This window comes from Podarcis raffonei, chromosome W, assembly GCF_027172205.1.
Source record: "Podarcis raffonei isolate rPodRaf1 chromosome W, rPodRaf1.pri, whole genome shotgun sequence".
NCBI classification, from domain to species: Eukaryota; Metazoa; Chordata; class Lepidosauria; order Squamata; family Lacertidae; genus Podarcis; species Podarcis raffonei.
This window is the reverse complement of record NC_070620.1, coordinates 482,143-626,321: the sequence shown is the minus strand read 5'-3', so window position 1 is coordinate 626,321 and position 144,179 is coordinate 482,143. Positions and strand designations below refer to the sequence as shown.

Here is a 144,179-nt window from a genome sequence, read left to right as displayed (position 1 = left end):
TGTCCGACAAGGGACTTGCCATGGACAGCGCCAAGGTCCGCTCAGTGTTGGACTGGAAGAGCCCGCGCAACCGGAAGGAGGTCCAGAAGTTCGTCGGTTTCGCCAACTTTTATCGCAAGTTCATCAAGGGGTTCGCGAAGGAGACGGCGGCCATCACAGACACCCTCAGCTCCAAGAAGAAGAAGTTCACCTGGACGGACCAGGCGGAGCAGTCCTTTCGGAGGCTTAAGCGTCTCTTCGCGTCCGAAGAACAGCTGCTACACGTAAACCCCAGCAAACCGATGAGGGTTGAAATGGACGCCTCGGACAGAGCGGTGGGGGCGGTCCTGTTGCAGCAAGATCCGCAAGGGGACTGGAGACCGTGCGCATTCTACTCCAGGAAGCTCAGCACGTCGGAGCAGAACTACACCATCTGGGACAGGGAGTTGCTGGCCATTCATGCAGCCTTCAAGGCGTGGCGGCACTTCCTCGTCGGAGCCAGACACACAGTGCAGGTCCGCACGGACCACAAGAACCTGGAGTACTGGCGCACGGCGAAGTTCCTGAACCAGAGACACATCCGCTGGGCGGAGTTCTTTGCAGATTTCGATTTCCGGATAGAATACATCCCGGGAGACAACAACGTCATGGCGGATGCGCTATCCAGGAAGCCGCAGTATCTCAAGGAAGCGGCACCGGCAGCGGCCAAACACATTTTCGCACCAGAGGTGTGGGCGCGCGCTTCAGCCGCAGTGGACCTGGACGCAGTCCGTCGCGCGCTACAGGCAGATTCGTTTGCGCAATCCAAGATGGAGGAGGTGCGCAACGGCACAGCGAGGGACGACGAGTTCCAGATACGCGACGGACTACTCCTCCGCAAAGGGGCTCTCTACGTACCGGGAGACGACCTTCGCGCGAGAGTCTTGCAGCAGCTGCACGACGCGCCCAGCGCTGGGCACTTCGGCAAGGACAAGACGGCGGAATTAGTCACCAGGGACTTTTGGTGGCCCAAGGTGCGGGGAGAGGTTGCGGATTACGTTTCCAGGTGTGACACCTGCCAAAGGGCCAAGCCAGTACACAGGAAGCCGGCGGGTCTGCTGGAACCGCTGCAGACGCCGCTCAAACCATGGGAGAAAGTGGCCCTGGACTTTGTTACAGATCTGCCCAGTTCGCGCGGCAAAACAGCGGTACTTGTGGTCGTAGACCTCTTCACCAAGATGGCGCATTTCATTCCGTGCGCGAAGGTGGCCACAGCGGAACAGACCGCCAAGCTGTTCATAGACCACGTATTCAAAGCTCACGGCCTGCCGCGGTCCATCCTGTCCGACCGGGGCCGCCAATTCATCTCGAACTTCTGGCAGAAGCTGCTGGGCATCCTGAACGTCAAGATCAACTTAGCGTCGGCACGACACCCGCAGACCAATGGACAAGCGGAGAGGGTCAACGCCATCATGCAGCAGTACCTGCGATGCTACGCCAATCAACAGCCCTCGACCTGGGTGGACTACCTACCGCTAGCCGAGTTTGCCTACAACAACACGAAGCACGGGTCTACAGGGGTGACACCGTTCTTCGCCAACAATGGGTGCCACCCCAGAACCTTCCCGGGGTTGGAGACCGAGGCAGAGGGGGAGCCACGGGGGGCAGAGCACTTTGCCGCAGAGTTACAGGAGGTCCATGAGCAACTCCGAAGGCACTTGGAACTCGCGAAACACGCCTACAAGATGCAGGCAGACAGGCACAGGAGGGTTGGGGAAGACATACAGGTAGGGGACTGGGTCTGGTTAGCAGCTCAGGCAGTGCCGGCCAGAACGCTAGCTAAGAGGAAGCTAGGACACAAGCAGCTGGGACCTTACCAGGTCGCGGCACAAATCAATCCAGTGGCCTACCGGTTGACACTCCCGGAGGGCTCCAGAATGCACCCAGTCTTTCACAGGTCAGTGCTCACGCCTTACAAGGCACCCCACAGGTTTCAGGCGCCAGGGACCACACCAGCCCCACGTAGCCCATCGCCAACAGGGGAGGGACCACAGAGGGCGACGCCACTCAACGAGGTCACGCAGATTTTGGACTCCAGATGGGGGGAAGAGGGAGTTGAATATCTCCTCGCCAGGGAGGGTACTCCGGCCAGCGCCAACGAGTGGGTGCCGTGCTATGCCGTGGAGGAGCACTACCTCAAAGACGAGTTCCATTCGATCTTCCCACACAGACCCATGCCGGTGGAGTATTTCGACGACTGGCTTTTCACACCCACACTGTCAGCCAGCACGTTCCAGGGTTTCCCTGCTGCTGCTCTCCCTGCTGAATTGCTCCTTTTACAGTTGCTGAGGCTGCAGTGTGCTTCTGGAGCCTCTGGGGACACTCTTTGGCCATGTGCAGTGCACTGTCGCAGATGTAACACTTCCTGCTCCCTCTAGGAACCTTCGCCTTGACTGCTCCTGGTGTTTGGGCTCTGCTTGCTGTCTGAGCCCTTGCACCTCCTATTTCCATTGGCTCCTCTCCCCTCATCAGCGGAGGCGTGGACTGAGCACGCTCTGTCTCTCTGGGTAGGAAGGGAGTCGTTCTAACTGACGTGTTTGCTCTTCGCCCCTCCTCCCTGCTCCACGGGCGTTCTTCCAGGCGCACCCCAATTGCTAGCGCCCTTTGGACTACTTCTGTGGTATTTTGGGGTCTCTCCCCCCTGGCCAGCTCATCTTTCACGGCTCCATTCAGCCCCTCCCAGAACAGATCCCTGACGGCAGCTGAGTCCTTCTGCCAGCCCAGCACATTTACTAACCCAAAAAAGCGGGAATGATACTGGCGCACCGTCGCTTTTCCTTGCCGCAATCCATGCATTTCCCTTCTAGCGACATCCACATCCACCGTTGATTTAAAGCAAGCGTCCATGGCTTCAATAAAGGTGCTTGAATCTTTGAGGGCGGGGTCATTTTCGCGTAACAAGGTTCGCAGCCACGACTTAGCTTCCCCATGCAGATGAGTGATTATGAAACCCACTTTCTCCTCTTCATCTCTAAAGTCTTTCCGAAGCAATTTGAGCGCGAAAACTACTTCTGCTCTGAAGTTAGGGTACTGCTGCAGGTTCCCGTCAAAATGGGTCACAATACTCGCCCCCCTTTTCCCGAGACCAACTCCCTCCGGCTTGGCTCCCAGCTGCCCCTCCTTTCCCCATCTGTCCCACCTGGCTTGCAGATCCTGGCAGAGCGCAGCTGTTTCTCCTTCCTTTTTCTTAGATGCAGCCAATTCTGCGTAGAGCGTTGAGACCGCTTCCTGCAGTTGCTTGACTTTCTCCTCTGTAGTCATCTTTGCCTATCTTCGTGAGCTTGCAGAGTTTTTTGTCAGATGGGACTTACTGTCAGCGCTGCCCAAGGTCCCAGCTCACACAAGACCAACGCTGCTTCTTCCTCAAGTTAAAAAGTCTTTATTGAAGTTCAGTTTCATTTCCAGACGCGCAGCGCGCAACGTTACGTCTATGCATCAGACCGTAGAAGTCCCATCTGAATCTCCTCCCCCCTGACACCAGCTTAAGATTCTAGCCTTACTCCACCTCTTCCTCTGTTCCTTCTTTCTCTGGGTCCTTCTGCTAGTCGGAGCCTCAGCCCTCCTAGATTCTTCTGACGCTGATTCTGCCGACTCTTCTGCCCCCCTCTTTCGGGCTTTAGGACCTGGCTCCCAATCCGGGTTTTCTGCTGTCCCGCGCTCCTCCACATTTGAACTTGGCGCGCGCGCGCAGCCTCCCACTTTCCTTCTGACCGTTACACTTGTGTCACTGCTCCCCCTTTCGGGGAGGCTAGCTGGACCTGGCCTTCCCTCTGTTTCCCCACTCCCCGATGGAGGAGAAGCTGGTCCTGACTCACGTGACTCTTCCCCCCCACTGTGCTCTGGTGGGGGAACTGGCCCTACTCCTCCGCTACTCCTTTGGGACTCCCCTCTGGTTGCTTGTTTATGGATCGTCCCCCCTGGGACTCGCCTCTCCCTTACCATAGGCGCCCCCTCCTGGGAATCTTCTGATTCGCTGGAGAAGCTCATGGAATCTCTCGGTCCACTGTCATATTCCCCTACGCTCCCCTCTGATTCCTCTCCTCCGCTCTCTATTTGCTCTCTCCCCTGCTCTTCTGCTCCTGAGCCTCTGACAGCAGGCAAGATCAGGACCAAGAACAAACAAGTAATACCAGCCACTTCTTCCTCAGCTTAGCTATTCGGGGCCCCAAAGGAGCTTTGCTAATGAAAGAACAAAAGCTTTTTCCTTGTATTTTTTAAGATGTGTCAGCCAGCCTGATATCTAAGCACTATCCCAGTAGCCACAGGCAACCAGAAATTCTTTGAAGGCAAGTGAGTTGGTTGATCTCTCCATTCTTCCTTCACCTGGCAACCTGGTTTCCAGGCTGACTTTCCGGGAGCAGAGAGACTTCCGGTCGGCGCCAGCGATTAATGGCGGGTTCCCTCTGAACTCCGGAGGGAACCGGCTCCGCGAAGCGTGGGTCTGGCCGCTGCGGCGAAGCGGAGACCCGAAGAAATCACAGGCGGTGAAGCCTGTGAACACGGAGACTCGGCGGGCTCCATTTGTGCCCCCCCGACTGCAAAGGAGCCTTTTTAAAGGCTTCTGAACGGAGCGGGGGTGAGTGGCGCGGAGCTGAGAGTCGTCTACCCTCTTCGCGGGGTGAAGCCGCAAGCCATTATCGGAGAGCGCCGATTTCTTTCTGGACAATTGGAACTGAATGCAACTACCCCTGAGTAGGAGTAAGAAGCTAAAATTCCAAAAAAAAAAGATTGAAATTGGGTACCGAAATGGGAGAAGTATAAACAGGAAGTCTGCTTCTCCCGGCTTGTAGATAGAGCAAAGCAAAGAGATTGTAAAGCAGTAACTTTGAAAGACACTTTTTTGAAGATTTTAAATCTATCACCAAAAAAGGTGTATTCCCCTCCTCTTAGCAGGGGTGGAGGGGTGAGTCTGGAGCATTAATTTCCTGCTAAGACAGTGTGGAGTAAAGTTTTACCTGCTGCCTCTAAAATCTGGGAACGGACTGCGTTTGACAGCTGTCAAAGTGCCAAGGGCAAAGAATATTGATACTCTGTGAAAAGATACAATTGCTTTTAGAAAGGATTTGGACTTAAAAGTAACTTTTGGGTGAAATTGTGTATATTTAGAGAACAAAGGGGAACTACTAGGACTTTATTTGCTGTAACTGAAAGTGGAAGTGTGTCCCCCTAGAGGAGATTATGTTGCAGCAAGCATTGCTACTAAACATCTGAGCCTGGAAAATTCCTTTCCAAAACAAAGTGACTTGGCGTGAGACTGACCTTGGACTGTTTCTGGGAGTGCTATGGCAGATGGGAAGGGCAAGATAGAACAGACGGAAGAAAAGACGCTCAGGTCTGGGAAACAATATAAAATAGATATTGCTCAGCAGAGAAGGGCCTCAACATCCGGAGCAGTAGGTTCAGTGGGAGCTGCGGCCTCACAACTAAGGCCAAAGGCTATGTCATCACAAGACCCATTGGCTCAGGTACTTACTAAAATTAATGCATCTCTGGAAAACCTAGCCAAACAGGTTGCAGAGACAAATAAACAAGTAGCTGAGGCCTCAGCAAAAATTGACTTGAACACTACAAGTTTAATTGAATTGGGAAAGAAGGTGAATTCTAATACACAGTCTATTGACAAGTTAGTGGAGGAATCGGCCTCGACTCAGAAATTAGCCGAAGAAGCGAAGGAGATTGCAACTGCTGTTCAAGAGAAGATACCACCGGTATGTAAAAAACTTGAGGACCACGGCTTGACCTTGTCTATGATCGAATTGCAGGGGAAAGAGAGGAACTTAAGACTCAGGGCAGTGCCGGAAAAGGAGAAGGACAACTTGGTGGACTACCTTACAAAGGAATTTACAGATTTCTGGCAAAAAGATCTGGAGAAAGGAGAATTCAAGATAGTGAGTGCATTTAGGATTGGCAGAAGACAAAGAAAGAATAGAGCAAGGGATTGTCTGATCGCTTTAAGAACAAAAGAAGAAAGAGATAAAATTTTGAATCTACAGTATCAAAGAACCTTGGAAATTGAAGATTCTACGGTGGAGATTTTCAGGGACATACCTAAACTGATCCTGGATGTTAGGGCCCATTACAGAGATCTTGTGGGCTTATTGAAAAGAAACAGAATTCTCTTTAGATGGGAATATCCCCAAGGCCTATCTTTCAAATTTAAAGGAAGAAAAATAAGAATAAGGACAGTGGAGGATAAAGACAAATTTTTCAACGACCACGAGGACGATTTACAGAAGGGGGTAGCTGGAGAGGAGCCAACTGCAGCAGAGGGAATTGGAGATATAGCAAACTTATCATTTGGACTCTCTGAATTGGGGAAAGATACACCACCGACAGAAGAAGAACAACTTGGTGCAGTTGGTGGGAGGAGTAAGTAATTCACGATGGCTCTGCAACTTCTAAGCTGGAATTGTAATGGACTAAATTCCCCTCGAAAGAGAAAAAGTGTTTTCCATATATTAAGAAAAGAACAATTGGATTTGATCTGTCTACAGGAAACACATGTAATGAGGTTACACAGGAAGATGCTTATTAATAAGAGATTGGGACAAGAATTTATTTCATCTGATAAGGTAAAAAAAAGAGGAGTTGTGATATATGCAAAGGAGAAACTTTCACCGAAACAAATTTTTAAAGATGAACAAGGAAGATATCTGGCTATTGAAATCCAACTTCAAGGAGAGAAATTTCTGATTGTAGGGGTGTATGCACCAAACGAGGGGAAATCTGAATTTTTTAAGAAGTTGCATGAAGTTCTTCTGGATTATATGGACTACAACATAATCTTAATGGGAGATATGAATGGAGTTGTCTCTACAAATATGGACAAGGCACAAAGACAGGTAATCACCAAAGATGGTAGATTACCAAAAACTTTTTTTGAATTGACCGACAACATGGACTTGATTGACATTTGGAGAACTAAGAACCCCCTAGGGAGAGAGGGAACTTTCTTCTCTGAAGCTAAAATGACCTGGACTAGAATTGACCAAATTTGGATCACTAGAGGAATGGCTCCAAAGATAAAAAAAGTGGAAATCTGCCCTAAAACTTGCTCAGACCATAATGCAGTAAAGTTGGAGATGAAGCAAACGACACCCGGCTCCTTTAGATGGGGGATGAATGACACTTTACTTAGAGATGAAGAAGTGTATAAAAAGGCCCAAAAAGCTTTGAGAGATTATTTTGAAATAAACATGACTACTAATGTGGAAAAAAGAGTAATCTGGGATGCCAGTAAAGCCGTGATGAGAGGGTTCCTGATTCAACAGAATGCAATAAAGAAAAGAAGCCGAAATGAGAAAAAGGATAAAATTCTGGAGAAAATAAAAGAAGGAGAGAAAAAACAGAGAGTAAAGCCAAAGTCACAGGAGATCTTGAAAGAAATAAAGTTACTTCAGGTACAATATATGGAATTAATGAACCAGGAAATAGGATGGAAAATGAAACAAATGAGACAGAAGACATTTGAATCAGCGAACAAATGTGGGAAACTACTAGCTTGGCAACTGAAAAAAAGACAAAAATTAAATACTATTACAAATTTGGAAGTAGAAGGAAAAGATATACACAACCCAATTGAGATTAGAAACTGCTTCCAGAAATATTTCAAACAATTATATGCACAAGGGCCACAGAACGAAATGGACATAGACCGATTTTTGAAGATAAATGGATTACAAAAAATTTCACAAGAAAGCAAACTTATGTTGAACTGTAAAATATCTGACCAGGAGATAGAGGGTGCCATTCAAAATAGGCAAGTAGGCAAGTCTCCAGGACCGGATGGGTTGACTTCCAGCTATTACAGATCTTTGAAAGAGTGGATATTACAACCGTTGAAGGAAGTCTGCAATGAAATCTTGGAAGGGAAAAGGGCACCAGAATCGTGGAAAGAGGCCTATATTACACTAATACCAAAAACAGAGACTGAAAAGACTTAACTTAGGAACTACCGTCCCATATCCTTACTAAATGTGGATTACAAAATCTTTGCTGACATTTTGGCTAAGAGACTGAAAAAAGTACTGATTGAGGAGATTCATAAGGACCAAGCGGGCTTTCTTCCGGGAAGACATCTTTCTGACAATTTGAGGAATATAATTTACATTTTGGAAAAGCTAGAAGTGAACATAAATACTAAAGCAGTTTTGATATTTGTGGACGCGGAGAAAGCCTTTGACAATATTTCTTGGAGTTTTATGAAAAAGAACCTACAGGGTATGGGGGTAGGCCATGGTTTTGAGAATGGTATAGGTGCAATATATTCAGAACAAACGGGCAAATTAATTGTAAATAATGTGGTTACAGATCAATTTAAGATAGAAAAAGGGACACGACAAGGGTGCCCAATTTCCCCATTACTTTTTATATCGGTCCTGGAGGTCCTGCTGAACATGATTAGAAGGGACCGGATGGTTAGAGGTATACAGGTCGGAGCTAAACAGTTCAAATTGAGAGCATTTGCAGATGACCTAGTTTTGACACTACAGGAGCCAGAATCTAGTACTAAAAGAGTTTTAGAATTAATTCAAGAATTTGGTCAGGTTGCAGGGTTCAAACTGAACAAGTTAAAAACTAAGGTTCTTGAGAAAAATTTAACACCGATTGAAAGAGAGAAGTTTCAGAATGAAACAGGATTGACTGTGGTTAAGAAGGTGAAATACCTGGGGATTAACATGACAGCTAAAAATGGGAATTTGTTTAAAGATAATTATGAAAAATGTTGGGCTGAAGTGAAAAAAGATTTAGAAATTTGGTCAAATTTGAAGCTTTCCTTGTTGGGTCGAATTGCAGCTATAAAGATGAATGTATTGCCTAGAATGCTGTTTTTGTTTCAAACATTGCAAATTTTGGACAAGATGGACTGTTTCAAGAAGTGGCAGAAAGACATTTCTAAATTTGTCTGGCAGGGCAAGAAGCCTAGAATAAAATTCAAGATATTAACTGATGTAAAGGAAAGAGGTGGATTTGCCCTGCCAGACTTCAAACTTTATTACGAATCAGCAGCATTCTGCTGGCTGAAAGACTGGCTGCTTCTTGAGAACACAGACATTTTGGATCTAGAAGGTTTTAACAATGTATTTGGGTGGCATGCATATTTGTGGTAGGACAAGGTTAAAGCACACAAAGCTTTCAAAAACCATATTGCCAGGAGAGCATTGTTTAATGTCTGGATTAGATATAAGGATTTATTGGAAAATAAAACTCCAAGGTGGTTGTCACCAATGGAGGCTAAGGCTCAGAGAAAACTTAACATGGAGGCCAAATGGCCAAAATACTGGAAAATTTTGGAACAAGAAGGGGACAGATTGAAATTGCAGAGTTTTGAGAAACTGAAAGATAAAGTGCGAGATTGGCTTCATTATTACCAGATAAGGGAGGTTTACAATTTGGACAAGAAAGTTGGTTTCCAGGTGGAAAAATCTAAATTGGAGACAGAATTGTTAGAATCCAAAACTAAGACTTTGTCAAAAATGTATAACTTGCTGCTGAAATGGAATACGCAAGATGAGATGGTGAAATCTGCTATGATTAAATGGGCACAAGATGTTGGACATAACATTATGTTTGCTGACTGGGAACAGTTGTGGACCACCGGGATTAAATTTACGGCATGTAATGCCTTAAGAGAGAATATTATGAAAATGATATACAGGTGGTACATGACCCCAGTCAAGCTTGCAAAAATCTACCATTTGCCCGACAATAAATGTTGGAAATGTAAGGAAAATGAAGGTACAGGATTAAGGCTTTCTGGGAAATGATATATAATGAATTGAAAAAGGTATTTAAATATACCTTCTTGAAGAAACCAGAGGCCTTTCTCTTGAGCATGGTCGGCCAAGTGGTGCCAAAGAAGGACAGAACTTTTTTTATGTATGCTACAACAGCAGCAAGAATACTCATCACAAAGTATTGGAAGACGCAAGATCTACCCACTCTGGAAGAATGGCAGATGGGGCTGATTGACTGTGTGGGATTGGCAGAAGTGATGGGCAGGGTCCGTGACCAGGGAGGGGAGTCAGCAGAAGAAGACTGGAAAAAATTTAAGGACTATTTACAGAAATATTGTAAAATTAAGGAATGCTGAATGATGTTGGATTGAAATTGAGTGGTTTCTAGCTGTAATGATATAAAGGAACATGGATGGGAAAAAAAGGGTTTGGATAGAAAATAAGGTGATATGATAAGCTGTAATGCTTTAAGTTAAGGATTTGCTGAACAAATAATCTGAAATGGAATACAAGAAGGGGAGGTATGAGGAGGTCAGAGAAATTTGTTATTGAAAAGTATGTTTTATGAACTATATGTTTTTGTCAGGGAACTGCCATCTGAGACGCAGGAGGTGAAAGGGCTCACGGAGGGTGAGAGAGACCATTCAGCTGAGGAGGGGACCAGCAGGGGGAGAGGTGGAGTTCCAAGGGAAAGTGAGTCGGAGGGAGGGCTCAGAGACACTTCAAGCGAAAACAGTGGGGAGGTTTCAGGACCTCCTGTAGGGACACCCACTCCTCGCCGGAAACTGTCACGCCGAGAGTCCAGAAGACGCGTTTCCGTTAAGGAGCTTTTATGCTGGAAGAAGTTCCGTAAACGCCCACTGTCCGATTCAACGAGCGACTGATGGAGCCATGCTTAAGGAGCTCCGTCACAGACAGAGGTTTGTGGACTTAGCCAAACTCTGAGGGACTAGGATTTTACGCACAAGCAGCTCACCATCCCATCACAGCAATCGGACAGTCCCTGAAAGCAGCTTGTGCAGAGAGGCATCATGAGCAACCCAGCCGGAGCCGGGGGAGCAGGAGGAGCTGGAGAGGGTCCAAGCCTGGAAGAAAGGTACAGGGTGTTGGAAGTCCAGCTAGCACTGCAAACGGCGAGGCTAGAAGAAAGGAGGGCGCAGGATGCAGAAAAGGCAAAAGGCGCTACACTAGCAAGAAAGATGCCAGGATTGGTGCAGAAGTTTGGGGGGGACCCCAGGAACTACCAAGCCTTTAGGACAGAGATGCAGTATGCTCTCGAACTGCAGTTTAACGACTTTCCCGACGAGGCATCGCGAGTGGCGTTTGTGATTGGCCATCTCGAAGGGGGGGCGAGAGACTGGGTTAGACCCCTGATGGCAGGGAATAGTGAAATGCTGAAGGACACGAGGAAGTTTTTTCGCGCCATGGATTTGATGTTTTCCAGCGAGATTGAACAGGGACTGGTGCGCAGACAATTGATGGCTTGCAAACAGGGGAGCCGATCGGTTCGTGAGTACTGGACTGAGTTTACAATGTTGATACATAAATTGGGATGGGACCTATCGGCGGAACCCATTCAAATGCTCTTTGAAGAAGGGCTTTCTTCGGCGGTGAAAGACGAACTTTCCCGGGCGCCCAGGGCGGAGTCTATGGACCAGCTGACCAAATCAGCGCTGACCATTGGAGCGCGCCAGGAGGCAAGAGCCTTGGAGAAGCGGGAGGGGAAAGGAGAGCGTTGGAGGGATTTCCGCATTCCAGAGATTCCAGAGCCAAGTTTCCCGCCAGGAGAGCCGATGGAAGTTGGAACAGCGCGCGCGCGCGCAGTTCCAAATCCCAGTGAAGGGAGGAAGAAGGAGGGAAAGAGCGCCAAGAAATGTTATCTCTGCCAGCAGCCAGGTCACTTTGCCAGAGTCTGCCCGCAAAGAAAGGAATGGCAAGGGATGGCAGGAGCTGTTGGGGGGAAGGAGGAGGGAGTCCAGGAGCCAGTAAAAGCCAACGCCTGGCTGCCACCGTCAGGGCACTGCAGCCAGGCCAAGGAGCAGTAAAAGTGCCCACTCCGGAACCTCCAAGACCAGCCCTAGTAATAGAGGTGTTGCTAGAGCTGGCAAACGGATACCCACTAAAGACAAAGGCGCTGTTGGATTCAGGCAGCTCCTGTAATTTTATGAGTAAGGAGTTTGCAGCTGAACACCAGATACAGATACTCCCTTTAAGCAACCCCCTGCAGGTGACCACGATCGATGGGAGGGAGCTGTTGGGAGGAGAAGTTAGCCTACAGACCGTCCCAATGGTTATGAGGGTGGCTAGGCACACCGAAAGGATAGCGTTCAATGTGGCCACCCTGGGAGGGGCTCCCGTCATTTTGGGAATGAGCTGGCTAGCGTTGCATGACCCGCTAGTGGGCTGGCATCAGAGAGTGGTCTCCTTTGGGTCAGCACATTGCCTGGAACACTGCAGAGAGGGAAAGGTGGCAGAAGGGGCAAAAGCCTTTCTAGCAGGGACGGAAGTGGCGGACAAAGGGAAGGTGCCCAAACAATACGCTGACCTAAGCAAGGTCTTCAGCGAAAGGGAAGCAGATAAACTACCACCGCATAGAGACTTTGACTGCCAAATTAACCTGGTCCCTGGGGCCCAGCTCCCCGTGGGCAAGCTGTACGCCATGTCAGACAGGGAAATGCAGGAGTTAAGGGAGTTTATTGATAAAAACCTGAAGAGGGGCTTCATCAGAGAGTCCAGAGCGGTGGGGGGGAGCCCAGTGTTTTTTGTGGACAAAAAAAACACGGATAAACCCAGGCTTGTAGTGGACTACCGGCGGCTAAATGCCGTGTCAGAACCAGTGACTTTCCCCATGCCCAGGATTGATGACATTTTGACCAGGGTGAGGAAGGGAAAGATATTCACGAAACTGGACCTGAGAGGGGCATACAACCTGATACGAATAAAGAAAGGGGATGAATGGAAAACCACCATGTTCACCCCTTTGGGGGCTTTTGAATATCTCGTTATGCCATTCGGATTGCAATCAGGCTCCGCCTGTTTTCAATCGCTCATGAACCATGTCCTGGGACCTTTGCTCTACAAGAATTGCGTGGCCTTCCTCGATGACGTGCTGATATATTCAGAGAATGAGGAGCAGCATGTAAAGGATGTCAGGGAAGTGCTGAGCCAGCTACAAGCAAACCAGCTGTGGGTGAAATTGGAGAAGTGTCAGTTTCACACCAAGGAGGTGGAATTCCTGGGGTACCGCTTATCAGACAAGGGATTAGCCATGGATCCAGGCAAGGTCCAGGCGGTGCTGGAATGGAAGACGCCGAAAACGAAAAAGGATGTGCAAAGGTTCTTAGGGTTTGGGAACTTTTACCGTAAATTCATCAAGAACTTTGCCCACTTAACGGCTCCCATCACGGACTGTCTAAGCAGCAAGAAGAAATTCGTTTGGACGGCGGAGGCGGAGCAAGCATTTGAGGAATTGAAAAGGGCATTCGCTTTGGAAGAACAGCTCCTGCATGTGGATTTACAAAAACCCATGAGAGTGGAAACTGATGCCTCAGACCGGGCGGTGGGGGCGGTGCTGCTTCAGCCAGGGAGCAATAAGTCGGAATGGAGACCGTGTGCCTTCTTTTCGCGTAAGCTGAACAAATCCGAGAGGAACTACACCGTATATGACCGAGAACTACTCGCCATTCACGAAGCGTTCCGGAGATGGAGACACTTACTAATTGGCGCACAGCATAAGGTGCAAGTGTGTACGGACCACAAGAATTTGGAGTATTGGAGAACGGCACGAGTGCTCAACCAACGACAAGTGAGATGGGCCCAGGAGTTCTCCAAATTCCATTTTGAAATCTGCTATGTGCCAGGTCCAGAAAACATCAGAGCGGACGCTCTCTCTCGCAAACCTGAATATTTGGAGGGGGAGGGAGCGCCTGAAGAGAGACATATTATCCCAGAGGACCACTGGGTGTGTGGGGCGGCCTGGGTGGGGCAAAGAGAACTGGTAGAGGGAACGGTAAATGATGAATACGCCCAGGATAAGCTCAGAGGTTTAAGGAGAGAGGGAGAAGACCCCGGAGGTTTTGAAGAAAGAAACGGGGCATTGTATTACAAAGGGGCACTATATATACCCGAAGGGGAATTGAGGGGGAGAGTACTCAAACAGCTGCACGACAATCCCACAGCGGGGCATTTTGGGCAACACAAGACCATGTGGTTGGTGACCAGGGAGTTTTGGTGGCCCAAGGTGAGGGAGGATGTACGGGAGTATGTGAGAAGGTGTGACCAATGCCAGAGAGCCAAAGGAGAAAGGCGGGCACCAGCGGGGTTATTAGAACCGTTACCCACACCAGAACGACCGTGGGAGGCGGTATCGATAGATTTTATGACTGATCTGCCTAAATCCCAGGGGAAAACCGCCATACTAGTCGTAGTAGACCTGTTAACTAAGATGGGTCACTTTGTAGCTTGCTCACATGCAGTCACGGCGGAAGAGACAGCGAAATTGTTTGTAGAACATATTTTTAGGCTGCATGGCGCCCCCTTGAGGGTGGTCTCCGACAGAGGGAAACAGTTCACGTCCAGATTCTGGAGGAAACTTATGAGCTTGTTGCACGTAGAGGTCAACTTTTCGACTGCCAGGCACCCTGAGACCAATGGGCAGGCGGAGAGGGCAAACGGTATCCTTCAACAATACCTGAGGTGTTATGTCAATGACAGAGAGAACGATTGGGTCGAAAAGTTGGCGCTAGCGGAATTTGCTTACAATAATGCAGAGAATGTGTCCACCGGGATGAGCCCCTTTTTGGCTAATTATGGGTGCCACCCCAGGGCGTTTCCAGGGGGAGGAGGGGAGAGATGGAGTGTCCCGGCCGCTGAACATTTTGTAGAAGAAATGGAAGCGATCCATCGTCAACTCCAACTCAACTTAGAAAGGGCCAAAGAAGAATATAAGAGGCAGGCAGACAAGAGCAGAAGGGAAGGTGAAACCATTAGGGTGGGGAGTCAGGTCTGGCTATCAACCCAAGGGTTGCCGTTCAAGGGGGGTTGCAAGAAATTGAGACCCAAAAGATTGGGACCATTTGAGGTCATCCAACAGGTCAACCCAGTGGCTTTCAGACTCCGGTTACCGAACCACATGAAACTGCACCCAGTATTCCACAGGTCATTACTGTCACCATATAGGGGGGAAGGTGAAGGGGTATCCACACGGGGGCCAGCCATAGAAGAAAGGGAAAGCAGCAACCATGTGGCGGAAATCATCGACTCCAGGTGGAAGGGTAATCAGGTGGAGTATTTGGTCGCGTGGGAAGGGGAACCGGAGTCGGAAAACACCTGGGTGACGGCAGAGGAGGTCCGTGACGAGATCTTGATCGAAACGTTCCACCAAAGGTTCCCCAGGAAACCTCAGCCAGTAGCGAGGTTCCGGAGGGAGTACTTTGGCACCACCGACGATGAGGAGGAACTGGAAGGATTCAGGGAATCGGAGTTGGAAGGAGGAACAGACTCCGATGAGGAGGAGTACTTGGAAACCGGAAACAGCAAGAGGTGGAGGGAAGTGTTCGAAACTTCGGAAGATGAGGGAGGTTCCTTCAGGGGTTTTGCTCCCTCGCCTCCCGCAGAGGAGGGGAGGGAAGGGGGTGAAGGGGGCCCTGGAGGGGAGGTGGATGTCAGGGAACTGCCATCTGAGACGCAGGAGGTGAAAGGGCTCACGGAGGGTGAGAGAGACCATTCAGCTGGGGAGGGAACCAGCAGGGGGAGAAGTGGAGTTCCAAGGGAAAGTGAGTCGGAGGGAGGGCTCAGAGACACTTCAAGCGAAAACAGTGGGGAGGTTTCAGGACCTCCTGTAGGGACACCCACTCCTCGCCGGAAACTGTCACGCCGAGAGTCCAGAAGACGCGTTTCCGTTAAGGAGCTTTTATGCTGGAAGAAGTTCCGTAAACGCCCACTGTCCGATTCAACGAGCGACTGATGGAGCCATGCTTAAGGCGCTCCGTCACAGACAGAGGTTTGTGGACTTAGCCAAACTCTGAGGGACTAGGATTTTACGCACAAGCAGCTCACCATCCCATCACAGTTTTTTTTATTTCTTTGTTTGCTTTTTGTTTGTATAAAAATTGGAAACTTTAATAAATATCTTTAAAAAAAAGAAAAAAAGACTTTCCGGGAGCAGAAAACCACCTCTCAGATCTGCTGTGGCAAGCTTGTTTGCTAGAAGATTACCCCGTAACACCCTTGTCCTCTTTGCAAACCCCCTAAATGGCTAGCCTTCTGTGTTTCCATGCTGGCCATGAAGGAAGGGGCATTCCCCACTCTGAAAACAGCACAGAAATACAGCCTGTCTAGTAAAGGGGTAAAAAGAGCAAGCTAAACAGCCTCTGTAAAACAGTAGCATCTGAAGCTGCTAACCACATACTGATAAACATATCATAAAAGGAGATAGTTTTGGATTAACTGCATCTTGTCTCAATGTCTGAAGCTGCACAAACCGCTTCATTTGAACCATGGCTCATTGAAACAAGCCAACTTCCAATCGTGGGTTTACAAAGCTGGTAAAATTAACCACCTTAGGATCTGGACACACCAAACTGTGGTTAATTTAAAATCCAAGTGGAAGCTTCCCAATAGGCTTGGGGTGGGGGAGAGGTGTGCAAAGCTGGAGGAGAGGCTGCCGTCCTGCTCATAATATGAAGCCACGGTTCAGTATGTGGCACCAAGGAAAATTGCCCACCAGAACTAATACTTTCCATTACCCACCCATGTGGCCTGAGTGAACAGGACAGACTTTGCCTGGCACCCAACAATAAAGCTGTCATGTAGATGTCGCTTTCTCCAGCCCCAACTCTGATACAGGTTCCACCGGTCTTTGCACTTTTGCATGATCTGACCTGAAATTCTGGGTGTTGACACATTCCTTCTCTCTCTTGGCGAGGACGTGCTGGATGAGTCCCTCTCTCTGTCCGGACTGCGTATGTGTGGAAGGCACAAAGAGCTTGCGCATAGTGTGGGTCATTGGGGTTGCTTCTTGCTCATGCTCTCCTTGTCACGGATACGCCTCAGGGAGATGAGAACAGAACTCAAGTAGTCCTTAAAAGCAAGGAGGCGGGAGGGCACAGTACACCTCTAAGGCAACTTACAGCCTGCTTGGTGGCAGCGGTGGGGGTGGAGGCTCCCGGCGGGCACTCATTTGCTGATTCTGCAGGTTTCTTTCCTTCTCCATGAAGTTATCCTCGAATCCCAGAATTCCGGAGAAAGGAAAAGACTTCTGAGGTTAGAGAGGCTTCAGAACCGTTTGGGGAAGTTTCGGGAAAGGAACTTAGAAAATACTTAACTGCAGGAAAATGTTCCTGCCTCCCCACAGCACCACATTTGCCGGACAATTGCCTCTCAGCTTATGCATGTTTAGGAAGGATTGTGGAGGCAACAGGTCCTCCCCTCAAGGCCTTTTCCTCTAAAGGAGGTAGACTGGTCTTCTCCAATCCTCTGGCCACTGCTGAGTTTTCCAAACTCGCTGGCATATTGCGTGTAGCACCTTAACAGCATCATCTTTAGCAAACTTTAATAGTTCAGCTGGAATATCATCACTTCCACTGGCCGTGTTATTAGCAGTGCTTTCTAAGGCCCATTTGACTTTGCCCTCCAGGGTGTCAGGCTCAAGGTCAGCAACCACACTACCTGGGGTGTATGAGACATCCATATCTTTCTGGTATAATCCCTCTGTGTATACTTGCCACCTCTTCTGCTTCTGTTAGGTTCTTTCCACCTTTGTCCTTTATTATGGTACTCTTTGTATGAAATGTTCCTTTCATAGCTCCAGTTTTCTTGAACAGATCTCTGGTTCTTCCCATTCTGTTGTTTTCCTCTATTTCTTTGCATTGCTCGTTTAAGAAGGCCCTCTTGTCTCTCCTTGCTATTTTTTGGAAATCTGCATTCAATTTCCTGTATCTTTCACTATCTCCCTCGCATTTTGCTTGCCTTCTCCAAGTCCACCTTTCCTTTTGAAGCAAAATGTCCTTGAAATGGGGGAGAAATGCCCTGCATGAAGTCTTGGGTTTGCAATTTGGGGAGAGGGGAGACTGTTTGCGGCGCTGGGGAGCGGGCAGGCTGGCGAGGCCCCCTAGATCTAGAGGCCCTAGGCTTCTGCCTACTTAGCCTATACATAAATCCGGCCCTGCCTATGTCACAGTGAGCACAGGCCCATCGATCACGTGCAAGGCATTCTGCGTGTTGGGAAGGAGCCTCCTGTTCTGGGCCAGGGGGAAGAGTGACACCAGCAGAAGACTGGGTGGTGGGGTCGAAGCTGATCCCGTGGAGCACGTGAGGAGTCAAGGCTTCCCGCATGAAGGCCTCGCTTCCCCTAGAAGCCCCTGCCTCCTGGTCTGTGTTCGCTTTCTTCTTCAGGTACAGCGCCAGCATGTTCTGGATGGTGCACCTGCTTTCGGGGAGAGATTGTAGAGCCATGAGATGGGTGAGACTCCTGCAAGGCGTCCCCAAAGTCAGGGGAAGATAAGCGCATTTGAAGAGCCTTGCTGGGTCAGGCCAAGGCCCATTCAGTCCGACATCCTGTTGGCATAGTGGTTCCTTCCAGATGCCCGTTTTTGTCGATTCATGATTGTTTCTATTCATGACAGTAGGAGGGCAGTTATATGCAAGACTATATTCAGCACTGTTCGTGCCTGTAAAGCTTTCGGGACAGACATACTCCGACCCTTCCAACCAGTGCCCCCTAACTTCCAGCTGAAACCAGGTACCTTTTTCATACCGCAAATGTTCTTCAGTGGTGAACCATGGTATCTCAAATGCCAGGGGAGCCCTGTACGATGCCAAAATTCAATGCCCCTGTGCCTCTCAATGTCTATTCAACATCATAGTTGCGGTGTCCCCTGTGGGGCCCGCAAGGCTTCACGCCAGAGTGACCAAACCAGTTGCACTCCCCTAAATCCATCTAAATGTAATTGGGGGGGGGGGATTTGTCCCACTTAAGTTGCGCTTTATAGCTCAAGAGGGCCCCTCTGGCTGATAATAATATAGTAGCACAGGCGACGCATCACAGAACAACTTGCAAAGCAAAATGACATGTAGTTGGTCCACCACAATTGCAAGTTTATTGCATCCTTCAGGAATGGTGTGTCCAGCTCCATCTGAGTCATCATCCAGGCACGCTGTGGAGCTGCATGGATGAGAGGTGGGCATCTTCAGCCAGTCAGGGGTGAAGAGCTGCCCCTGCCCTGTGCTTTTATCATTACCTGCACAGGTGAGGCCACACCCACCTCTAGTCACATGTGGAGGAAGTCTGTCCCAGCCCAGAGGGAAACAGTTTGCCTGCTGGCCGGACAAACATCCCTCCCCATGCCTAAACATGTACACTCTAGGAATGTTGTAATTGACTGCTCTTGTGTTTTACATCCCACAGTCTGAACTTCTCCACAGTCTTCAGCCTCTCCGTTTCTGAGGAGGTCTGAGTGAGGAAGATGGTCAGCGTTCAAAACATCAGCAAGAGAATTATGATTTTATATATATATATATATATATATTTTATTAGGGTTTTTACATTACAAAATAGCAAAGGAACGAAGAAAAAATACAAAATAAAAATAGTTAAAAACAATAAGTTTTTTCATCACATTATTTTTCATTTACTTGTTTCCCGGACCTCCTCATACCTCCCTTTTTTGTATTCCAATTCAATTTATTAGCTCAGCAGTTTCTTTCCCTCTTTATTCTACCCTGATCTTTAATCTTAAGTTATTATAACCTTAAATTTTTACTTATAAAAAACCATTTTTTTCATATTCTTTTATACCATTACAGCTAGAAACCACTTAATTTCAATCCAACATCATTCTAGCATTCATTTATTTTACAATATCTCCGTAAATAGTCTTTGAATTTCTTCCAGTCTTCTTCCACCGACTCTTCTCCCTGGTCTCGGATTCTGCCGGTCATTTCTGCCAATTCCATGTAGTCCATCACCTTCATCTGCCATTCTTCCAGAGTGGGTATATCTTGTGTCTTCCAGTACTTTGCAATAAGTATTCTTGCTGCTGTTGTAGCGTACATAAAGAAAGTTCTATCCTTCTTTAACACCGATTGGCCAACTATGCCCAGGAAAAGGCCTCTGGTTTCTTCAAGAAGGTATATTTAAATACCTTTTTCAATTCATTATATATCGTCTCCCAGAAAGCCTTAATCCTTGGGCACGTCCACCAAAGGTGAAAGAATGTACCTTCAGTTTCTTTACATTTCCAACACTTATTATCGGGCAAGTGATAGATTTTTGCAAGCTTGACTGGGGTCATGTACCACCTGTATATCATTTTCATAATATTCTCTCTTAGGGCATTACATGCCGTAAACTTCATACCTGTGGTCCATAACTGTTCCCAGTCAGCAAACATAATATTGTGTCCAACATCCTGTGCCCATTTAATCATAACAGATTTCACCGTTTCATCCTGAGTATTCCATTTTAACAGCAAGTTATACATCCTTGACAAAATCTTAGTTTTTGGGTTCTAGCAATTCTGTCTCTAATTTTGATTTTTCCACCTGGAAGCCAATTTTCTTGTCCAAATTATATGCCTCCATTATCTGATAATAATGAAGCCAGTCTCGCACTTTGTTCTTTAGTTTCTCAAAACTCCGCAGTTTTAGTCTATCTCCATCTTGTTCCAAAATTTCACAATATTTCGGCCATTTAGCCTCCATATTGAGCTTTTTCTGAGCTTTCGCTTCCATCGGTGACAATCAGCTTGGGGTTTTATTTTCCAATAAATCCTTATATCTTATCCAAACATTAAATAATGCTTTCCTAACAATATGATTTTTAAATGCTTTATGCGCTTTGACCTTATCATACCACAAGTATGCATGCCATCCAAATACATTGTTAAAACCTTCCAAATCCAAAATGTCTGTGTTTTCAAGAAGTAGCCATTCTTTCAACCAGCAAAAAGCTGCTGATTCATAATAAAGTTTGAAGCCTGGCAGGGCAAATCCACCTCTTTCCTTTGCATCTGTTAATATTTTAAATTTTATTCTAGTCTTCTTGCCCTCCCAGACAAATCTTGAAATATCTCTCTGCCACTTCTTGAAACAATCCATTTTGTCCACAATTTGCAATGCCTGAAACAGAAACAACATTCTAGGCAATACATTCATTTTTATAGCAGTGATACGGCCCAGCAGTGAAAGCTTCAAATTTGACCAAATTTCTAAATCTTTCTTCACTTCAACCCAGCATTTTTCATAGTTGTCTTTAAATAAATTCCCATTTTTTGCTGTCATGTTGATCCCCAAGTATTTGACTTTCTTAACCACTGTTAAACCTGTCATATTCTGAAACCTCTCTCTCTCTATTGGTGTTAAATTTTTCTCTAAAACCTTGGTTTTTGACTTATTCAGTTTAAATCCTGCAACCTGACCAAATTCTTGAATCAGTTCTAAGACCCTTTTAGTACTAGATTCTGGCTCCTGTAACGTCAATACTAAGTCATCTGCAAATGCTCTCAATTTGTACTGTTTTGCTCCGACCTGTATACCTTTAACCAACTGGTCCCTTCTAATCATATTCAGCAAGACCTCCAGGACCGATATAAAAAGCAATGGGGAGATTGGGCAACCTTGTCGTGTCCCTTTTTCTATCTTAAATTCTTCCGTCACCACATTATTTACAATTAATTTAGCCTTTTGCTCTGAATATATTGCACTTATACCGTTTTCAAACCCTTGGCCTACCCCCATACCCTGTAAGTTCTTTTTCATAAAAGTCCAAGAAATGTTGTCAAAAGCTTTCTCCGCATCCACAAATATTAAAACTGCCTTAGTGTTTATATTTGTTAGGATATTTCTGTTCCACCTTAAAAGGGAGCAGGCTTTGTGAATCACAGAGTCTGCGTATTTCCTGTTCACAGGATGTTTATGTTTTCAGTTGCTTTCGTTTCCTTCTTCGTGCCTGAACATACCGATGCAGGCGGTCATGGTTTCTTTGTTCTGACCAACGCTGAATAAACTGTAAATATGCTCTCCTGCTGTGCATCTTTTGCTGTGTGAATTCTGCTGATAGAGTGTGCACCAGCCTAAGAATGTGGCAACCTATGTCTGAGGCTTCGTGTCGCTAATTGCTGATATTGCCTGTCTACGGGAGGTCGATGGATCGTCCGGCAGCTGGCTTGGGGGCTATGATGGACTTTGCCTCCCTGGCAGTATCCCAACTAGAGGTTTCGGGCCCAGATTCACGGCACTTACAGGAGAGTAAGACTGCGACAGACTGCTGAAAGGTATGTGTTGGAAAAGCGAAAGAAGAGGCTTTTCTGAATGCCGTGGAAGAGCTTTTGATGTCCGGCAAGACGAATAGATCTGGGAGCGGCGCCAGAGAATTCGTGATTAATGAGCTGCCGAGATAAGAAGTCTTTGAAGGCATAAAAGGCTCACGGCTAAAGCAAAAAGCTGGAATGGGGTTTTTCCAAGCTTCTGAGGCCACTGAGTGCCCAAAGTTAAATTCGGCACAATTATCAGACCTGGGCAAAATGGTGTGAGAGTTTGCTGCGTCAGTTTGGAGTCTGGCATACTGTGTCTGAAGCCCCTCCAGTTCCTCTGACAGAGAAATGGAGAGCCCAGAATTTGAGGGCCATTGACGTAATAGTCTTATCCGTCTCTCTGGAGGAAATAAAAACGCTAGCTAGACACGTGACGGCACGTGAGATGTGGAATGCTTTGAAAGCTGCCCATCTGCCAATCATCCCAGCCCAGAGTTTGAATGCATCAGAGGTCCTGGCTGTTTCCCAGAATGCGAGTGAATGCAGGGATGCTGAGGGCACCGGTTGCAAGCTGCAGGGGGAGCAGACCGTCACATCATCCCAGGCAGCATTTCAGCCTCCAGGGGGAGCCAAGGAGTCAGCAGCTGAGAGCTCTGTTTCTCGTAAGAACCAAGGTCATTGCCTTTGCAGAGGCCGGAAGGCCAGAGGTAAACAGAGCAAGATGCCTGCAGATGGCCAGGAGCAGGGGGGCAAGATGCAAAAGCCCACGCCAGTGTAAAACAAGGTTTTGTTTGCTGGCACAGCTTCACCAAAGGCTAAAGGCACGTCTGATGGCCAGGAGTAGGGGAGCAAGCTGCAAAAGCCCACGCCGGTGGAAAACAAAGTTTTTGCTTGCTGGAAAACCTGCTCCAAAGGCCAAGGCCAGGTTTGTTGTTGACTCTGGTGCCAGTCGCCATCTTTCAAAAGACCGCCACCTGTTTATCTCCTTCACACCTCAAGATGGTGAGATCCACCTGGCTGATGGAAGGACTTTGCAAGTTGCAGGAGTTGGGACTGTGAAACTTGCAAGTCTGCACACTACCATCAGAAATGTACTCTTTGTTCCAGGTGCTGCGGACAATTTGCTTAGTGTCCCACAGCTGACTGGGCGTGGTTTTGAGATATCCTTCAAGAGGAACGTCTGTGTCATCAGGAAAGGCAAAGAGGACATTTTGCATGCAAAGTTTATGGATGGCTTATTCTGTATAACTTATGATGACAATGCTGTTGCTGTCTCAAATGTTGATTCTTGTTGTGTTGCACAAACTAACAAGGTTCTTCATGCAGGATGTATTCACGATGCACATCGAAGATTTTGTCACATGTCTTGGCAAGCGCTGGCCAAGATGCCTGGGTTGGTTGAAGGTTTGAACATCAAACCCTGTAAATTTCACATGAAATGTGTATCTTGTGCAGAGAACAAGGTGAAGGTTGCTCCAAAAGGCAAGGAGTCTAGCAGGCAGGCTTCCAAACCCTACCAGCTAGTGCACGCAGACCTGGTTGGTCCTCTTGCGCCCTCTTTGGGAGGAGCAAGGTACTTCATGGTTCTAATTGATTCTTTTTCCAGGTACATTCATGTGTTTATGCTCGAGCAGAAATCGCAAGCGTTTCCTAGGTTCAAGGCATTCTGTGCTTGGTTGGAGAATGCTCACGGTAAACGTATCGGCTGTCTGTTTACTGATCGGGGCGGGGAATTCACTTCTCAGCAGTTTGAAGCTTTCCTGACTGAGAAGGGAATCCAGCATGACTTGTCAACGCCTAGATCGCCATGGATGAATGGGCTTGCGGAGAGAGCAAATCAAACGTTGCTGCAAGGACTAAAAGCCTTGTTGCATGATGCCAACCTCCCTGAGAAGTTTTGGGGGGAGGCTCTCTCGATTTTTGTTTATTCTTTTAACAGGAGACTGTCATCACCTATTGGTTGTACTCCCTATGAGAAGATGTTTGGTAAGAAACCTAACGTCAAGCACATGAGAATCTTTGGTTCTGACATGTGGGTGCACACCCCACAAAGCAACAAGCTTGGGAAGCGTGGGGCATATGGTTTGTTCATGGGGTACGAAAAAGGTGCATACAGGGTATGGATGACTAACTCTAAATCCATAAAGTTCACAAGGAGTGTTGAGTACAATCCTAAGTGGGGGGGGGGGGAATGTGGGAATTTTCCAGAGTTACCCAGAGGAGGATGAAGGTGATGTGAAGAAAGCAGATCATGCTGAGAAAGCTGAGGAAACTGAGGATGATGATGATCACCAGAGTTCGGATTCCGGTTCAGTGGGCGGCGCTGCTGCTGGTGTCAGCGACAGTGATGACACAGCAGACTACAAGAGCGCAAAGGCCTCAGTCAGACCATCTGATGCGTCTGACAATGAACTGGAAGAACCACTGTTCACCATTGGTCACTTTTCTCCTAAGAAGGAGAAGAAGAAGCGCATAGCCTGCTATTTGAAAGGGACTTTGCACTACAGGCTGAGGTTCACCAGTCAGAAGACTGGAGGTCTTGAAATCTTTGCAGATGCTAGTTTTGGAAGTGACACCACGGATGGTACAAGCACTTCTGGAGTGTGCTACATGTACAACCACTGTCTGTTTGACTGGCTGTGCAAGAAGCAGACGACAGTGAGCCTAAGTTCCTGTGAAGCAGAACTCAATGCTCTGTCATTTTCACTCATGGATTGTGAATGGTTGATGCAACTGTTTAAGGACATCGGGGTTTCTGTGAAATGTCCTATACAAGTGTATCAAGACAATAGATCTTGTTTGGCTTTGCTGAACTCGGAGAGTTGCAAGCAAAGAACCAAGTACTTGCAGGTTGAGCTACATCGTGCAAGAGAGTGTATTCAGAAAGGACTCATTCAGGTGTCCTACATGCCAGGAAATGAAATTCCTGCTGATCTGTTGTCTAAGGTTGTTAACAGAGAACAACTTAAGGTTTACGTACAAAGGTTGCAATTGGGTTGAACCACAGGTACTACAGGTTACACGGAAAGGGGGAGGATGTTAGGATATGTCCGTTCCACCTTAAAAGGGAGCAGGCTTTGTGAGTCACAGAGTCTGTGTATTTCCTGTTCACAGGATGTTTATGTTTTCAGTTGCTTTCGTTTCCTTCTTCGTGCCTGAACATACCGATGCAGGCGGTCATGGTTTCTTTGTTCTGACCAACGCTGAATAAACTGTAAATATGCTCTCCTGCTGTGCATCTTTTGCTGTGTGAATTCTGCTGATAGAGTGTGCACCAGCCTAAGAATGTGGCAACCTATGTCTGAGGCTTCGTGTCGCTAATTGCTGATATTGCCTGTCTACGGGAGGTCGATGGATCGTCCGGCAGCCAGCTTGGGGGCTATGATGGACTTTGCCTCCCTGGCAGTATCCCAACAATATTCACTTGTAGTTTCTCTAAAATGTTAATTATGTTTCTCACATTGTCAGATAAATGTCTTCCTGGGAGAAAGCCTGCTTGGTCTTTATGTATCTCTTCCACTAACACTCTTTTTAGTCTTTTAGCCAAGATATCTGCAAAAATTTTGTAATCCACATTAAGCAGTGATATGGGACGATAGTTCTTAAGCTGCGTCTTTTCAGTCTCTATTTTCATTACAAGTGTAATATATGCTTCTTTCCACGACTCTGGTGCCCTTTTCCCCTCCATTATTTCATTACAGACCTCTTTCAAAGGTTGTACTAGCCATTCTTTTAAAGATCTGTAATATCTAGAAGTCAGTCCATCCGGTCCTGGAGATTTACCCAATTGCATATTCTGAATGGCACCTTCTACCTCCTGTTCAGTTATTTTATAGTTCAACATTAATTTGTTTTCTTGAGAGATTTTTTGTAATCCATTTTTTTTCAAAAATCGGTCAACATCGATTTCTTTCTGTGGCCCTTGTGTAAATAGTTGTTTAAAGTACCTCTGGAAGCAATTTCTAATCTCAGCTGGGTTCTGTATGTTCCTTCCTTCCACTTCTAAATTTGTAACTGTATTTAATTTTTGTCTTTTTTTCATTTGCCAAGCCAACAGTTTCCCACATTTATTAGCTGACTCGAATGTCTTTTGTCTCATTTGTTTAATTTTCCATTCAATCTCTTGATTCAACATTTTCATATATTGCACTTGATATAACTTTATTTCTCTCAAAATCTCTTGCGACTTGGGTTTTGCTCTCAATTTTTTTTCGCTTTCCTTTATTTTCTCCAAAAATTTTTTCCTTCTTCTCATTCTGGATTCTCTTTTTTAATGCATTCTGTTGTATCAAGAACCCTCTCATGAAAAGCTTTACTAGCGTCCCAGATTACTCTTTTTTCCACATTGGTGCTCATATTTATCTCAAAATAGTCTCTCAAGGTTTTTGGGGCCTTCTTAAACACTTCTTCATCTCTAAATAAGGTGCCATTCATCCTCCATCTGAAGGAGTCAGCTTGTGTTAGTTTCATTTCCATCTTGACAGCGTTATGGTCGGAGCAGGTTTTTGGGCAGATTTCCACTTTTCTTGTCTTTTTTTAAAAAAGATATTTATTCAAATTTTACAAAATAGAAAACATAAGTTTACAAAATAAAGAAAAATATAACAGCAATTAACAAACTAAAATTATAACAACAGTTAACAAACTAAGAAAAAACACACATAGAAAAAAGAATAAAAAGGGTACAAAATGCAAAAAACCCCCAAGCAGTTGAAAAAGAAATTTAAAAAGAAAAAAATATCCATTTTCCAATATCTTTGGACTCATTTACTTATTTCCTTGACCTCCTCTCACCTCCCCTTTTTGTATTCCCATTCACAAAGACATTTCAGCAAATCCTTACCCTCTTTCAACCATCTTTACTCTATATCTTAACCTATTATAACTATATATTTTCATTCATTATCAATCCATATTTGCATATTCTTGTTAATCTTAATACCAATACCACTTATTTTCAATCCAACATCATTTTAACATTCATTAATTTTACAGTATTTCTGTAAATAGTCCTTAAATTTCTTCCAATCTTCTTCCGCCGACTCTTCTCCCTGGTCACGGATTCTGCCAGTCATTTCTGCCAATCCCATGCAGTCAATCATCTTCATCTGCCATTCTTCCAGAGTGGGTAAATCTTGCGTCTTCCAGTACTTTACGATAAGTATTCTTGCTGCTGTTGTAGCATACATAAAGAAAGTTCTATCTTTCTTTGGCACCAATTGGCCGACCATGCCCAGGAGAAAGGCCTCTGGTTTCTTCAGGAAGGTATATTTAAATACCTTTTTCAATTCATTATAGATCATTTCCCAGAAAGCCTTAATCTTAGGGCACGTCCACCAAAGGTGAAAGAATGTACCTTCATTTTCTTTGCATTTCCAACATTTATTATCGGGCAAATGGTAAATTTTTGCAAGCTTGACTGGGGTCATGTACCACCTGTATATCATTTTCATAATATTTTCTCTTAAGGCATTACATGCCGTAAATTTCATACCGGTGGTCCACAACTGTTCCCAGTCAGCAAACATAATGTTATGTCCAACATCTTGTGCCCATTTATATGGAGCCCAATGGCGTCCGGCACCCTTCTTAGCTGCGTCACTGCTGTCCGTGCCGGTAATAATCTCTTCCCAGCCTCTTTGGCCTTTGTAGCAGAGTTTACACAACGGGGGAAACTGCTGCTTGTGTGGGCAATAAATCAGACTGCACACAGGCTTTCCTCTTATCTCCAACAGTCTTTAATGAGTAGAATAACACCGTATGTCAGCCCGGAGAAAAATCAGACATCCTCTCCGCTTCTCGGTCAAAAGCGAAAGAGAAAAACACACAGAGAAACACTCCCCTCTGTGAACATAGCCACGCCTCAGAATGTGAGACGTCACTCAGAACTTCTTAACCCTGTAAGTTCTGGTTCTCCTAACACCCCCTCTCGTCTCGCATCCTGAGGGACAGTGTGAGGACACATCTACAGACCTCTTTGAGTTCAACTCCTTTCCCATTGCCTCTTGCCCCTTCCTGGCTTCTGTCTCAGGCAACTGTTGAACCTCCTCAAAACTCCCAGGTTCGCACTGTGCGAAACCAACCCACGCATTGGTGACCTGAAACCTCTCAGGTGGAATTCCCTTTGTTGCCCGAGATGATCGCCTGGGCACAAACTGGGGTGCTCCTTCTGACCCACTGGGGCCAGCAAGTGCGTCTCCTTCATCAGACGACTCCCCCTCTGACTTGACACGTCTGTGAGCTTTCTCCATTATGCGCACAGGAGATGAGGGCTCACTATTGGACACTCTCTTAACAACCTGTGGAGACGCCCTACTCTGTTCAGGGACCTGGTCTCCACCAACAGGTTCAGGCTCTGGCTCTCCCTCCTCCTCAGAGTCAGACAGACAATCTGAGTGAGCGTCAGAGCTCGCTTTGCGCCTTGCCCAACCATCCTGCTCAAAGAACTCAGCCTGTTTACTGACCAGAAGCTTGGTCTGATCACCTTCTGGATATGCGAATCTCCATCCTTTTGTCGCAGGCTCATACCCACAGAAGATCATTTCCTGGTACCTTGGGCCACCCTCCTGCTGCTGAAACTTTGGTACAGGCACCATGGCTCTGCTACCGAAAGTGTGAAAGAAATGCACAAGCGGCTTCTGCCGATGAAGCAGGAAATACGGGGTGTCACCTACCACTGAATTGTGGCACCTGTTCATCGTGAAATTGGCTGTCTTTACCGCCTCCCCCCAAAAACTTTGAGGCAAACCAGAGTCATCCAGTAGAATCTCTGATGCTCGAACCAGAGCTTTACTCCTGCGTAAAATCATCTGTCAGCACCATCAGTTCTGCGTAAAATCATCTGTCAGCACCATCAGAACCTTGGCCTTGCCCAGACTTGGCTGTGGCATACCAAAAAGGTCTGCATGTACAAGCTCAAAAGGCTTTGTGGTTACTCTCTCCACCCTGGGATAATTATATCCCTTGTTCCTGGCTTTTCTGCAAGCCCTGCAATTCAAAGGTTGACCACATTCTTTTACCTTGCACCCTTTGGTGCACTCTGATAACATCTGAATGTCTTCACAGGAACCATGTGACATTCTCTTGTGCCACACACAAGCACACGACACATGAGTGTGATCAGTGGCTTTCCCAGCATTCCCCTCACCCTCCAGAGGTGTTTCCAGAACAAAGAGGTTGTTCTGATTTCTCTCAACACTTACCAGTTGCTTGCCCCCTCTGGAAATTGTACAGACATTCTTTTCAAAACAAACCTTATACCCCTCCTGTAAGAGACATGGTACAGATAAAAGACAATGTTTTATCTCAGGCACGACGTAGACCTCCAGCTCCGCCTGCAAGAAAGAAACAAACACATTTCCAACAGTGGTTAAATGTCTCTGTGACCCATTAGCAAAAACAACTGTTTTCCCAGTTGAAACAGCCCTGCAGTTCCACATATGTCCATCAGGTGGCGCTGTCATCAGGTGATGACTGGCTCCAGAGTCTATGATCCAACGCAGCACTCTCTCCTCACTGGAGTTGTCCCTAAGCATTGCCATGGCAACAATCTTTTCGCTGCCCCCATCCTTGGAGCCTCTGCAGATGTCCTCTCTGGTTGTCACGGCAACAGACTCCCCCCGGCAGGAAGACTTGCCCACGACCTTCACAGCTTCCGTAGATGCAACTCTCTCAGTTGCCTTGGAGACCGGACTTATCTCAGCGTTCTCACACAACTCCATAGCTCTTATCTCTCCTTGCTGCAGGTGGCCGGCCTTGAAGCCTTTAGCTCTTTGCAGCTTCCCAGGCTCACGACGTAAACAGCTCTTGGCAGCTTTTGGAGCTTTCAGAGGCGTCTCTGAGCTTTCACTGCTCACTGCCCCCCCACTACCCATGGGGCTCCCAGGACGTTTTCCTGCACCCCCTCTGGTGGGTAAAGGGCTCCCAACACTTGGCCTCTCTCCTGGCTCCTCACACAGACACGTTGCAGCATCCAAACAGCCCCCAGGCTCAGCATTGCCAGCAACAGCAACAGCAACAGTCCCTTCGCCCCCCCGTGAGGGCTCACAGCTCTTCCCAGCTGTGTGACGGCTCTCAAGAATGTGGCCGGCGCCATCTTGCCTCTCCCCTTCGGATGCAGCCCCATCTTGGCCCTTGCTTCCCACCCCAGCTTCACAAGCTTCACGGAGTGCTAGCCAAGCAGCCTCAGGCCTCTCAGCATCCAGGACAACCGGCACCAGATGTGCATCCACATTCTCTGCCAAAAAAGCAAGCACACGCTTCTCAACTTCGCTTTGCTCTGCAGCTCTTTCAGTCTCTGCGTTCCCAGTAGCCTTCAGTGGGCGCTGAACAACGTCCCACAGCTGCTCCCCAACTAGCCAAAACTCTGCTTGAAAACTCCACTGCAGCCAATTATGGCTAGTCAGTTTCTGGCATGGCAGCTTAAGCTGAGCCATGTTCCTTCTCCCCCGGGGCTGAGCCTACTCACGTAACAGAAGCTCCTCCTCAGCTGGCTTCTCCCACACGCAGGCACATCTCAGCAACAGCTTCCAAAGCTTGGCTGACCTCCCATAACCTATGGAGCCCAATGGCGTCCGGCACCCTTCATAGCTGCGTCACTGCTGTCCGTGCCGGTAATAATCTCTTCCCAGCCTCTTTGGCCTTTGTAGCAGAGTTTACACAACGGGGGAAACTGCTGCTTGTGTGGGCAATAACTCAGACTGCACGCAAGCTTTCCTCTTATCTCCAACAGTCTTTAATGAGTAGAATAACATCGTATGTCAGCCCGGAGAAAAATCAGACATCCTCTCCGCTTCTCGGTCAAAAGCGAAAGAGAAAAACACACAGAGAAACACTCCCCTCTGTGAACATAGCCACGCCTCAGAATGTGAGACGTCACTCAGAACTTCTTAACCCTGTAAGTTCTGGTTCTCCTAACAATTTAATCATAGCAGATTTGACCGTCTCATCCTGAGTGTTCCATTTCAACAGCAAGTTATACATTTTTGACAAAATCTTAATTTTGGGTTCTAACAGTTCTGTTTCCAATTTAGATTTTTCCACCTGGAAGCCGACTTTCTTATCTAAATTGTAAGCCTCCATTATCTGAGAATAATGAAGCCAATCTCGCACTTTATCTTTTAATTTCTCAAAACTCTGCAGTTTCAATATGTCTCCTTCTTGCTCCAAAATTTCCCAATATTTCGGCCACTTGGCCTCCATATTGAGCTTTTTCTGAGCCTTTGCTTCTATCGGTGACAACCACCTTGGGGTTTTGTTCTCAAGTAAGTCTTTATACCTTATCCAGACACTAAACAATGCTTTCCTGACAATATGGTTTTTAAATGCTTTATGTGCTTTAACCTTGTCGTACCACAAATATGCATGCCACCCAAAAACATTATTAAAACCTTCTAAATCCAAAATGTCTGTGTTCTCAAGAAGCAGCCACTCTTTCAACCAGCAGAATGCTGCTGATTCATAATAAAGTTTATGGTCTGGCAGGGCAAATCCACCTCTTTCCTTTGCATCAGTTAATATTTTAAATTTTATCCTGGGCTTCTTGCCCTGCCAGACAAATCTAGAAATATCTCTCTGCCACTTCTTGAAACAGTCCATTTTGTCCAGGACTTGTAGTGATTGAAACAAAAATAACATTCTTGGCAATACATTCATCTTTATAGCCGCAATTCGACCCAACAAGGAAAGCTTCAAGTTTGACCATATTTCTAAGTCCTTTTTCACTTCTGACCAACATTTTTCATAGTTGTCCTTAAATAAGTTCCCATTTTTAGCTGTCATATTAATCCCCAGGTATTTCACTTTCTTAACCAATGTTAAACCTGTCTCATTCTGAAACCTCTCTTTCTCAATTGGTGTTAAATTTTTCTCAAGAACTTTAGTTTTTGATTTGTTCAACTTAAACCCTGCCACATGACCAAATTCTTCAATCATTTCTAATACTCTTTTAGTACTAGATTCTGGCTCCTGTAATGTCAATACTAAATCATCTGCAAAAGCTTTCAATTTATATTGTTTAGCTCCAATCTTTATACCTTGAATCAAACGGTCCCTTCTAATCATATTTAGCAGAACCTCCAGGACCGAAATAAAAAGTAATGGGGAAATTGGGCAGCCTTGTCGTGTCCCTTTCTCTATCATAAATTCCTCTGTCACCACGTTGTTAACTATTAGTTTGGCCTTTTGTTCGAATAAATTGCAGTTATTCCACTTTTCTTGTCTTTGGTGCCATTCCTCTAGTTACCCATATTTGGTCAATTCTAGTCCATGTCATTTTGGCTTCAGAAAAGAAGGTTCCCTCTTTAGCCAAGGGTTTTTTTTTTTTTTAAAGATATTTATTAGAGTTTTACAAAATGAAAAAATAAAAAATAAAAAATACAAATAAAAAACAATTCCATCTTTCCATCACATTCTTTCATTTGCTTGATTCCCGAACCTCCTCAAACCTCCCTTTTTGTATTCCAATTTAATTTGTTAGTTCAGCAAATCCTTCCCCTCTTTACTTATCCTAATCTTTAATCTTAAAATAATGTAACATTAAATTTTTGTCTATTAATAATCCAATATTTTCATACTCCTTATAGCATTGTAGCTAAAAACCATATAACTTTTCACCCAACATCCTTCTAACATTCATTAATTTTACAATATTTCCGTAAGTAGTCTTCAAATTTCTTCCAATCTTCTTCCACCGACTCTTCTCCCTGGTCTCGGATTCTGCCGGTCATTTCTGCCAATTCCATGTAATCCATCACCTTCATCTGCCATTCTTCCAGCGTGGGTAGATCTTGAGTCTTCCAATACTTTGCAATAAGTATTCTTGCTGCTGTCGTAGCATACATAAAGAAAGTTCTGTCCTTCTTTGGCACCAATTGGCCGACAATGCCCAGGAGAAAGGCCTCTGGTTTCTTCAGGAAGGTATATTTAAATACCTTTTTAATTTTGTTATAAATCATCTCCCAGAATGTCTTAATTCTTGGGCACGTCCACCAAAGGTGAAAGAATGTACCTTCATTTTCTTTGCATTTCCAACATTTATTATCGGGCAAATGATATATTTTTGCGAGCTTGACTGGGGTCATGTACCACCTGTAAATCATTTTCATAATATTCTCTCTTAAGGCATTGCATGCCGTGAATTTCATACCTGTGGTCCACAACTGTTCCCAGTCAGCAAACATAATGTTATGTCCAACATCTTGTGCCCATTTAATCATAGCAGATTTCACCGTTTCATTCTGAGTATTCCATTTCAACAGCAAGTTATACATCTTTGACAAAGTCTTAGTTTTGGGTTCTAACAGTTCTGTTTCTAATTTTGATTTTTCCACCTGGAAGCCAATTTTCTTGTCCAAATTATATGCCTCCATTATCTGATAATAATGAAGCCAATCTCGCACTTTGTTTTTTAGTTTCTCAAAGCTCTGCAGTTTTAGTCTATCTCCCTCTTGTTCCAAAATTTCCCAATATTTCGGCCATTTGGCCTCCATATTGAGCTTTTTCTGAGCCTTCGCTTCCATTGGTGACAACCACCTTGGGGTTTTATTTTCCAATAAATCTTTGTATCTTATCCAGACATTGAACAATGCTTTCCTGACAATATGGTTTTTAAATGCTTTATGTGCTTTAACCTTGTCGTACCACAAATATGCATGCCAACCAAAAACGTTGTTAAAACCTTCTAAGTCCAAAATGTCTGTGTTCTCAAGAAGCAGCCAGTCTTTCAGCCAGCAGAATGCTGCTGATTCATAGTAAAGTTTAAAGTCTGGCAGGGCAAAACCGCATCTTTCCTTTGCATCAGTTAATATCTTAAATTTTATTCTGGGCTTCTTGCCCTGCCAGACAAATCTAGAAATATCTTTCTGCCACTTCTTGAAACAATCCATCTTGTCCACAATCTGCAATGATTGAAACAAAAACAACATTCTAGGCAATACATTCATCTTTATGACTGCAATTCGACCCAACAAGGAAAGCTTCAAATTTGACCAAATTTCTAAATCTTTTTTCACTTCCGTCCAACATTTTTCATAATTATCTTTAAATAAGTTGCCATTTTTTGCTGTCATATTAATCCCCAAATATTTCACTTTCTTAACCACAGTTAAACCTGTCTCATTCTGAAACCTCTCTCTTTCAATAGGTGTTAAGTTTTTCTCTAAAACCTTAGTTTTTGACTTGTTCAGTTTAAATCCTGCCACTTGACCAAATTCTTGAATTAGTTCTAAAACCCTTTTGGTACTAGATTCTGGCTCATGTAACGTCAATACTAAATCATCTGCAAATGCTCTCAATTTGTACTGTTTGGCTCCGACCTGTATACCTTTAACCAACCGGTCCCTTCTAATCATGTTCAGCAGAACCTCCAGGACCGATATAAAAAGCAATGGAGAGATTGGGCACCCCTATCGTGTCCCTTTTTCTATCTTAAATTCCTCCGTCACCTCATTGTTAACGATTAGCTTGGCCTTTTGTTCAGAGTAAATTGCACTTATACCGTTTCCAAATCCTTCTCCCACCCCCATCCCCTGTAGATTTTTCTTCATAAAACTCCAAGAAATGTTGTCAAAGGCTTTCTCCATGTATGTCCACAAATATTAAAACTGCTTTAGTGTTAATATTCACTTCTAACTTTTCCAAGATGTTAATTACATTCCTCAAATTATCAGACAAATGTCTACTCGGAAGAAAGCCTGCCTGGTCTTTATGAATCTCTTCCATCAACCCTTTTTTTAATCTCTTAGCCAAAATATCTGCAAAAATTTTGTAATCCACATTGAGTAGTGATATGGGGCGGTAGTTCTTAAGCTGAGTTTTTTCAGTTTCTGTTTTCGGTATAAGTGTAATATATGTTTCTTTCCACGATTCTGGTACCTTTTTCCCTTCCAGTATTTCGTTACAGACTTCTTTTAAAGGTTGTACTAACCATTCTTTTAAAGTTCTGTAATATCTTGAAGTCAGTCCATCTGGTCCTGGAGATTTGCCCAATTGCATGTTCTGAATGGCATCTTCTATTTCCTGTTCAGCTATTTTACAGTTCAACATTAATTTACTTTCTTGAGGAATTGTTTGTAATCCATTTATCTTCAAAAATCGATCTATGTCAACTTCTTTCTGTGGCCCTTGTGTATATAATTGTTTGAAGTACCTCTGGAAACATTTTTTAATCTCCGCCGGGTTCTGTATATTCCTTCCTTCCACTTCTAAATTTGTAATAGTATTTAATTTTTGTCTTTTTTTCATTTGCCAAGCTAACAACTTCCCACATTTGTTAGCTGATTCAAATGTCTTTTGTCTCATTTGTTTAATTTTCCATTCTATTTCCTGGTTCATCATTTTCATATATTGTACTTGATATAACTTTATTTCTCTCAGGATCTCTTGCGACTTTGGTTTTGCTCTCAATTTCTTCTCACTTTCTTTTATTTTTTCCAAAATTTTGTCTTTCTTCTCATTTTGGCTTCTCTTCTTTATTGCATTCTGTTGTATCAAGAACCCTCTCATAACGGCTTTACTTGCGTCCCAGATGACTCTTTTTTCAACATTGGTGTTCATATTTATCTCAAAATAGTCTCTCATAGTTTTTTGGGCCTTCTTAATCACGTTTTCATCTCTAAATAAGGTGTCATTCATCCTCCATCTAAAAGAACCAGTGGAAATCAGTTTCATCTCCATCTTCAGAGGATTGTGGTCAGAGCAACTTCTTGGACAGATTTCCACCTTCTTTATCTTTGGAGCTGTTCCTCTAGTTACCCATATTTGGTCGATTCTGGTCCATGTCATTTTGGCTTCAGAAAAGAAAGTTCCCTCTCTAGCCAGGGGATTCTTTATTCTCCAAATATCAACTAGGTCCAAATTGTCTGTCATCTCAAAAAAGGTTTTCGGTAGTCTACCATCCTTGGAGACCACCTGTCTTTGTGCCTTGTCCATGTTTGTTGATACTACTCCATTCATGTCTCCCACCAAGATCAAATTATAGTCCATATAGTCCATTAAAGTCACATGCAACTTTTTGAAGAATTCAGATAGCCAAGGGGTTCTTTGTTCTCCAGATATCAACTAAATCCAAGTTGTCTGTCATCTCAAAAAAAGTTTTCGGTAGTCTACCATCCTTAGTGACTACCTGTCTTTGTGCCTTGTCCATATGTGTAGATACCACTCCATTCATGTCTCCCAGCAAAATCACATTGTAATCCAAATAGTCCATCAGGATCTCATGCAACTTTTTTAAAAAATCAGATTTCCCCTCATTTGGTGCGTAAACACCTACTATCAAGAATTTTTCTCCCTGTGTTTGAATTTCAACTGCCACAAATCTTCCTTGGTCATCTTTGAAGATAAATTTTGGTAGTAATCTCTCTTTTGCGTAAATCACTACCCCTCTTTTTTTAACCTTGTCCGATGAAATAAACTCCTGACCAAGTCTTTTATTAATCAATAGTTTCCTGTGTAAGCTTGTTATATGTGTTTCTTGTAAACAAATCAGATCCAATTGTTCCTTTTTTAATAAATGAAACATAGATCTCCTTTTTTGCGGGGAGTTCAAACCATTACAATTCCAACTTAGTAGTTGCAGAGCCATGAGGTAGTTACTATGCTTCTCCTCCAACTGCACCCAGTGCCTGTTCCTGTTCTGTTGGTGGTATCACCTTCTTCAAGCGGTCTTTTAATTCAGGAGGTAAATCTGGTGTATCCAAAGTTTCACTTACAAGTGCTCTTAACTCTCCTGCAACTTTCTTCTGCAGGTCTTCTCCGTGGTCTCTCCAAAATTTATCTTTGTCATCCTCTGATCTTATTTTTATCTTCTTGCCTTTGTAGCTGAAAGACAGGCCTTGGGGGAATTCCCACCTGAAAAAGATTCCGTTACTTCTCAGCAGAGCAGTCAAATCTCTATAATTGGACCTAAGGTCCAAAAGGTGTTTCGGAATATCCTTAAATATCTCCACTCTTGACTGATGTATTATCAAGGTCTTCTGGAAGTGCAGACTCAAGATTTTGTCTCTCTCCTCTTTTGTTCGGAGGGTGATCAAACAGTCTCTCACTCTGTTCTTTCTCCCTCCTTTTCCAAGTCTAAAAGCACTCACTATCTTGAAACTATCCTTCTCCAAATCTGGATTCCAGAAGTCTGCAAATTCCTGTGTAAGAAATTCAATCAAATTATCTTTCTCCAGTTCAGGGACTGTTACGAAAAAGGAGCAATGCAGCAGCGAGCTCCAGATGGCTGGAAAGCCAAACAGGATGTTGATGCTTGGGACTGTACCGTGGGAACAAAGGAACAGTCTATTCACTGTACTGAGCACCGGATGTTAGCTCAGAGTGTCATCTGACCTGTACTGGAAGTACAGGGGAAGAGTTCTCTCTCTCTGCTGTTGGTGTTAATAGAGTGCAGACACGTTTCTCTGTACTGCTGGAAAGACAGAAATAAAGGCATGTAAATACATTTCTGTCTGTCTCTTTCCCCTCCCTGGGGATGGCAGGGGAGGAGTGGTGTGTTCTTCTCACGTTAGAGGAGGATCGCCGATTGAGATCTCGCCTGATCTTGCCGGGAGTCGCAGACGGGGAGGTCAACAAGGAACTCAAGCCGGGTGCCTGGAGAGTGGCCAATTCCTCTGACTAGGCTTGATTCCTACAGGGACCGCCCTGACCCTTAAATTTGCTTGTTTCTCCCTCAACTCGATCATAGACAATATTGATCTGTGGTCTTCAAGTTGTTTATGTATCGGTGGTATCTTCTCTTCTACAACGGTGGCCCCTGGAGCGCCACTGGGCAGTCGGCCACGTGGCTGGGCGCTCTCGCTCCCGCCTCGATTTGGGTCCTGGGGGTGTGTGTGTGTCAGCGGTTCCCCCAGTTGACGCGCCGGGCATCCCTGGTTCCCCCTCGGCAGTGGCAGCGGTAGCGGCAGTCTCAGCAGCCCGGAGCCAGCCTGGTAGTGCACTTGGCTCTGGCTGGCTTCAGGAGCTGCTCAGTGCCCTGGCACCCGCCATTTTGCCTTGCCGGAAGTCCCCATATGATGTGTCTTTTGCCGTTGAACCAATCACGCAACATTCCTTCCCTACTAGTAAATCTACAAATCTACAATCTGTTGGGGACAGATTTGTAAATCCGGGGACTGTCCCCGGGAGACGGGGACATCTGGCAATCATTCCGTCATAGGGCTTCTCCTGCCTTTGCCAGTATGTCAGCCTTCTCAGCCTTCAGAAGCACTGAAGCCATATGGGATTGTGAGTGGAGAAGGTGGCGCGGTCTGGATGAGTCCCTCTGTCTTGCTCTTTGGTCACTGTGACTGAGCACCATTTTGGGCCGATCAGGATCTATGGGGAAGGGGATCCACCCAGAAGTTGTGGAGGGAACGGGAAGAGAAGCTGGGTCAAGAGACTACGGTCGAAAAAAGAACAATCTGGGACGCAAGCAAAGCGGTTATGAGAGGGTTCCTGATCCAACAGAATGCAATAAAAAAGAGATCTCAAAATGAGAAAAAAGGGAAGATTTTGGAGAAAATAAAAGAAGGAGAGAAGAAGCTAAGAGCTAAACCAAACTCAAAAGAGATATTAAGAGAAATCAAGCTATATCAGGTACAATATATGAAATTGATTAATGAGGAAGTAGAATGGAAAATTAAGCTAATGAGACAAAAGACTTTTGAGTCAGCCAATAAATGTGGAAAATTATTGGCGTGGCAGTTGAAAAAAAGACAGAAGTTAAATACGATTACAAATCTTGAGATTGATGGGGAAAATATACAGAACCCGGTGGAGATTAGAAGGTGTTTCCAGAGATATTTTAAACAACTTTATACGCAAGGGCCGCAGAAAGAATCTGATATAGACCAATTTCTAAGAACCAATGGATTACAAAAAATATCCCAAGAAAATAAAATAATATTGAATCATCAAATTACAGAACAAGAAATTGAAGGTGCCATTCAGAATATGCAATTGGGCAAATCTCCAGGACTGGACGGATTAACCTCCAAATATTATAGGACTTTGAAAGACTTCTTAATTCAACCATTAAAGGAGGTCTGCAATGAGATTATGGAAGGGAAGAAGGCGCCTGAATCGTGGAAAGAAGCATTCATCACATTGATACCTAAGACGGAAGCTGAAAAGACACAACTAAAGAACTACCGTCCCATCTCCCTTTTAAATGTGGATTACAAAATTTTTGCAGATATTTTAGCTAACAGGCTTAAAAAAGTATTAGTTGAAGTAATACATAAGGACCAGGCAGGCTTTCTTCCAGGTAGACACTTATCCGACAACACAAGGAATATAATTGACATTTTGGAGTTGTTGCAAACGAATATTAACACGAAAGCAGTGTTAGTTTTTATTGATGCGGAGAAAGCCTTTGATGATATTTCTTGGAGTTTTATGAAGAAAAATTTTAAAGGGATGGGAGTGGGACAGGGGTTCGAAAATGGTATAGGAGCAATCTATTCAGAACAAAAAGCAAAATTGATTGTAAATAATGTGGTGACTGAAGATTTTATGATAGAAAAAGGAACACGCCAGGGCTGCCCTATCTCTCCATTATTATTTATTTCGGTCCTGGAGGTGCTGCTGAACATGATCAGAAGGGACCGGTCCATTAAAGGAATACAGGTCGGAGCCAAACAATATAAATTGAAAGCCTTTGCAGATGATTTGGTTTTGACTGTACAGGAGCCGGAATCTAGTATGAAAAGAGCTTTGGAATTGATTAAAGAATTTGGTCATGTGGCAGGATTTAGATTAAATAAGTCAAAAACTAAAGTACTAGAGAAGAATTTAACTCCAATAGAAAAGGACAGGTTTCAGAATGAAACAGGTTTAACTGTGGTTAAGAAAGTGAAATACCTAGGGATTAATATGACTGCGAAAAATTTGAACTTATTTAAAGATAATTATGAGAAATGTTGGTCAGAAGTTAAAAAAGATTTAGAAATTTGGTCTAATTTGAAGCTTTCCTTGTTGGGTCGAATCGCAGCTATAAAGATGAATGTTTTGCCAAAAATGTTATTTTTGTTCCAATCTTTGCAAATTTTGGACAAGATGGATTGTTTCAAGAAGTGGCAGAGAGATATTTCTAGATTTGTCTGGCAGGGCAAGAAACCCAGAATAAAGTTTAAAATTTTAACTGATGTAAAAGAAAGAGGTGGATTTGCCCTGCCAGACCTTAAATTGTACTATGAATCAGCAGCATTTTGCTGGTTAAAAGACTGGCTGCTTCTTGAGAACACGGACATTCTGGATCTAGAAGGTTTCAATAATGTTTTTGGGTGGCATGCATATTTGTGGTACGACAAGGTTAAAGTACATAAGGCATTTAAAAACCATATTGTCAGGAAAGCTCTGTTTAATGTCTGGACAAGATATAAAGATTTGCTGGAAAGTAAAACCCCAAGGTGGTTGTCACCTACGGAAGCTAAGTCTCAGAAAAAGCTCAATATGGAGGCCAAATGGCCAAAATATTGGGAAATTTTGGAACAAGAAGGTGACAGACTGAAACTGCAGAGTTTTGAGAAATTAAAAGACAAAGTGCGAGATTGGCTTCATTACTATCAAATAAGAGAGGCCTACAATTTGGACAAAAAAATTGGCTTCCAGGTGGAGAAATCAAAATTGGAAACAGAACTGTTAGAATCAAAAACTAAGATTTTGTCAAAGATGTATAACTTGCTGTTGAAATGGAATACACAGGATGAAACGGTTAAATCAGCGATGATTAAATGGGCGCAGGACATAGGTCATGACATTATGTTTGCTGACTGGGAGCAGTTGTGGACCACCGGTATGAAGTTTACGGCATGCATTGCCTTAAAGGAGAATATTATGAAAATGATTTATAGGTGGTACATGACCCCAGTTAAGCTTGCAAAAATTTATCACCTGCCTGACAACAAGTGCTGGAAATGTAAAGAAGCTGAGGGAACATTCTTTCACCTTTGGTGGACATGCCCAAGGGTTAAGGCTTACTGGGAAATGATATATAATGAACTGAAGAAGGTATTTAAATTTACCTTTCCCAAGAAACCAGAGGCCTTCCTTTTGGGCATAGTTGGCCAATTGGTGCCAAAGAAAGACAGAATATTTTTTATGTATGCAACAACAGCAGCAAGAATACTTCTCGCCAAGTATTGGAAGACACAAGATTTACCCACCGTGGAAGAATGGCAGATGCAAGTGATTGACTACATGGAGATGGCTGAAATGACTGGCAGAATTTGGGACCAGGGAGAAGAACTGATGGAACAGGACTGGAAAAAGTTTAAGGACTATTTACAAAAATATTGTAAAATGTTTGAGTGTTAACATGATGTGGGAAGTGAAGGTAACAGGGCATGTGGGATTTGGTTAAATGTGAATGAAAAGAAGAATCTCAAAAAGGAGAAGGGGGTTATGAACAGAATAAAATTATGTCTTAGTATATAAGATGAGGAATGGGCTAAGATAACGAAAACTTGGGACATAATAATTAGAAAAACATAATTGTAAGCATGGTTTGAATAAGGGTTTGAACTTGCTGAATTAGATTGGAATAAAGAGGAACACAAAAAAGGGAGATGTGAGGAGGTCAGGACAGAGGGACATGGAATTTTGTAACTTTTTAAAGTGGATTTTTCTTTTTTCTATTTTTCTTTTTTGCTATATATTTTTGTTTTTTTGTTTTTTCTGTGGGCTTTAATTAATGGAATGATCTATGTGAAATGATGAACTTTTTGTTTTGTAAAACTTTAATAAACATTTATTTTTTTTAAAAAACAAGAGACTGGCTCATGTCAGAAGGAGGCCTGACTGCATCCTTGGCGAAGCCCAGGGCAGGGCAGGAAGGCAGCATTGCCCAGCGGGAAGGCATTCGGAGGCAAATCATCAGCAAGGAGCAGAAAATCCCCTCCCCTTCCCTCAAGAAGACTGAAGAATCTCTAGTCGGCCTTCAGGTGAGTTCAGCATCCCAGGTCTCTGGGGTGTTCCTGTCCATTACAAAGCTGACTCGAGGCTCCGTCAACTGAGCCCCTACACTCCTTGCGTACATGAAAGGGGCACAGAAAGGATGGGAGGCAGCCTTTCCCTGGAGCCGTCTTACCTGCAGCAATTCACTCGCTGGCTGCTCACCCTTTTCCTCCGTCACCTGGATGATCCTCTCAAGAGAGGAGAGTTTCCTGCAGAGTCTGGCCAGCTGCTCATCCCTTCTCCCTGCAATCTCCTTCTCCACCTCTTCCACATGATTCAGCAGACGCTTTTCTTCTTCTTCTTCCAGGAACTGGCGCAGTTGTCTCAACTTCTCCACAGTCTTCAGCCTCTCCGGTTCTGAGGAGGTGGGAGTGAGGAAGATGGTCTGTGTGGGAATGTTCAGGGATGTCTTTGTAACTTCATCAAAAGCTTTCGGAGTAAAATCAATCCTTTGAATAATCTCAGTAAACTTGTTGATGTGCTCTGTGAATTCCTCTTTTGAATTCATCCTCAGTCTGGTTAATTTATACATCAAGGTTCTGTAGGAGTTCTTGGTAGATTCTCCATACATGCGCTCAATATCTTTTAAGAATTGAGATGCATCATCTCTACTGTTTATTAATGAAAATGAAGGTACAGGATTAAGGCTTTCTGGGAAATGATATATAATGAATTGAAAAAGGTATTTAAATATACCTTCTTGAAGAAACCAGAGGCCTTTCTCTTGAGCATGGTCGGCCAAGTGGTGCCAAAGAAGGACAGAACTTTTTTTATGTATGCTACAACAGCAGCAAGAATACTCATCACAAAGTATTGGAAGACGCAAGATCTACCCACTCTGGAAGAATGGCAGATGGGGCTGATTGACTGTGTGGGATTGGCAGAAGTGATGGGCAGGGTCCGTGACCAGGGAGGGGAGTCAGCAGAAGAAGACTGGAAAAAATTTAAGGACTATTTACAGAAATATTGTAAAATTAAGGAATGCTGAATGATGTTGGATTGAAATTGAGTGGTTTCTAGCTGTAATGATATAAAGGAACATGGATGGGGAAAAAAGGGTTTGGATAGAAAATAAGGTGATATGATAAGCTGTAATGCTTTAAGTTAAGGATTTGCTGAACAAATAATCTGAAATGGAATACAAGAAGGGGAGGTATGAGGAGGTCAGAGAAATTTGTTATTGAAAAGTATGTTTTATGAACTATATGTTTTTGTCAGGGAACTGCCATCTGAGACGCAGGAGGTGAAAGGGCTCACGGAGGGTGAGAGAGACCATTCAGCTGAGGAGGGGACCAGCAGGGGGAGAGGTGGAGTTCCAAGGGAAAGTGAGTCGGAGGGAGGGCTCAGAGACACTTCAAGCGAAAACAGTGGGGAGGTTTCATGACCTCCTGTAGGGACACCCACTCCTCGCCGGAAACTGTCACGCCGAGAGTCCAGAAGACGCGTTTCCGTTAAGGAGCTTTTATGCTGGAAGAAGTTCCGTAAACGCCCACTGTCCGATTCAACGAGCGACTGATGGAGCCATGCTTAAGGCGCTCCGTCACAGACAGAGGTTTGTGGACTTAGCCAAACTCTGAGGGACTAGGATTTTACGCACAAGCAGCTCACCATCCCATCACAGCAATCGGACAGTCCCTGAAAGCAGCTTGTGCAGAGAGGCATCATGAGCAACCCAGCCGGAGCTGGGGGAGCAGGAGGAGCTGGAGAGGGTCCAAGCCTGGAAGAAAGGTACAGGGTGTTGGAAGTCCAGCTAGCACTGCAAACGGCGAGGCTAGAAGAAAGGAGGGCGCAGGATGCAGAAAAGGCAAAAGGCGCTACACTAGCAAGAAAGATGCCAGGATTGGTGCAGAAGTTTGGGGGGGACCCCAGGAACTATCAAGCCTTTAGGACAGAGATGCAGTATGCTCTCGAACTGCAGTTTAACGACTTTCCCGACGAGGCATCGCGAGTGGCGTTTGTGATTGGCCATCTCGAAGGGGGGGCGAGAGACTGGGTTAGACCCCTGATGGCAGGGAATAGTGAAATGCTGAAGGACACGAGGAAGTTTTTTCGCGCCATGGATTTGATGTTTTCCAGCGAGATTGAACAGGGACTGGTGCGCAGACAATTGATGGCTTGCAAACAGGGGAGCCGATCGGTTCGTGAGTACTGGACTGAGTTTACAATGTTGATACATAAATTGGGATGGGACCTATCGGCGGAACCCATTCAAATGCTCTTTGAAGAAGGGCTTTCTTCGGCGGTGAAAGACGAACTTTCCCGGGCGCCCAGGGCGGAGTCTATGGACCAGCTGACCAAATCAGCGCTGACCATTGGAGCGCGCCAGGAGGCAAGAGCCTTGGAGAAGCGGGAGGGGAAAGGAGAGCGTTGGAGGGATTTCCGCATTCCAGAGATTCCAGAGCCAAGTTTCCCGCCAGGAGAGCCGATGGAAGTTGGAACAGCGCGCGCGCGCGCAGTTCCAAATCCCAGTGAAGGGAGGAAGAAGGAGGGAAAGAGCGCCAAGAAATGTTATCTCTGCCAGCAGCCAGGTCACTTTGCCAGAGTCTGCCCGCAAAGAAAGGAATGGCAAGGGATGGCAGGAGCTGTTGGGGGGAAGGAGGAGGGAGTCCAGGAGCCAGTAAAAGTCAACGCCTGGCTGCCACCGTCAGGGCACTGCAGCCAGGCCAAGGAGCAGTAAAAGTGCCCACTCCGGAACCTCCAAGACCAGCCCTAGTAATAGAGGTGTTGCTAGAGCTGGCAAACGGATACCCACTAAAGACAAAGGCGCTGTTGGACTCAGGCAGCTCCTGTAATTTTATGAGTAAGGAGTTTGCAGCTGAACACCAGATACAGACACTCCCTTTAAGCAACCCCCTGCAGGTGACCACGATCGATGGGAGGGAGCTGTTGGGAGGAGAAGTTAGCCTACAGACCGTCCCAATGGTTATGAGGGTGGCCAGGCACACCGAAAGGATAGCGTTCAATGTGGCCACCCTGGGAGGGGCTCCCGTCATTTTGGGAATGAGCTGGCTAGCGTTGCATGACCCGCTAGTGGGCTGGCATCAGAGAGTGGTCTCCTTTGGGTCAGCACATTGCCTGGAACACTGCAGAGAGGGAAAGGTGGCAGAAGGGGCAAAAGCCTTTCTAGCAGGGACGGAAGTGGCGGACAAAGGGAAGGTGCCCAAACAATACGCTGACCTAAGCAAGGTCTTCAGCGAAAGGGAAGCAGATAAACTACCACCGCATAGAGACTTTGACTGCCAAATTAACCTGGTCCCTGGGGCCCAGCTCCCCGTGGGCAAGCTGTACGCCATGTCAGACAGGGAAATGCAGGAGTTAAGGGAGTTTATTGATAAAAACCTGAAGAGGGGCTTCATCAGAGAGTCCAGAGCGGTGGGGGGGGAGCCCAGTGTTTTTTGTGGACAAAAAAAAACACGGATAAACCCAGGCTTGTAGTGGACTACCGGCGGCTAAATGCCGTGTCAGAACCAGTGACTTTCCCCATGCCCAGGATTGATGACATTTTGACCAGGGTGAGGAAGGGAAAGATATTCACGAAACTGGACCTGAGAGGGGCATACAACCTGATACGAATAAAGAAAGGGGATGAATGGAAAACCACCATGTTCACCCCTTTGGGGGCTTTTGAATATCTCGTTATGCCATTCGGATTGCAATCAGGCTCCGCCTGTTTTCAATCGCTCATGAACCATGTCCTGGGACCTTTGCTCTACAAGAATTGCGTGGCCTTCCTCGATGACGTGCTGATATATTCAGAGAATGAGGAGCAGCATGTAAAGGATGTCAGGGAAGTGCTGAGCCAGCTACAAGCAAACCAGCTGTGGGTGAAATTGGAGAAGTGTCAGTTTCACACCAAGGAGGTGGAATTCCTGGGGTACCGCTTATCAGACAAGGGATTAGCCATGGATCCAGGCAAGGTCCAGGCGGTGCTGGAATGGAAGACGCCGAAAACGAAAAAGGATGTGCAAAGGTTCTTAGGGTTTGGGAACTTTTACCGTAAATTCATCAAGAACTTTGCCCACTTAACGGCTCCCATCACGGACTGTCTAAGCAGCAAGAAGAAATTCGTTTGGACGGCGGAGGCGGAGCAAGCATTTGAGGAATTGAAAAGGGCATTCACTTTGGAAGAACAGCTCCTGCATGTGGATTTACAAAAACCCATGAGAGTGGAAACTGATGCCTCAGACCGGGCGGTGGGGGCGGTGCTGCTTCAGCCAGGGAGCAATAAGTCGGAATGGAGACCGTGTGCCTTCTTTTCGCGTAAGCTGAACAAATCCGAGAGGAACTACACCGTATATGACCGAGAACTACTCGCCATTCACGAAGCGTTCCGGAGATGGAGACACTTACTAATTGGCACACAGCATAAGGTGCAAGTGTGTACGGACCACAAGAATTTGGAGTATTGGAGAACGGCACGAGTGCTCAACCAACGACAAGTGAGATGGGCCCAGGAGTTCTCCAAATTCCATTTTGAAATCTGCTATGTGCCAGGTCCAGAAAACATCAGAGCGGACGCTCTCTCTCGCAAACCTGAATATTTGGAGGGGGAGGGAGCGCCTGAAGAGAGACATATTATCCCAGAGGACCACTGGGTGTGTGGGGCGGCCTGGGTGGGGCAAAGAGAACTGGTAGAGGGAACGGTAAATGATGAATACGCCCAGGATAAGCTCAGAGGTTTAAGGAGAGAGGGAGAAGACCCCGGAGGTTTTGAAGAAAGAAACGGGGCATTGTATTACAAAGGGGCACTATATATACCCGAAGGGGAATTGAGGGGGAGAGTACTCAAACAGCTGCACGACAATCCCACAGCGGGGCATTTTGGGCAACACAAGACCATGTGGTTGGTGACCAGGGAGTTTTGGTGGCCCAAGGTGAGGGAGGATGTACGGGAGTATGTGAGAAGGTGTGACCAATGCCAGAGAGCCAAAGGAGAAAGGCGGGCACCAGCGGGGTTATTAGAACCGTTACCCACACCAGAACGACCGGGGGAGGCGGTATCGATAGATTTTATGACTGATCTGCCTAAATCCCAGGGGAAAACCGCCATACTAGTCGTAGTAGACCTGTTAACTAAGATGGGTCACTTTGTAGCTTGCTCACATGCAGTCACGGCGGAAGAGACAGCGAAATTGTTTGTAGAACATATTTTTAGGCTGCATGGAATCGGTGTTGGAAGGAGGAACAGACTCCGATGAGGAGGAGTACTTGGAAACCGGAAACAGCAAGAGGTGGAGGGAAGTGTTCGAAACTTCGGAAGATGAGGGACGTTCCTTCAGGGGTTTTGCTCCCTCGCCTCCCGCAGAGGAGGGGAGGGAAGGGGGTGAAGGGGGCCCTGGAGGGGAGGTGGATGTCAGGGAACTGCCATCTGAGACGCAGGAGGTGAAAGGGCTCACGGAGGGTGAGAGAGACCATTCAGCTGAGGAGGGGACCAGCAGGGGGAGAAGTGGAGTTCCAAGGGAAAGTGAGTCGGAGGGAGGGCTCAGAGACACTTCAAGCGAAAACAGTGGGGAGGTTTCAGGACCTCCTGTAGGGACACCCACTCCTCGCCGGAAACTGTCACGCCGAGAGTCCAGAAGACGCGTTTCCGTTAAGGAGCTTTTATGCTGGAAGAAGTTCCGTAAACGCCCACTGTCCGATTCAACGAGCGACTGATGGAGCCATGCTTAAGGCGCTCCGTCACAGACAGAGGTTTGTGGACTTAGCCAAACTCTGAGGGACTAGGATTTTACGCACAAGCAGCTCACCATCCCATCACACTTCCAAAATGTGTTTTGAATCTAGAAATCCTATTAAGCGCTGCTTCCAGTGCACAAAATTGTGTTCATTTAGCACAGGCATTCTTAGTTCTGCATCACTATCAAAAGTTGCTCTAGCCATCTTAAAATTCAAAAATTTGAAAAATATTCAAAATTTGTCAAAATTTGTCAAAATTCTAAAATCAAAATCTTGAAAAATCTCAAAATCCAAAACAAATCTTCACTGCCTTGGGTCACTGTGAACTCTGAGGGAGGGGGGTTTGCTTAATCCCCACTGCACAATGGAAGAAAAGACCATGTGCTTACCAGGAAGTTCTCTCAGAAAAATACTGCTCAACTCAAAATCACAATCCAACGCAATCCTTCAAAAATACACAAAAATATGCAATACTGGGGCCAATAACCCTTTGTGGGAATGTTCAGGGATGCAGGAGAGGATATATTGTATGGTTATATCCTTATCCAACTTATGTTAACAAGTTCCCAAAGTATCAGCAGAGTAAAACATTCCCCTTTATTTAAGTTTGCAACGGCAGCGTTTGCTCAGGCTCGCTTAAGCCCCTATAATAATCACTCTGGTAATTTCCCCCTTATTCCCTCTTAAAATAGAAGACACAACACAGTCCTTTACAAAAGTATCAAAAGAGTTTACTCACATTCTGTTCACAATCGGATCCCAGAAGGCAGACTTAAGCTTAGTGAAGTAATATACATTTAGAATCTGTCTTATAAGAAGATAGTCCCTTTGTCCTCTCTTGGCTGGGAGCCAAGAGGTCATCTTAACTAAGTAGATGTTGCTTCTTCGAAGGAAGAGAGGGATGGCTGCCCCTGCCCTGTGCTTTTATCATTACCTGCACAGGTGAGGCCACACCCACCTCTAGTCACATGCGGAGGAAGTCTGTCCCAGCCCAGAGGGAAACAGTTTGCCTGCTGGCTGGACAAACATCCCTCCCCATGTCTAAACATGTACACTCTAGGAATGTTGTAATTGACTGCTCTTGTGCTTTACATCCCACAGTCTGAACTTCTCCACAGTCTTCAGCCTCTCCATTTCTGAGGAGGTCTGAGTGAGGAAGATGGTCAGCCTTCAAAACATCAGCAAGAGAATTATGATTTGAACTGAACTGCTTCCACCCTCTCAGCTCACAAGTCCTCAGGCTTCTCCTTGACTGCTTTTCACATAATAAACAACAATGGGAAATAAACTCCATTTAGCTGCATTCAAAGGCGAACTTACCTAATTCGCAATTCTTGGAAAAATATGGAGACCAAAACAGCAATCTTTTGAAATTCACACCTCTGAATTTCTCAAGGTTGACCCAGCCAGGTAATGTTCACAAAAATTTCCCCTCTCTCTTTCCTCCGAATCTCCAGGAGGCGACAAAGAGAGGAGATGAATATTCTACTGGCTTCTTGGGTCCAGTGGCCTTGCTATAATAGCAAAGTAATTGACTGGAGGAAAGAAAAGTACAAAGGTTTTCAACCTTTTTGGGTCCACGGCTCCCTGGACCAACTCCCTTCTTTCTGTGGCACCCCTGTGGGGCTCAGGAGACCAGTTAGGTCCCCCCTTGCTTGCCTCCCCTCCCCCTTTCTCCAACAGCCTCCCTTGCGGAGTGCTCTCTCAGCCTCCTCTCCACTCCCCTCTCCTTAGGAGTCCTCCTCTTGGTCTCTGAGCTGCCCCCGTTGCCCCCCAGGGGTCTGGGACTTGCCTGTCCATTCCCAACAGCAAGGGCCCCTCGCCAGTTGGCTTGCTTCCTCTGAGGCTGCCTCAGCTCCTGGCAGCCCACACCCCCTGGCCAGCCCCAGAGGCACCATTCACTGGGGGAGAACAGCTGGGCAAGCCTTGGGGAGGCAGAGATGGCATCCAAGGAGGGAGGGAGGGAAGGAAAGAGGGACAGAGGCCAGTGTCTCCCGCGGCACCCCTGAACATCATTCAAGGCACCCCAGCTGCCACAGCACACTGCTTGAAAACCACTGCAGAACTGGGATGGGAAAGGTTTCTAGTCCAACTAACTGGTCTGGAGAAGAGGAAAGGCAGCCATGCTTGCTCCTTTGTCTTCTCCGAGGAGACTTCCAGCCTGACTTCTCATCTTGAGGCCCCAGCGAGAAGTGGGAAGAGGAGGAGGAGGAGGAGGAGCAAGCATCCCCAGAAGAAGTGTGCTCCCCACCAGTAGGTGCTTCCACCCCCCACTCCTAAATCTGCTTCCAACAGATACTTGGGGGGGGGGGCATCCTGCACCATCTGGTCAATTCTTGGTGCTAGGAGAATTAGAAGGTCTAAGATATAAACACATACATAAATACCGTAAGTAGTTCTCATCACAAAAGAATATCCAGGTAAACCCATCAACAGGTTTTCTGCCAGACAGGAGTCTGTTGTAGGCCGCCCCTTCTGTGATGGATGTATGATGTATGGAGGGGTGGTCTTGGGCTCCAGGGTGGGCAATTTCAAATGTCTTCAAATAAGGACTTGGTTCGGGGTCTCCTCCTCCCTCCTGCGTGCGGGGGGGGGGGGGGTGAGCACCCTGTTGCAACAGTTAATAAAGACCTGGCTTACTAGCTGCTTTGCTTCTCATTATTCTCTGGTTGGCCTCTGTTATTTTCTCCTACCGATAGAGAAGCTACCAAAGGACTCTATATGGGCTCTGAGGTACCCCAGAAGGGGAAAGGAGCCCCCAGTCCCCACCCCCTTGCAGCTGACCCCTTGCTGCTCTCTGCTCGGCAGGGTATTGAGGAGGCATCCTGCTAGCCAAAGGAGACATGTGCAATTCACATTTGTAGTGTTCTAAATATGTACAAAGCAACCTTGCTGGGGGATGTGGATGAGGTTAACCCTTTCTCTCCCTGCCATGGTCCCATGAAGCTGCTGTATTTCAAGGGAAGATCCCTTGGCCCCCCTGGCAGAGAGAAAGACTTTGACTCCCTCCTCCCAGCCATCCCAGCAGCCCTCAGGCCTCCCCTTGGCTGCTTCTAAGGTAATAAACAACCACCAGTGAATACCATGCCTACTTTGGATCTGAGAATTAAGAAGATCACCTGCCAAGAAGAATACACAGCTATTTCTCCCCCTCGAGGTACCTTGTATTCCTCGACAGCCTCTTCCAGAGGAATCACCTCGTGGTGTTGGTGCTTCTTGGATCTGCCCCAAACCACACAGATGGGGGCTTCATCCTCCTTGCAAAAGAGTTTCAGGGGCTCCTGGTGCTTCTCACAGACTCCTCCTTTCCCTCTTGAAGACTGAGATTCTTGGCTACTTCGACAAAGGTAGCCAATTGCCGATTGCGGATGAGGCTCCTTCTCTGGACTCCAACTCGGCCTTGAGGACAGGAAGCCAGCCTCCTTTTTGTGGGAATGTTCAGGGATGCAGGAGAGGATATATTGTCTGATTATATCCTTATCCAACTTGTGTTAACAAGTTCCCCAATTTCAGCAGAGTACAACATTCCCCTTTATTTTAAGTTTGCAACGGCAGCGTTTGCTCAGGCTCACTAATGCCTCTATAATAACTATTCTGGTAATTTCCCCTTATTCCCTCATAAAATAGAAGAGACGACACAGTCTTTTACAAAAGTATAAAAAGAGTTTACTCACATTCTGTTCACAATCAGATCCCAGAAGGCAGACTCAGCTTAATGAAGTAATATACACTTGGAATCTATCTCTTAAGAAGATAGTTCCTTTGTCCTCTCTTGGCTGGGAGCCAAGAGGGCATCTTTCACTCAGTAGATGTTGCTTCTTCGATGCATGTGGTAAAAGAGAGAGATGGAAGAGAAGGAAGAGAGAGAAGGCTGCCCTGCCCTGTGCTTTTGTCGTTACCTGCACAGGTGAGGCCACACCCACCTCTAGCCACATGTAGAGGAAGTCTGTCCAAGCCCAGAGGGAAACAGGAAGTTTACCTGCTGGCTGGACAAACATCCCTCCCCATGTCTAAACATGTTCACTCTAGGAATGTTGTACTTGACTGCTCTTGTGTTTCACATCCCACACTTTTTGCCCCGCTCCACTGGATCAGGCCGGACCGGCAGAAGTTGTGCCCACACTCTGGGATGGTCCCTGTGTCATAAGAGAGTCAGGGTCAGAGAGGGAAATGAAGGAGAAGGACCCTACCAATATCAAATAGATCGTATTCTGCCTTCACACCCTACAAGAAGGTCAACTGTACCTTGGGGAATGGATCCTTTTTCGCTGTATCGAATTGTATCCTTTTTGCTGTACATTTCTCATTGACTTTAAGAATGGATCTGAATGTATTTTTCGACTCAAATGTATTTTTCCTCAAAATGCTGTACTTTTCTAAATGTATCCAAATGTATCCGAATGGGTTTTTGTATTTTCCCCCAATCTCATCGCCTAGAGAATGTTCCTTAAATGTAACAATCACTTGTTCCAAATGTATTTGATTCAAATGTATTCGAGTGTATACTTTTATGGGAAAACGTAGCTAGGACAATGTGGAGATATATATATATATATATCTTGCTTATAGTGCCTTTGAATGGTCAACGTTCCACCCTCTATCCTTTCACGAGCTGCCAAAAACACTCTCCACACGACACTGCCATCTACTGGGTCTACAAATGATACCATGAATACACACAAATACAAGCTCTAAAATAAATTAGTTTTATTTTCCCATAAGTATGCAAACATAAGACTATCACACCCGAATTGCTAGCTATGCAGAACAGGATTCCCCCCCTCCCTCCATCGGATAGCTGCCTGCGCGGCTGTCTTTGAGGGGGGTGGAGGGAGGAACGGGCGGGATCGACATCGGATAGCTGCCTGCCTGCCTGCCTGCGTGCCTGAACATGCCGTGCCCCCGGGGGGCGCTGCGACCGGCGCCCATTGGGAAGGAACAAGACAGGAAAAGGAAGGAAATGGGAGAGGTATTTTTAAGGCCCCACTTTTCACATGGTGTCCTGTTGTGTGGTCGGAAAGTACTCTTTATTGTTTGATTTGGGTTAATGTCAGAATAAAAGCGAGTTCCTTCAAAATTACACATTCCTTTTTATCTTACCAATTTCTCATATTGTAAGAAGTGGAAGAAGAAACCATCAAGAGCATTCATATTTTCCTTCTGATCAATGAAGTCAAACGTTACAATTATCCATTTTAGAATGAGCACCTATAGGGAGAAGACAGATCTCAGTAAGCCAAAGCAAGGCCAAGGCAACCAACCCCTTCTGGAATATGGTCAGCGTGTACAACATCTAGCCGAATCATCACCAGGATAACTAAGTCAGACTGGGGGAAATATCATTCTTCAGAACCAAGACATCATCACCATGCTTTCCAAGTTACCTGAAAGTCACGAGAACACTTGCGAGCACAGAGCCAAGAGACAGCTGAAAGAAGAGAACCCTCTGTGAGTACGGAAATGGGAATCAGAGTCTTCAGTAGCCTAGTGCTGATCACTGTGCCTGCAAGACCTTGAAAGACACTGCTTAACATTCTGAACATCTTCACTCTTGATAATTTCTCACAAGCTCGAAGCAGCCCCGGTTCTTGTTAAGGGAGAAGGCAGGGCAATGCAGCTCCCTTGACATACTTTGCTGCCAAGGGGAAAGAGAAGAAGCCAAAACATGTTTTCTTTACCAAGCTTGGCACTGAGTGCGATGTTCAGCAAGTTCTGAATTTCTTCTGGTGCCAAGCCTCTCTCTTGCGCAATCTTTTCCACAGTCTCCAAAGGACTCTGCAAAGCTCCCTGCTTCCGTGAGGCACTATCTTGAATTAGGAAAAAGGCCAAGTGTGATTCAAATCCATTCGAAAAACCATCCTCATGCATGATGGCCTGTCCAATGGCTTGCTTTACCATCAATTGGCAAGGGAGCCCCATTGAGATGCCATGGCATTTGGAAAACTCTGGAATGCTGAACTTGCCTTTTGCTTTCTTGCTCCTTCGTTCAGCGGGTAGGGAGGTGTAGGTCGGGGCAAGTCGAAAGCTTCCTTGAAATTCCTCAGCCCCAGCCAGCATTGCCAATGGGCAGGACTTGTAGTTCAGCAACGTCTGGAGGGCCAGAGGTTACCCTTACCTGTTTTATCGGTTAGTGTGCTAAGATCTGGGCACAAGCCCAATTCAGCTGACGGCACTTAACAAGGGCTTGCTTTACACAAAACATGAGAGCTAATACACTATTCTGCTCCAATATACAAAACAGCCCCTTCTCTAGAGAAAGCTCAAGAAAATACAAACTTCGGGCTTTGTAGATGGTTGTAAAGGTTGCCGAAAGGTTTCTAGTTCACTAGTTGGAAACAGCTTCCAGGCTAGGCAGGACCAAGGTTGCTTTGTAACTGTTCCTGTCTGCCTGCTTGCCATCGTGCATATTTGTAAACCATTTCTGCCAAAATATCTACATCTGCAATAGTAGTTTCTGGAAGCAGACCCTGCAAGAGTGCACACTCCATGAAGTCCATATGAAGAGTGTTACGGAATGGAGGGGGGGCATATGAACGAAGTCTTACTCCCGAGTAAGAGACGTAGAGCCCGAGGCGATGACCTCAAGGGAACCCTGCCACACTAGGACTCCCCTCGCCCCGTCACAACGTTGCACCAAGCACCGCACAAAAGTCCAAAACCCCCGAGAAGAAAGCGCCATTTCTGACCCCGTATCCCGATGCTATACACGATCAATGTATTTTATGAATGAACAATGTATTTGCATGAGGATGCGCTCTAGCCAATCAGATGGCGTTGAATGTAGCCCTTCAGCCAATCGCAGCAATGTCATGGCTCTGCAGAGGCAGCTCAGCTCCAGCTGTTTTGCATGCTCCACTGAGCGCTGACAAGGTGATGACAGCTCCCGCTGCGAGAACAACGGACTGAGTCAATCGAAACCTCGTTACCCTGTTAATCCAATCAAAACTAGATGTTGTTTAGTCGTTTAGTCGTGTCTGACTCTGCGTAACCCCCTGGACCAGAGCACGCCAGGCCCTCCTGTCTTCCGCTGCCTCCCGCAGTTTGCCCAAACTCATGCTGGTAGCTTCGAGAACACTGTCCCACCATCTCGTCCTCTGTCGTCCCCTTCTCCTTGCGCCCTCCATCTTTCCCAGCATCAGGGTCTTTTCCAGGGAGTCTTCTCTTCTCATGAGGTGGCCAAAGTCTTGGAGTCTCAGCTTCAGGATCTGTCCTTCCAGTGAGCACTCAGGGCTGATTTCCTTCAGAATGGAGAGGTTTGATCTTCTTGCAGTCCATGGGACTCTCAAGAGTCTCCTCCAGCACCAGAATTCAAAAGCATCCTTTCTTCGGCGATCAGCCTTCTTTATGGTCCAGCTAGATATAATGTAGCAATGTCAGGCCAGGCCACTTCCGAAAAGAACCGTCTGTATTAAAAAAGCCTAAAAACACTTGGAAATTCATAGAAAACCACTGGTTTCACCGATTCTCTTCATTCCACCACCAGTCTGCTTCGTTGGCCAAGGACTTGGGAACCCCTCGGTCCCTGCCAGAATTCCCCAAGCGGGAGGTCACCTACTCACAGGAAGGTACTTTTCCCGTAGGTGACAATCGCTGGGCAAAAGCTCTCCTCCGGACTTACCCAGATGGCAGACTATGCAAACCAAAGTTCTATTGTCCTCTTGCAGTAGGTGCTTAGAATGTACTTGGGTGTCGAGACCCCGCAGCCACCCCCTCATTGGAAATGACTCACACAAGGACACGGATATTAGGTTTATGTTACTGGGCAAATTTTGGCCACAACTTTATTGAAATTAAAGAATGTGAGCGGTATTGGCCAAGGCATTGATTGGACCTGACTATATCTGACTCCTGCCCATTGTGCAGGAAGTCCCAGTAAGGGTAAGCCACTGGTAGGGGGAGCCCTGTCGATGCGAACCAACTCAAGCTCCCCCTGGTGTTCCCGTCGGGGTCATGTCAAGGCCTTAGCCCCCCAGCCGGGCTTCAGACTAGATCAACACCCCCGGATTCCTTTAACGGAATACCCTTAAGCATGGAGGGGCAGGTGGTGGCCACACCTCCCCTCCCCCACACAAGGTCAAACAATGCCTAACCACAACCCTAACAAAGTTGTGACGATTGCTACGAGGTAGGCGAAAACCAAGTGGCCAGTGCCAATTTGCCAAGTGGAAAAATTCCTACCAGGCCCCTCGGACAACCAAGGCGACCAACCGTAGTCCATAGCAAGGCCGTTGCCTAACCTGCAAAATAGGGAGGGAGGGCGTGTGATTGAGGAAGCGAGCCAAAGAGGAAGTTTTCCATCTTTATTAATTTTTGTTCTATAATTTATCTTATCACAATCTAACCTTAAATTTCCACTTTGACCCATTAACAATCTATTTTTACTTAATTCTTTATAATATTTCTGCTAGAGCCATATAACTTCATTCCAGCATCCTTCTAACATTCATTAATTTTACAATATTTCTGTAAATAAACTTTAAATTTTTTCCATTCTTCTTCCACCGACTCTTCTCCCTGGTCACAGATTCTGCCAGTCATTTCCGCCAACTGCATATAGTCAATCAGCTTCATCTGCCATTCTTCCCGGGTGGGTAGATCTTGTGTCTTCCAATACTTTGCAATGAGTATTCTTGCTGCTGTTGTAGCATACATAAAGAAAGTTCTATCCTTCTTTGGCACCTATTGGCCGACCATGCCCAGGAGAAAGGCCTCTGGTTTCTTCAGGAAGGTATATTTAAATACCTTTTTCATTTCATTATAAATCATCTCCCAGAAGTTCTTAATCCTTGGGCATGTCCACCAAAGGTGAAAGAATGTACCTTCAGCCTCCTTACATTTCCAACATTTGTTATCAGGCAAATGGTAGATTTTTGCAAGCTTGACTGGTGCTATGTACCACCTATAGATCATTTTCATTAGATTCTCTCTTAAGGCATTACATGCCGTAAACGTCATACCTGTGGTCCATAACTGTTCTCAGTCAGCCATTATAATGTTATGTCCAACATCTTGTGCCCACTTAATCATAGCAGATTTCACCGTTTCGTCCTGAGTATTCCATTTCAACAGCAAGTTATACATTCTTGAAAGATTCTTAACTTTGGGGTCTAACAATTCTGTTTCCAATTTTGATTTTTCCACCTGGAAGCCTAGTTTTTTATCCAAATTTTATGCCTCCATTATTTGATAATAGTGGAGCCAGTCTCGCACTCTGTTTTTTAACTTTTCAAAACTCTGCAGTTTTAATCTGTCCCCCTCTTGTTCCAGAATTTCCCAATACTTCTGCCATTTGGCCTCCATATTGAGTTTTTTCTGAGCCTTTGCTTCCATTGGTGACAGCCATCTCGGGGTTTTATTTTCTAACAGGTCTTTATATCTTATCCAGACATTAAACAGTGCTTTCCTGACAATATGGTTTTTAAACGCTTTATGTGCTTTAACCTTGTCATACCACAGATATGCATGCCAACCAAATACATTGTTAAAACCTTCCAAATCAGTATTTGGAAACACGTCAGTATTTTCAAGAAGCATCCATTCTCTCAGCCAATAAAAAGCGGCTGATTCATAGTAAAGTTTAAGGTCTGGCAGGGCAAATCCACCTCTTTCTTTAGCATCAGTTAATATCTTAAATTTTATACGAGGCTTCTTGCCCTGCCAGACAAATCTAGAGATATCTCTCTGCCACTTCTTGAAGCATTTTGTCCAAAATTTGCAATGTTTGAAACAGAAACAGCCTTCTTGGCAATACATTCATTTTTATCACAGCAATTCGACCTAACAACGATAACTTCAAATTTGACCATATTTCTAAGTCCTTTTTCACTTCAGTCCAACATTTTTCATAATTATCCTTAAATAAATTCATGTTCTTAGCGGTCATGTTAACCCCTAAATATTTCACTTTCTTAACCAGTGTTAATCCTGTCTCCTTCTGAAACTTATCTCTCTCAATCTCAGTTAGATTTTTCTCTAAAACCTTAGTTTTCGTCTTGTTCAACTTAAAACCTGCTACCTGACCAAATTCTTGAATCAGTTCCAGTACTCTTTTAGTACTGGGTTCTGGCTCCTGTAAAGTCAATACCAAATCATCAGCAAATGCTTTCAGTTTTTACTGTTTGGCTCCCACTTGTATACCTTTTACCAATTGGTCCCTTCTAATCATATTTAGCAAAACCTCCAGGACCGATATAAAAAGCAGTGGAGAAATTGCGCAACCTTGTCGTGTTCCTTTCTCAATCTTAAATTCTTCCGTCACTACGTTATTCACAATTAATTTAGCCTTCTGTTCTGAATAAATTGCACCTATACCATTTCCAAAACCTTGACCAACCCCCATCCCCTGTAAATTCTTCTTCATAAAACTCCAAGAAATGTTGTCAAATGCTTTCTCCGCGTCCACAAATATCAAAACTGCTTTAATATTGATCTTCACTTGTAGTTTTTCTAAGATATTAATTATATTCCTCGTATTGTCAGACAAGTGTCTGCCCGGGAGAAAACCCGCTTGATCTTTATGAATTTCTTCTGCTAACACCTTTTTTAATCTTCTAGCCAAAATGTCTGCAAAAATTTTATAATCCACATTAAGCAGTGATATGGCGTGGTAGTTCTTAAGCTGTGTCTTTTCAGTCTCTGTCTTCGGTATAAGTGTAAAATATGCTTCTTTCCACGACTCTGGTGCCTTTTTCCCTTCCAATATTTCATTACAGACTTCCTTTAAAGGTTGTATTAACCATTCTTTCAGGGATCTGTAGTATCTTGAAGTCAATCCATCCGGTCCTGGGGATTTATCCAATTGCATGTTCTGAATGGCCCCTTCTACTTCCTGTTCCGTTATTTTATAATTCAGCATTAACTTATTTTCCTGGGAAATTTTTTGTAGTCCATTAATTTTCAAAAATTTATCAATGTCCATTTCTTTCTGCGTCTCCTGTGTATATAATTTTTTGAAATACCTCTGGAAGCACTTTCTAATTTCCACTGGATTCTGTATATTCTTTCCTTCCACTTCTAAATTCGTAATAGTATGAAGTTTTTGTCTTTTTTTCATTTGCCAAGCCAACAGTTTTCCACACTTATTTGCCGATTCAAATGTCTTTTGTCTCATCTGTTTAATCTTCCATTCTATTTCCTGATTCATCATTTTCATATATTGTACTTGATATAACTTTATCTCTTTCAAAATCTCCTGCGACTTTGGTTTCACCCTCAGTTTCTTCTCTCCTTCCTTTATTTTTTCCAGGATTTTATCTTTTTTCTCATTTTGAGTTCTCTTCTTAATTGCATTCTGTTGTATCAAGAATCCTCTCATGACCGCTTTACTTGCATCCCAAATTACTCTTTTTTCCACAGTAGTGTTCATATTTATCTCAAAGTAGTCTCTCAAAGTTTTTTGGGCCTCCTTAGTGAATTCTTCATTCCTAAACAGAATATCATTCATCCTCCATCTAAAGGAACCAATTGGCGTCAATTTCATTTCCATCTTCACGGCATTATGGTCGGAGCAGGTTTTGGGGCAAATTTCCACTTTACTAGTCTTCGGAGCCAGTCCTCTCGTTACCCAAATTTGGTCAATTCTTGTCCATGTCATTTTAGCCTCAGAGAAGAAGGTTCCCTCTCTTCCCAGGGGGTTCTTCGTTCTCCAGATATCAACTAAATCCATATTTTCAGTCATATCAAAGAAAGTTTTTGGTAGTCTTCCATCCTTGGTGACTACCTGTCTCTGTGCCTTGTCCATATTTGTAGACACCACACCATTCATATCTCCCATCAAAATCATATTGTAATCCATATAGTCCATCAGAGTCTCATGTAACTTCTTAAAAAATTCCGATTTTCCTTCATTTGGTGCATAAATACCTACTACCAAGAATTTTTCTCCTTGCGTTTGAATTTCAATTGCAACGAATCTTCCTTGATCATCTTTAAATATGAATTTTGGTGATAGGCTCTCCTTTGCATAGAGGACCACTCCTCTTTTTTTGACTTTATCCGATGAAATAAATTCTTGGCCTAATCTTTTATTATTCAATATCTTCCTGTGTAGCCTTGTCACATGTGTTTCTTGTAAACAAATTAAGTCCAAATGCTCTTTTTTCAATAAATGAAATACTCTCCGCCTTTTTTCGGGGGAGTTCAGTCCATTAACATTCCAACTCAAGACCTGCAGCGCCATCATGTGGTTACTTTGGTACCCCCCCCAACCGCACCCAAGGCTTGCTCCTCTTCTGTTGGTAGTGATGATGGCACATTCACTGGGGGGTCCAATCCAAAGGATAATGTCGATATATCCAACGTTCCCCTGTTTGATGATCTTCTCTCCAAAGCTCTTTGCTCTGGTCCTCTATCTGATGATCTTCTGTCCAATGCTGTTGGCTCTTTTCCGATTCCCTTCTGCAGATCTTCTTCGTATTTAATCAGAAACTTTATTTTATCTTCTACTGATCTTATTTTTATTTTCCTTCCTTTAAAGCTGAAGGATAGGCCTTGAGGAAATTCCCACCTGAAGATGATTTTGTTCCTTCTCAGCAGGGCAACCAAATCTCCAAAATTGGACCTAAGGTCCAGAAGATGTTTTGGGATATCTTTAAATATTTCCACTCTTGACTGTTGTATTACCAAAGTCTTCTCGTAGTGCCAGCCCAAAATTCTATCTCTCTCTTCTTTAGATCGGAGGGTAATCAAACAGTCTCTTATTCTGTTCTTCTCCTTCTTCCCTCCTCTTCCAAGTCTGAAGGCCCTCACAATTCTGAACTCCTCTTTTTCCAAGTCCAAATCCCAACAGTCTGCAAATTCCTGCGTAAGATACTCTATCAAACAGTCCTTTTCCAGTTCAGGTACAGCTCTAATCCTCAAATTTGTCTGTTTTTCCTTGAGCTCAATCATAGAAAGCGCCAACTTATGGTCCTCAAGTTGCTTCTGAAGGTCTGGTACTCTCTCTGTTTCCAATTGAGTTACCTTCGCTTCCACAGCAACAACTTTTTCCTTGGCTTCCTCTGCGATCTGTCGAGTTGAATTAGACTCCTGAATCAATTTCTCAATAGCTTCTGTATTTGTATTAACTTTTTGTCCCAAACTATTTATACTTTGTGTAATCTGATTTATACTTTGTGTATTCTGATTTATACTTTGTGTATTCTGATCTAATTTTTTATTCATTTGTTCCAATGATTCATTTATCTTGCTTAATGCAAGCGCCAGGGCCTCTTCTGATATCATTCCTTTTGATTTAGAGTGTGTTAATACAGCCGCAGATGAGGCAGGAGGGCCAGATGTAGAGGCTCTTCGCTGCCAAGACTTCCCAGACCTTGTTGTTTTGTCTTGGATTGGCGGGTCTATTTTTTCTTTTCCATCTGCCATAACACTTAAGCCCTTCAAGGTCAATTCCGCAGTCCCAGAGTCTTATCTTTAGAATTGGAAAATTCCAACCCTTGTAGCAGTTTCAGAACCCTCCTCTAGAGGGAAATAGTTACTAATTATATTGTGTTAGTCCAAAATGTCACTTTTTAAAACACAGTTGTGCCAATATATTTAGTATCAAGTCTCAGTTACTATTACTCAGTTGCTTTTACTCCTTTTACTCCTTTTTATAGTCAGAAGAGGATAATTGAGACAATGTATCACTCTTGTTTCACTAGCTGTCAGTGAACAGTCTATTCACAGTCTATGCAACACTCCAAAATACAACAGTCTTAATGGCAGCCCGTTTCCAGGTTCTGTGCGATGGAAATTTAGCTTCTTTCCCTCTCTTTTTGCAGGCAAATACTGTCCAAAACTCCCCCCCTCTTCTCCTGCTTCCAAGGGGGTGTTCGCTATTTTTAATACTGGAAATTTGAATGTTTACGATAGACTTTCCAAGGCTTTAGCTTGAGCCTGTTTGCTTCCGACTATTTACAAAGGAGGAAGGCAGACTTCCTGTTTTGAGCCTCCCCCCATTTGTTGCCAAATTCAAACTTTTAAAACTCCGATTCTTCACTTTACTCACGGGTAGTTACTTTTAGATCCAATTGTCCACAGGAAAAAGTCAGCGCTCTCCGGCAACGGCTGTGCGGCTTCACTCCTTGGAAGTAGCAGTCGATTCAAAGCACCGCGCCGCTCATCCCACTTCGCTCCGGATCCCCGAAAACGGGTTTCCCCGCGAGTAGGGGAGGCGCAAGAGGTGCCCGCTGAATCCCACGTTCACAGGCTTCACCCGCCTGTGATTTTTGAAGGGTCTCTGCCTTTGCCACGGCGGCCAGACCCGATTTCCACAGAGCGGATTCCTCTTATTCAGAGGAATTCCGCCATTGCCGATGCCGCTAACCCGGAAGTCTCTCATCACGTCTGTTTTCTTGTGAAGCTGTTCCAGTGAATTGTTTATTTTCCCTAATACGACCGCTAAGGCCTCTTCTGTCGACATTCCGTCTATTTTTTCCTTTCCATTTGCCATAACACTTAAGAGACTCAAGGTCAATCCCATAGTCTCACACTTCTTTATCTTGCAGCTGGAAATTCCCCTAGCCCAGCTCCTATAGAGCAACCAATTTCAAAAGCTTCCACTAGGGGAAACAGTTTCTATTTGTATTAGTCAGTACTGTCCTCTTTTAAACAATGTTCCAATAATCCAAAGTTAGTTTGTGTTTTCAGTTACTTTTACTCCTCTTTAAAAGCAGCCGGAGACAGTAGAAACAATGTATTCTCTTATTTAGCAACCTGTCAATGAACGTTCTAAACACTGTCAATGAACATTCCAAAAGACATTGATCCTGCTAGCAGCCCGTTTCCAGGGTCTGAGCGGCGGTATTTTAACTCTCTTGACTCTCTCCTACAGGCATATTCAGTCCACCACTCCCCCCCTCTTCTCCTGTCTCCAAGGGGGGGTTTAGTTCTTTGCCGATAGAGATTTAGTCTTTTTACAAAAGGGTTTCCAAGACTTCAGCTTGCAGGCTCATTGCTTTAATTTATTTACAAAAGGGGAGGCGAACTTCCTGTTTTGAACCTCCCCGTTTCGATGCCAAATTAAACGTTTAAAAATCCAATTCTCCCACTTCAGCTCTACTCACGGGTAATTACTTTAGAGTCCAATTGTCCACAGGAAAAAGTCAGTGCTCTCCGGCAACAGCTATGCAGCTTCGCTCCATGGAAGAAGCAAACAATTCAAAGCACCGCGCCGCTCACCCCACGTCGCTCCGGATCCCCGATACCGGGTTTCCCCGCGAGTAGGGGAGGCGCAAAAGGTGCCCGCCGAATCCCACGTTCACAGGCTTCTCCCGCCTGTGATTTTTACGGGTCTCCGCCTTCGCCGTGGCGGTACAGACCCAATTTCCCACGGGGCAGATTCCTCCCGATCAGAGGAATTCCGCCATTGCCGGAGGCACCAACCCGGAAGTCCTAGCTGCTTTGCTTCTCAATCTTCTCTGCTTGGCCTCTGTTATTTTCTCTGACCGATGGAGAACCTACAAAGGACTCTAGAAGGGCTCTTGTGTTCCCCATAAGGGAATAAGGGCAGATTTTTGTTTATTACAATACGCAGGAGTGGGCTGCAAAAGACGGAGTTTGGCCTCATTAGGTCCCCCTACCATGAACTCCTTAGGTGGGCCACCCTGCGTCCGCCTCGGCATCGCACCTCGCTATTCTGCAACTCGAGATAACACTGAACTGCTCTGCAGGGTTGTTGTTGTTGCTGTTTTTATAATATTTTTATTCATTTTCAAATACAAGTTTATATAACCAATATCAGAATTTATCACATAACCTTTTTTTTTTACTTCCCCCAGCTTCTCTGCCAATCTTCCGTTTTGTTTATTTATTCACACATTTTCTAATTTTAATATTGCCTCTGAAATATAACCTCCCCAATCTTATTCCCTTTTTTACAACATTTCTCATATTTTCACAGAACATCTTGAAAACCTACAAGCGTTGTTTGTTCATCACATATATTTTTCAGATAATCTGTAAATTTTCCCCAGTCCTCAGTGAACTTCTGGTCTCGCAAATATCGAATCTTCCCCGTTAGTTTATCCAGTTCTGCAAAGTCCGTCAATTTCAATCTCCATTCTTTGACCATCGGTAATTCTTCCTGTTTCCGTTTTTGGGCCATGAGTATTCTCGCCGCTGTTACTGCGTATTGGAAAAGTTTACAATCTTTTTTACATATTTCATTTCCTACAATTCCTAAAAGTAAGGCCTCCGGTTTCTTAACAAATGTATATTTCAACATCTTTTTCAATTCATTATAAATCATTTCCCAGAAGCCTTTCACCTTTTTACATTCCCACCACATATGGTAAAATGTCCCTTCTTTTTCTTTACACTTCCAACACTTATTACACGTTTTGTACATTTTTGCAAGTTTTACTGGTGTGATATACCATCTATATACCATTTTCATAACGTTTTCCTTTAATGCAGTACATGCCGTAAATCTTAATCTTTCATTCCATAATTTTGTCCAGTCATCAAATTGTATATTATATCCAAAATCTCTGGCCCAATGTACCATCACCGATTTAACTTCTTCGTCTTTTGTATACCATTCCAGCAGCATTTTACACATTTTTGATAAGATTTTATAATCATTACTTAGTATTTCTGCTTGGAATTTTGAATCTTTTCCCACATACCCACACTCTTTAATATCCTTTTTAAACATTTCATTAACCTGATAATAATGCAACCAATCATATACATACTCTTTTACCTCTTCATATGGTTTTATTTTCCATTTCTCTCCTTCTTTAATTATCAACTCTCCATATGTTATCCATCTCCCCCTCATATTGATCTTTTTGACACTCATCACCTCTAATGGAGATAGCCAGTGAGGAAGTTTTGGTTCTAATAGGTTTTTATACCTATCCCATATTTCTATAAGAGATCTACGGAAAATGTGGTTTTCAAAACCTTTATGTATTTTCTTCTTTTCACACCATAAGTATGCGTGCCAACCAAATCTGTTGTCAAAACCTTCCAAATCTAACAACTCTCCATTTTCTAATTTTATCCACTCTTTTAACCAACAGAGGCATGATGCTTCATAATATAGTTTCAAATCTGGCAGAGCGAAGCCCCCTCTTTCTTCCGCATCCGTTAATAACTTAAATTGAATTCTTGGCTTCTTACCCTGCCAGATATACCTTGAGATTACTCTTTGCCATTCTTTAAGTATTGATGCCCCCTTGATTATAGGAATTGTCTGAAACAAAAATAACATCTTTGGCAGCACACTCATCTTTATCGTTGAAATTCTCCCCCAAAATGATAACTTCATCCTTCCCCACACCTCCAGATCTCTTTTTATTCCATTCCACACTGGTATATAATTATTCTGAAACAGATCAATACTCTTGGGGGTTAACCATATTCCCAAATATTTGATTTTCTTTACCACTTCTATCTCTATTTGTTGTTGCATTGTTTCTATCATCTCTTGATTCATATTTTTTGCGATTATTTTAGTCTTTTTCTTATTTAGTATAAACCCTGCCACTTGACCGAACTGCTCTATCTCTTCTAATATTTTTTTTTACACTTTTCAATGGTTCTTCCACTGTTACTACCAGATCATAGGCAAAAGCTTTAACCTTATATTCATTTTGACCTACTGTCACCCCTTTTATTTCTCCATTTTTCCTTATTGATTTCAGAAAGACCTCCAGTACCAAGATGAATAACAATGGGGAAAGAGTCAGGGTTGACTGTGGTTAAAAAAGTGAAATATTTGGGGATAAATATGACAGCTAAGAATGTGAATTTATTTAAAGATAATTATGAAAAAACTTGGATAGAAGTGAAAAAAGATTTGGAGATTTGGTCAAATTTGAAGCTTTCCTTGTTAGGTCGAATTGCGGTTATAAAAATGAATGTATTGCCAAGAATGTTGTTTTTGTTCCAAGCATTGCAAATAATGGATAAGACGGATTGTTTCAAGAAGTGGCAAAAAGATATATCTAGATTTGTCTGGCAGGGCAAAAAGCCCAGAATAAAATTTAAGATATTAACTGATGCAAAAGAAAGAGGGGGGTTTGCCCTGCCAGACTTTAAACTTTATTATGAAGCGGCAGCTTTTTGCTGGCTAAGAGATTGGCTACTTCTTGAAAATACAGATATCTTGGATTTAGAAGGTTTTAATAATATCTTTGGGTGGCATGCATATTTGTGGTATGACAAGGTTAAAGCACACAAAGGTTTTAAAAACCATATTGTCAGAAAAGCACTACTAAATGTCTGGATTAGATATAAAGATCTGTTGGAAAACAAAACCCCAAGGTGGTTGTCGCCAATGGAAGCTAAGGCAGTCAAAAAGTTAAATATGGAGCCTAAATGGCCAAGATATTGGGAAATTCTGGAAAAGGAAGGGGACAGACTGAGATTGCAGAGTTTTGAGAAATTAAAAGGGAAAGTGAGAGATTGGCTGCACTATCATCAAATAAATGAAGTGTTTAAAATGGACAGTAAAATTGGCTTCCAGGTGGAAAAATCAAAATTGGAGACTGATCTGTTAGAATCCAGCACTAGAAATTTGTCAAAAATGTATAACTTGCTGCTGAAATGGAATACACAGGATGAAACGGTTAAATCAAGCATGATTAAATGGGCTCAGGACATTGGTCATAACATTATGTTTGCTGACTGGGAGAAGTTGTGGACCACCGGGATGAAATTTACGGCATGTAATGCCCTAAGAGAAAATATTATGAAGATGATCTATAGGTGGTACATAACCCCGGTCAAGCTTGCAAAGATTTACCATTTACCTGACAATAAATGTTGGAAATGTAAGGAAAAGGAAGGCACATTCTTTCACCTCTGGTGGACGTGCCCGAAGATTAAGGCATTCTGGGAAATGATCTATAATGAACTGAAAAAGGTATTTAAATATACCTTCCCTAAGAAACCAGAGGCCTTTCTCTTGGGTATTGTCGGCCAAGGGGTGTTAAAGACGGATATAACTTTTTTTATGTATGCTACAACAGCAGCAAGAATACTCATTGCAAAGTACTGGAAGACACAAGATCTACCCACCCTGGAAGAATGGCAGATGAAGGTAATTGACTACATGGGTCTGGCAGAGATGACGAGCAGAATCCGAAATCAGGGAAGAGAAGCAGCGGAAGAAGAATGGAAAAAATTTAAGGACTATTTAAAGAAATATTACAAAATTAATGAAAGTTAAAATGATGTTGGATTAGAAAATAAATGGTTACTATTAGTAATGGATAAGATAAGGAGAATAAGTAAGATTAAACTAAATTAAAATAAGGGAAGATTTGCTGAATAAATGATTAGAAATTGGAATACAGAAAAGGGAGGCATGAGGAAGTCGGAGAAGTAAGGTATAAGAAAATAAGATTTGAAATTGTACTTGTTTTTTGTTTTTGTTTGATTGTTTGTTGTGTCTATCGTATTGTATTGTTATGTTTTTGTTGTTATAAAAAATTCTTTAATAAAAAATTATATTAAAAAAAAAACAATGGGGAAAGAGGACATCCCTGCCTTGTACCCTTGGTTATTCTTATGTCTTCTGTAGTAAAATTATTTACTATCAGCTTTGCTCTCTGTTCTGTATATATAGCCTTTATTCCATTAAAAAATTCTTTTCCCACATCCATCAATTCCAAATTTTTTAACATAAATTGCCATGATATATTATCAAAGGCCTTTTCTGCGTCCACAAATATTAACATAGCTTGTTTCTCATTCCTGGCAGTCAAATATTCTAAAATATTAATTATATTTCTTATATTGTCTTTCATCTGCCTGCCAGGAAGAAAACCCGCTTGATCTTTGTCTATAATTTCTTGTAATACCTTTTTCATCCTCATTGCCAACATACTTGCAAAGATTTTATAGTCTGTATTCAACAATGAAATAGGCCTATAATTTTTAACTTGTGTTAAATCGGAATCTTGTTTTGGAATAAATGTGATAAAGGCTTCTTTCCAGGTTTCCGGGATTTCTCTTTCTTTCATAATGTTATTCATAACTTCTTTCATTGGTACAAGTAGGATGTGTTTCATTTCTTTATAGTAACTTGCCGTAAATGCATCTGGTCCTGGAGCTTTCCCTTTTTTCAATTCTTTTATTGCCTCTTTTATCTCTTCAGTTTCTATTGGGGCGTTCAGTCTGTCTTTTTTTTTCTGTTGGGATCTTCTGCACCTCTTTTTCTTTTAAAAATCTTTCTATTTTCCTCATATTATTCTTTTCTCTACTTTTGTATAGATGTCTGTAAAAGTCCAAGAACCCCTTTCTAATCCCTTTCGGATCATCTATTTCTGTACCTTCAATGATGATTTTATTAACAGTATTCTGTTCTTTCCTTTTCTTAATCTGCCACGCCAGCCATTTTCCTGATTTTCCTGATTTCCTGATTAGCGAATTCAAAGTTCCTTTGTCTCATTTTTTTTTATATTCCATTCTACTTCTTTATTTATTATCATTGCAAATTGTGTTTGCAAAACCTTTATACCCTGTCTTATTTTCAAATTGTTACTTTTTTATTAATTTTTGTCCATTGTCCATTATTTGCTTTAAAATTTCCTTTTTTCCTTTCTCTCTGCTTTTATTTTTCAATGAATTCTGCTGGATAAAAAATCCTCTCATCACAGCTTTGCTGGCATCCCATACTGTCTTCATTTTCATGCCCTTGTTACAATTATTTACAAAATAGTCTGTCAAATACTTTTGTGCCCTATTAATGATTTTTTGATCATCGAGAAGGTAATCATTAATTCTCCATCTGAAGGTTCTTTCCTCATATCCTTTTATTTCAAATTTTATTGCACTGTGATCCGAAATTACTCTTGGTTGAATTTCATTATCCAATATTCTCGAAGTTAATTCATTGGATACCCATACTTGATCTATTCTTGACATTGATTGATTTGGCTCAGGATGAAATGTGAACTCCCTTCCCAACGGGTGTCTAAGTCTCCAAATGTCTATTAAATTACAATTCTTTGACATCGAAAAAAAAGTCTTAGGTAATTTTCCATCCTTACTCATCCCTGTTGCTCTCAGTCTGTCCATTTCCATTGACAACACTCCATTCATATCTCTCATTATTACTATCTTTTGGTCCATATATTCAAACAATTTTTCTTCTAAATTTTTGTAAAAATCAGTCTTATTATGTGTTCCCCATAAGGGAATAAGGGCAGATTTTTGTTTATTACAATACGCAGGAGTGGGCTGCAAAAGACAGAGTTTGGCCTCATTAGGTCCCCCTACCATGAACTCCTTAGGTGGGCCACCCTGCGTCCGCCTCGGCATCGCGCCTCGCTATTCTGCAACTCGAGATAACACTGAACTGCTCTGCAGGGTTGTTGTAAGGGTTGCAAGTCAAGGCATCCAAAGTGCCTTTGAACATTGAAAAGCCCCTAGTCAATGCTTTGAACTACTGTCGCTTTAAAAAGGAAACTCTGATTAGTAAGAGTTGGGGGAATTAAAAATTGGTTTGTCCTGGGGGCGCTGAAGCTGTGTTCTGGCTTGAAACCCCAGTGAGACCACTGGGCCATCTAGTTCTGTATGGTCTGCCACAGCCAGCAGCTGCTCTCCAGGATTTCAGAGCTCAGTTTCTCATGAATGCATCATGTGCCTCTCCCAGTGGGCCACCCAGAGCCATTCCCTGTATAGCGTTCTACATCCCATGTAGTCCTGCTTCTTCCAGCTCAATTCAGTTCATTCTGCAACTGTGCAAGTTAGGCCGCATCTGCTTTATGCATTCAAAGCACCATCATGCCCCTTGACATGCTAACAGTTGCATCTTTGTATTCAATCCCTTCAGCACCTTGGACAGCAGTCTCTCAAGGCTCAGCCACAGGTACCTGGTGCCCCATGCTTCCTAGGCCCAGGTCCGTGCTTTAAAGGCACTGTGTCCGAGTGTTTTGTTGTCCCAGGGCTTTCTAATTGTGACTCATTTTCAGCATCCCTTTACAGGGCAGCTTTATTTATTTCATGTCTTTAAGGAGTCCTCTGTGCGTGGCAAAGGCTTGTTGCTGGGACAATAGGAGGCTGCCTTATACTGAGTCCCACTATGGCTCTATCTAGCTCAGTCTTGTCCACAATGGATGGCAAAAACTCTCCAGGGTTTCAGACAGAGGACATTCTAGCTGGAGTTACAACAGATTGAACCGGAGAGCTTCTGCATGTAAGCAGCTGCTTTACCACTAAGCTATGGCCCTTCTCCCATTGCTTCTGCCCTGAATGAACTGCAAGCCTGTCCTCCAGTCCTCCCAAAACTCTCTTTTGTGGCTACACTCTGCAGGAGGTCATTGGTTGCAGAAGTTGAGCTGTCTGCAAAAGTGACTGAATCCGTGAGAAGGCTGATCTGGAATGAAATGCTGACTTTCAGGCATCTCTTGAAGACCTTTTTTATGCCAACAGCTCTGTGCTACCATTTAAGCATTTCTTGAGCACCCAGACATTTGAATTCTTTGGACTGATTTTAATGTCCACCCTCCACCCGCTTTTGTACATTGCTGTCTTTTATGACATGCCCTAGCTTCTGAGAAGCCTTTCGCCCAAACCAGTTAGACATGACATGAATTAGTCATTTTATCCACCCGGCATGTATGGAACAGACCCTGACGAATCAAATGACAAGGCATAATTAATCCCCCAGCTGAACTGAACAGGGAGCAGCAGCTGGGGTAGAACATGCAAACAAGAAATTATTAGTTCAAGGTACAGAAGCCCCAGAACACCCCAGCCACATGGAGTTAAGAATAGCAATTCCAGATTAAAGGGCTTGCATCTGAGACATTTGTTCCTTCCTTTTTTCCAAGACAGGTGATGTTCCTACGAATACATTGGAAATTTTGTTTTTGTTTTTTTAAATGATATTTATTCAGAGTTTCATGAGTACATATAAAAAACCCCAGCCCTAACCCAAAAAGAAAAACAGAAAAAAATAGAAAAATAAAAAGAGAAAATACAAATCTCAAATTACAGTTTTTCATTTGCTTAATTCTTGAACCTCCTCACACCTCCCTTTTCGTATTCTAGTTTAGTTCGTTATTTCAGCAAATTCTTCCCATATTTCTCAATTTTAGTTTAAATAGTTAATCTTCACACTCTATCTTATTTATTAATCAACATAACCTTTCCCTCTTTTAATATAATCTATTATTCAATTTACCTTACTCCATTTAACCTTATCTTATGTTAAAAATCTTAAAATTCCAAAAACACATTACATTCATGCATTTCTCCTTAAAAACATTTCTACTAAAGCCAATTTAGTTCCTTTCCGACAAAATCCCTCGAATTTCAATAATATTACACTAATTCCAAAGTTAACATAAAAAATTCCCTTCATATTTCTGATTTTCATCCAACGTCCCTTCTTCCTGGTTTCGGGTCATATCAGTCCTTTCTGTCCATTACTTAGTCCATCAATCTGGTGTTCTAATGTCCGAGGCCCTTAAGTCTCTTCTAGGCCCCTTCTGCAGATTTTTTTGTTCTTGTTTGTACTTACGCAGTTCCTTGTCTATTGCTAGTTTATGAGGGAGTGGGTCTCCGGAGGGTTCCATCCAGTAATAATTTCCATTTTTCTTCATCTGATTGTCCCCTTCCCCCCGGTTCCACTCCCGATCTTCATCTTTGTAGTCCAAAAAGTATTTGTCCCAATAGTTGTTCACCTGTTTCACAGTCCCACTAGAGTAAAAAGCTTCCTTGACTTCAAATACTTCCCAGCACTCTCCAGATTCAATCTTCCAAGGCAATAGCTTTTGTTCCTGTAGAACTTTGGATCTTGCCATTTGTGTTGTGTAGGGAATAGCTACTACCTCTTCCTTCTCCATCTGCCCTTGAACTTGCCTTGTCAAACCGGATTCCTGAGTTGATCGCAGTGTAGCTTCTTTATCCTTGTTCCCTGTTAGATCATATTCACTGGCCACAGCACTCATAAAGTCCAATTTTTCATTCATCAGGCTCATTTTCACAGACAGCTGCACCAGCAGAGCATTAGTCCTGCCAAGGGCAGACACCAAGCCTTCCTGCCAAAACATTTCTGTTCAAAAACAAGGTCAAATGGCTGTTCCCACGGTGCAAATCTCGCATATGTAAGCTGAAACCGCAAACTGACAGGCTCCCTCTAGGGGACACAATTTCTATTTGTATCCATTTTTCAGGAAAGTATCAAACAAAGAAAGTTACTTTCGATTTCAAAGTCCTTTCAATTTCAAATACTTTGTTTCTTTAAAGAGCAGAAATGCAGAAGGTGGCATTGAAGTTAGTTTGTTTCTCTTTTCTTTTCTTTTTTCTATCTGTCAAAGTACTCCACTTTCAATCGATGGATGTCTCAAGCAGATTCTGTCCCGATACCCTGTCCCCAGGTTTGGGACGGTAGAAACTTATATTCCTTCTCTCACTTCCTGCAGGATTAAACAGTCAAATTCCCCCCCCCTTTTCTCCTGCTTCCAAGGGAGGTTTTGTTGATTATGGGTGCAGGAAATTTCCAACTTTAAAAAGACTTTTTAAGCTATTAGGCTGCAAGGTCTTTGCTTCAATCTGTATACAAGAATGGGAGGCGGACTTCCTGTTTACACCTTCCCGCTTCGTGCCTAATTCATAAAATTTGCAAGTTCTTAATCCGATTCTCCGTTTTTACTCACGGGTACTTGATTTAGAGTCCAAATGTCACCAGGAAAAAGTCAGCGCTCTCCGGCGATGGCTGCGCGGCTTCCCTCCATGGAAATAGCGATCGGTTCGATGCACCGCGCTGCTCACCCCACTTCACTCCGGAGCCCCAAAAATGGGTTTCCTCGTGAGTAGGGGAGGCGCTCTTGGTGCTCTGCCAAACCCCACGTTCCCAGGCTTCCTCCGCCTGGGATTTCTAGCGGGCCCCCGCCTTCGCCGCGGTGGGAAGCCCCAATTTCCATGGAGTCCGTTCCTCCGATTGGAGGAACTCCGCCATTCGCCGATGGCGCTAACCCGGAAGTCGAATACATTGGAAATTTTGAAAGGACCGTGGGCATTTCCCCTCCGCAGCTGAAGATCCAGAGCTATCTGAAGAGGGGAAAATACCAGGTCTTGCTCAGCTGGAGATGTCTTATTTCCTTTGAAGATATAAGCTGATTAGAATTTTAGGCTGCCGGGGGTGGGGCAAAATCTGAGGATGGGAAAAATGATATCACTGGCAGTCACATGGGAGGCTGCTGAAAATGCACATGGAGAAACAATGGGTCCTTGAACTGAGGGGACTGTCTGACCTGCAGGAGGAAGCCAGTTGTTGAAAGGGAACATGGATCTGAGAAGGAGCTTAGAGGGAGATTTCAACATCCAGCTGGAGCCATCAATGGCAGTTCGTCACTAGTTTGGAGTTGGGGACTCTTTTTCAGTCTTAAGGGCCATATTCTCCTCTGGGAAGCCTTCCAGGGGCCATGTGCCTGTGGTGGGAGGGGCCACAGGTGAAAGTGGGTGGAGTGATGAATGTAAACTTTGTTTTCCTAAGGGAGGCTGGTTTCTACACACATTCAACTCTCCACTCTCTGTCCTTCATGACTCAAGGGTGCGAGGGGAGGGGTAGTACCTCTGGTGGGGGGCACGTTGTGCTCCTTCTCGGGTAGTTTGTCCAACTTTGGTCACTACAGCTCTCACCTGCGGCTCTTAGAAACTGTCAGCCTGAGCAGCAGCCACACCCCAGGAATGGCTTCAACTGGCGGGCTAACCAGGTGAGGGGAGTTGATGGGTCTCAAACCCTCAGTGAGTTAGGGGCTTCCCCTGCATGCAAAGCTAGTGTCGGGTACTGGCTAGAGGAGGAGGAATGGCAGGAGGCTACAGCCAGGGAACCCCCCAGGGAAGCATCAAAGTGGGAAGGCCCCAAGCCAGGAGACTGCTGGTGGGATGCAGGAGACAGGTCAGAAGAAGAAGAAGAAGAAGGGGGAGCAGATGGCTTGGAGGCTAAACAAGCAACAGGTTTAAGGGAGACTGAGGCAGCTGAGGAGGAGGAGGTGTGGATGCTGAGGCTGCAACAGATCCCCTGCCATGTCCACTGTTCCCTTCTCCCTTCCTCCTCTGTTCCCAGGAACAAGGGAGGCATTACATGTAGCAGAACAAAAGGCACAGAGAGCCCCTCCACGACTGTTGGGAAGTCAGCCGACTGAGGAGGAGCCTTAGGCTAGGGATGCCATATTTCTAAAAGTAGAAACCAAGACACCCCGAAAGCTGTGGAGCTATTTTTAGGAAGACCCCCAAATTGTTGAGCTTCTTAAAGGAAGACCCAGAAGCTGTTGATGTCTGATAGCCCTGCCTTAGGAGGAGGCTAAGATCCTCCGTTCTGGCCTGTGGAGTTTCTCTGTCGGGTTTTGTCTCTCTGAAGAAAGAGTCCACCTTACTGCTCATCTCTGAGTTTTGATGCTGAACTGCAGCTGAATCAGCCCTGACAGCCAGGCTCCGGACAATTGAGCAGATGAGACCACTAGGGGGTCCAACAGTCAAGAAGGTGGTTTCTGCCCGTGCTGTAGAGGGAAGTGAAGAGCAGTGGGGCTCATCCACCTGGGAAGGTAGCTCATTTAAGAGAAGGAAGTCCCTGATCCTAAACCTGATTGATCCATTTAGCCCAGTATTGCCCACTTCCAGCCTGAGTGGCAGGAGCTCTCCAAGGGCTTGGGCAGAGAGAGGCTCCTACCTACATTGAGCTTCTAACTGCAGGTGCTAGGGACTGCACCTGGGACCTTCTGCATGCAATGCAGGTGCTGACACACTGAGGCTATGGCGCCTCCACAAAACCTTCAGGTATGGGCAGGAGGCACTACTCGGCATCCTTATATCCCACCCTTCCTCCCAAAGGAGTCCAGGGCAGCAAAGACACAACAGTTAAACAACCAAAACATCCAAAAACAGTTCCTACACAGAAGCAGACTAAGAAAAATCTCTCCTTAGAAGGCTTCTTGAAAGAGGAAGAGGAAGTAGGCATTGAAAAGATAGCAGAGAAGGGACCCCCGATAAGATGGTACCTGCAGGAAGCCATCATCTGCAGAGCAGAGCCATCCATTGGGTATATAAGGGGTGATATGATTTTTCAGGTGCCTTAGCCTCAACCTGAAGGATCTTCTGAAGGATCCCGGTGAACAAGCAAAAAGCCCTTGAAAACACACACACACACACACACACACACACGGACAAGACAAGACAGGGCTGTGCACCACAAACCATCCCCAAATAAGCCTCCATTCCCCATCAATCAATATTGGGCTAAAAGCTATAGAACACAAAGCTAAATGCACCTAAAAACTGGTTTTGAAACAGCCTTGGTCTTTTGGACTTCCGGGTTAGCACCAGCGACGAATGGCGGAGTTCCTCTGATCGGAGGAACGGGCTCCGCGAAAACTGGGTCTCCCGCCGCGGCAAAGGTGGGGACCCGTTAGAAATCCCAGGCGGAGGAAGCCTGGGAACGTGGGGGTTCGGCAGGGCACCTGGAGCGGCTCCCCTACTCACGGGGGATCCCTTTTAGGGGTCCCGGAGTGAAGTGGGGTGAGCGGCGCGGTGCCACGAACTGACTGCTACTTTCGTGGAGTGAATGTCGATTTCAAGCCAGCAGAGCCAGCGAAGCTCTTAGGAATTTGGCCACCCTCCAGGTGCCCGGCTTGAATTCTTGTTGACCTCCTGTCTTCCTCCCGGCAAGATCAAGGGAGGTATCCATTCGGCGATTCTTCTCAACGTGAAGAAGAACACACCATTCCTCCCCCTCCTCTCCCAGGGAGGGGAAAGAGACAGACAGAAATATATCTACATGTCTTTATTTCTGTCGTTCCAGCAGTACAGAGAAAACATGTCTGTACCCTCTGATTCCAACTGCAGAGAGAGAGTAGCTCCACCCATGTACTTCCAGTACAGGGTCATGTGCCACTCTGAGCTAACATCCGGTGCTCAGTGCACTGTCCCTTGTTCCCACGGTACAGTCCAATAACCTCAGCTTCCTGTTTACCATTCCAGCCACCTGGAGCTCGCTTCTGCATTGCTCCTTTTTCGTAACATCCTCCCCCAAAAGAATCAATGCGTGTTGCGGCAAGCAAAGCGTGATCCAGAGAAGAAAACAAACAGTTGTTATACACATAACATTCCCCTGTTGTTTCAGTTCCACCCTTGGAACTTCCCGCCACTGGTTTCCCCAGTGTACCTCTCTGGTTGTCTGGTTTCCAAGGAATGAGTGCATCTACATTACCTTGGCTAGCAACTCTCTGTTGTGTCTTTGTCTCTGACTTAGACACAGCTCCAACCTGTCCTCGGTTGTTTACAACAGCAACACATGCAACAGCTAAGTTAGCAAACTCTTTTGAGTACCTCTTGGGTGGTTGACCCTTTGTAACTCTCTCAGACCTACGTATGAGGTGCTGATCCTCTCTGCTCACTGGTCCAGTCTCAGGACTCTTTGGAGAACCAGTTCCAATGGTAAACAGTGGTTCATCCTTCACCTGTGAAGGCCTATCCATTGTGTGAGATTTCCTCTCAATGACTGTGACAACTGAGCTCTCCGAGCTATCACTGTCACTCTCAGTACCACTGTAATCTGTAAAATCATCATCATCTGAATCGTCCTCAGTGGGAAATGTGTGTACTATCACTCTCTCCTGTTCAGGAGCACTCTCTAGAAATTTTGTGAGAATCACCTGACCAGATTCAGACAAAATTACTCTGTAGAGACCCTTTTCATACCCCACAAAAATGCCTCTGGCATTCTTTACTCCACCTGGAGCTTCTGTTCTCACATGAGACCCAAAAACCTTGAAATGGGCAACAGAAGGTTTTCTGTGGAACAGTTTCTCAAAAGGAGAACTTCCCAACTCTTTTGAAACCTCTCTCATCTTCGTATAACAATACGACATCAGAGACTCGGCCCAGAACTCATGTGGCAGATGTGAACTAAGCAATTGCGCATTCATCCCCTTTTGCAATTCTCTGTTCACCCGTACACAGACACCCCTGTTCCACGCTTCTTCTGAAACAGCAATTTTGTGTCTTATCCCTTTGTTCTGCAGGAACCTCTGGAAATCCTGTAAAAGAAAAATCTGCTTCTCATCTGTGAATAGACAATCAATGTTAGCATCATGCATACTCTTAACCTTGTCACAAAACTCCTGAAACCTTTCCAAGGCTTCCTGTGGCTTTCTCAACACATAAATCCAGACATAGTTAGAGAAATGGTCCACACACACAAGATAAAATCTTGCATTGCCTCTAGATGGTTCTAGAGGACCAATCACATCAGCATACACCCGCTGAAATGCTCTGTTGACCCCGGTCTTCTTCTTGCTCACACCTGCAAGAGAAACTAGGTTAGACACAGATGAATTACATTCCATGTAATCACTTTTGTCAAAAGTCAACAAATATAATCCATCTTTCTCTCTGGCAGAAAGAAATAACTCTCCATCTTTGTAGATCTTGCAGCTCTCAGCATCATAGGACAGTCTCAGTCCTTTCTTTGCAATCTGTGAAACACTCAGCAGATTGAACTTCAATTCAGGAACCAAATAAACATTGTTTATTGTCAAATTCAGACTCTTAAGATAGACAGTCCCTACGCCGGTCGCTTCCAGCTCCTGACCGTTGGCCTGTTTTACAGCGAAGCTTTGCTTCTTAAACGATGAAAAGAGTTCTCTGTGTGGGGACATATGAACCGTGCATCCAGTGTCAATAATAAACGAGTTCCCAACATCTGGCGTGGTTCCTTTCGCCATCAAAGCCTTTGCAGGTTTCACCGAAGTCTTGGTATGACCTTTGCCTGACGCCTCAGGCTTTGCTGAGCGGCCCTTAGCTCCTTTTGGCTGGCGTGGCTTCTTACAGTTCCGCTGAAGATGCCCAGCCTGTCCACAATTGTAACATCGGACAGCGTTCAAAGCTAGAGCTTTCTCTCCAGTAGCTTCATCTGCGGGGGAATTAGAACTCCGTTCCTCCCTCCCCCTGTCCTTTTCTTCCAGTGCAGCAAGTCTGTCGTGTTCATTCAAAACGACGGCACACACCCTTTCCGCGGTCAAATCGTGAGCGGGGAGGGAACCAAGCTGACTGGCAACGGTTTTGTAAGTCCGATTTAGGCTGTTGATCATCATGAAGCAAAACACTTCCTCCTGCAGACGGAAATTGCGTTCCACCATCTGCTGGCGCAGATATTTCATCTCCGTCAGGTGCGCTTGAACATCTCCATCAGGCGCAAGCCTCAGATTGGTCAGCTTCTCAAAATACAGCAACGCTGAAGAACCAGCATCCCTCTGATGTGTTCTACGCAGCATTTCCCAAATTTCCTGTGCATACTCCAAACCCTGAATATGCACCAATTGGTCATCTGACACACACAGAATTATAGCCGTTCTGGCTTTCAGATTCTGTGACTCCCAACCTCGGGTTGGTGCTGCAGGGATGGGGTTCTCAATCACATCAAAGATCCTCTGATTCTGCAGCAGGGCCTTCATCTTTATAGACCAAGATGAATAATTGTCATTAGTCAGGGGAGGTGGATAGGGTAACCCTCCCCCCTTCTTGGAATCCATGCTGAATCCAAGTCTTTGCACTCAATCTCAAGCCAGCTTTCACTTTCAAGCCAGTAAAACCCAAAAGTCTCTTGGCTGTTTACTGCTTCACTGGCAGGCAAACTTTTGGGCTGTTTTCAAAATCCTTGCACATGCTGCGCAGAATTCAAAACAATTCCACTTCCCAGGCTCTTTTTGAGCCAGTCCCATTTGTCAGTAACTTTCCAAGTACTGGCGGTCGTTGCCTAGCAACCTGCTCGGGACGGGAATCTTATCTTACCACAGGAATTCCTGGTATGCAAGCTTGCTCTCAGAGCTGTTTTTCTCAAACGCAGCTCTCTCGTGAACAGAAAATAATCCTTACTGTGTTCACTCTCTTTAGCCCGAAATGCAGCATACCTTTTTGGCTCCGTTGCCTTGAAATACACTCCTCTCGGTGTCCAGCTGTCTGTTCAGCTTTTGGCTGCAGGCAGACGCTTTCTTTATCTCCTTAGGTGCAGAGGATGGCAACGATTCATCGACCTCTCACCTCTCATGCTGAGTCTCATAGATCAGATATCCATCGGCTCTGCTACCAGATGTCGATTTCAAGCCAGCAGAGCCAGCGAAGCTCTTAGGAATTTGGCCACCCTCCAGATGCCCGGCTTGAATTCTTGTTGACCTCCTGTCTTCCTCCCGGCAAGATCAAGGGAGGTCTCCAATCGGCGATTCTTCTCAACGTGAAGAAGAACACACCATTCCTCCCCCTCCTCTCCCAGGGAGGGGAAAGAGACAGACAGAAATATATCTACATGTCTTTATTTCTGTCGTTCCAGCAGTACAGAGAAAACATGTCTGTACCCTCTGATTCCAACTGCAGAGAGAGAGTAGCTCCACCCATGTACTTCCAGTACAGGGTCATGTGCCACTCTGAGCTAACATCCGGTGCTCAGTGCACTGTCCCTTGTTCTCACGGTACAGTCCAATAACCTCAGCTTCCTGTTTACCATTCCAGCCACCTGGAGCTCGCTTCTGCATTGCTCCTTTTTCGTAACAGTGAAGCCGCATAGCCATCGTCGGAGAGCGCTGACTTTTTCCTGCGGACAATTGGACTCTAAAATAAGGACCCGTGAGTAAAGCAAGGAAATTAGATCTTTAAAGCTGAATTGGATTACAAACGGGGAAGGCGCAAAACAGGAAGTCAGCCTTCCGTTTCTTTGTACATAGTCGGAAGCAACCAGGTTTAAACTAAAGCCTGAAGACCGCATTTTAATATTTAAAATTTAAGTTGAAAATAACGAACCCCCTTTTTGGAGGCAGAGAAAAGGGGGAAGACTTTTGGACATTATTTGTTAGTGAATAAGAGGTGAGAAGAGAATGCAAAATGAGAAAAAAGAAAAATTGTTGGGGAAAATAAAGGAGGGAGAGAAGAAATTGAGGGCGAAACCAAAGTCTCAGGAGATTTTGAAAGAAATAAAGTTATACCAAGTACAATATATGAAAATGATGAACCAGGAAATTGAATGGAAGATTAAACAGATGAGACAAAAGACATTTGAATCGGCAAATAAGTGTGGGAAACTGTTGGCTTGGCAGTTGAAAAAAGACAAAAACTAAATACTATTACAAATTTGGAAGTGGAAGGAAGGAATGTACAGAACCCTGTGGAAATCAGAAAGTGTTTTCAGAGGTATTTCAAACAACTATAGACACAAGAAAAGCAGAATGAAATGGACATTGATAAATTTTTGAAAACAAATGGACTACAAAAAATTTCCCAAGAAAATAAATTAATGCTGGATTACAAAATAACGGATCAGGAAGTAGAAGGGGCCATTCAGAATATGCAATTGGGTAAATCTCCAGGACCGGATGGACTGACTTCTAGATATTACAGAACTTTGAAAGAATGGTTAATACAACCTCTAAAGGAAGTCTGTAATGAAATATTGGAAGGGAAAAGGGCACCAGAGTCGTGGAAGGAAGCGTACATCACACTTATACCGAAAACAGAGACTGAAAAGACGCAGCTTAAGAACTACCGCCCCATATCACTGCTCAATGTGGATTACAAAATTTTTGCAGATATTTTGGCTAAAAGATTAAAAAGGGTGTTAGCAGAAGAAATTCATAAAGACCAAGCAGGCTTTCTCCCGGGCAGACACTTATCTGATAACACGAGGAATATAATTAATATTTTAGAAAAGTTACAAATGAAGATTAATACTAAAGCTTTTTTGATCTTTCTGGACGCGGAGAAGGCCTTTGATAACATTTCTTGGAAGTTTATGAAAAAGAATTTACTGGGGATGGGGGTTGGTCAAAGTTTCGGAAACGGTATAGGTGCAATTTACTCAGAACAAAAGGCTAAACTAATTGTGAACAATGTAGTGACGGAAGAATTTAAGATTGAGAAAGGAACACGACAAGGTTGCCCAATCTCTCCATTGCTTTTTATATCGGTCCTGGAGGTTTTGCTAAATATGATTAGAAGGGACCAATTGCTAAAAGGTATTCAAGTGGGAGTTAAACAGTATAAGTTAAAAGCATTTGCCGATGACTTGGTATTGACTTTACAGGAGCCAGAGTCAATTACTAAAAGAGTATTAGAACTGATTCAAGAGTTTGGTCAGGTAGCAGGTTTCAAGCTGAATGAAATGAAAACTAAAGTTTTAGAGAAAAACTTAAATGAGGTTGAGAGAGAGAGGTTTCAGAAGGAGACAGGTCTAACATTGGTTAAAAAAGTGAAATATCTAGGGGTTAATATGACAGCTAAGAATGGGAATTTATTTAAAGACAATTATGAAAAATGCTGGACGGAAGTGAAAAAGGACTTAGAAATATGGTCAAATTTGAAGCTTTCGTTGTTAGGCCGAATTGCTGTGATTAAAATGAATGTATTGCCAAGAATATTATTTTTGTTCCAAACACTGCAAATTTTGGATAAAATGGATTGTTTCAAGAAGTGGCAGAGAGATAGACTTCCGGGGTGGCGCCATCGGAAAATGGCTGATTCCCCTTAATTCGGAGGGGACTGGCTCCGCGGAAACTGGGGTCTTTACCCCTACGGCGCAGCGGGGACCCTTAGAAACCACAGGCGGGTGAAGCCTGTGACCGTGGGACTCGGCGGGCACCTTTTTGCGCCCCCCCAATCGGCAAAGGAATCCAGTTCTGGGCTCCGGAGCGGGGAAGTGGCGCTGTGCTGTGAGTCGTCTGCTTCTTCCGTGGAGTGAAGCCGCAAAGCCGTTGTCGGAGAGCGCTGCCTTCTTCCTTGAAATTTGACACCAAGATCAACGACCCGTGAGTAGGTCAATTTGGCAATTAAAGGAATTGAATAAAAAGATTTGGCACCGAATGTGGAGAGGTACAAAAAGGAAGTCTGCCTCCCGTTTTTGTAAAGGAGTAAAGCAATGAACTTGTAAGCAGAAACCTTAAAGGACGTTTCTAAGGATTATAATCTGAACATCAAACAAGCGTTAACCCCCCTTTTTGACACAGGGGAGAAGGGGGGAAAGGATTTGAACAGTATTTCCCTGCGAAAAGAGAGAGTAAGAGCAGCTAAATCCACTGCTCAAACCCCTGAGACCGGCTTCTGTGAACAGTTAAAAATGTCGTACTGGGAAGTGTGTTGTCGCTGAAAGTACTTTTTCTCTGCAACAGTTAACTCTGCGTTTGAAGATACAATTAAGACACAATATTACTGACTGGTTTCTCCTGATTTCAAAGTATCAGGCAATAAATAAATTGAAATAGGAACTGTTGTCCTTTGGAGACCGGGGGATCCAGAAGAGAAGGTATTACTTCTTATTTTTTTAAAAAATGATTTTTAAAAAATAACATTTGTTTCTCTTTTGAAAAAAAAAAGTGTCCCCGGATTCTTTGAAAAAAATCTGGTAACCTTACCTTAAAGCCTAACCTTCTGATTCCAAGTCTCTTCTTTCTCAATATCCCCATTCCGTTAACCGCACCAAGCAACAAGCTGTAAAATACAAGTTTAAAACACAAGCTTTCCTTTGCATCTCACAGAACTTTAAATGTAATTCGTGGTTTTTTTCACCTGTCCGCCAAACTTAGGTCTTTTCCCCCATCCTTTAAATCGGAAATCAGTAGTCGAGCCATACTTTTAGGTAAAACGTTTCTCTGGGTTCCGGAAGTCCTACCTGAGAAGAACAATGGGAGTTTCCGCTAGCACCACCTGCTTCTCCTTCTGCAAGCAGCGCCACCTGAATTCCCACCTGGGATGAGCCGCTTGGCGCACTAAACTGAGCCGCCGGAGAAAGACTGGGGCGAGCAGCAAGTGGGAGGGGGAAGTCATGCGCTTCTGTCCCGTCAGAAAAGTGCTGGTCCTCCCCGGAGGCAGCCTGCTTGCAGACAAGGGGGCTAGGCTGCCTCAAAGCCCATCAAGGCCAGAGGCTGCTAGCATGACTCATGCCGGCTTTCTCATCTGAGGGGAAAGGATGCTCGGTCTTAAATGCTGGCCTTGGCAACTTGGCTGAGCTACCTTGGGCCAGTCCTTGGGCCAGCTTAGCCTCCCTCACAGAGGGTTGTTCTGCAGATACACTCAGGAAAACACCCGAGGCATGAAGAAGAAGAAGGAGGAGAGTCTGGAAAGGGGGGTGGGGAGCGCTCCCACCCCAGCTGCTCCAGGATGGGAAGTGCGCCCCAGGGGGAGCTGGATTCAGGCGGAGGTGGATGTCGGGTTGGGTGGGGGGTGCCAGGAGCAGCACGATGTCCCTCCAACCCCCGGCTTCCACTCTCCAGGCAGGCGCCCAATGTGGCCAGCTGGCAAGGGCTCTTTCTTACTCCAGCCTTGGCGTGCAGATCCCGGGTTCAGCCCCAGATCTCTGGAGCGGAAAGGCTCTTGGGCGTGAATATGAAAGGCAGCATCTGTCAGAATAGGTCATACGGAGCCAGTACAGATGAACGTGACTATTGGTTCGCTTCCTCGGCATCCCAGAACTGTGAAGGTTGCCTCAGCTGTTGAGCAACACAGCTAAGGAAGAAGGAGTGGAGTGTCTCCGAGGGGAGCATAGCTCCCATTCCCTTCCAAACACACAGACAGGACAGTGTGGTGGCACCCAGGGAATCGTTGCAGCAGCCAGATGGCTGGCTGAAACACACACCATTGCACTCTTTTTGAATGGGATTCAATCTGAATCAGCCAGTTAGTGAACTTGGTGCTCCTGTGCAACAAACCCACTACAAAATTGCTCTTCCCCGCACACTTCCAGGTCCCTCCAGCTGGGCTTTTTGAGTGTGATGGGTTTTTCTCACTCCAGAGCAGTTTGTCTTTAAGCTGAAGGTCACCAGGAAAGCAAGGGAGACTAAAAAAAAATTGCACTCTTGGTTTCCTGGAAGAAGATCAAACGACTCCCCTGGACTAGAAGAGACATCTCATTAACAACTGGAGAAATGCCAAAGAACTTTGGATATCTGCTTGGGAGGTTTCTGATGCAGTATTAATTTAACAAGGAGCCAGGAGTGAAACCGAAAGTAGACTGACCAGCTGGCTGAATCCAATTATATTGCTATGGGGGAGGGGAACCTCTAACATTTTACTTTTCGATACTTGTACTTCCAGGGTGGAGGGGGGGTGGAGGAGAGGCAGAAAGAAGAGCTAACTTGTCCATGGCTGGGGGCGCAATCTGGACGGTTCTGCCGGGGCGCAAGATCACCTAACTGGGAGGGTGGAAGGCAAGGAGGCCAAAAGTAGGTGGTGCCTGAGCCAAGGAGTGGCAGAGCAAATGCGTTCTGTATCTGAGATGGAGTGGGAAGGGGCTGGTGGCCACCGCAGCCATCCCCTGTCTGCCCTCATGGACCGGCCAGAATCCACTGGGCAAATGCTCATCTTGCCAGAGTCTGGGTCTTCTGCTGTTGCTCTCTCAGAAACCGTGCCCAGGTGGGATGCTTCGTTTTTCGTAGCTGCTTCATCCCTGAGGAAGTTGGAGGTGACGCAACTCCTGCATCTCTGACGTGGGAAGGTTTGGAGGTATTTCAGATTCCCCCCTTCTTCCTTGGCTCCCTGGAAAGAAGGCATCTTTACATTCTGAGCGCATTTCACAGGCCAGGAGCCAAGCACCCCTTCCTGAAGGGGAGAAGAGGCCCAGAAAAGACGAGCCCTTCGCAGCCCAAAGGCGTTCCCCTGAGATTCAGCTTCCGGGCTATGGCTAACCAGGTTAGGAGCAGGAATATTGGGAGCGGGAAGGAACTGATGTCATCTGCCAGAGCAGCTGGCTAATTGAAGGGAATGAGGTGATAACAAGGCTTTCAAATCTGAACTCTTGTTTGCGGCTGATTAGCATAGAGGGAGATGGAGAACAAGGGCAATCGGAAGCAGACTCTGGGTAGTTGGTTGCTTCTCTTTGTTCGGGTTCCTACGTCACACCAGCAGTTTAAATGGCAACACTCCTGGACTTCCGGGTTAGCGCCATCGGCGAATGGCGGAGTTCCTCCGATCGAAGGAACGGGCTCCGTGGAAATTGGGTCTTCCCGCCGCGGCGAAGGCGGGGGCCCGTTAGAAATCCCAGGTGGAGGAATCCCAGGCAGAGCACCAAGAGCGCCTCCCCTACTCACGAGGAAACCCATTTTTGGGGCTCCGGAGTGAAGTGGGGTGAGCAGCGCGGTGCATCGAACCGATCGCTATTTCCATGGAGGGAAGCTGCTCAGCCATCGCCGGAGAGTGCTGACTTTTTCCTGATGACATTTGGACTCTAAATCAAGTACCCGTGAGTAAAAACGGAGAATTTGGATTAAGAATCTGCAAATTTATGAATTAGGCACGAAGCGGGAAGGTGTAAACAAGAAGTCCGCCTCCCGTTCTTGTATACAGATTGAAGCAAAGACCTTGCAACCTAATAGTTCTTTTGAAATTGGAAATTTCCTGCACCCATAACCAACAAAACCCCCTTGGAAGCAGGAGAAAGGGGGGGGGATTTGACTGTTTAATCCTGCAGGAAGTGAGAAAAGGAATATAAGTTTCCACCGTCCCAAACCTGGGAACGGGGTGTCGGGACAGAAACTGTTTGAGACGTCCATTGATTGAAGGTGGAGTATTTTGAAAAAAATAAAGAGAAACAAACTAACTTCAACGCTACCTTCTGCATTTTCGCTCTTTGAAGAAACAAAGTATTTGAAATTGAAAGGACTTGAAATCGAAAGTAATTGTCTTTGTTTGATACTTTCTTAAAAAAAATGGATACAAATAGAAATTGTGTCCCCTAGAGGGAGCTTGTCAGTTTGCGGTTACAGCTTACATATGTGAGTTTTGGACCGTGGGAACAGCCGTTTGACCTTGCTTTTGAACAGAAATGTTTTGGCAGGAAGGTTTGGTGTCTGCCCTTGGTAGGACTAATGCTCTGCTGGAGCAGCTGTCTGAGAAAATGAGCCTGATGAATGAAAAATTGGACTTCATGAGTGCTGTGGCCAGTGAATATGATTTAACAGGGAACAAGGATAAAGAAGTTACACAGCGATCAACTCAGGAATCCGGTTTGACAAGGCAAGTCCAAGGTCAGATGGAGAAGGAAGAGGTAGTAGCTATTCCTTATACAACACAAATGACAAGATCCAAAGTTCTACAGGAACAAAAGCTACTGCATTGGAAGATTGAACTTGGAGAGTGCTGGGAAGTATTTGAATTCAGGGAAGCTTTTTACTCTAGTGGGACTGTGAAACAGGTGAATAACTATTTGGACAAATACTTTTTGGAATACAAAGATGAAGATTGGGAGTGGGACTGGGGGGAAGGAGACAATTGGATGAAGGATAATGGAAATTATTATCGGATGGAACCCTCCGGGGACCCACTCCCACAGAAACTAACAATAGATAAAGAACTGCGTAATTACAAACAAGAACAAAAAAATTTGCAGAAGGGGCCGAGAAGAGACTTAAGGGCCTCGGATATTAGAACACCAGATTGATGGACTATGTAATGGACAGAAAGGACTGATATGACCCGAAACCAGGAAGAAGGGACGTTGGATGAAAATCAGAGATATGAAGGGAATTTCTTATGTTAATTATGGAATTAGTGTAATATTATTGAAATTTGAGGGATTGTGTTGGAAAGGAACTAAATTGGCTTTAGTAGAAATGACTTTAAGGAGAAATGCATGAATGTGATGTGATTTTGAAATTTTAAGATTTTTAAGATAAGATAAGGTTAAAGAGAGTAAAGTAAATTGAATAATAGATTATATTAAAAGAGGGAAAGGATAAGTGGATTAATAAATAAGATAGAGTGTGAAGATTAATTATTTAAATTAAAATTAAGAAGTATGGGAAGAATTTGCTGAAATAACGAACTAAACTAGAATACAAAAAGGGAGGTGTGAGGAGGTTCAAGAATTAAGCAAATGAAAAACTGTAATTTGAGATTTGTGGTTTTTTTTTCTTTTTCTATTTTTTCTGTTTTCCTTTTTGGGTTAGGGTTGGGGTTTTTTATATGTACTCATGAAACTCTGAATAAATATTATTTGGGGAAAAAATGGCAACACTGCTTTGCAATATTGTCCGCCTTTTTAATTGTTGTTATGGAAAATCAATAAAATGATAAGTTGCCCCTGCCAAAGGGTTGCATGACATCTGGCTGAAGACTTTTTGTGCTAAAAGTTGAAGCTATTCAGGGGTGTGTGGGTGTGTGCATCCATCTATGTGGCCACTGTGTATTCACTCTCAATAGATTAACCATTTCTCTTTGTCCGTCACCCTTTTGTCTATAAAAAGTGTCTTCTGGTGAAAGCCAAAATAGAGTGTTTGTGTATAAACTAACTTTATATCTATTTTCAGATTCTTAATACGCCACACACTTCTAATACAGTGGTTCTCAAGGTACGCATTTACTCTGACTTTATCTACCACAAATATCCAAGCCATCTAACCCTGAAGTCCTAACCTTCTAATTCCAAGTCTCTTCTTTCTCAATATCCTCATTCCGTTAACCGCACCAAGCAACAAGCTGTAAAATGCAAGTTTAAAACGCAAGCTTTCCTTTGCATCTCACAGAACTTTAAATGTAATTCGTGGGTTTTTTCACCTGTCCTCCAAACTTGTCCCCGTGTCCCTATGGACTCCCAAGGACATGTGGTTGGCCATTGTGGGAACAAAATGCTGATCTAACCCAGCAAGGTTCCTGCGTTCTTTAGCATGCACCAGATACTCTTGCACTAAGACTCTGATACAGTATGTATCAGAGTCTCTCTCTCTCTCTCTCTCTCTCTCAAGACAGGGGCGGGGAGTATTGGCGGCAGGGGGGGGGATGAACTGGGTCCTAATCAACAGCTGCCCTGGGGATGAGGGGATCAAATTCTCCATCCTTGCCAACTCCTTTTAGTGATGGGCTGCTTGCCACTGCTGTGCTCCTAAAGCTCTCTTGCTCCCCCCTCCTCTCTTTCTCTTTCTCTTGAATGTGGTAGCTTGAGATAGAACTAACCACCCTGAACATTTCTGGAGAGGAAGATGGGAAGGAGGCCGGAGGCATGGTTCACCAGCTGCTGTGTGCTGCATTGCCCAGACAAAGTCGTGGGCTGGGGCTCCAGCTGTTGCTCAGTTTCTACCACTGCCTCTGCAACGTGCTCTAGACAAGGGGTGGTGAACATGTGACCCCATCATCTCATCATGCTGGCTGGGGCTGCAGCCCATCAACCTATGAAGACCCATCCATGTTCTGTTGCTGTTTTTGTTACTTATTTCCTGCCCTTCACCCAACAATTTAAATAAAATGTTAGCCAAACCTCATGTCCACAGCTGCATATTCAGTAAGCTTTTGGGTGAACTGCACATCCGGAGTGGGAGGATTACGAGCTGCATATTAATAGGGGGAGGGGGAGCTTGGATTTGGGGTGCGAGCAATTTGTTTTTTGTTTCCCCACTTGAGATGCTTGCTGTGGCTAGGGCCAGGCGATATATTTTCAACTCAGCTTGAAGTCTAGATAGTGAGACTGGTTTCATAATTTCTGACCTGGCAATATATTGCGAATCATGATGTGTGTGTGTACTATGCAAAAAACACCATGTGGGGGGAAACTGTGAAGCCAGACAATGCTTCTCTAGATTCCTGCAGCCCCTGTGGACTCTGCCGGTTCAGCTTTCCCCTGCCCTCCTGCAGGGGGCAGCAAAAATCACAATGCGGGGGAAACCGTGAAGCCAGCCAATGCCTCTACATAGCTCCATCTTATTTCAGACATCGCGATATATTGGTGTATTGCAATGTTTAGCTAGTGATATATCACCGTGTTGAAAGCCAGCTATCGCCCAGCCCTAGTTGTGGCCTCAGAGGGCAAGACTTGTCCACCCAGCTGGAGCAAGGAAAGAATGCATACAGGCACACATTCTGTCAGGCTCTCATGCCAGCCCCGCTTGTCATTGGACCTCCAGGAGAAGCAGTTTCTGGATATCGTACCCCAGGATGGTGATGACTCCACTGAGCGGCCAAGGAGATCTGGCTTTTGGTGGACCACCTCTTCAAAAATGCCTGCCACCAGGTGAGCTGAGGGGGACGGTACCATTGAAAGGATGGGTGTTGCCGGGCCCAGATGGACTCCCAGCTAATTACTATAAAAAGTTAGAACAAGCATTATTTCTTCCCATGAAAGACCTAATGAATAATATTTTGGCAAATGGAAAGCTACCGAAAACCTGGAAGGACAGCTTTATTACTCTTATCCACAAACAGGGAACAAATGCCTCAAACATGGCCAATTACAGACCCATTGCACTGTTAAATAACGATTACAAGATATTTGCAGACATTCTTGCAAATAGATTAAAAATGGTGCTGAAAGAGATAATTCATAAAGATCAAAATGGATTTCTTCCCGGACGATTTATGCAATCCAATATTAGATGTGTGATCAATGTATTAGAATATTTGGACATTAAAATTGACAAACCAGCAGCTATTATGTTGGTGGACGCTGAAAAAGCTTTTGATAATGTGTCCTGGAAGTTTATGAAAAAATTAATGGAAGAAACCGGACTGGGAGAAAATATTTGTAAAGGAATAAATGCCATCTATTCAGAACAATATGCAAAACTGATCATCAATGAAAGAATTACTGAGGAGTGCAAAATAAACAAGGGAACCAGACAGGGCTGCCCACTGTCACCACTGATATTTATCTTGGTGATGAAAGTCTTGAACAATCAGATAAGAAAGGATCAGCTTGTTAAAGGCATCACTCTGGGAAGCAAAACATATAAAATTAAAGCTTTTGCGGACGATTTACTTGTTATGACTGAAAACCCTAAAGAAAGTCTGAAAAGAGTGCTGGAATTGATTAAAGAATTTGGAGAAGTGGCAGGCTTTAAGCTGAATATAACAAAAACAAAAATGCTTGTTAAAAATGTAACCACAGAAGAAAAGGACGATTTAGAAAAAATATTGGGCCTGAAAATCTCCTCAAAAGCGAAATACCTGGGTATTTGGATCACCCCAAAAAATATAAACTTATTTCAGGATAATTACACCAAAACTTGGTTAGAGATTAGAAAAAACTTTGTAACCTGGAGTAAACTAAAATTAACATTTCTGGGTAGGATTTCCATTATAAAGATGAATGTGCTTCCAAAATTAATCTTTTTATTTCAAATGATTCCAATACTGGGCGAAGCAGGTTGTCTCAAGATATGGCAAAGAGAAATTTCCAAATTCCTGTGGGAAGGGAAGAAACCTAGGATTAAACACCTGATCTTAATAGACATAAAAGAGAGAGGAGGCTTTTCCCTACCCGACCTAAAACTTTACTACGAGGCAGCCTCTTTCACCTGGCTAAAAGATTGGTGCACGTTGCAGGATTCGGACCTCCTGGACCTGGAAGGTTTTGACAACCGTTGGGGATGGCACGCCTACCTAATATATGGAAAAGCGAAAATTCATAAAAACTTTACCAACCATATAATAAGAAAGTCACTCTTTGCTGTATGGGAAAAATATAAACACCTGATGGAGCCTAAAGTCCCGTGGTGGACTTCTCCAGTAGAAGCCATAGCAGTAAAATGGAAAAATTCTCAGGAAAGCTGGCCAACATATAAAATACTTCTAAAAAATGAAGATAACCAAATAAAATTTAAAAACTTTGAGGAAATAAGAGACCACATTTCAGACTGGTTCCAATACCATCAGTTATTTGAAAAATTTAAATCTGACAAACAAAAGGGGTTCTCAACAGAAATTTCCCGATTCGAATCTGATCTTGTAAATTCTAAAAGAAAAACTCTTTCCAAAACTTACCGACTCCTCCTTGACTGGACAGTCAAGGAGGAGGAGGTAACAGTGACAATGGCGAGGTGGTCCCAGGATTTTGGCCACTCAATAACCATGGCCCAACGGGAAAATTTATGGAAGATCAATTGGAAATTCACAAATTGTTACACGATGGTATCTAACACCATGGAAGCTTTCAAAAATGTATAAAAATGTATCAAGTAATTGTTGGAGATGCGGAGACTCAGGAACATTCTTCCATATGTGGTGGATATGTAGGAAAATACAGGTATTCTGGGAGAGTATACATGCAGAACTGCAAAAAATGCTAAAGATCTCTTTCAATAAAAAACCAGAGGCCTACCTCCTGGGAATAACAGATTTGGATATTCCACAAAAGAGGAAGGGTATCTTTTTATATGCGACGGCGGCAGCAAGAGTTTTGATCGAAGCAAAATGGAAGAGTAATGAAATCCCTGCTATTCAAGATTGGATCCAAAAGCTGACAGAATATGCTGAATTAGATGGTTTATCAGAAAAAATAAAGAATAAATCAAAACAGGAATTTGTTTCTAAATGGGAGGTTTTTAAAGAATATCTGAAAAATAAATATAGTCGTTTAAATTCTGTTGCAGCATTCGAGGAACTTCAGTAATAGTTGTAAGGTAGATATAAGAAATTAGATTTAATGAGAATAAGTTTAATTATGAAAAAAATGTGTATTGGCAATAAGTAATATGAATTTGAAGTATGGAATAGACGGGAGGTTGGGTCTTTAGTGTTAAGACCAATAGATGTTGTATTGTTTGTGTCAGGGAACTGCCATCTGAGACGCAGGAGGTGAAAGAGAGACCATTCAGCTGGGGAGGGAACCAGCAGGGGGAGAAGTGGAGTTCCAAGGGAAAGTGAGTCGGAGGGAGGGCTCAGAGACACTTCAAGCGAGAACAGTGGGGAGGTTTCAGGACCTCCTTTAGGGACACCCACTCCTCGCCGGAAACTGTCACGCCGAGAGTCCAGAAGACGCGTTTCCGTTAAGGAGCTTTTATGCTGGAAGAAGTTCCGTAAACGCCCACTGTCCGATTCAACGAGTGACTGATGGAGCCATGCTTAAGCAGCTCCGTCACAGACAGAGGTTTGTGGACTTAGCCAAACTTTGAGGGACTAGGACTTTATGCACAAGCAGCTCATCATCCCATCACAGCAATCGGACAGTCCCTGAAAGCAGCTTGTGCAGAGAGGCATCATGAGCAACCCAGCCGGAGCCGTGGGAGCAGGAGGAGCTGGAGAGGGTCCAAGCCTGGAAGAAAGGTACAGGGTGTTGGAAGTCCAACTAGCGCTGCAAACGGCGAGGCTAGAGGAAAGGAGGGCGCAGGATGCAGAAAAGGCAAAAGGAGCTACACTAGCAAGAAAGATGCCAGGATTGGTGCAGAAGTTTGGGGGGGACCCCAGGAACTACCAAGCCTTTAGGACAGAGATGCAGTATGCTCTCGAACTGCAGTTTAACGACTTTCCCGACGAGGCATCGCGAGTGGCGTTTGTGATTGGCCATCTCGAAGGGGGGGGCGAGAGACTGGGTTAGACCCCTGATGGCAGGGAATAGTGAAATGCTGAAGGACACGAGGAAGTTTTTTCGCGCCATGGATTTGATGTTTTCCAGCGAGATTGAACAGGGACTGGTGCGCAGACAATTGATGGCTTGCAAACAGGGTAGCCGATCGGTTCGTGAGTACTGGACTGAGTTTACAATGTTGATACATAAATTGGGGTGGGACCTATCGGCGGAACCCATTCACATGCTCTTTGAAGAGGGGCTTTCTTCGGAGGTGAAAGACGAACTTTCCCGGGCGCCCAGGGCGGAGTCTATGGACCAGCTGACCAAATCAGCGCTGACCATTGGAGCGCGCCAGGAGGCAAGAGCCTTGGAGAAGCGGGAGGGGAAAGGAGAGCGTTGGAGGGATTTCCGCATTCCAGAGATTCCAGAGCCAAGTTTCCCGCCAGGAGAGCCGATGGAAGTTGGAACAGCGCGCGCGCGCGCAGTTTCAAATCCCAGTGAAGGGAGGAAGAAGGAGGGAAAGAGCGCCAAGAAATGTTATCTCTGCCAGCAGCCAGGTCACTTTGCCAGAGTCTGCCCGCAAAGAAAGGAATGGCAAGGGATGGCGGGAGCTGTTGGGGGGAAGGAGGAGGGAGTCCAGGAGCCAGTAAAAGCCAACGCCTGGCTGCCACCGTCAGGGCACTGCAGCCAGGCCAAGGAGCAGTAAAAGTGCCCACTCCGGAACCTCCAAGACCAGCCCTAGTAATAGAGGTGTTGCTAGAGCTGGCAAACGGATACCCACTAAAGACAAAGGCGCTGTTGGACTCAGGCAGCTCCTGTAATTTTATGAGTAAGGAGTTTGCAGCTGAACACCAGATACAGATACTCCCTTTAAGCAACCCCATGCAGGTGACCACGATCGATGGGAGGGCGCTGTTGGGAGGAGAAGTTAGCCTACAGACCGTCCCAATGGTTATGAGGGTGGCCAGGCACACCGAAAGGATAGCGTTCAATGTGGCCACCCTGGGAGGGGCTCCCGTCATTTTGGGAATGAGCTGGCTAGCGTTGCATGACCCGCTAGTGGGCTGGCATCAGAGAGTGGTTTCCTTTGGGTCAGCACATTGCCTGGAACACTGCAGAGAAGGAAAGGTGCCAGAAGGGGCAAAGGCCTTTCTAGCAGGGACGGAAGTGGCGGACAAAGGGAAGGTGCCCAAACAATACGCTGACCTGAGCAAGGTCTTCAGCGAAAGGGAAGCAGATAAACTACCACCGCATAGAGACTTTGACTGACAAATTAACCTGGTCCCTGGGGCCCAGCTCCCCGTGGGCAAGCTGTACGCCATGTCAGACAGGGAAATGCAGGAGTTAAGGGAGTTTATTGATAAAAACCTGAAGAGAGGCTTCATCAGAGAGTCCAGAGCGGTGGGGGGGAGCCCAGTGTTTTTTGTGGACAAAAAAAACACGGATAAACCCAGGCTTGTAGTGGACTACCGGCGGCTAAATGCCGTGTCAGAACCAGTGACTTTCCCCATGCCCAGGATTGATGACATTTTGGCCAGGGTGAGGAAGGGAAAGATATTCACGAAACTGGACCTGAGAGGGGCATACAACCTGATACGAATAAGGAAAGGGGATGAATGGAAAACCACCATGTTCACCCCTTTGGGGGCTTTTGAATATTTAGTTATGCCATTCGGATTGCAATCAGGCTCCGCCTGTTTTCAATCGCTCATGAACCATGTCCTGGGACCTTTGCTCTACAAGAATTGCGTGGCCTTCCTCGATGACATGCTGATATATTCAGAGAATGAGGAGCAGCATGTAAAGGATGTCAGGGAAGTGCTGAGCCAGCTACAAGCAAACCAGCTGTGGGTGAAATTGGAGAAGTGTCAGTTTCACACCAAGGAGGTGGAATTCCTGGGGTACCGCTTATCAGACAAGGGATTAGCCATGGATCCAGGCAAGGTCCAGGCGGTGCTGGAATGGAAGACACCGAAAACGAAAAAGGATGTGCAAAGGTTCTTAGGGTTTGGGAACTTTTACCGTAAATTCATCAAGAACTTTGCCCACTTAACGGCTCCCATCACGGACTGTCTAAGCAGCAAGAAGAAATTCGTTTGGACGGCGGAGGCGGAGCAAGCATTTGAGGAATTGAAAAGGGCATTCGCTTCGGAAGAACAGCTCCTGCATGTGGATTTACAAAAACCCATGAGAGTGGAAACTGATGCCTCAGACCGGGCGGTGGGGGCGGTGCTGCTTCAGCCGGGGAACAATAAGTCGGAATGGAGACTGTGTGCCTTCTTTTCGCGTAAGCTGAACAAATCCGAGAGGAACTACACCGTATATGACCGAGAACTACTCGCCATTCACGAAGCGTTCCGGAGATGGAGACATTTACTAATTGGCGCACAGCATAAGGTGCAAGTGTGTACGGACCACAAGAATTTGGAGTATTGGAGAACGGCACGAGTGCTCAACCAACGACAAGTGAGGTGGGCCCAGGAGTTCTCCAAATTCCATTTTGAAATCTGCTATGTGCCAGGTCCAGAAAACATCAGAGCGGACGCTCTCTCACGCAAACCTGAATATTTGGAGGGGGAGGGAGCGCCTGAAGAGAGACATATTATCCCAGAGGACCACTGGGTGTGTGGGGCGGCCTGGGTGGGGCAAAGAGAACTGGTAGAGGGAACGGTAAATGATGAATACGCCCAGGATAAGCTCAGAGGTTTAAGGAGAGAGGGAGAAGACCCCGGAGGTTTTGAAGAAAGAAACGGGGCATTGTATTACAAAGGGGCACTATATATACCCGAAGGGGAATTGAGGGGGAGAGTACTCAAACAGCTGCACGACAACCCCACAGCGGGGCATTTTGGGCAACACAAGACCATGTGGTTGGTGACCAGGGAGTTTTGGTGGCCCAAGGTGAGGGAGGATGTACGGGAGTATGTGAGAAGGTGTGACCAATGCCAGAGAGCCAAAGGAGAAAGGCGGGCGCCAGCGGGGTTATTAGAACCGTTACCCACACCAGAACGACCGTGGGAGGCGGTATCGATAGATTTTATGACTGATCTGCCTAAATCCCAGGGGAAAACCGCCATACTAGTCGTAGTAGACCTGTTAACTAAGATGGGTCACTTTGTAGCTTGCTCACATGCAGTCACGGCGGAAGAGACAGCGAAATTGTTTGTAGAACATATTTTTAGGCTGCATGGCGCCCCCTTGAGGGTGGTCTCCGACAGAGGGAAACAGTTCACGTCCAGGTTCTGGAGGAAACTTATGAGCTTGTTGCACGTAGAGGTCAACTTTTCGACTGCCAGGCACCCTGAGACCAATGGGCAGGCGGAGAGGGCAAACGGTATCCTCCAACAATACCTGAGGTGTTATGTCAATGACAGAGAGAACGATTGGGTCGAAAAGTTGGCGCTAGCGGAATTTGCTTACAATAATGCAGAGAATGTGTCCACCGGGATGAGCCCCTTTTTGGCTAATTATGGGTGCCACCCCAGGGCGTTTCCAGGGGGAGGAGGGGAGAGATGGAGTGTCCCGGCCGCTGAACATTTTGTAGAAGAAATGGAAGCGATCCATCGTCAACTCCAACTCAACTTAGAAAGGGCCAAAGAAGAATATAAGAGGCAGGCAGACAAGAGCAGAAGGGAAGGTGAAACCATTAGGGTGGGGAGTCAGGTCTGGCTATCAACCCAAGGGTTGCCGTTCAAGGGGGGTTGCAAGAAATTGAGACCCAAAAGATTGGGACCATTTGAGGTCATCCAACAGGTCAACCCAGTGGCTTTCAGAGTCCGGTTACCGAACCACATGAAACTGCACCCAGTATTCCACAGGTCATTACTGTCACCATATAGGGGGGAAGGTGAAGGGGTATCCACACGGGGCCCAGCCATAGAAGAAAGGGAAAGCAGCAACCATGTGGCGGAAATCATCGACTCCAGGTGGAAGGGTAATCAGGTGGAGTATTTGGTCGCGTGGGAAGGGGAACCGGAGTCGGAAAACACCTGGGTGACGGCAGAGGAGGTCCGTGACGAGATCTTGATCGAAACGTTCCACCAAAGGTTCCCCAGGAAACCTCAGCCAGTAGCGAGGTTCCGGAGGGAGTACTTTGGCACCACCGACGATGAGGAGGAACTGGAAGGATTCAGGGAATCGGAGTTGGAAGAAGGAACAGACTCCGATGAGGAGGAGTACTTGAAAACCGGAAACAGCAACAGGTGGAGGGAAGTGTTCGAAACTTCGGAAGATGAGGGAGGTTCCTTCAGGGGTTTTGCTCCCTCGCCTCCCGCAGAGGAGGGGAGGGAAGGGGGTGAAGGGGGCCCTGGAGGGGAGGTGGATGTCAGGGAACTGCCATCTGAGACGCAGGAGGTGAAAGGGCTCACGGAGGGTGAGAGAGACCATTCAGCTGGGGAGGGAACCAGCAGGGGGAGAAGTGGAGTTCCAAGGGAAAGTGAGTCGGAGGGAGGGCTCAGAGACACTTCAAGCGAGAACAGTGGGGAGGTTTCAGGACCTCCTGTAGGGACACCCACTCCTCGCCGGAAACTGTCACGCCGAGAGTCCAGAAGACGCGTTTCCGTTAAGGAGCTTTTATGCTGGAAGAAGTTCCGTAAACGCCCACTGTCCGATTCAACGAGTGACTGATGGAGCCATGCTTAAGCAGCTCCGTCACAGACAGAGGGACTAGGATTTTACGCACAAGCAGCTCACCATCCCATCACAGTTTGCTAAGAATATTATGTGTCTATGGTTATTTTTGTAATTTGCGTATAATTTGGTATTTGTGTTTTTTGTTTGTTTGTTTTTCTTGTTGTATAAATAAAAAACTTTAAATAAAAATAAAAAAAGAAAAGAAAGGATGGGTGTGGGCTGGAATCCAGTACCAGTTTTGGGGTGTGCAGGTTCCAAACGCCACCATTGATTTATATCTTAGCTACCGACTCGCTCTTACAAGCTCCTGCTGTGAGTATAGTGGCACCTTGGTGGAGCGGTAGCGGGTGGGACATCCAGCATACGGTCTTCCTTAGAGCGGCTCAGAAGAACCCAAGTGTTCCCAACCATTGTCTGTCTCTCCCTAGCAAAGCGGCTCTCTGAGACTCGCCACTAGAAGAAGCGGGGAATGATTTCACTCTCCCATTGCCCCAAATCAGGAGAAGGGTAGTAGGAATGCTACTGTGGAAAGCAGGCGGGATACAATTCTCAGCCCTTGTGCCAGCTCTCTTGGTGATGGGCTTCTCTCCATTGTGGCATTCCTTGCCCTCACATTATGCACCCCAGGGCTGGATTGTTCTGCATGCTATCCAGGATGTACCTCAACCCTTCCTAACGCATGGGTGATACTCTGCTTCAGGAGGACCTCTTCCAGACCCCGGGGACGCAGGACGAGCTGCAGGAGAGAATTGAGTGCCTGGACACCAGCATTCCCGAGACGATCCATATCCTCTTTGGGGGGCATTGTTGGGGAGCAGGGCTGCTTGGTGGTTTTCTTTCGCTCTTGGCTGGAGTGGACCTGACTTTTATATACCTGGTGGCTTAGGTTCCTAGGCCAGCCCATCCTTAAGGCTCTGGGACACAGCACAATGAAATGCCCACAGTCAAGTCCAGTCATGCGTCCAAACAGCTTCACAGCTTTAACCCCCATTTGAAAACATCAGCCTGGCTAGATAGAGCAGAGGTGGGGAATCTTGACAGGCCCACATGGATTGAAACCATGCCTGCAGAAGGACATTTCCTTGGCATATCAGCTTTGCAGGCAGCTTCGTCAAGAGGGGAGGTGTGGGATAATTACAGTGGGATGGCTCAGCTGGTAGAGCGTGACACTCTTAATCTCAGGGCTGCGGGTTCAAGGTCCACCTTGTGCCAAAAGGGGGGACTTGCAAGGTGGGCCCAGATGTATAAGGACCAAGCTTCTTGCTTTGGACCAGCCTGGGAAAGAGGCAGGCTGCAGGTAACAGGACAGAACACTTCCCTTGCCAGGCTGTCAATAGCTGGCAGTGACCACTCGGTGGCCGAAGCTCTGCTCATCTTCCTGGAGGCAGTGCCAGAACCAGTCCTTTGCTATGAACTGTATCAGCGCTGCCTTGAGTGCTCACATGACAGCCACCTCTGTCGCCAGGTCGGCCCCAGAGCCCCATCTCTTCCTGGCTGGTCTGCGGTGTGTACAGAAGCATAGAATCAGAAGGGATTTCCAAAGTCATCTAGTCCAAATGTTGCCGCGAGTAACAGGAAATCCACTAAAACATCCCTGAAAGCCAGTAAACCGGCACACTGGCAGGAGGGCTAGTCTGGTCTGGGTTGTTGTTTAGTTGTTTAGTCATGTCCGACTCTTCGTGACCCCATGGACCAGAGAACGCCAGGCACCTCTGTCCTCCACTGCCTCCCGCAGTTTGGTCAAACTCATGCTGGTAACCTCGAAAACACTATCCAACCATCTCGTCCTCTGTCGCCCCCTTCTCCTTGTGCCCTCCATCTTTCCCAACATCAGGGTCTTCTCCAGGGAGTCTTCTCTTCTCATGAGGTGGCCAAAGTACTGGAGCCTCAGCTTCACAATCTGTAGTTCCAGTGAGCACTCAGGGCTGATTTCCTTCAGAATGGAGAGGTTTGATCTTCTTGCAGTCCATGGGACTCTCAAGAGTCTCCTCCAGCACCATAATTCAAAAGCATCAATTCTTCGGCGATCAGCCTTCCTTATGGTCCAGCTCTCACTTCCATACATCACTACTGGGAAAACCATAGCTTTAACTATACGAACCTTTGTTGGCAAGGTGATGTCTCTATTTCTCAAGATGCTGTCTAGGCCTGTCATTGCCCTTCTCCCAAGAAGCAGGCGTCTTTTAATTTCGTGACTGCTGTCACCATCTGCAGTGATCATGGAGCCCAAGAAAGTAAAATCTCTCACTGCCTCCATTTCTTCCCCTTCTATTTGCCAGGAGGTGATGGGACCAGTGGCCATGATCTTCGTTTTTTTGATGTTGAGCTTCAGACCATATTTTGCGCTCTCCTCTTTCACCCTCATTAAAAGGTTCTTTAATTCCTCCTCACTTTCTGCCATCAAGGTTGTATCATCTGCATATCTGAGGTTGTTGATATTTCTTCCGGCAATCTTAATTCCGGCTAGGGATTCATCCAGCCCAGCCTTTCGCATGATGAATTCTGCATATAAGTTAAATAAGCAGGGAGACAAAATACAGCCTTGTCGTACTCCTTTTCCAATTTTGAACCAATCAGTTGTTCCATATCCAGTTCTAACTGTAGCTTCTTGTCCCACATAGAGATTTCTCAGGAGACAGATGAGGTGATCAGGCACTCCCATTTCTTTAAGAACTTGCCATAGTTTGCCGTGGTCGACACAGTCAAAGGCTTTTGCATCGTCAATGAAGCAGAAGTAGATGTCTTTCTGGAACTCTCTAGCTTTCTCCATAATCCAGCGCATGTTTGCAATTTGGTCTCTGGTTCCTCTGCCTCTTCTAAATCCAGCTTGCACTTCTGGGAGTTCTCGGTCCACATACTGCTTGAGCCTTCCTTGTAGAATTTTAAGCATAACCTTGCTAGCGTGTGAAATGAGTGCAATTGTGCGGTAGTTGGAGCACTCTTTGGCACTGCCCTTCTTTGGGACTGGGATGTAGACTGATCTTCTCCAATCTTCTGGCCACTGCTGAGTTTTCCAAACTTGCTGGCATATTGAGTGTAGCACCTTCACAGCATCATCTTTTAAAATTTTAAATAGTTCAGCTGGAATACCATCACTTCCACTGGCCTTGTTATTTGCAGTGCTTTCTAAGGCCCATTTGACTTCACTCTCCTGGATGTCTGGCTCAAGGTCAGCAACTACACTACCTGGGGTATACGAGACATCCATTTCTTTCTGGTATAATTCCTCTGTGTATTCTTGCCACCTCTTCTTGATGTCTTCTGCTTCTGTTAGGTCCTTTCCACTTTTGTCCTTTATTATGGAAATCTTTGTACGAAATGTTCCTTTCATATCTCCAATTTTCTTGAACAGATCTCTGGTTCTTCCCATTCTATTGCTTTCCTCTATTTCTTTGCATTGCTCGTTTAAGAAGGTCTTCTTGTCTCTCCTTGCTATTCTTTGGAAATCTGCATTCAATTTCCTGTATCTATCACTATCTCCCTCGCATTTTGCTTGTCTTCTCTCCCCCGCTATTTGTAAGGCCTCATTTGACAGCCACTTTGCTTTCTTGCATTTCCTTTTCATTGGGATGGTTTTCGTTGCTGCCTCCTGTATAATGTTACGAGCCTCCACCCATAGTTCTTCAGGCACTCTGTCCACCAAATCTAAATCCTTAAACCTGTTCCTCACTTCCACTGTGTATTCATAAGGGATTTGACTTAGATTGTATCTTACCGGCCCAGTGGTTTTTCCTACTTTCTTCAGTTTAAGCTTGAATTTTGCTATAAGAAGCTGATGATCTGAGCCACAGTCAGCTCCAGGTCTTGTTTTTGCTAACTGTATAGAGCTTCTCCATCTTTGGCTGCAGAGAATATAATCAATCTGATTTCGATGCTGCCCATCTGGTGATGTCCATGTGTAGAGTCGTCTCTTGTGTTGTTGGAAAAGCGTGTTTGTGATGACCAGCTTATTCTCTTGACAGAACTCTATTAGCCTTTGCCCTGCTTCGTTTTGATCTCCAAGGCCAAACTTGCCAGTTGTTCCTTTTATCTCTTGACTCCCTACTTTAGCATTCCAATCCCCTATAATGAGAAGAACATCCTTCTTTGGTGTCACTTCTATAAGGTCTTGTAAGTCTTCATAGAATTGGTCTATTTCAGTTTCTTCAGCACCAGTAGTTGGTGCATAAACTTGGATTACTGTGATGTTAAAAGGTCTGCCTTGGATTCGTATCGAGATCATTCTATCATTTTTGAGATTGTATCCCAGTACAGCTTTCGCCACTCTTTTGTTGACTATGAGGGCCACTCCATTTCTTTTACGGGTTTCTTGCCCACAGTAGTAGATATGATGGTCATCCGAACTGAATTCACCCATTCCCGTCCATTTTAGTTCACTGATGCCCAGGATGTCAATATTTATTCTTGCCATCTCATTTTTGACCACCTCCAACTTACCCAGGTTCATGGTTCTTACATTCCAGGTTCCTATGCAATATTTTTCTTTACAGCATTGGACTTTCCTTTCGCTTCCAGGCATATCCGCAACTGAGCGTCCTTTCGGCTTTGGCCCAGCCGCTTCATCAGCTCTGGATCTACTTGTACTTGACCTCCGCTCTTCCCCAGTAGCATGTTGGACGCCTTCCGACCTGAGGGGCTCATCTTCCAGCGTCATAACTTTTATATGCCTGTTGTCTTTGTCCATGGAGTTTTCTTGGCAGGGATACTGGAGTGGCTTGCCAGTTCCTCCTCCAGGTGGATCACGTTTGGTCAAAACTCTCCACTATGACCTGTTCATCTTGGGTGCCCTGCTCGGCATAGTTCATAGCTTCTCTGAGTTCTTCAAACCCCTTCGCCACGGCAAGGCAGTGATCCATGAAGGGGGTCTGGTCTGGGAAGCCTTGTTAACTGCAGAGGTTGCTGATGTCTCCTTTGATAACCATCCCTCTCGGTTGTGGAGGGGGGTGGGGTACGCACATGTTGCCTTTTTGCTTTCTGACCAGGACTTGTAACAATAGCCCACCTGTTTCAGTGAACCTCGCTTGAATTTCCAACCCAGGAAGCGGCCATATACTGGGCCACCTAGCTCAGTATTGTCGAAATTGACAAGCAGTGGCTCTCCAGGATTTCAGACAAGGGATGTTCCCTACCCTCCTGGGAGATGCTGGGGTGGAACCTGAGACTTTCTGCATGAAAAGCAGGTGGTTTACTGCAGAGCTATGGCCCTTCCCCCAAGATATCTCAGTTGGTAGAGCATAAGACTCTTCATCTCAGTGTCCTGAGTTCGAGCCCCACCTTAGGCATTGCAGGGGGTTCGATTAGTTAACTCTCGTGGTCCCTTCCGACTCTACAGTTGTATTGTTCCCCAAAGTTCCCAGCAGAGTTCTAGTCCAGTTACCATTTTAAACATTCTTTTTTTTATGCCAGGTCTAAACCTGCAAAGATAACAAGCACACTGTGCTAGTGATCCATGTCCCTCCTCTAGCAAAGCTCTGCCCCTCCCTGTCTTGCAGGTGATCTGCCAGTTGCCACTGTCCGCTTCGTGGTGGCTTTCCTGCGGGAGCTGCTGTAATACTCTGAGAGCAACAACGTCAGTGGCAACATGCTAGGTAAGGCCTGCCTGTCCTGGCTGGGAGCTGGCCTTCCTCCTGCTCCCGCCTCCTCTCATGCAAATGTTTCTGCTTCCCTGCAGCCACCCTCTTTGCCAGCCTCCTGCTACGGCCTCTGCCCAACATTCTGCCAAGTGCCATCGGCTTCCTCCTGGGCTTCCTGCTGGGGGCGGATGACTACGAAAGGTGCCAAGCGTGACTGGAGACGAAGTTGGGAGGGAAGAGGCAAGGCCCAGCCTCTGTTCTCTGGTGCCTGCCCTTCCCCTTGTGCCATCTTGCCATGTGCCAGCTCCCTTCCCTGTGCTTCGCCCTTTCCACCTTTTCCTCTTGACTCCTGACACGGTTGCACACTTGGCTTTCCACATGGTTCCAGGGCATTGGCAGCAGGTTCAGGGTGCTTGGGGAGGGACCCTGTTGGAGGACAGTCATTCCCCTGCCCATCCTACTACCACCACTGCTGCTCTCAGTCCCTGCGCAGTAGTCCACGCTCTCCCCTTCTGCTGCAGCTGAGCATGTGCTACTCTTGGTGGGTACCAGGCATAAGGATTCCTTTCCTGGCCTGGCCTGGGATTGCAGGACCTCTTTCTCTGTCCCCCCAGCCTTGATGCTCATCAAGAAGGGGCAGGGCAGCCACTGTGGCCCACGTACGCCTTAGCCTGCTCTCTATAGTTCAGCTATCTGTCCCCATTCTGCCAAGTAGAGTTCTAGGGTGTTCATTCTTCATTCTTCAACACTAAGCACTGCCTAAAGGGACCAGGGGGGAGGAGGGGGCGCAGGCTGGGCAGCAGGAGGGGAGCTGAGGCAGTGGGTACAGCTGGGTTGGGTTGGGCTCCCCACCCGACCCCAAGTTCTGCAACTTTGTCTTTCTGCTTTTCTGTCCTGGGTTCCTGTACTTGGTGCACACACACTCTTAATTTATTGGGAAACGGTTGTTTCAAAATGAAAGATCCGTTGTGCAGAGATTGTTCTGGTGTTTGGAGGGGAGCTACACTTGCCTTTGCTGGTTTCTCCACTGCTCTGAAGCTCAGCCAGACTTTCCAAATGTAGCCGCCTTGGGCCCTCGCAGCACACATGAGGGAGAGGCTGTGGAGAGGGGGTGCTGCATGGGGCATCAGGTCGTGCAGATACCATGGAATCTGACTTCGCTCTTCACAACAAGGCTTGCAGGTGCAGAAAGAGGGCTACATTGCTTCCCCAAGGTGTTTCTCAATTGCTCTCCTTCCTCATACTGCTTGCAGCTTGCAAGTTTCAGCCCAGCAGCAGCTGGCTGCGAATTATTGCATAGACTCTTGAGGGGAGGTCTGCCCTCCCCTCTCCCCATTAAGCTTTGTCTCCAGGGCTCAGTGGTAGGAGGGAGAACAGAGGAAGAAAAAGAACTGGGCTTGGCTTGAGGGGGTTATGAGAGCGTATGTGCACCTGGTGCCAAGGGATAAGGCTGCAGAACTGAGCAGAGCACACTTAAGAGCAGGAGGAGCTGAGCCCTGCTCCCGCCACCACCACCAACAGCAACTCCTAGATGTCCACTTGTTCTTCTCAAGGGAGTCCCCAAAATGACCAAAGGAGACTGGAGCTCTGGGAGCAGCTATGGAGACTGCAGAGTCTGGATGGGAGCTCTTTTATTATTTATTTTCATTTGAAGTGGGATGGAGTGGAGGCTAGATGGATCACTTTGGGGGGGGGAGCAGGCGGAGAGCAGTGGAACGGGATTGGGAACTTCCCCCTTCCCCACTGAAATAATCCAACTGGGCACCCTAGGAATTGGCAGGGCCAACCTGCGCATGAGGCGTTGCGAGGCCATTGGCTCAAGGGGGGGCAGATCAAGGTCCATAGAGCACCATGCTTGCAGCCATGCCACTATTGTGACCACGGTCAGGCCCTTGTGAGGGTTTTGCCAACACAGCCTGCTCCTCTCCAGCCTCCTTTCCTAAAGGAGAAGCAGAGGCAGGGTCAGGGTGTTTCTGCCTCAAGCAAAAACATCCTCAGCTGGTCCTGGCAGTGGACATTAGAAATTGCTTTCGACATGGAAAAGAGTGGAATGAAGGAAAGTGGGGGGAGGGGAGTGTGTTAAAGGAAAAGGGAGGAGTTTTCCAAACTAAAATTGGGGTTGAAGACAGAGCTCTATTGAGTCACAAAAGGGGCTTCTGCCAGCCCAGTGGAATTTCCGGCTCCCCACACCCCAGCGTCTTAAAACACAAGAAGAGCTTGGGGAGTCAATTTTGTGCATAAGGTAGATGTTTGGCATGGTCTGTCCTGGATGTGAAAAGAGGATCCTTTCAATATTTACTTTGGTGAACTACAGCTCCCACAACAACAACTCTGAAGGTGACGCAGATGTTCAGAGCGGGGTGCTGATAACGCCAAGGTCATAAGTTTGATCCCTGTATAGGCCAACTGCATTATTCCTGCATTGTAGGGGATGGAACTAGACCACGGACCCCTGATTGGGAAAAGCGGAACTAGATGGTCCTCGGTGTCCCTTCCAACTCCACAATTCTATGATCCTGTGTCTTAAACACAAATCTTGAGGAATAGTGTGTGTGTGTGTGTGTGTGTGTGTGTTTCTGTTTGAACTTTCCCAGCCTTTGCTTTATTCTGATTTGCGCTTGTGTCCCTACTCCCCACGTGTAGAATTGCTATACCTTTGGATTTTCCTGGACATTCAAGCGTTTCCCGCATGGACCCTGGTTTCCAACGGCCAAATCCCGGCGGATGGCAACCCTACCCACTTGTGCCAGATTGCCTGGAATACATTACAAGCATCTAGTCACATCCCGGGGCTAGTCGACCTGATGGGAAGAGTCCGCGACCAGGAGGAGGAGGAGTACCAGGAAGAATGGACAAAATTCAAAGATTATTTAGCTAAATATGTCAAGATAACCTAATTGGAAAAGCTTGCAAATACGAGATAGGCTTAGGATTTAAATATGTAAGGATAGGAATTAAGATGTTTCAAGCTAGATTAGAAAGAATGAAAGATGTGAAGTGATCAAGTTAATTTTTTTTTTTTTTTGAGAAGATTGATTTTGGAAAACTGTTAAAATGAAATACAATGAAATTCAACCAGGGGGGTTTGAGGAAGTCACTTAACAATGTTATCAAGATTGGTTTAATTACAATTAGGATGTATGTTTGTTTGTTTGTTTGTTTGTTTGTTTGTTTGTTGTCTGTTTGGCAACAGAATAAACCCCAGCACTGTGGGTCTAAAACCGGCCCCTGAATCTCTTGCTCCCCACTCTGCCCTTCTAACAAGAACATTTTTTTGCTTGCTGGATGGCTGTGTGCAATGAGAGCTCAGTCACTGAGGAAGGGCGCTGGCCCAGTGGGAGAAGTATGTGCTTGGCATGCAGGTGACCCAAAAATCCAGTTCTCATGTTTTCTGTCGAAATGGCTAATTTAAAGGGGAATAGCAGGGTGCCTTCCACAGAGTCAGACCAAGGAGAAATTCTGTAAGCAAAGGTAGCAGGCTTTGAAAAGCTTATGCAGATACACTGTGGAGTTTGGAACTGACAGGGTCAGATCTCCGAGGTGTCCTGCGTCTGGGGAGAAAAGGAGGGGGAGAAAAAGGAGGAGTCTGCTGTCGCAGAGCAGTGACGCAGCGCGTCTCTCTGTTTCAAGACTCACTTTCACTCTTCACTGAACAGCAGCTTGGAACAGAAGCTGCGAGTGTGCTCTTGGAGCACAGATGAGAATGTCGGAAGTTTCGGACGGATTTATTGCCTTGTAAATAAACGCTTTTAGAGATAAGAACTGAACTGTCTCTGGACTTGATTTATCCCTCATCTCACACGGACGGGACCGCTGCAGCTCTGCTCTCCTGCCAGGTCACCTTCCAGCAGAGCGACGCAGGGAAGCGTGACTGGACGCAGGGGTTTGATTTATGCAAAGGTTATGGACGTATCGCGTTTCCTGACACGTGTGAGAAGGGAGAAGACTGCCAGCGTCGGTTTGCTGTAATCTCCTGCCAGGCAAGGGCAGAAGGGAGGTGCCGGAGAGCGGAGCCAAGAGCCAGGAGGAACGGCTGCTTCGGAGGTCCGGCTTGCTGGCAAACTTGTGAGTACGCTGAAGCCCCGGGGGGGGAAGATGGCTGCCGCACAGCAGGGCCATGAGAGCTTCAATATCCCCTTCGAAAGACTGAATGGGGCCAATTGGGAGGACTGGAGCAAGCGCATGTTTTATTGGCTGGAGGGAAAGCAGCTATGGGAATGCACGCAGGCCGATCCAGCCCCGGCCCCGCCCAATGCAACTCCCGCAGAGGAGGAGAGGGCCTCAGCGGCGGCAAAGAAAGACAAGAAAGCAATGTCCCATGTGGTGATGGCGATCGAAGCATCACAGCTCCCTCATATTGATGGCTTACGTACCTGCCATCAGATTTGGTCCGCTCTGACTAGAGTACATCAGAGGACTACTGCTGGGGCAAAGATCCATGTGATACGCTCTCTGTTTGAGAAGAGGCTGTCCCCAGGGGAATCGATAAGGGATCACATTGCTCAGGTGCTGACTATTTTCAGTAAGCTGCGTCAGCTCAATGTGCCCTTCCCAGATGAACTTAAGGCTTACACGCTTTTAAGCTCTTTGGACAGGAGTTATGAGAACTTGGTTCTCACGATGGAAACGATGCCACCGCAGGATCTTACGATCGAATATATTAGCGGACGCTTGATTGACGAAGAATCGAAGAGGCAGAGGGCTGGGAAAGAGCCCGCAGGCTGCACCCCAAGAAGGAGTGGGGGGGCAGCAGCCAGGAGTGGCGAGGACTGTGTAAGAGCCTTTGTTTCCAAAAGCTGCTATCGGTGTGGTAGCAATACACATCTGATCCGCAATTGTCCGCTAGAGGCGCAGGGTGGCAGCAAGGAGACTGGCCGGCGTGGAATGTCAACAAAGCAGGTTCCCAGGGCCGGTTCCCAGCATAGACGTGGGAAAGCAGCAGGCCAGGAGAAAAACAAAGACAAGGCGTCTTATCACCTCACAGCTGCGCTAGCGTCTCTGAGAAAAGGCAAGAGCCCTAGCCGGGAAGAGGCCGTGGCCATGGCAACCGATGGGAGTGCTAGCAACGCCATGGCATCTGTGGAAAACAACCAGAGACACTCTTTATCTCTCGTGATCGATTCCGGAGCCTCTCATTGTCTTGTGACCTCTAGAGGGCTTTTGAGGAACTGCAAGACAGTTAAAACTGGACGCTATGTTACTTTAGCAGATGGGTCTCAAAGACCATTGACTGAAACTGGTCTTCTTTATTGCTCTTTCATAGATCATTGGGTAGAAGCTTTTGTGGTACCAGAGCTTGCCCACTCTCTTTTAAGTGTGCCAGCCCTTATGGCTGCTGGGTTTGATGTTTTGTTTTCTAACAATGTGTGTTCCTTTTTCAGGAATGGGAAGAAGATCCACAGTGTCCAGAGAAGAGGCACGCTCTTTCTGGTCAAGATGCCCATTGAAGATGGGGCTGGTGGGAAAATGGGGCTGGTGGAAAATGGGGCTAGTGGAGAGTCCATTGACGATGCCCAAGGGCAGTGTGCCAATGTCCCACCACACCATGATTGTTTACACTTATGGCATCGCAGGTTTGGACACGCAGGGTGGTCATATGTGAAGAAGGCCACAGACAACACCATTGGGTGCAGGTTCAAAGCATGTGACAAATACCTAGATTGTCAAGCCTGTAAGCAATCAAAGGTCGTAACATGCTCATATCCCAGGTCTGAGAGGAAAACCAGTAAACCCTTTGAACTTGTCCATTCAGATTTGTCGGGACCCATGCCGACACCTTCGTTAGCTGGATCGAAGTGGGTTCTGGTTCTGGTTGATGATTTTACAAAACATGCATGGCTATTTGCGCTGCAACAGAAGTCAGAGGCAGCTGCACTGATCAGGGATTGGATCACAGCGGTAGAGCTACGGTTCTCTACCAAAGTAGTTTCCTTTCAGTCCGATCGTGGGGGGGAGTTTACAGGTTCTGCGCTGCAATCGTTCTTCAGGCAGAAGGGTATCAGTCATCGACTGACGGCCCCCCACTCTCCGCAACAGAATGGGGTTGCAGAGAGGAAGTTTCGCACGCTACAGGAGTCAGCGAATGCTATGTTGGCAGACTCGGGGCTGCCACAGCGCTTTTGGGCCGAGAGTTATAGAACAGCTTGCTTCCTGCAGAATAGAGTGTTCAATTCCAGTGTAGGAGACACACCGTTCTTTCTGCTTCATCGGAAAAAGCCCAAAGTACATTTTCTGCGCACTTTTGGGTCTACGGCTTGGGTTCTGATTCCAAAGGCCATGCGCAGGAAAGGGGAGCCAAGATCCAGGAAAATGATCTTTGTGGGCTATGAGCCGGGTTCGAAGGCGTGGCGCTTCGCATACCCTACTGGCAACCAGTCCAGGCTGCTTATTAGCGGCAGTGCTGAGTTTTGCGAGCAGAGTGGGTGGAAGCGGCTTCACGGAAACCCGGATGTTCTGGTAGACTCAGATGAGGAAGAGGAGGGTGAGGCTGAACCTGTTGCTGAGGTGCACAGTCCACAGCCACAGAGTCCAGAGCCGGGATCTCCAAGGGAGAGGCTTCGTGTCTCTCCAAAAGGGAGTCCCAGGACCCCTCCACAGGTCTCTGTCAAGTCTGAGCCAAGGAGTGAACCATCCTCGCCAGCAGGACCGGCTGTTCGCCCTAAACGGCGCAGCAGGTCAGAGGGGGATGATTCTGACATAGAGGATAGGAGGGTTGATCCAGGTGAATCAGGCGCAGTTCCAGAATTCACGCTGAGGAGGTCAGCAAGATCAACCAAAGGGAAGCCACCGGAAAGGTATGAGGCCACGAGTGTCTGGGTTGGTGTGGCTAGATGTGAACCTGAATCCTTTGAGGATGTTCAGAAGTTGCCTCGGGAAGAAGCCAGCAAATGGCATGAGGCGATGCAGAAGGAGATGAACTCAATGGAGTCTCTTGGAGTGTTCTCACTCACACAGCTGCCGGCTAACCAGCAAGCTGTAAGCTGCAGATGGGTTTACCGTCTTAAACCCACAGAAGCAGGAGAGCCACAGTACAAAGCGAGGTTAGTGGCACGTGGATTTACGCAGAGACGCGGAGTCCACTTCACAGAGGTCTATTCGCCGACTTCAAGGGCGGAGACTTTGAGAATGCTTTTGGCAGTAGCAGCACAGAGAGGTTGGAAGGTGAACCATTTTGATGTAGATGTCGCCTACCTGAACTCAGATCTCCAGGAGGAGTTGTACATGCGTCCTCCTCCAGGGTTCGAAGTCAGTGAGCCAGGCGTTGTGTGGCGGTTGCACAAATCCATCTATGGGTTACGCCAATCTGCCAGGAATTGGAATATGTGCCTACATGAAGCCTTAGAAAAGCTAGGTTTTAAGAGATCTCTTGCAGACAGTTGTCTTTACATTAGAGATTCAGGCTTGCAACAGCAAGTGGCACAGGTGTTTGTTGATGACATCTTGTTGATGGCAAGGACAAGTGAACAGGTGGAGAAGTTTGCTAAGGAGCTTGGTAAGCGGTTCAAGCTGAAGCAACTTGGAGATGTCAAGTCCTATCTAGGCGTAGAAATCGCAAGAGCAAGTGATGAAAGCTTTTTGCTTCGCCAGAAAGGTAAGATTGAGCAGTTGCTTGAGAAGTTCAGGATGTCTGATTGTGCAGGTGCCAGATCACCCATGGAGGCTGGGTATGTGAAGGAGTGTCAGCAAGTAGAACGCGTGGTGTTCGAAAACACTGAACTCTTTCAGTCAGCTCTGGGTAGTCTGTTGTATCTGTCACAGTGGAGCAGACCAGACATAGCGTTTGCTGTCAATCTGCTCAGTAGAGAGGCTTCAAGTCCTAGTGTGCAGGCCTGGAATGGTGTTAAGCGGGTGCTACGTTACCTGCAAGATACCAAAGACTTTTGCCTCAAGATGTCAGCTGAGGGTGATGTCAAGCTGACCGCCTGGGTGGATTCGGATTGGGCTAACCTTGAGGACCGCAAATCAGTGTCAGGCCTAGTGGTGAAGTTTGGGGACTCAGTGATTGGGTGGAGGTCCCGGAAGCAAAGTCTCATAGCGCTTTCATCTACTGAAGCTGAGTTCAGTGCGCTATCAGAGGTTTGCAGAGAACTGGAGTTCTATGTGTGTTTGGTCGAGGAAATCTGTGAAGAGGATTGTCTGCCCGTGGTGGTGCATGAAGACAATCAACCATGCCTTAAATTAGCTGAGACAGGGCAATTCAAGGCGAGGACCAAACATTTGGACATACGTTTCCAGAATGTATGTCAGAGCGTTCATGAGGGGCTAGTCGCTCTGAAATACTGTCCCTCAACAAAGAACCTCGCTGATGGTTTCACAAAACCATTAACCTTCCAGAAGCACGAGGAGTTCTGTGAGGGTCTGTGTATGGGGAAAGCATTGATGGCTACTGTCTCCAGACGCAGGACAAGAGGGGGTGTGGAGTTTGGAACTGACAGGGTCAGATCTCCGAGGTGTCCTGCGTCTGGGAAGAAAAGGAGGGGGAGAAAAAGGAGGAGTCTGCTGTCGCAGAGCAGTGACGCAGCGCGTCTCTCTGTTTCAAGACTCACTTTCACTCTTCACTGAACAGCAGCTTGGAACAGAAGCTGCGAGTGTGCTCTTGGAGCACAGATGAGAATGTCGGAAGTTTCGGACGGATTTATTGCCTTGTAAATAAACGCTTTTAGAGATAAGAACTGAACTGTCTCTGGACTTGATTTATCCCTCATCTCACACGGACGGGACCGCTGCAGCTCTGCTCTCCTGCCAGGTCACCTTCCAGCAGAGCGACGCAGGGAAGCGTGACTGGACGCAGGGGTTTGATTTATGCAAATACACAAGGACACATTGCTAAAAGAAACAAAGGGATTTGGAGGGACCATGAGTGAACAGGTAGTACCAGAATGTACAGAATTGTACCTAGAAAAAGGTTACAACTGGATTACCTTTTTGTAAACAACAACAACCCCCAAAATAAACCTCGGAAGCAGCAGGATTCCTTAGGAACTCTTCAAAAAACAAAACACAAAACTGCATATCCCTACCTAGTCACCAAATGTGAGGGGAAACGTAAACCAGCTTCTTACACTGCTGTAAATGATAGCCAGATTCTGCAATTTTTTACCACACCAGAAGTAAAAGCACGGGGCATTAATAAGTTTTTGAAAAATCATGCACTTCCTTTGTAGGCAAGGGAAAGCTTTCTGAAATGTACAAAATCTTACTAAGACACACAATCTGTTGAAATGACCAAGCAGCGGACGAGATTCGGGGACAGTGGTGTGCCGCCTGGGGAAATGTTCCTTTCCATTCACCTTAAGCAAAGATGTGGTGACCTTGTGCATCCATAAATAACTTTCAGAAATGTATTTTATTACTTCCCAAAGCTTCTCAATGGGCTACCAAATGACATTTCTTTCTATTTTGGATGAAACTGGGGAAGCAGCTTTAGAAGAAGGGGTTGCTGACATTCACTGGCCTGGAAAACACCTGATGCCAATATGATGGCATAGCGGTGTCCGCAAATTGTGGGTGGTGAATTGCTTGGGTGGCCTCTCTTGAGAAACGTTGCCAGAAAATGTATGAACCTGTTTGTGATAAAAAGTGATTCGTAAAGCTGCAAACAGCAGGTGTCCCAAGGTTAGGGAGAAAACATGGCAACGAAAGAGCGGGGAGGTTAGTTCAGGGTCAAGCTGGGTGGGTTGTCAAGGAAACAGTGTCCTGCCCATCTTTGTGACATCTTGTGCTGCTTGTAGAAAAGACAGCAGCTACACATCCCCGTCGTGGGATAGTTGGGAGGAGTTGGCTGAGACAGAACTGGGACGGAGAAGCAAGCAAGCAAGCAAGCAAGCGAGGGACCAACAGGGGAGATAGGTGTAGACTTTGCTTTGCTTTCACTTTATCATTTCATTTTCATTTGTATATTTTGTGCACATATTTTCCTGTATATTTTAGACAGAGAGGAGTAGCAATAGGGTTAGAGGCAAGGTTCAGAGTTAGTGTTGTGTGAGCATTTTAAAGCAGTTGAGTTTAAACAGGAGCGGATTTCAGCTGAAGAGATGGCCATCATCGTGAATCTGTAAGTAGGATTTCTTCTGCTTCTTTTTTTTAATCTTCTGGGGCGAGGGCTTGGGGTCCCCCACACGGCCAGCATCCCCATGGAATTCAACCCCTTCCTGAACAGCTTAACTTCTCTTCCCACCCGCCTTCCCATTCTCCCTCAAATCTCATTGCAGCTCAGCTGGTTAGAGAGAGCTGCAGATAGTACCAAGGTTGCAGGTCCGATTCCCATAAGGTACAGCTGCATATTCCTGCATTGCAGGGGGTTGGACTAGATCAGGGGTCTGCAACCTTTAAGACAAAAAGAGCCACTTGGACCCGTTTCCGAAGGAAAAAAAACAAACTGGGAGCCGCAAAACTCGTCATTATAAAAATAACTTTTTTGTCCCTTTTTTAAATTATTTCTTTGTTTGACGCCTCAGAATTACTCCTCCTCATAGAAATAAACGTTAAATTAACAAGTTACCTTTTTGTGTGTGTGTGTTCTTCACTCCCCTTCAAAACAGTGACCAGCGTACATGCCCCCTTTCAATGCAGTGACCAGCGTACATGCCCCTTACAATGTAACGGGCGGGCGGGCGGGAAGGTGACGTCAGGACGGTGCGTGACTAACGCACGCACCGCCCCATGTGACGTCACAGCCAGTACAGCGCCCACCACAGTGGGGAGTGTCGGGGCGCACAATGCGCCCCCTCCCCTCGCTAGTATCCGCCCCGGAGCCGCGGCAAAGGTGTAAAAGAGCCACATGCGGCTCCGGAGCCGCGGGTTGCAGACCCCTGGACTAGATGATCCCCAGGGTACCTTCCATGATCATTATTTGGGGATGCTTTTTATTACATTCATAGCCCACTTTTCATCCAAGCACTTCAAGGTGGCATTGATGGCTTGCCTTTCCCCCCGTTTCCCCCCTCACAACAAACCTGTCAGGCAGGCTAGGATGAGAGTGACTGGGCCCAACATCAAACAGTGCACTTCATGACTGAGTGGGGATTTGCACTCGGATCTCCCAGGTCCTCCTAGTCCAGAATTCTAGCCACTATACACCCCCCTCTCTCTACCCTTCTCCCTTTCTCAACTCTTCAGCCATCAACTGCAACAGACAGGGGTTCTGTCAGTCTTCCTGTCAGTCACTCTGGCTCTAAGAGAGTTTTCATTGCATTCTTCGGCTCATCTATGCCTTGATGCTTTGACGACCTTCCTAGCAGCCCCCTTCCCTCTCCAGGCAGGGCTGCTGTCCTAACAGCATTATGCTGAGGGCTCTTTTAAATGCTGGAAATGCTTCCCTTATCTTTGCTTTGCTGGGGGTGGGGCGAGTGTTGGAATCCCCCCCCCCCCGTACATGAGATGCACCACTGTGTTCCTGTGGAGAGCCGTTTGGGGTCTGTGGGTGCATAAAAAAACAAAAAGAGCCCTATTGCGTGGCGAGTTCCCCCCCCCCCCAAAGAGGAAATAAAGACACATGACACAATTATTTCAGGTTAATGGGCTAAATATGGCCACAACTTTATTGGTTACAGGTGATGAGCGGTATTGGCTTAGGCATTGGTCCTAACCGACTATCCGGCTTCAGCCCGTCCGCTTGAGGTCCGGGAAGGGTTAACCACCAGTAGGGGGAGTCCTGCTGATGCACATCAACTCGGGAACCCCCCCCCGGGGGTCACCGCTCAGGGGCGTGCCTTAGGCCCTCACCTCCATAGGCTTCGGACAGGGCCACGCCCCCCGGAATCCTTTATCGGACTACCCTTCAATATGCGAGGCAGGTGATGGCGCTTCCTCCCCTCTTCCAACTACAGAACAATACCAATACCAATGCCTAACCGCCAATACCCAGAAAGTTGTGACGATTTGCTACAAGGTAGGCGGCGATAAATAGGGCTGGTCACGCCCCCTGAGCCAGCCGATTGGCTGTCCAGGGGCTGACGCGGCCGGAGATTCCCTCAGTCGCCCGCAACTCCACCTCCTTTGTAGGTGGAAGTGGCTTTGCTGGATCAGAGGAAAAGCCCGTCTAGTCCAAACTCACAAGCCCACTCCTGCTGCTTCTCCTCTAGCTGTGGGCTTCAGAGGTAGAGTGCCTCTGTTCCTGGAAGCTCTATATTGCTATGCTGAGTAATAGTAAGAGATGCTGTTGTTCTCCTCCAACAATTGGTGTAATCTGCTTCCCAGCCCTGCAGGCTACTTCTCCTTGTAGCATCGGCTGCCTGCAAATTTCAGCAACGGAGTAAACATGATGTGAAGAAGTTCCCACCAGCATTCTCAAATGAGTTGATTCAAAGCTCTCCCTCCATCCGCTTTCTCTCCTAGGCCACGATCATCTTGGATAACTCCTTCCTGCTCCTTTCCTTGTTGGTGTTTTAAATAATAAATAAATAAACAAATAAACAAATGGTTAAAGATTTCTTAGTTTACAAAAAAAACCGTGCCTTGTCTCTTTTGTCAAGTTGTGTTTTCTACAGATCAGTTTCATTTGTTGTGAGACATTAGTGTTGCATGCAGTGTTGGGTTAGGAAGAACAGAGGGGGAAAGAGGGGGAGGGTGGGGTCGGGTGGCAATGCTTCTCTTCTACTTAGTGTACAGGGGAAACTCGGGAAAGTAGAATATCGTGGAAAAGTTCATTTATTCAAGTAATTCAACTTAAAAGGTGAAACTAATATATGAGATAGACTCATGACATGCAAAGCGAGATATGTCAAGCCTTTATTTGTTATGATTGTGATATTATGGCGTACAGCTGATGAAAACCCCAAATTAACAATCTCAGAAAATTAGAATATGAAATGAAATCAGCAAAACAAGGATTGCAAACAGAGCAATATTTGACCTCTGAGAAGTAGACGTTTCACCTTTTAAGTTGAATTACTGAAATAAATGAACTTTTCCACGATATTCTAATTTCCCGAGTTTCCCCTGTATGTGTGGGGTTTTGTGTCAGCATCACTTGTGTGGGTTCACTTACTATTCCCTTGTTGCATTTCCTTGGTGGTGAGAGAGGTTGGGGGGTGACCTAGGGTGTGGTTGGTGGTCTTTGGTTGGCTGCAGTGAGATTTGTTGTTGTGTGTGAGTGGGCACCTAGGGTACAAATAACCAGAAACCTCCTCAAACTATACCTCCACAACTACAACCCCTCGTGGCGACAAATCAACAAATACCCGAGGAGATGCAACAACACCAAATGCTCCTCTCCTTGTTGATACGATGTCCCGCAGCCGAAGTAGTGTGTGAAATGACACGGCTCTGCCTGCAACTGTTAGGCTACCCGTATTTGTGTTATGGCTATGCTGCAAAGACTCCCTGTCTTCTCTTACACACACACACACCCCATTTTGGTTGTAGGCTTCTGTCTCAGGTTTTGAAATGTGTTGGGGAGGGGGCTTTACTGGGTTGTTTTTCACCTTTATTATGCATTTTGTGTTTTTATATTGCGATTTTTATGTTGTAACCAGTGCTTTTTTCTATTAAAAAAATGTTCGGGGTACTCTCATTTTGACTCAAGAAAATCACCATTTTATAGTTCAAATCGGGGAAAATAAATGCAGTACAGTAAATGGACAAAAGTGCAAAGATTCACAAAATGTTTTGGGGTGTGCGTACCCCTGCATCCCCCCAGAAAAAAGCACTGGTTGTAACTGAGACCTGTGGGTATAGGGCGGTATAACAACAACAACAACAACAACAACAACAACAAGGTCTGCCCCTCTCCTTCTCTTCTAGGTTCAGGCGACTGAGGGACATGGCAGCCCGCAAGAAGAAGGGGACCCGCAAAGTCCCCAAGAAGTCCAGGGTTGCTGTGGGTCCACGTGAGCAAATGCTTCCTTTTCATTTTGGAGCGTAAGGAGGGGTGGCCTTAATGCTCTAATCCTCAACTGTGGAAAATAAGTAGAAATGAACTAACCTGCCCCCATGTCCTTTCCTTCTTCTCTTGTTGCAGATGGTTCAGAGACTGGCAGGGTCTGGGCATCGCCTGTGGTTAGTATTTGAGAAAACAGCACAGTACATACGAAATCCCTCACCCCCCACCCCCCATCCACCAGTGCTGTTTATACCCCCATTTTGGCGGTCTCAGATGCAGAGAAGCCCTCCTGCCATGAACTGACAGCCTGACTCTTGCCATTTCAGCAACTGGAGAAGGATGAGATGTTGCTCTGCTGCGTGCTGGCCACTTGCTCGGAGGCCCGCGCCAGAGAAAAGGACAGGTTGAGGTACTCCAAAAAGATGGCCGTCAAGGCAATTGCGGTGAGTGAGAGGTTGCATGAGGTATCCAGGGGTGAGAGGGGCAGGAGAGCTGGGGATGGGATTGGGGGGATGCTGGGCAGAAGGAAGGCCTGGCGGGGTCTGGCCAAGAGAAGGGTTGTGCAGGCATTTGGCATGAAATTGCCAATTCCTGCACTGAGTTTGGGGTTGGAGGAATCCACCTGATGTCCGTAGGGAACTGACGTTTCCCCCCTCCGCCCTCTGTTCTCTATCAGGATCTCATGGGACGGATTGCGTGCTTTACGCAGCCTGAATTGGCCCTTGCTATGGCGCTGGAAGCCCTTTACCAACTGAGGTATACCGGGTTTTTTGAGCTTGACGAGGAGCTGGCGGGGGGGGGGGAGGGGAGCAGAATGTGGAAAGGTGTTACCAGACCTTGCCACTGCAGTGAATTAGATTGGAAGAATTGCTTACAATTTCTTGGGTTTCTTGCGTTCAAAAAGCTTTCTTTATGCAGCAACTATTTACAGGATGAGTGGAGATGTGAGAGAGAAAATAGAAGCTATATTGTCCAGAGATGACTGCGAAATGGCTCCGCTTTTAGGGGTGGGATTAACTAAGACCTAGAGGCTTGCAACCAAGTGCCAGGTAGACTGCCACATAAACAGTGCCCTCGTGTGTTTAATTTAATTTTACCTTCATTCATTTTTACCCTGTAAAATTGATAGGCTGCTTGATTGTCAAAAGTGGTTTAAGCTAACACATGCATTCACTAGAAGTTCAAGAGAATGACATGTATTTGATGCTCCCCACGCCCGCCCCCAATATGAGGAAGACTCCAAGGAGACAGAGTCTAAAAAGGTTTCCCTCCTTCTCTCCAGCCTCATGAAGTCCAAATTACCACTGAAGCTCCACAGCCTGATTGTGCATGCAGCCTTTGCGGCGGTCATTGAGGTCAAAACTGAGCCCGACAAGCAGGTAAGTTGTTAGCCTTGAAATTTGACTTCTCTAGTTGTTGTTTCTTCTTCACACGCTTTAAGCATTGCTCCTATTGCTCAACATCTGATCTCTCTTTCCCCTGCTTGGCGCATCCTCTCCCTCATTGCCATTGCCTGCAGGAGTTAGAGGAACGTTATACTCTGATGCTGGGAGGCCTCCTCTGGGAGGCCCCAAGCACTAAGACCCTGAACTTGCTGATGAATGTCAGTATCTTGATGGCCTCAGTGGCTGTTTGACCTAGAAAGCTTTCACGGAGAAGCCGCCACCTAGCAGTGCACCTCTTGGGCCCTTCCCCTCTTGTAAGGCAAGCTGGCCACATGGACCAGCCAGCAAAGGCCCACTTGCCCAGACAGCCAAAGGAGGGCCTTGGATGCAGAGCTACAATTTGGGGCTGGAGGACATTGCCATTTTAGAACAGAAACGGATCTCTCTCTGAGAGTGTAAAGGGCTTCACAGTGGTCTGCCTCTTTCCCCCAGACCAGCCTCCTGATTCTGAGGTCCCCTTTCCTCCCACAGGAACTGAGAGGTTACACAACAAGTGCGATTGCAGCGGAGAGGCAACTGGCAGCCAGTGGCATTAGCTGGCTGATGTCCTGTGCAAGAAGGCTCAGTTCCCTGAAGGTAAGTCTCTCACCTTTGGCACCTTCACAGCCCCAAGAGGCTCCCAGAGTGGCTTGTGAAAGGATTCCCACAGGAGGAATCACAGTCTGGTATCAGGCGCACAACACAATGTGTGTCCCTGGGATGCCGGACAAGGCTGGAGACATTTCCTGCCCTCTTCCTTGATCTTACACTTCCACCTTGGGGCCAGGCAATAGAACTCACTCATCCCATGATGGAAGCAAGTCTTCCCTGGCTTGGGTCTGCTTCCATGTTCTCTTGCACCCATTATTTTTTTTTGGGGGGGGGGAGGGTTTAGGATCAGAGCAGTCATCTGATCCAGTACGGTTTTTTCTTTTCTCTACAGCATGCTCTCGTCCCTCTGGAGCTGGCTCACTTCTGCCCCAAAGAAGGTAACACCCACAGCCTGGGGACATGGGACGCACTTTCCAGACTAAGGAGAGCCCACTCAGTAGCTGCAGCATCCTTGCTTGATGCAGACCTCCTGGGTCATGTGGCTGTGAAATCCTGTCACAGCACAAAGATGGCCAAACTGCAGGCTTGGAAGGAGTCGTTGCCACCAAAGACAGGATCCATAAAGCCTCCTTGTAAATAGGGTGGAATGGGGGCCAGGTCAATTTGGTGAATCAGTAAATGTGGCAGAAATTCATCTCTCTTCTCCTTCATTCTCTTCCAGATGACATAAGACTTGATGTCAGTTTCGATTATGGGGATAAGACACAAGTTTCAAGGCTCAGCGATGATGGAGTGGCAATTTTTGCTTGCTGTTTCATTGTGTCTTGTTGCTAATTGTGATCATTGCTGTTGTTTTAGAATTCTTTCCTATGCAATATTACTTTATTATTGCTTTTAAATTGTTGCTTTTAAAATTGTCGTTGTAAAGGAAAGTGTTCTGCTAATGTTGATTGTATTCTGAATTGCTTCAAGAAGCCTCATAGCAATGAATACTATTAAGAGTAATAATTATTTTACCTGCCTTAATTATAATAAAGCATTGACATGCATATTTTAAATTAGCGGTTAAGGTCTTAAACTACACATTTTAATAAAAGGCGAAAGATTTATACGATCTGAAGAGAAACCAGGGACTTCCAGTCAGCGCCAGCGACTAATGGCGGATTCCCTCTGAGCTCCGGAGGGAATCGGCTCCGCGGGACTGGGTCTTGCCGCTGTGGCGAAGCGGGGACCCTAAAAAATCACAGGCGGTGAAGCCTGTGAACTCGGAGACTCGGCGGGCAGCATTTGCGCCCCCCCCCCAGCTGCGAAGGAGCCTTTTTAAAGGCTTCGGAACGGGACGGGGTGAGCGGCGTGGGGCTGAGAGTCGACTACCCTTTCCGCGGAGTGAAGCCGCACGGCCATGGTCGGAGAGCTCTGATTTCTTTCTGGACAATTGGACTCTAAAGCAACTACCCGTGAGTAGGTTTAAGCGAATTAATTGGAGAAAATTTTGAATGATTTTGGCACCAAAACGGGAAAGGTACAAACAGGAAGTCTGCCTTTCCGGCTTGTAAATAGATCAAAGCAAAGAGACTGTAAAGCTGTAACTTTGAAAGACGTTACCTAAAGGCTTAAAATCCAACATAAAAAAAAGCCGTTCCCCTCCTGTTTGCAGGAGCGGAGGGGGAGAAGTTTAAGCATTATCTACCTGCAAGAAAAGGGGGTCGTGGCGGATATGCTCCTGGAGACACCTAGCTTGGTTGTCCTGGGGGATTTTAACATCCATGCCGACACGACCTTACAAGGGGCCGCTCGGGACTTCGTGGAAAGCATGGCCTCCATGGGGCTGTCCCTGAATAAGTCTGGCCCAATTCATAGCCGTGGACATGCCTTAGACTTGGTGTTCACCTCTATGGATGTTGGTGATCTGACACTAACTAAAAGCGAAACAAAAGAAGTGCCATGGTCAGATCACTTCCTGGTGCAACTGGACTTCTCCGCAACCCTTCCCCTCTGCAGGGAGGTGGGACCGATTCGGATGGTCCGCCCCCGCCACTTAATGGATCCAATTGGCTTCCAGAGAGTGGTAGGGGATGCTTTATCCCAAGTTGATGGCCTTTCTGTTGGCTGTTTGCAGTATGGTAACGCTGCAGAGAGCTTGCTGGGGAGACCATGCATTAAAAAATAAAGGACTCAAAAATAACTTAAACTAGGTTTTAATAAGAAAAACAAAAACTCCTTTTACACTAAGTACATTAACAACCAAACCAGACCCAACCACCAACCCATCCCCCAGGGTAATGGGAGAGCTAGGTGCTGCTCCTTATATACTACACCCAAAAGCTGACACACCTTAATCAAATACAACTCAGCAGCACCTGCTGTGCTTCACAGCTGTAAAGCTGGGTCTCGTTATCTTACTCTGGCCCCTTAAAGACATACACATTGGGTGCAACAATGATGAACCTTTACATTTAAATAAACCATTCAACATTTCCCCTGCGGTTCATCATTGTGGAACAAAAACATAAAGCATATTTTGTACATGTCTTTCATGTGTAACCTTTGGAAGTGCTTTAGTAAAAATGTCCGCAATTTGATTGTCACCTGGAACATATTCAAATACAATCATTTCGTCAGCAATTAGTTTCTTTACAAACTGTAAACGTAACCTTAAGACTCTAGTGCGCTGCGTATTGGTCTCTGAACACAGGATAGCAAGTCCGCTCTGGGAATCAAGGTAAACTTTTACTGGTAGTGTTACTTGCATCTGTAGGTCTGCAAATACTTGCAGATACCATTCTACATCACGAGTGGCCTGAACGCATGCACATAATTCACTCTCTGTTGTGGAGAGACAAATAATGGTTTGTGTCTGGGACTTCCATTCAAATGGACAACCGTTATAACAAAACACCATACCAGACACACCCCTGCAATTATTTTGTTCCACTGCATGAGATGCATCGCAGAAAATTTCAAAACCTTTGTCAATACATGTTGTAAACTGCAACCTATAATGTTTGGTGTGTTTAAGGTACATTACCACTCTCTTAAGAGCAGAGAAACATTGTGTAGTAGGCTTTTCCACAAATTTTGCCAGAAAGTGAAAAGCATAAGTTATATCTGGTCTTGAGATTCTTTGAATGAAATTTAGCTTGCCTATAGCAGAACGATACAAAGTTTTGTTAGGAAATGGCTTATCTTCACCTGTAAAGGTGAAACCACACACCATAGGCGTTTCCTTGCCATTTGCATTTTCTAAACATAGCATTTCAACAAGATCATCAATTTTTGCAGTTTGATGAACCAGAAAAGATCCATTTTTGCCTTTCTCAATTTGCATGGATAAGTAATTTTTAGCTATGCCTAATTCCACCACATCAAATTTCTTCTGTAACTGTGATACTACCAGTTCATATTCCTGTTTAGTTTTTGTAGAAATTAGCACGTCATCTACATACACACATATTTTTGTTACAGAGTTTGCCCTTTCCTTTATAAACACACAGTTGTCTGCCTTTCCTTGTGAAAAACCAATATCCAGCAATTCTTTTGCTAAAGTTTGGTGCCAATTCCTTCCACTTTGGTGCAGACCATAAAGGGATTTGTTTAATTTGCATACCAAACCTTCAGCGGCGTCTATGCCTTCAGGAACACGCATAAAAATTTGTTCTTTTAAATCTGCAAACAAATATGCAGTTTTTATATCTAGGTGATAAACAGAATGTCCACGTTGTGATGCATCTTTTAACAAAAGCTTAACTGTTTCATATTTTACGCTTGGTGAATAACACAAATCATAATCTTCGCCTGGAATTTGTTGAAAACCCCTAGCAACTAATCTTGCTTTGTATCTTACAACTTCATTTTTGTCATTCATTTTAACTCTATAAACCCATTTTGAATCAATAAGTCTCATATCTGGGGTTTGTGGTACAAGAGACCAAGTGTTATGCTCTTTTAAAGAAGCTATCTCAGAGTTCATAGCTTTATACCAATTTGCAGCTTGTTGCTTAGGTAATTTCTGAACATCATTGTAGCTTTTTGGCTCAAAAACTGCCTTATTGGCATACACAGTATTAAAATGTTCATCTGCAAAACGTTGTGGCTTCTGTCTCTTTCTATCTGAACGTCTCAGTCCGGAAGGAGAGTCAGACTCCTCAGACTTAATGGGACTAAGTGAACCACTAGTTTCAGATTGTAAATCATTGTCAGATTGAAGAGATGCCTGTAGGCTAAGCTCACGGTCAGAAAACTCAAGAGAATCTAACCTCCCCTTGGGTGCCTGTGACTTTAAATCATCAAACAAATCAGATTCAACAGACTTTTTGTCTTTTTCCATTAATTCAGAAGCACCATTTCCTGCTGCTGCTGCTTCTTCCTCTTCTTCCTCAGTATTATCTATACCATCAGTATCTTGGAAGACAGCAACTCCATTCCAATTTACAGTTTGTATCATGCTTCTGGTAATATGAAATTTGCCAGTTGCTGGTATGTAAATTCTGTACGCCCCCTGCTGGTAGCCCATTAATTTTCCCTGGACACTACGTTCACCCAATTTCTGCTTAGCGGGATAATGCATAATTACATCTGAACCCCAAATGCGTAGGTATTTCAGATTAGGGCGTTTTTTAAACAGCTTCTCATAGGGGGTGACATCTAAACCAGAATGATAACTGCGATTTCTAACATAACAAAACGCATTAAGCGCTTCAGCCCAAAAGTCTTTGGGCAGATTAGCATCGTGCAGATACGTTTTAACCCCTGCCTGTAGGTCACGCTGCACAACTTCAACAAGCCCATTTTGCCAGGGACTTCGGGGGCAAGATAACTCATGAGTAGTCCCCTGCGCTTCCAGGAATTTCTCAAAATCCTCAGAAACAAATTCCCCGCCCCGGTCAGAAAACAGGTTCTTAATTGGTTTGTTAAAGTGCGTTTTTACCCAGTTGCAAAAAACTTTGTACTTCTCAAATGCTTGGGACTTCTCAGCTATTGCATAAGTCCAACAATATCTACTATACTGGTCTATCAGAGTAAGCCAGTACTTAGAACCTCCTAATGATGGTGGGAGTGGCCCAACTAAATCACAATGTACACGCTCAAATGGCTCAGTTACTTTCCTATCTGAGCATCTACCCTTGCGTGCAACCTTAATCTTATTCTTGCAACAGGATAGACATTGCATAAAGTATTTACATGGTTTTAAGTTGAGGCCATTAACAATATTCTTTGTCTTAATTACATCAGCAAAATTCAGGTGTCCCAGAATTCTGTGTGCCTCATGGACACACCCGGAATGAGGCCTTACATTCCTCAACCCCTGGCTTGACTGTGCTGCTCTGCAATTTATAGGCGATTGGGAGTAGGTGCGAAAATACAGTCTATATAAACCATCAGATTCCCGGGCATATAATAGACGTTTGTTCCCATCGAAAAACTCACACATTGACTTTAAGAAACGCACAGTTATGCCTTGACGAGCAAAGCACCTTACTGATAATAAATTGTCCACTGACGGGCAGTAAATGCAGTTCGCTATCGTAATGTTTAAAGAGTCAAGTTTAACAGTACCCCTGCCAAGCGACTGCAAGACTTGTGAATTGGCTAAATGTACATTACCAATTTCCTCTTCGAAAGAAATAAACAAGCTTCGATCGTTGCAAATATGCTGAGATGCTCCTGAGTCCACAACAAAAGACTTCCACTTGGCACGTTTAAGTCTTTTACGATCTGTTGTCCTAGCATGGAAAACTCGCGGCTCGTTTCTGTCTCTGCTATACGATGTCGGCTGCTGGGCTGACGACCGTGACTGACGAACAGAAACAGGCTTGGGAGTACTTTGCTTTCTTTTGGATCTGCAGTCCTTTGCAAAATGTCCTTGCTTATTGCAGAACCAACAACGCTTTGCAGCTTTAAATGCAGTTGTATCACCACAGCTTTGCATATGGCGTTCCTCATTCTTTCTGGAAATAGGAGTGCTTATGGCACAAGCCTCCCTTCTATCCAACTCGCCCATTAATCTTGCCGTTACCCCTTCCACAGTTAATTGTGCTGGTGGAACAGCAGATATCTGGCTAGCTATGCCATCAAAGTCCTCGTTAAGGGAACAAAGAATGATAAAAACATACTGAATATCAGGTATCTCCATGTCCCTTCGAATTAATTCGCAGCGTATTGCCTCCAGACGTCTCAAGTGTGCTGCCAAATCATCACCAGGCTGCAACTTCGTCTGGTACAACTGCTTGAAAAACGTCAATGCAGATGCTGACTCTTTTCTAACATGCACTGCTGCAAGACTGTCCCACATTTCTTTGGCAGTTTTCTTATTTCTTATATAGACTACTTGCTGGTCGCTGACTGCCAAATTAATTATCGCCCTGGCTTTTGCATCTCCTTTCGACCAAGCATTAGTCACAGGGTCAGGAGGGTCATCAGTTACATAGGTCCATACTTCTCTAGAGGTCAAAAGCGCCTCCACCCGAAAAGACCATAAACTATAGTTCTCATCTGTTAGCTGTGGGAAGACCAGAGCCTTCTCAGCTTCAGGAACCCGGTCAGCCATTCTGGAACTCTTCCAGACCCACAGAAACTACACTAACAGGAGAAGGAGTTTTCAAACCTTTCTCAGAGTCCAAAAATATGCAGTCATCCACTCAGCAGCTGGGCCCATAACCAAAGATGTTGGCTGTTTGCAGTATGGTAACGCTGCAGAGAGCTTGCTGGGGAGACCATGCATTAAAAAATAAAGGACTCAAAAATAACTTAAACTAGGTTTTAATAAGAAAAACAAAAACTCCTTTTACACTAAGTACATTAACAACCAAACCAGACCCAACCACCAACCCATCCCCCAGGGTAATGGGAGAGCTAGGTGCTGCTCCTTATATACTACACCCAAAAGCTGACACACCTTAATCAAATACAACTCAGCAGCACCTGCTGTGCTTCACAGCTGTAAAGCTGGGTCTCGTTATCTTACTCTGGCCCCTTAAAGACATACACATTGGGTGCAACAATGATGAACCTTTACATTTAAATAAACCATTCAACACTTTCAGCTGATTCCCTGGTGGCACGCTGGAATGCGGAGTTAACCAGGGCTATTGACTGTCTGGCTCCGAAGCGCCCTCTCCGATTGCATGGAACCCGGACAGCCCCGTGGTTTTCCCCGGAGCTGAGGGTGATGAAACAATCGTTGAGACGGCTAGAGCGCCGGTGGCGGAAAACTCATTCTGAATCAGACCGGACACGGGTTAGAGCTCAACGTCGAGCCTACCAAGTGGCAATGGCGACGGCGAAGAGGGCCTTCTTCGCCGCCTCCATTGCATCTGCAGAAAACAGCAGCAGGAGACTTTTTCAGGTGGTTCGCAATCTATCAGAACCACCTGTACCACCGGGGCCTGGTAGGGACCCCAAGATCTCCTGCAATGCTTTTGCAAAGTTTTTTGCAGATAAAATCACTCAGATTCAGAAGGAGGTAGACTCCACCGTGGGAGCAGGGCCAGGGCGGGAGAGTGCTAGAGTTCTGTCTGGTCCTGTTACATGGGATCAATTCCAATCTGTTACCTCCGAGGATGTGGACAGGCTGCTTGGACAAGTGAAACCGACCACCTGTCTCCTTGATCCTTGCCCATCCTGGCTGATAAAAGCGAGCCGGGAAGGGCTGGGCGATGGGCTTTGCGGGGTGGTGAATGCTTCCCTCTGTGAGGGAGCCTTCCCAGACCCGCTGAAAGAGGCGGTCATTAAACCGCTTCTTAAAAAAACATCTTTAGACCCGGCCAATTTGGCCAATTATCGCCCAGTCTCAAACCTGCCATTCTTGGGCAAGGTGATTGAGCGGGTGGTTGCTGAACAACTCCAAGCACGCCTGGAGGAAACGGACCATTTGGATCCCTTCCAATCGGGATTCAGGCCTCACCATGGGAATGAAACTGCCTTGGTCGCGCTGGTTGATGATCTCCGGCGGGCTAGGGACAAAGGTGAGAGCTGTTTCCTAGTTCTGCTGGATCTCTCAGCGGCCTTTGACACCATCGACCATAACATCCTTCTGGACCGTCTAGAGGGGCTGGGAGCTGGGGGCACTGTCATACAGTGGTTCCGCTCCTTCCTCCTGGGCCGTGTCCAGAAAGTGGTGGTGGGGGATGAGTGTTCAGACCCCTGGGCTCTCGCTTGTGGGGTGCCTCAGGGTTCTGTCCTCTCCCCCATGCTTTTTAATATCTATATGAAGCAGCTGGGAGAGATCATCAGGGGATTTGGACTGGGTGTTCATCAGTATGCAGATGACACCCAGCTCTACCTCTCCTTTAAATCAGAACCAGTGAAGGCGGTGAAGGTCCTGTGTGAGTGCCTGGAGGCGGTTGGAGGATGGATGCCGGCTAACAGATTGAGGTTGAATCCTGACAAGACAGAAGTACTGTTTTTGGGGGACAGGGAGCGGGTTGGTGTGGGGGATTCCCTGGTCTTGAATGGGGTAACTGTGCCCCTGAAGGACCAGGTGCGCAGCCTGGGAGTCATTTTGGACTCACAGCTGTCCATGGAGGCGCAGGTTAACTCTGTGTCCAGGGCAGCTGTCTACCAGCTCCACCTGGTACGCAGGCTAAGACCCTACCTGCCCGCGAACTGTCTCGCCAGAGTGGTGCATGCTCTAGTTATCTCACGCTTGGACTACTGCAACGCGCTCTACGTGGGGCTACCTTTGAAGGTGACCCGGAAACTGCAATTAATCCAGAATGCGGCAGCTAGACTGGTGACTGGGAGTGGCCGCCGGGACCACATAACACCGGTTCTGAGAGATCTGCATTGGCTCCCAGTACGTTTCCGAGCACGATTCAAAGTGTTGGTGCTGACCTTTAAAGCCCTAAACGGCCTCGGTCCTGTATACCTGAAGGAGCGTCTCCACCCCCATCGTTCAGCCCAGACACTGAGATCCAGCGCCGAGGGCCTTCTGGCGGTTCCCTCATTGCGAGAAGTGAGGCTACAGGGAACCAGACAGAGGGCCTTCTCGGTAGTGGCGCCCGCCCTGTGGAACGCCCTCCCATCAGATGTCAAAGAGATAAATAATTACCTGACATTCAGAAGACATCTTAAGGCAGCCCTGTTCAGGGAAGTTTTTAATATGTAACGCTGTACTGTTTTTAACACTGATTGGGAGCCGCCCAGAGTGGCTGGGGAAACTCAGCCAGATGGGCGGGGTATAAATAATAAATTATTATTATTATTATTATTATATATCTGCTGCCTCTAAAACCTGGGAACGGACTGCCTGTGACAGGGAAAGCCGATCAGTGGGAAGACTGTCAGCACGTCAAGGGTAAAGAATCCTGAAATAACTCTGCGAAAGATACAGTGTTTTTAGAACTGCTTTTGACTGTAAAGTAACTTTTAAGGACATTGAAACTGTGGCTTTTAAGGGATACGGGGGACTCATAAGGACCATATTTGTTTTAAAAGTTTTAAAAGTTGCAAAGTGAAGCGGGAAGTGTGTCCCCCTAGAGGAGACTATGTTGCAATAACAATTAAGCCACTAAGCAAGCAAGCCTTGGAAAATTCCTCTTCAAAACAAATCTACCAGGCGTGAGACTGACCTTGGGTTTTACATGAGAGTGTTATGGCAAATGATAAAGGGAAGATAGAGCTGGCACAGGAAAAAACTACCAGGTCCGGCAGACAATACAAGACAGATATTACACATCAGAGAAGGGCTTCAACATCTGGAGCAGCAGGCACAGTAGGAGCTACTGCTTTGCAAGCAAAACCAAAAGTTATGTCATCTGAAGATGTATTGGCTCAGGCACTCGGTAAAATCAATGAATCCTTGGAAAATTTAACTAAACAGGTAGCAGAGACAAACAAACAAGTAGCAGAAACAAATAAACAAGTAGTGGAGGCCTCAGCAAAAATTGACTTGAACACTACAAGTATTAATGAACTGGGAAAGAAGGTGAACTCTAATACACAGTCCATTGAGAAACTATTAGAGGAATCGGCCTCAACTCGAAAGATAGCTGAGGAAGCTAAGGAAATCACAACTGCCACTCAGGAGAAGATACCACCGATATATAAGAAACTAGAGGACCACGATCTGACACTGTCTATGATTGAATTACAAGGAAAAGAGAGAAATTCAAGAATCAGAGCAGTACCTGAAAGCAAGAAAGACAACCTGGTAGACTTCCTTACAAAGAAATTTACAGATTTTTGGCAACAGGACCTGGGGAAGGAAGAATTCAAGATAGTGAGTGCGTTTAGACTTGGTAAAAGACAAAGAAAGAACAAAGCAAGAGACTGTTTGATCACCTTAAGAACAAAAGAAGAAAGAGACAAAATCTTGAATCTGCACTACCAAAGAACTTTGGAAATTGAAGAGTCATTTGTGGAGATCTTTAAGGATATACCCAAATATATTTTGGATGTAAGGACTTATTACAGAGATCTTGTCGTTCTATTGAAAAGAAACAGAATATTCTTCAGGTGGGAATTCCCCCAAGGTCTATCTTTTAAATACAAAGGAAGGAAAATAAGAATAAGGACAGTGAATGATAAAGACAAGTTTTTGAAAGATCACGAAGAGGACTTACAGAAGGAAGTGGAATCTGGCGAGGAGCCAACTGCATCAGGAAAAGGAATTTTAGATATAGCAAACTTATCATTTGGACTTCTTGGCCCAGGGAAAGACACACCACCGACAGAAGAAGAACAACAACTCGGTGCAGTTGGAGGGAAAACTAAGCAACTTACCATGGCTCTGCAACTTCTAAGTTGGAATTGTAATGGACTTAACTCCCCTCGAAAGAGAAAATGTGTTTTCCATATACTAAGAAAAGAACAATTGGACTTGATTTGTTTACAGGAAACACATGTAATGAGGTTACACAGGAAAATACTTATTAACAAGAGATTGGGACAAGAGTTTATTTCGTCTGTTGTTTTTTTTTAAAGCTTTTTATTAAAATTTCAAAAATTATATAAAGACATAACAAAACAAAAATACAAAAATACAAAAATAGAAACAGACAAGAATAAAAAAACCCACAAAAATAAAACAAGTATACTTTCTATCCCTTATTTTCTTATAACTTACTTCCCCGACTTCCTCATACCTCCCCTTTCTGTATTCCAATTTCTAATTTGTTAATTCAGCAAATCCTTTCCCTAAGTTTCAATTAATTTTTTACCTTTCTTTTCTTTTTACTTATCCGTTACCGCTGAAAACCACATAAGTACTAAACCAGCGTCATACTAACATTCATTAATTTTGCAATGTTTCTTAAGATAGTCCTTAAATTTCTTCCAATCTTCCTCCGCTGTCTTTCTCCCCTGGTCTCGGATTCTGCCAGTCATTTCTGCCAGTCCCATGTAGTCAATCACCTTCATCTGCCATTCTTCCAAGGTGGGTAGGTCTTGTGTCTTCCAATACTTCGCGATGAGTATTCTTGCTGCTGTTGTGGCGTACATAAAGAATATTGTATCCTTCTTTGACACCAATTGGCCGACAATACCCAAGAGAAAGGCCTCTGGTTTCTTCAGGAAGATATATTTAAATACCTTTTTCAGTTCATTATATATCATTTCCCAGAACGCCTTAATCTTCGGGCACGTCCACCAAAGGTGAAAGAATGTACCTTCATTTTCTTTACATTTCCAACATTTATTATCGGGCAAATGGTAAATTTTTGCAAGCTTGACTGGGGTCATGTACCACCTATAAATCATTTTCATAATATTCTCTCTTAAGGCATTACATGCCGTAAATTTCATACCGGTGGTCCACAACTTTTCCCAGTCAGCAAACATAATGTTATGGCCAATGTCTTGTGCCCACTTAATCATGGCTGACTTTACTGTTTCATCCTGCGTATTCCATTTCAACAGCAAGTTATACATTTTTGACAAATTTTTAGTATTGGGTTCTAACAATTCTGTTTCCAATTTTGATTTTTCCACCTGAAAGCCAATTTTCCTGTCCAACTTGTAAACCTCCATTATTTGATAATAATGAAGCCAGTCTCGCACTTTATCTTTTAATTTCTCAAAGCTCTGCAGTTTCAGTTTGTCCCCTTCTTGTTCCATAATTTCCCAATATTTCGGCCATCTGGACTCCATATTGAGCCTTTTCACAGCCTTTGCCTCCATTGGCGACAACCACCTAGGAGTTTTATTTTCCAACAAATCTTTGTATCTAATCCAGACATTATATAATGCTTTCCTGACAATATGGTTTTTAAAGGCTTTATGAGCTTTGACCTTGTCATACCACAAATATGCATGCCATCCAAAAATATTATTAAAACCTTCTAAGTCCAAAATGTCATTGTTCTCAAGAAGCAGCCAGTCCTTCAACCAGCAAAAAGCTGCCGATTCATAGTATAATTTAAAGTCCTGCAGGGGAAATCCCCCCCTTTCCTTTACATCAGTTAAAATCTTAAATTTTATTCTGGGCTTCTTGCCCTGCCAGACAAATTTAGAAATATCTTTCTGCCACTTCTTGAAACAGTCCATCTTGTCCGCAATTTGTAATGTTTGGAACAAAAACAACATTCTAGGCAATACATTCATCTTTATAGCTGCAATTCGACCCAACAAGGAAAGCTTCAAATTTGACCAAATTTCTAAATCTTTTTTCACTTCAGCCCAACATTTCTCATAATTATCTTTAAATAAGTTCACATTTTTAGCTGTCATATTAATCCCCAGGTATTTCACTTTCTTAACCACAGTTAAACCTGTCTCATTCTGAAACCTCTCTTTTTCTATTTCGTCTGATAAAGTCAAAAAGAGAGGAGTGGTGATATATGTAAAGGAGAAATTTCTACCGAAATTAATTTTTAAAGATGAACAAGGAAGATGTTTGGCAATTGAAATTCTATTTCAAGGAGAGAAATTTTTGATTGTAGGGGTGTATGCACCGAACGAGGGGAAATCTGAATTCTTTAAGAAGTTGCATGAGATCCTTCTGGACTATATGGACTATAATATAATTCTGATGGGGGACATGAATGGAGTCATATCTACAAACATGGACAAGGCACAAAAACAGGTAGTCACCAAAGATGGTAGACTACCAAAAACTTACTTTGAATTGACTGACAATATGGACTTTATTGACATTTGGAGAACTAAGAACCCCCTGGGGAGAGAGGGAACCTTCTTCTCTGAAGCTAAGATGACATGGACTAGAATTGACCAAATTTGGATTACTAGAGGAATGGCACCAAAGATAAAGAAAGTGGAAATCTGCCCTAAAACTTGCTCAGACCATAACACTGTAAAGATGGAGATGAAGCAAACAATAACCGGCTCCTTTAGATGGAGGATGAATGACACCCTATTTAGAGATGAAGAAGTATATAAAAAGGCCCAAAAAACTTTGAGAGACTATTTTGAAATAAATATGACTACCAATGTTGAAAAAAGAGTAATCTGGGGTGCAAGTAAAGCTGTGATGAGAGGGTTCTTGATACAACAGAACGCAATAAAGAAGAGAAGTCGAAATGAGAAAAAAGATAAAAATTTGGAGAAAATAAAAGAAGGGGAGAAAAAACTGAGAGTAAAGCCAAAGTCGCAGGAGATTTTGAGAGAAATAAAACTATATCAAGTACAATATATGGAATTGATGAACCAGGAAATAGAATGGAAAATTAAACAAATGAGACAGAAGACATTTGAATCAGCAAATAAATGTGGGAAACTATTGGCTTGGCAACTGAAAAAAAGACAAAAACTAAATACCATTACAAATTTGGAAGTAGAAGGAAAAGACATACATAATCCAATTGAGATTAGAAATTGCTTCCAGAAGTACTTCAAACAATTATATGCACAAGGGCCACAGAATGAAATGGACATTGATCGTTTTTTGAAAACAAATGGATTACAAAAAATCTCACAAGAAAGTAAACTAATGTTGAATTGCAAAATATCTGACCAGGAGATAGAAGGTGCCATTCAAAATATGCAATTAGGCAAGTCTCCAGGACCGGATGGGCTGACTTCCAGATACTACAGATCTTTGAAAGAGTGGTTATTACAACCTTTGAAGGAAGTCTGCAATGAAATTTTGGAAGGGAAAAGGGCACCAGAATTGTGGAAAGAGGCTTATATTACACTTATACCGAAAACGGAAACTGAAAAGACTCAACTTAAGAACTACCGTCCCATATCCTTATTAAATGTGGATTACAAAATTTTTGCTGATATTTTGGCTAAGAGACTGAAAAAAGTATTGATTGAAGAGATTCATAAGGACCAAGCGGGCTTTCTACTGGGAAGACATCTATCTGATAATTTGAGGAACGTAATTGACATTTTGGAAAAGCTAGAAGTGAATATAAACACTAAAGCAGTTCTGATATTTGTGGATGCAGAGAAAGCTTTTGACAATATTTCTTGGAGATTTATGAAAAAGAACTTACAGGGTATGGGGGTAGGCCAAGGTTTTGAGAATGGTATAGGTGCAATATATTCTGAACAAAAGGTTAAATTAATTGTAAATAACGTGGTTACGGAACAATTTAAGATAGAAAAAGGGACACGACAAGGATGCCCAATTTCCCCATTGCTTTTTATATCGGTCCTGGAGGTCCTGCTGAACATGATTAGAAGGGACCGGTTGGTTAAAGGTATACAGGTCGGAGCTAAACAGTATAAACTGAGAGCATTTGCAGATGACCTAGTTTTGACGTTACAGGAGCCAGAATCTAGTACTAAAAGAGTTTTAGAACTAATTCAAGAATTTGGTCAGGTGGCAGGATTCAAATTGAACAAGTCAAAAACTAAGGTTTTAGAGAAAAATTTAACATTGACTGAAAGAGAGAAGTTTCATAATGAAACAGGTTTGACTGTGGTTAAGAAAGTGAAATACCTGGGGATTAACATGACAGCTAAAAATGGGAATTTGTTCAAAGATAACTATGAAAAATGTTGGACGGAAGTGAAAAAAGATTTAGAAATTTGGTCAAATTTGAAGCTTTCCTTGTTGGGTCGAATTGCAGTCATAAAGATGAATGTATTGCCTATAATGTTGTTTTTGTTTCAAACATTGCAAATTGTGGACAAAATGGACTGTTTCAAGAAGTGGCAGAAAGATATTTCTAGATTTGTCTGGCAGGGCAAGAAGCCCAGAATAAAATTTAAGATATTAACTGATGCAAAGGAAAGGGGTGGATTTGCCCTGCCAGATTTTAAACTTTATTATGAATCAGCAGCATTCTGCTGGTTGAAAGACTGGCTGCTTCTGGAGAACACAGACATTTTGGATTTAGAAGGTTTTAACAACGTTTTTGGGTGGCATGCATATTTGTGGTATGACAAGGTTAAAGTACATAAAGCTTTTAAAAACCATATAGTCAGGAAAGCATTGTTTAATGTTTGGATTAGATATAAGGACTTATTGGAGAATAAAACCCCAAGGTGGTTGTCACCAATGGAAGCAAAAGCTCAGAAAAAGCTTAATATGGAGGCCAAATGGCCGAAATACTGGGAAATCTTGGAACAAGAAGGAGATAGACTGAAACTGCAGAGTTTTGAGAAATTAAAAGATAAAGTGCGAGATTGGCTTCATTATTATCAGATAATGGAGGCTTACAATTTAGATAAGTAAGTCGGCTTCCAGGTGGAAAAATGTAAATTGGAAACAGAACTGTTAGAACCCAAAATTAAGTTTTTGTCAAAAATGTATAACTTGCTGTTGAAATGGAACACTCAGGATGAGACGGTCAAATCTGCTATGATTAAATGGGCACAAGATGTTGGACATAACATTATGTTTGCTGACTGGGAACAGTTGTGGACCACCGGTATGAAATTTACGGCATGTAATGCCTTAAGAGAAAATATTATGAAAATGATATACAGGTGGTACATGACCCCAGTCAAGCTTGCAAAAATTTACCATTTGCCCGATAATAAATGTTGGAAATGCAAAGAAAATGAAGGTACATTCTTTCACCTTTGGTGGACGTGCCCTAAGATTAAGGCTTTCTGGGAAATGATCTATAATGAATTGAAAAAGGTATTTAAATATACCTTCCTGAAGAAACCAGAGGCCTTTCTCCTGGGCATGGTCGGCCAATTGGTGCCAAAGAAAGATAGAACTTTCTTTATGTATGCTACAACAGCAGCAAGAATACTTATCGCAAAGTACTGGAAGACGCAAGATTTACCCACTCTGGAAGAATGGCAGATGAAGATGATTGACTGCATGGGATTGGCAGAAATGACTGGCAGAATCCGTGACCAGGGAGAAGAGTCAGCGGAAGAAGATTGGAAGAAATTCAAGGACTATTTACAGAAATATTGTAAAATTAATGAATGTTGAATGATGTCGGATAGAAATTAAGGGGTTTTTAGCTGTAATGCTTTGAGCGATATAGAAAAAAAAAGAAAAAGAAAGAAAGGGGTATAGAAATAGGTTAATAAGGATTTGCTGAACTAACAATTTGAATTGGAATACAAGAAGGGGAGGTATGAGGAGGTCAGGGAAATATGTTATTGAAAAATAAGTATTGTGAATTTTATGTGTTTTTAAACTTTTTTGGTTTTTTCTTTTTGATTTTTTTTATTGTATTAAACTTGAAAACTTTAATAAATATCTTTTTTTTTAAAAAAAAACTACACATTTTAATAGTTTCACATCTGTATTCTTTACTGTGTTCTAGCTTATAGATTTTGATTTTAACCTACATATATATGAGAGCCAGTGTGGTGTAGTGGTTAAGAGCGGTAGTCTCGTAATCTGGGGAACCAGGTTCGCGTCTCCGCTCCTCCAAATGCAGCTGCTGGGTGACCTTGGGCCAGTCACACTTCTCTGAAGTCTCTCAGCCCCACTCACCTCACAGAGTGTTTGAGGGGGGGGAGGGAAAGGAGAATGTTAGCCGCTTTAAGACTCCTTGGAGTAGTGATAAAGCAGGATATCAAATCCAAACTCTTCTTCTTCATCTTCTACATGTTCTCTATCTCTGTATAAGTCCATATTCTTGTTTGTGACTGTAATAAATTGATTCGTTCATTCAATAAAGCTTCGGTGGTTTTGAAATTCAGTAAATTGTCTCTGCCTCCATTTTTTGGTATTGAGGGAAACGCTCTATAAAATAATCAGAAAACATCAGGGTTGTAGTCAACATCAGTCCTTTCCACAGCAGACCTATTTAAATTGATGGGCACAAATTACGTGGCTGTCTTGATTTTGACGCATCTCTTCTGAGTAAAACTCAGTTGACTACTCCTCACAGGATATCATGGAATTGTAGAGTTGGAAGGGACCACAAGAGTCATCTAGTCCACCCCCTGCAATGCAGGAATATTTTGCCCAACGTGGGGCTCGAACCCACGACCCTGAGATGAAGAGTCTCACACTCTACTGACTGAGCTAGGGGCAGATATCTTGTTTGATAAATGTGTCCCTTGGAAACATTTTGGTTTTATCCTCTCTGCAGGAGTTGCTATGCCTGATCATTCCACCTAGTTCTGTCGAAAGAGAGGTGGGGGTTGTTTTCTGATTTCTTAATTGTGAATATTTGGGGGGGAGGGGAGGCATGGGTGGAAAGGAGATACTCAGATGGACCAGAGTGAAATGGGGCCGAGTGAAATTGGGGCTTTGGGGAAGTCTCAAAGTGTCACATCCAAACCAAAACTCTGGGTTGTTGGATGCCCCTGCCTTCTGTCATCATTTGAGCTTTCCTCTGCTTCCCTTTCAAGCTGCTGTCTGGAAGGAGGCCAAAGCCCACTTAAACATAAGAATGATTATAAGAAAGCATTCATTCAGCAGCCAGAGTTGAATGAAGACGATGTGCTAGGAGGAGAATGAGCTAATTAAACCATTCTGCCACACACACACACACTGCAATCCGAACCCCAGTGCTGTTATGAGGACAATGGTCACAACCACACATTTCAAGAAGCATTGCACTAAGAGTCACAGATTCACCCAACACATCCTGGGAACCTCTGTTTGCTACAGATCTAACATCTCTCAGCACCCTTGGCAAACTACAGTTCCCAGGATTCTTGAGGGAAAGCCTGGACTCTTTCAAGTGGTGTAAGAGCTTTAAATGTGTGGTGTGGAATTCCTCCAAAAGAATCGGGGAACTGTGCAACCCTCTCTCTCTCAGGCTACAGTCCTGCCCCAGGCTCAGGAGGAGGAGGGCTCTTTATTAGATTAGGTTTGTATCCTGCCTTTCTATTTTCATGCTCAAGGCAGCTAAACCGTCAGAACTACATAAATCAATTATTATAATCAATACAATAAGAATAGCAATAAGAATTATTTACCAAATCTAAATGATCTGATAGAAAATTGAGGGAGGGGTGATCTCTCCATCAGCTGCAGTCTTTGGACACAACATTTCAATGAACATTATTATTATTGTTGTTGTTGTTATTATTATTATTATTATTAATTTCATTTCTATAGCGCTTTATATTTTCAAGAAAAAAATCAAAGCAGTTTACAGCATATTAAAACATAAATAAAACAATCTGAAGAATGTCAAATATAGAGTATACAGTTAAAGCAACATAGTTAACCAAAAACTGAAATATTAAAGATTTCAGCATAAAACATTACAAAGGAAGTCAACTACAGAATACATATTTAACACAAAGTTAACAAAAACAAAACAAAAAACTTAAGCATCCCCCCCCAAAAAAACCAACATTGCTAAGTAAAGTCAAATATAAAATGCACATTTAAAACAGCAGAATTCCCAAGAGAATAAAATATGATCATAAGCATGACACGGCTGTTTAGCAGGCACAAAAAGATGGGGCAAAAGAATCCAATAGTTTGGGTTTCTTGTCAGGCCGAGCGATGTCCCTCTGGTCTCACCAGGAGCCTCTTTAGTAGAGCTGGTGTCTGGGCCCTGCCCCCCAGGCCAGGTGGAAAGGGCCTTGCAGGAAGCGGCCTTCACAACTCACAACCGGCCAAGGCCATCATGATGACACACAGTTCAATAGGGCAAGGTTTCTGGCAGGTGGGCATCTAAAGCCTACCAGATGGTCCACGCAGACCTTGTTGGTCCACTTGCAACCTCTCTAGGTGGAGCAAAGTACTTCATAGTGATACGGAGAAAAGGGGGGGCATACTTTCCTCTACCCATTTACTGACTACCACTGGGTCCGAGGCGATGACCTCAAGGGAGCCCACTCCCACAAGGACCCTTCAATGTCTCACAAGCACCACACTCCACCCCAAGCCCCAATAAAGTGCCTCTTTCCCTTCCTTTCCACAAGCGAAATAAGCTCAAATATATTTCTGTATTTTCTCTGCTATGCCTATTCACACTCCATACCTATTATGAGTAGACCATTTGTTTCTGTATCCCCGCTTATTCCTATGGCCGTGCTTTAGCCAATCAGAACAATGCATTCCCTTTGCAGAGCTAGCTCAGCTAGCTCTTGCACGCCTCATTTAACCCCTTGACAAGTCGATGACAGCCCCCCGCTGCGAGAACAATGGAACCGAAACCAGCGACCTGGTAAAACTGTCAAAATCTTGCTACAATGTATCTATTTCATTTCCTCTTTTGATCTTCAATACACACTTGACTGGCAAAGAACTGAAACCTTTGGAAATTAATATAAAATCAACCATAACTCCGATTTCCTCGATCTTGGTGTCGTTCAACTCCGTTTCCTCTGGACTCCATGATGCTACCCCTACCTCCATAATCCCCTAAGCGGCAAGTCACGTACTCAGGAAGACCCTAATCCTGTCAGATCGTTCTGCCAAGCCCTTCCTCCGGGCAATGCCAGGTGGCAGACGGTGCATATCTGTTCTATTGTTTTATCATCACCGGTACTCAGGAAGTGTTTGTCTATGCATATCTCTCACTCTGCATACTTCCCCCTCCCTTCCCTGAAATGCTAATACGTGTAACCCCACCTTTCTGTAATATATTCATGATGTAATCCGTGAAACCCAACCTTCCCATAATGTATTCATGACGTTTCTTGCACTGTATCCTGGAACTTAGAGGGAACTTTCAAAAGTTGATGTCACCCCATTCTCGGGGTTCAATCTGGTCTTGAACCTGTTGCGCAATAAACCTTGGATCTCCACATCTTGCTCCTGTCTTCGGCTGAGCTCATTTTCTTCCGCTAGGACCCGCGGACTTAGTCCGACGAGCTGGGTGGCTGAGCAGTCTCGCACCCAGAATTTACCGTAACAATGGTATTGATTGATGCTTTTTCCAGGTACATTCATGTGTTCATGCTCAAGTAGAAATCAGAAGCGTTTCCGAGGTTCAAGGAATTCTGTGCTTGGTTGCAAAATGTCCATGGAAAGCAACTGCAAAACCATAGGTTGGCTTTCATTGAGTTCTGTGGACACAGTAAAAAAAAGCTGCCATCTGGTTTCTCTCTGGATGTTCGGATTGTTGAACACAGATTTGCTCTCCACCGTAACACTGTCTCTCAGCATACCCCTCCCCCCCCAGATAGGTGGCTACTATTCACTTGTAGGAAGACGTGCTTATTTAGATTACAACATTGCAGTGGGAGCAAAAGCCACCTTTCTTCTCTCAAGAGGGTTAGTCGAGTTTCTGTTGTTACGGAAAAATCCAGGTGGGAGGCTGCTCAGAGCCCGTAGGTCCCTGCAGAACAAAGAAGGAGTCCAGCCAGCAACCGGAGCAAATAGCAGAGACCAAAGTTGATTGCGCAACAGGTTCAGAGAGGAATTGAACCCCGAGAACGGGGTGACAATGACTTTTAAAAGTTCCTATCTTATCCCATCAGACAGTTCGCTAAACATCACCACTCCATCAGAAAAGGGGAGGGTTATACATGATTAACATAGGAGGAATGTGTTGGGGTAACATGCAAATACAGAATATGTCTTGGGAAGTACATTCTAAGCACCTACTGCAAGAGGACAATAGAACTTGTTGAATTCAAGCCAAAAGCCAGAGGAATTGGCCACCCTCCAGGTGCCCGGCTTGAATCCTTGTTGACCTCCCTGTCTGCGACTCCCGGCAAGATCAAGGCGAGGTCTCTTCGGCGATCCTTTTCAACGTGAAAAGAACACACCACTCCTCCCCCCCCCTCCATTCCCAGGGAGGGGAAAGAGACAGACAGAAATATATTTACATGCCTTTATTCCTGTCTTTCCAGCAGTACAGAGAAATCATGTCTGTACCCTCTCATCCCAACTGCAGAGAGAGAAAAAACTCCACCCATGTACTTCCAGTACAGGGTCATGTGACACTCTGAGCTAACATCCGGCGCTCGATGCACTGAATAGACTGTCCCTGGTTCCCACGGTACAGTCCCATAACATCAGCTTCCTGTTTGGCTTTCCAGCCATCTGGAGCACCCAGCTGCATTGCTCCTTTTTCGTAACAGAACTTTGGTTTGCATAGTCTGCCGCCTGGGTAAGTCCGGAGGAGAGCTTTTGCCCAGCGATTGTCACCTACGGGTAAAGTACCTTCCTGTGAGTAGGTGACCTCCCGCTTGGGGAATTCTGGCAGGGACCGAGGGGTTCCCAAGTCCTTGGCCAACGAAGCAGACTGGCGGTGGAATGAAGGGAATCGGTGAAACCAGTGGTTTTCTATGAATTTCCAAGTGTTTTTAGGCTTTTTTAATACAGACGGTTCTTTTCGGAAGTGGCCTGGCCTGACATTGCTACATTGTATCTAGCTGGACCATAAAGAAGGTTGATTGCCGAAGAATGGATGCTTTTGAATTCTGGTCTGGAGGAGACTTTTGAAGGTCCCATGGACTGCAAAAAGATCAAACCTCGCCATTCTGAAGGAAATCAGCCCTGAGTGCTCACTGGAAGGACAGATCCTGAAGCTGAGGCTCCAAGACTTTGGCCACCTCAGGAGAAGAGAAGACTCCCTGGAAAAGACCCTGATGCTGGGGAAGATGGAGGGCACAAGGAGAAGGGGACGACAGAGGACGAGATGGTGGGTCCGTGTTCTCGAAGCTACCAGCATGAGTTTGACCAAACTGCGGGAGGCAGTGGAAGACAGGAGGGCCTGGCGTGCTCTGGTCCAGGGGGTCACGAAGAGTCGGACACGACTAAACGACTAAACATCATCTAGTTTTGATTGGATTAACAGGGTAACGAGGTTTCGATTGACTCAGTCCGTTGTTCTCGCAGCGGGAGTTGTCATCACCTTGTCAGCGCTCAGTGGAGCATGCAAAACAGCTGGAGCTGAGCTGCCTCTGCAGAGCCATGGCATTGCTGCAATTGGCTGAAGGGCTACATTCAACGCCATCTGATTGGCTAGAGCGCATCCTCATGCAAATACATTGTTCATTCATAAAATACATCGATCGTGTATAGCATCACCTTCATCTGCCATTCTTCCAGTGTGGGTAAATCTTGTGTCTTCCAATACTTTGCAATAAGTATTCTCGCTGCTGTTGTAGCATACATAAAGAAAGTTCTATCCTTCTTTGGCACCAATTGGCCGACCATGCCCAGGAGAAAGGCCTCTGGTTTCTTCAGGAAGGTATATTTAAATACCTTTTTCAATTCATTATAGATCATTTCCCAGAAAGCCTTAATCTTAGGGCACGTCCACCAAAGGTGAAAGAATGTACCTTCATTTTCTTTGCATTTCCAACATTTATTATCGGGCAAATGGTAAATTTTTGCAAGCTTGACTGGGGTCATGTACCACCTGTATATCATTTTCATAATATTTTCTCTTAAGGCATTACATGCCGTAAATTGTTACGAAAAAGGAGCAATGCAGCTGAGTGCTCCAGATGGCTGGAAAGCCAAACAGGATGTTGACGTTATGGGACTGTACCGTGGGAACAAAAGACAGTCTATTCAGTGTACTGAGCACCGGATGTTAGCTCAGAGTGTCACATGACCCTGTACTGGAAGTACATGGGAGGAGTTTTTCTCTCTCTGCTGTTGGTGATGAGAGAGAGCAGTCATGTTTTCTCTGTACTGCTGGAAGGACAGAAATAAAGGCATGTAAATACATTTCTGTCTGTCTCTCTCCCCTCCCTGGTAGGGGAGGAGTGGTGTGTTCTTCTCACGTTGAGAAGGATCGCCGATTGAGATCTCGCCTGATCTTGCCGGGAGTCGCAGACAGGGAGGTCAACAAGGATTCAAGCCGGGCACCTGGAGGGTGGCCAATTCCTCTGACTTTTGGCTTGATTCAACATAAATTTCATACCGGTGGTCCACAACTGTTCCCAGTCAGCAAACATAATGTTATGTCCAACATCTTGTGCCCATTTAATCATAGCAGATTTGACCGTCTCATCCTGAGTGTTCCATTTCAACAGCAAGTTATACATTTTTGACAAAAACTTAATTTTGGGTTCTAACAGTTCTGTTTCCAATTTACATTTTTCCACCTGGAAGCCGACTTACTTATCTAAATTGTAAGCCTCCATTATCTGATAATAATGAAGCCAATCTCGCACTTTATCTTTTAATTTCTCAAAACTCTGCAGTCTCAGTCCATCTCCTTCTTGTTCCAAGATTTCCCAGTATTTCGGCCATTTGGCCTCCATATTAAGCTTTTTCTGAGCTTTTGCTTCCATTGGTGACAACCACCTTGGGGTTTTATTCTCCAATAAGTCCTTATATCTAATCCAAACATTAAACGATGCTTTCCTGACTATATGGTTTTTAAAAGCTTTATGTACTTTAACCTTGTCATACCACAAATATGCATGCCACCCAAAAACGTTGTTAAAACCTTCTAAATCCAAAATGTCTGTGTTCTCCAGAAGCAGCCAGTCTTTCAACCAGCAGAATGCTGCTGATTCATAATAAAGTTTAAAATCTGGCAGGGCAAATCCACCCCTTTCCTTTGCATCAGTTAATATCTTAAATTTTATTCTGGGCTTCTTGCCCTGCCAGACAAATCTAGAAATATCTTTCTGCCACTTCTTGAAACAGTCCATTTTGTCCACAATTTGCAATGTTTGAAACAAAAACAACATTATAGGCAATACATTCATCTTTATGACTGCAATTCGACCCAACAAGGAAAGCTTCAAATTTGACCAAATTTCTAAATCTTTTTTCACTTCCGTCCAACATTTTTCATAGTTATCTTTGAACAAATTCCCATTTTTAGCTGTCATGTTAATCCCCAGGTATTTCACTTTCTTAACCACAGTCAACTCTGTTTCATTCTGAAACTTCTCTCTTTCAGTCAGTGTTAAATTTTTCTCTAAAACCTTAGTTTTTGACTTGTTCAATTTGAATCCTGCCACCTGACCAAACTCTTGAATTAGTTCTAAAACTCTTTTAGTACTAGATTCTGGCTCCTGTAGCATCAGAACTAGGTCATCTGCAAATGCTCTCAGTTTATACTGTTTGGCTCCGACCTGTATACCTTTAACCAGCCAGTCCCTTCTAATCATGTTCAGCAGGACCTCCAGGACCGATATAAAAAGCAATGGGGAAATTGGGCATCCTTGTCGTGTCCCTTTTTCTATCTTAAATTGTTCCGTAACCACATTATTTACAATTAATTTAGCCTTTTGCTCAGAATATATTGCACCTATACCATTCTCAAAACCTTGGCCTACCCCCATACCCTGTAAGTTCTTTTTCATAAAACTCCAAGAAATATTGTCAAAAGCTTTCTCTGCATCCACAAATATCAGAACTGCTTCAGTGTTTATATTCACTTCTAGCTTTTCCAAAATGTAAATTATATTCCTCAGGTTATCAGATAGATGTCTTCCCGGTAGAAAGCCCGCTTGGTCCTTATGAATCTCTTCAATCAATACTTTTTTCAGTCTCTTAGCCAAAATATCAGCAAAAATTTTGTAATCCACATTTAATAAGGATATGGGACGGTAGTTCTTAAGTTGAGTCTTTTCAGTCTCTGTTTTCGGTATAAGTGTAATATAAGCCTCTTTCCACGATTCTGGTGCCCTTTTCCCTTCCAAGATTTCATTGCAGACTTCCTTTAAAGGTTGTAATAACCACTCTTTCAAAGATCTGTAGTATCTGGAAGTCAGCCCATCCGGTCCTAGAGACTTGCCTAATTGCATATTTTGAATGGCACCTTCTATCTCCTGGTCAGATATTTTGCAATTCAACATTAGTTTACTTTCTTGTGAGATTTTTTGTAATCCATTTATCTTCAAAAATCGGTCAATGTCCATTTCATTCTGTGGCCCTTGTGCATATAATTGTTTGAAATCTCAATTGGATTATGTATGTCTTTTCCTTCTACTTCTAAGTTTGTAATGGTATTTAATTTTTGTCTTTTTTTCAATTGCCAAGCCAGTAGTTTCCCAAATTTGTTCGCTGATTCAAATGTCTTTTGTCTCATTTGTTTAATTTTCCATTCTATTTCCTGATTCATCAATTCCATATATTGTACTTGATATAGTTTTATTTCTCTCAAGATCTCTTGCGACTTTGGCTTTACTCTCAGTTTTTTCTCCCCTTCTTTTATTTTCTCCAAAATTTTATCTTTTTTCTCATTTCGACTTCTCTTCTTTATTGCGTTCTGTTGTATCAAAAACCCTCTTACCACAGCTTTACTTGCATCCCAGATTACTCTTTTTTCAACGTTGGTAGTCATATTTATTTCAAAATAGTCTCTCAAAGTTTTTTGGGCCTTTTTATATACTTCTTCATCTCTAAATAGGGTGTCATTCATCCTCCATCTAAAGGAGCCGGTTGTTGTTTGCTTCATCTCCATTTTTACAGCGTTGTGGCTGGAGCAAGTTTTAGGGCAGATTTCCACTTTCTTTATCTTTGGTGCCATTCCTCTAGTAATCCAAATTTGGTCAATTCTAGTCCATGTCATCTTAGCTTCAGAGAAGAAGGTTCCCTCTCTCCCCAGGGGGTTCTTAGTTCTCCAAATGTCAATAAAGTCCATATTGTCAGTCAGTTCGAAGAAAGTTTTTGGTAGTCTGCCATCTTTGGTGACTACCTGTTTTTGTGCCTTGTCCACGTTTGTAGATACGACTCCATTCATGTCCCCCATCAGAATTATATTATAGTCCATATAGTCCAGAAGGATCTCATGCAACTTCTTAAAGAATTCAGATTTCCCCTCATTCGGTGCATACACCCCAACAATCAGAAATTTCTCTTCTTGAAATTGAATTTCAATTGCCAAATATCTTCCTTGTTCATCTTTAAAGATTAGTTTCGGTAAAAATTTCTCCTTTGCATATATCACCACTCCTCTCTTTTTGACTTTATCAGACGAAATAAACTCTTGACCCAATCTCTTGTTAATAAGTATTTTCCTGTGTAGCCTCATTACATGTGTTTCCTGTAAACATATCAAGTCCAATTGTTCTTTTCTTAATATATGAAAAACACCTTTTCTCTTTCGAGGGGAGTTAAGTCCATTACAATTTCAACTTAGAAGTTGCAGAGCCATGGTAGGTTACTTAGTTTTTCCTCCAACTGCACCAAGTTGTTGTTCTTCTTCTGTCGATGGTG

General features: G+C 45.0%; 1 pseudogene; it reads left to right on the top strand.

Moving 5' to 3' along the window:
- The first annotated feature begins 41,763 nt into the window (after positions 1-41,763).
- On the top strand, positions 41,764-102,221 carry LOC128406101 (inositol polyphosphate 5-phosphatase OCRL-like; annotated as a pseudogene).
- The last annotated feature ends 41,958 nt before the right edge of the window (positions 102,222-144,179 follow it).